Genomic DNA, 144,179 nt, shown 5'->3' on the forward strand with positions numbered 1-144,179 from the left:
TCCTGTGTACTGTGTCGTCACAATACACTGGAAGTCTCCCTACATGGCCTTGGCCCACCCCCCACCTCATCCCCCCCGCCCCCCCACACTCGTTACGCCGGGTTTACACCGGACGCAGCGAGGCTGCCAGGCAGCGCAGCGCCGTTCTCAAGCGCGCAGCCGCCTGGCTGTTCACACGGGACTCGCATTTCTCCGCGCTGGTCAGCCCGCGATTCTGCTTTCTCCGCTTGTTGTTGTACCCATTGAATGTCGGGGTTCGGGGGTAAATTATGGTCTTCATAGCCCCCCCCCCCCCCACCTCTCTTTCTCTCTCTGTCTGTCTGCTTGTGTGCTTGTAGTGGATGGGCAGAGGGGGACATTTAATTATGTGATTGGGAAAATTAAAACTCCAGGACAACAGAAGGGGAATACAAAGTATGGGATGCATATTTGATAATTTATATCATACAAAATATGTAATTTATATCGTTTACAATCATGGGGGGAGAGGGGGGAGGGGGGAGCTGGCTCACTAGCATTTAAAGGAACAGGCACTCAAAACAGGTCACTCTGTGGAGGGCTGTTTTATACAGGGTAAAAAGGGTGCTGTTTTAAATGATCCTTGTGGTATTTTGACCAAAGTATGTTACAGACATTTCATTAAGACCCCAAGGAACCATATCAACTTGTGGTAAAATGGGCATACAATGTCCCCTTTAAATTATTTGACCTTTTAAACCTTGTCCATCATTTTAGTTTATGCAATCAGTTCATTTAGAGTACAGCATTACTTCTTACAGTCAAACAAAATTAGCTGAGCCACTTTTCTGAAAGTAGGTTAAACATAGGTTTGCATGCTGCAAAGTCCATATTTCAAGAATACATCATGAAAATCTGCCTGGGGCCTCTCAAAAGTCTTTTAGAAATCTTTCCACACAAGTCTGTCTTTTTACGTCAACTAGCCTGTCCATTCATTTTCAATTTCCAAGGGTTGTTGTTATTGACGGTCACAGAGAAGACCTGCAACCTGTCAGAGCAATAACGTGGGTTATGTGGCACAGAGTGACAGAAAAATGTAACGACAGTGCAGATGTTTTTTATAAAATATCCATTATTCAGTTTGTTCAATTCTGTTACGATATTGGATTCAAAAGACCTAGCCACAACAGCGGCAGCCATCTTGGTTGTAAATGAAAATGCCTCAGGGCACTGAAGTTGCTTACACCTGGGCCAGTTCTGCTGCGTGTCGCAGTGTCTGCTGTTCACACAGGTAGCACACGTCTGCTGTGGGTCTGCACTCTGCGGAGCTGCTTCGTGAGGTTTCTTGACCAACTATTCTATTTTCTCGAATAAAAGTCAGATTATGTTCTCTTCTAAACTCCCTGAACTGGGTCACACCTAAAAAAAAGAATACTTCCTGTTTTGACTTACAGGAACCGAACTTAACTTTGTTGTGCATTTCCTGGATTTTACTGTACTGGAAACTTGTGTTGTATTCACTTCAATTAAATGTCATGACTGATGAGAAGGCTGTAAATTAAACTGAACAAAATATTGCATGGGATTTTTTCTGTGATAAACTGTTCTAAATTTAAAGTTCATTTATGATATGTTTCTGAACCTTTTTTAAGTAAATGTAATGAGGGAACACTCATGTATACAACCACCTGTTATTAAATGACTTGATTCATTATTTAGGTAACGCAATTTAAAAAAAATGAGTTAATGAGCCTGAGTTTCATATATTTTATTATGGGTTTGACTTAGTGCCTACCTTAACTAAAAGTTTTACTACTTGTATTTTGATTAGAATATCAGGAAGAATAGATCTGTAGATATGTCATCATGGCGAGGTGCATTAACATTAACAGGTGGCCATTTATTCTTCTACCTCTTAAAATCATCTTGTCCACCACTGTTGTGCCGTTTAATCCACAGACTAAGTCTGTGGTGGATGTGCTCAATCCTCCATATCATCCGTGGCCACCATTATTCTGAGCTGTTCTTATTTATAGTCCACTAAACATTACCACCAACAGTTTCCATTGTGGATAAAGGATAAACCCATGGGATTAGGATGACTAAGCATTTTAGTGCCTTCTACAAGCTCACTAGGTATTCCCCTCCTGGTGATAAGTGTATGAGACAACCAGAATGGTACTCAGGAGAGCACACACATCCACCAAGGCCCAACAGCCCCCTTAAATTCAATCAAACTGCACCAAATTGTAGATATAATATATTATATATCAGTCTTCCAAGTCTTTTTGTTCATCAAGACCTCTGCATCGTTTCAAGACAAATTTACTAAAGATTTTGTAATATTTAAGAAATTGAAAATACCCCACCCGCACCCAGCCCTTTCAGCATGTTTCAGGAAAATTGGTTGTATAGCTTTTTGGAATCCGGCTAACAGACAAACAGAAAGACAAGAGGCAACACTCCTAAAAGGATGTAGTTATGGGAATTGTGGATGAGTTGCATTATAAAAACTCACAATTTTCACTAAGTTGAATAGAGACTCAATACTTAAGCTACTGGGGAGTAATTACAATATTTTCTTTGATAAAGCTGTTATTTATTACAGTTTAACAAGTTTTAAGGGAGCATACAGGGTGATTCTATGAACACAACCTGATTTGAGTAGTTCGCATAAGATTTGATTTCATACATCAGTTCTGTTGTTTCTATATGTTTGTGCTGATGGAAAGGGGACTGGACACCTGATCATTTCCATATAAATCATTAGGTATTCCACACTGTATTTATGTCACATATTATTTTAGCCACTAAAGATGCACATAGGCAAATCGTACAAAAAAGAAGTTACAGTGTACATCCCCTTTGTCTATTTGCCTTTAACCTCATCCTTCAACGTGTCCTAACAGGTTCCTGAGGAAAAGTGAGGAGCAGAATAATATGGAGAATTTTTTTATAGTTTGAAGAATAAACCACCTGTGGCGGTCTTTTGTCATTTGTGGGTTAAGCATATTCTCAAGGCCTCAAAGCTGAGGTCTAGACCTGCTTTGAAGTCTCAGAGAAGCTTATTGTAAGGGATCGGACCACTCTAATCTGCCCTGGGTTATTTATCCAACTAAAGACAGGTATTTTCAAGAGTATTACAGAATGACAATACGAGGGGGAAAAACGAGAAAAGAGAGATCAGAAAACCTTAAACAAATCAGGATTTTGTAAACCATTACAAAAATCTGCTTTTGTATGAAGAGACTTCAGCAGATTAGTGTCCCAGCCCACCTGAGGTTACAACCCATTCTCCCTTTTGAGACAAATCAAAGAAAGTGTCTTGTTTTGGCAATCCCGAATGGGTGGAGACCGACTCAGATGTCAGTGATTTGACCCTTGACTCTCCCATAGCCAAAGGCAGCCTACCAGAGTCTCCATCTCAGAATTTTAGGACAGGAACTATCCTGCTTTTTTTTATTGTTACTTGCACTTATCTTTTTATTTACACTGCTACTTGCTGGTTAATGTCAGGGGAACATTAGCAATCACAACACACGTGTTGCTGATCTCTTTGTGGCTCTGAAACTATGGATTAGCACTGACGAGCGTTGGATTACAGGTTCCCAGCTGGGATGTCAAAGGGCTACGCTGGCTCCTTTCACCTCCGCCCTCAGCAGAGCAAAGCATCAGTGGCAGGGGTTACCTACCATCAATGATTTGCTTCGTGAAGATCAGAAGGCCTTTTCAGCATTCAGAGTCACTATTGACCTGCAGCAGCCCCCCATTCCCCATGAATTACGCCCCAGTTATATCTTGGGGAGCCCACACAAAAGGATCCCCCGTAGAAATCTGGATCCCAACAATGGAGGTTATAGGCTCAACGAGAGCCAGTGTGCACTCTGGAACTCTGACCACAGGGAAGTGAGGCATTGTGTACATATAATGCAAAGCGGCAGCTCCTATTATACAACAAATATAAGTCTGTAGAAGAAAGGCGGATATTTATGGAGGATAGAAACTACAAAAAAACTAAAATAAAACTATTGTAGATTAAAGTTGAATATCATTCATACATATCATCCATTACAAATTCCTTTTTTACTAATTAGTTGGGTACTCAGGAAGCCAGGTAATCCAGGAGAGTGCTGGATTCGATGCAATCCAGAGATATTTATCTCAACCTTAAAGGGGACATAGCATGCCCATTTTACCACAAGTTGATATGGTTCCTTGGGGTCTTAATGAAATGTCTGTAACATACTTTGGTCAAAATACCACAAGGATCATTTAAAACAGCACCCTTTTTACCCTGTATAAAACAGCCCTCCACAGAGTGACCTGTTTTGAGTGCCTGTTCCTTTAAATGCTAATGAGCCAGCTCCCCCCTCCCCCCCATGATTTTAAACGATATAAATTACATATTTTATATGATATAAATTATCAAATATGCATCCCATACTTTGTATTCCCCTTCTGTTGTCCTGGAGTTTTAATTTTCCCAATCACATAATTAAATGTCCCCTCTGCCCATCCACTACAAGCACACAAGCAGACAGACAGAGAGAGAAAGAGAGGGGTGGGGGGGGGGCTATGAAGACCATCATTTACCCCCGAACCCCGACATTCAATGGGTACAACAACAAGCGGAGAAAGCAGAATCGCGGGCTGACCTTATATATACAGTCTATGGGGCTGACCAGCGCGGAGAAATGCACGTCCTGTGTGAACAGCCAGGCGGCTGCGCGCTTGAGAACGGCGCTGCGCTGCCTCGCAGCGGCGCTTCCGCGTCCGGTGTAAACCCGGCGTAACGAGTGGGGGGGCTCTGTGTGTTTGTGCCAGTGTTACAGTAGTGCTGAACACTGCGGAAGTCTTCCACACTGCTGGCTGTGTGGCGTTGACACAAATTCCAGCTCACGCATGGGAGAGCGAGCGGTCGCCCGAGCAACTGCTGCAGCCTCCCAGTCCCAACGATCCAGACAAATGCCACGGGGGGGGGGACGAGGTGGGGGGTGGGCTAAGGCCATGTAGGGAGACTTCCAGTGCCTTGTTACGACACAAAACCCAGGAAGCTCATTCGAGTCGCTCAAGCATGACGTTTCTGACTTAGAGGAACCATAACAAAATGCGCAAGTGTTTTTTTCCCAGAGTTTTGGGTTGGTAGACATGCCAGATACCCACATTAACGTGTAGAAGCACTAACAAAGTGGAATTTGCATGCTATGTCCCCTTTAAAACAAGAACATTGATGAAAAAGAAACAACAAGCTAATGCTAGTCACTTTTGCTTAAGCCCCCAGATGTAGCTGGACACATCAAAGAGAAGATAATTTTCCTAACAATGATGGATCCACATGAGTGCAAATGTCACTTAACAATATGCAAACCTGACTAATTTGACAAGAGTCTGCATTAACTACACCCATAGACAGGTAAGGGCTTGAACTAAAAACGAACAATTTAGACAACAGGTTGAAATAACCTTAGTTTAACAGGTCTACCTGAAAAAGCTTAACATATTGTATGTACGCCGCCATGTTTGTACAAACATGATTATCGATTTTGAGTGGTGGGATGTACATTTACTTCGTATCTGCATGTATCTGTACTTTACTGAAGTAGATTTATTTTCAGTTCACTTTTACTCATTAAATAACTGTACTTTCTACTCCACTACATTTTTACAATGCATTGTTACATGTTCACATTGTTTTGTATATTTTGAAAAGCATGAAATTTGTTAAGCCCTATGAGGCATTTGTGATTCATGAATATAGGCTATACAAATAAAATTGGATTGATTGATTGAATAACGAGAGGGGCGTTGGTCCACTGATCCAATCAGAGAGAACAGATGACCACCCAGTTACAAGATGACTTACCTCAAGTTGTGCATGGTGGGACAACTGCTAACATCCCAACAAGACCACAGCAATAACCAATTAGCAACCTGGCAACACAAAGAGGCATTTAGCCAAACTTCTTAGCCGGGTGTGCCGCCTGCTTTGAGCCTTCAACCGCTCTTCACAGACCTATGGTTGACGTCATAGAGGCTACATCCATCTTTATATACACAGTGTAACAGCCCTGCCTCCTTCAACAAGAGCAACAAGAGCAGCAGCTGGTGAAGAAACATCTAAAATGGATTCAGAAGACAGTACCACCAAGACTAATTTTTGCTTTTGCATTAGGGAATAGGCTACACTCTGCAAATACTTCTACTTCATAAACTTTAAGTGTATTTTAAGCCAGTACTTTCTTTTACTCAACTAAAAAAGTTAATGTGGTACTTTTACTTGCCCCATATCATCTTTCATCACAACTTTGTTCAGCTCTGTTTGATGAATACTCTGGTCTGTCAACTGTGTTCATCACAATTAAATGTAAACATTATTAATATTAAAATATACAGAATATTAGTAATATAAATGTTTATCAAGACAAATTTAAATTTAAAATACATTTAATGATTTAAATTATTTTCCAATCCACTCTTTCAATATTCAATTCTGAATGAATGAAAGAAAGAAAGAATGAATGAAAGCTCATTCTAAAACACAAAAGGCCTAAATGTGCCTGCAGGTTTGGGCCCATGTCTTGCTGTGTTAAACTCAGGTGCTTGCATGCATGGCTCTGCATTGCATGACCCGTGGCTTTTTGCCAGATATCCCAGAATACACCTGGGTAAGCAAGTAGCCTTCAAGCAGCGGAGATGCCAGGGAAGGCTGTTCTCTCGTTCTGTTGCCGGTGCGCTCGGCTGGACAGAGCATTTTGGGATTGTGGCCAGAGATTTTTGAGGAAATATGAGAGGGCAACCTCCCGCAATCAGCCAGTGTCGGTGACCACTCGAGTGCAACCTAACAGCGAGCTGCCACTCAAGATGCTGCCAGATCATTCCTTAGAAGCAGACTGCTGATGAGCTGTTGGTTTTGTGTGCGTGTGTGCGTGTGTGTGTGTGTGTGTGTGTGTGTGTGTGTGTGTGTGTGTGTGTGTGTGTTTCCTTGGCCCAAAAATAAAAGAAAGAACAAGCAAACAGCTGCTAAAAATATTTCCCTGGATGTGCTACAACCCACATAAAAGAAAGGAGACCAACAGAACAAACTTTTCATAAGCATTTAAAAACAATTACATTAATTTCTGGATCACTGGAATCACATTAGTTTACATTATGTGAACTCCAGGCATTTGTAAGATCTTTAAAAAATTACATTTGTTTTCTAGGAATGTCACCATTCCATGTTTATGTGATTTCATCCATATCCAGTTTTCTGCATGTTTAACCTTGAGTTAAGATTGACCACATTGTTCAATCACAAGTAGCTGTGGGCCACTACTGCCCTCTATGTGTTACACATGCAACTACACTGCCCTCATGTACTGTGCAAAATTCGCATTATTAAACCATGCTGCAGTGTGGTGGGGCTCTTAAATGCAGCCATAAAGGTTGTGAAATCGTAGCAATAAAACACATTCCAATACAAATGCTAATAAAACATTGTACACTCCAAGGGGTAGTTTCCTTTAAGAACTACATGAAACCAGCTCAATGGTGTTCCAGTGTGAGAGGAGACACCCTGCAGTGAACTCTTCATGTCCATCAGTGGCACATTGATAAAGCCCAGTGTGCACAGGCAGTGGGCAAGCAGACATAAATTGAAGCTCCTCTATTTGACCCACGATGCTGTGCCCGTACCCCCTGTGGCTCCTCTCTGTTCTCCCCGAGCAGGTCCTCCCATTCATTTGGCTCATTTGAATTCCAGCATGGGAGACCTCTGATGAGCCGGGTGAACTGTTACGCTTCACGACAAGACTGCTAATTAATCACAGCAACTGTACATGTTGTATCTGTGCCGTTGACCCATGTGCATCTGACATTTATTGTATCTGTGCACCTGTCGGAGGTAGTTACTCGAAGCAAAGCACGCAGAAACATATCAGAGGTGGTTTTCACATTGTCATCTTATTGTAGATTACATAAACTTTATTTGTTCACCCTGAAAAGCAGTAAGCACAGAGTAGAGACCAGAATGAAACCAAATGCAGTTTAGGCCCTCAGTTCTCATACGTATAATATTATCATCATTCAAGTCACTATAAAAATATATGAACTACTTAAATTGTTATCATACCTTGCCTTTAAAGGTTAAGTGTGTAGAATTTATTGTTGAAGTTGCATGTTGCAGCTGAATGCCCCTCACCTCACCCTCCCCTTCCAAAGATGAAAGAGAACCTCAGGCAGCCTTCAGTTGTCATAAAAACTCAAAGGTGTTTAGTTTGTCCAGTTTGGGCTACTGTAAAAAACATGGCGGCCTCCGTAGAGAGGACCCGCTCCAGATGCAAACACAAAGTATTTAAGTAAGACCCATTCTAGGGTAAAGGAAACAACAATTTAGATGAAACACATTAGTGAAAACATCACTAGGATTGTTTTATTTTCAATTTTTGCCAATAGATCCCTTTCACCTAAATCTAACACACTGGAGCTTTATACTAATCTTTTTCTCTTGTTTTATTTGTCTTCAGTATCCTTCATAGTTTTTAACTGTACTCAGGTCTCCTTTAAATATAACATCTCAATGCTACTTCACTTTTAAGAATGGTAAAATCTGCTTTATAACATCAACACCAGAAACATTGGGTACAGACATTTTCTTGAGTTTGCCTTTCACACATGAAGAACGCAGCAGGAGACTGTCTGGGTCAAGCATGTTCACAACGACAGGGACATGTCCGGAACATTCAGGAGAGCTTGTGGTGAAGGGTTGGAATGGAGATGTGCCAGTAAATCTAAAGCTTTGCCTTGCGACTCAACTCCTTCTTTACCACAACACTCCAGTACAACACCTGCATTACCCGCTTGTCCATCTTGCACTCCATCGTCCCCTCACTCGTGAACTAGACCCCAAGATCCTTCACAACTCCCCCCCCCCCCCCAACCTGGAGAGAGCAATCCACTGTTTTCCGGCAGAGAAGCATGGCCTCAGACTTGTAGGTGTTGCCTCTCATCCCGACCGCTTCACATTCGGCCTGGTGCGCACTGGAGGTCACGGCCTGATGAAGCCAAGAGACCCACATCAGCTGCAAAAAGCAGAGATGCAACTCTGAGGTTCCCTACACAAACGCTCTCCTCACCACAGCTGTGCCTTGAAATCATGTACATGAAAGCACTGACAGTTCTAATTGTGCATTTCTTTGATGAAGATTTGAACTGGTCCTTAAAGCGCCTCTTGTGCCCTCCAGCAGAGCGTCGACCATGGTGTATCTGGCCAGCGAGCGCCCTGCGAGGCCCTCATGTTGGATTAATCTGAGAGCTCTGCATCTTGTGTTGGCAGGTCCAAGTCAAATGTGGAGCGCCTTTGAACGTCCCTCAGGCACCAGGCAACATCTTTGCACAACAAATATTACACCTAAATGCTCATCGCCTCGGGCAGCGGAGCACAGACAGAATCACACACGTGAAGAACAGAGGCGAAGCTACACTCCACCGCAAACCAAGCACCAAAACAAATCACACAGATACACAAAAATGCCCTCACAGCTACAATTACACAAATCATTTTACACACCTGTACTCAAATGCACCCACGTATACACACACATAAAAAAAAGCCGCGCTCCAAACAACCGCTGACGGGTACCCATTAAGGCTATAAACTCAGGATTATGTGTTTGCGAGAGCCAGTATCAAACATCGGGAATAAAGAAAACACACACTCTTGGCGCGCCACAATTGCAGTAATGGATCTCATTATGCTGTTCCATACAAAATAACTTAATTGCAGTTTGTTTACGCATGCGGCAGAGTCTCCTTTTCATGTACTTCAGACCATGTGCATGCATTGTCAGAAGATATAAAAAAAGTCCACTAAGCCATTCTTGGTTTATGACTCACCAGGGCATTAGAAATTAGCCTTTATTACGAAGGGTATCATGCTTCCTGTCATCCACCTAAAATATATAATAAACAAGCCTGCGTGGGACACACATGGTCTCGTGGGAACAGTTTTCACGAGCGACTGAGTTGATGCTCAGCTGTGAAAAATAAAATACAAAAGTCGCTTGTCATCATCAGGACTCTTCCAAAAATCAAATGTGACTTTAAAGGATGGTTTTGGCGTGTGCTGGGGCTGGTGTTTGTTGTTGCTGCGTTTGTAAAGTCCATATGCTTCGAATCAGTGTTTCCACAAATTCCATTCAATCTTATAAAAAAAAAATTTAATAAAACATGCCAATATTATTCTAGTAAATCTTGAAGTTTTTGACAAAATTTGGAAATGTTTATTTGGACAAATTCAGATGACGTTGAGCAGCAACTACACTGGCGAGAGCCTTTGGAGTTCTGGTCTCGTTTTAATGTGTCTGTTTGATTTCGGTTGTGATTTGCCTCAGATAAAATGTTTTCTCATGCTGAGCTTTTTACACAGACACGCACACACCTCGCAAATCATCACTCCACCCATCCACACGGAGACAGCCGGGCCCTGCAGACCACATGGAACTGATCACAGCTCAACAAACACAGCGTAAATAGCAACTAACACGCCATAAACAGATCAAATATTTCTAGTACACATATAAAAGAATGGTGCTGTGGAGCACTTGAGAGCAAATGCCTGCATTTATTTGTCAGTGTGCCAGCTGTGTTTTTGACAGGGGGGGTTGGCTCCATGAGGTTGTTTGTTCGATGCAGTTTTAAAGTATAAAAGAGCAGAACAAGTTGGAGGTGGCTCTTTCCTTCTCAGCGTGGACGGTGGATTTAACCGAACCAAGTGGCCGACACAGAGAGTGAACGTCCAGTTCCTACCTGCTTCTATTCAGCCGCTCGTAAATCACAATACCCATGGTGGGTAAAAACACATGAGGTGCTGCCAACAGAAAAAGAGTGAAATGCTGAGGGAATCAGATAAATCACAAACGGCTGAGCAATTCAGATCCACACCAAATGGTCCACACTCATCCAATCACACCAACCAACTAAATATGCCTGATTTTGTAAATTAGGATCAACGAATTAACGAAAATGTGGTAAAATGCCCTGTGTCAAAGAAAGTGAAAAAGAAAATCTAGGGTCTGCACCTTAACCTGCACAAAATTGAATGGGTTCTTCCCAGGCCCAGGTCTCATCCGTCTACCAATTGTGGTGCAAAATTGGTGTGATCGTCTTTGTGCGATCCTGCTGACAAACAAACCAACAAACATACAGTACATCTCCTCGGTGGAGATAAACAGCACAAAAAAGGCAGATGTCTCCAAACAAGGCCGATATCTGCTGTTGTTGCTGTTTAACACTAACACAGGTTCTCTGAAGAGTTTCATTCAACCAGGTAATGACATTTGTTCATTGCAGACATCATCATTAGACCACAGAAAAAACGAGTAGCAGGCTTCAATAACTTCACAAAGCAGTGAACTACAGCCATGTTCATCACTTTGTTAGGTCCCCTGGAATCATTTCCGCTGTTGTTTTCACTATTTGCAGTGCGTGCCTATATTTGCATGTGTGGTGACTTTTTGCAGCGTATGTGTCACATTGATGAAGTTGTTTTCTTCATTTCCATTGCGTTGAGTTCTCCCTACCCATGGCATTAAATGCTAAAATTCAGATTTTAAATATTCATCCACCACATCGTATCCTCAGAATTACAAGTTACTGCAAACCGTAGTGCAGACGTACACAGCTTCCTGTGAACATTGTATTAATGCAAAGAACTGCATCACCCTGCACCTGTCAGTGATGATGCACACGTGAGGGGAACTCACCTGCTCTCAACTCTCTTTAAAATGCAGAACACATGAATGAGAGAAGTCTCACTCTCTCTCTCCACAAGAGGGCACTGTTAAACTCACAAACATCCAGAGGTTCAATGTTTCTGTTTGTTGTGCTCTAAAACACACACACACACACACACAGGGTTGTTACAGACACACAGTGTTCTTATAGACACACACATACACACACATACACACACAGTGCTGTTACAGACAAACACAAACGCACACACAGTGCTGTTACAGACTCACAAGGGGACTGGACCTCACCTCTCTCCCTCTTTTACTTCCGCTCTGTAGGAGGAGACTGTGTGTTACGTTTAGGGAAGTTGCACAATTTCGGAAATACACAAAGTTACTGTTGTGTGTGTGTGGGAGATCAGTAAAACAGTGGCAGGGTCTGTGGAGGAGAGGAAACACAAAGTGTGGGTCGGTTGTTCAACATGTCGGTGTGACTGCAGGATACACTTTGGTGGGTGTTGTATCTCGCACCATGAACAACTCGGTAACTTCCGCTACTTACGTCCGAAACATCAGCTACAGTTCCCGTCGCAGGTTGTCGGACTTCCTGGATCCTCAGGACAGGTGGATAGACGTGGCGGTGTCCATACGGAAGCCGAGCGGGGACTTGAGGTACTCACAGCGTCACATCAGGTACGTTGTTATCGTTACAGTCACATGGTTCAGACACTGATTTAACATGATTTAATACTATACCTGATACTATATACAACCAACTGTCTATCTATCTATCTATCTATCTATCTATCTATCTATCTATCTATCTATCTATCTATCTATCTATCCAACTGTCTGTCTATCTATCTATCTATCTATCTATCTATCTATCTATCTATCTATCTATCTATCTATCTATCTATCTATCTATCTATCCAACTGTCTGTCTATCTATCTATCTATCTATCTATCTATCTATCTATCTATCTATCTATCTATCCATCCATCCATCCATCCATCCAACTGTCTATCTCCAATCCATTGATCCATCTATATTTTCCTATACCTATATTTCCCTTCCTTCCTTTTTGCTTGCTTCTTCCTCTCATCATTTCTTCCTTCCTTTTGATTTGCTCCCTCGTTCCTTCCTTAATTTCTTGCATCCCTTCTTTTTTCCTTCCTTCCTTCCTCCCTTGCTTTCTTCCTTCCATCACTATCACCCTTCCATCTTCCCTCCCTCCTTCCATCCATCCCTCCATCCTTCCTCCCTCCCTCCTGCAGGAGGTTCCAGGGCCTGGTTGCTCAGGGCAGGAGTCCCACAGAGGAGCTGTTGAATGACTGGGGAACCACCAACAGTACAGTGGGGGAATTCGTGGACATTCTGAAGAGTCACAGGTTACTGGCTGCTGCTTCTGTCCTACTTCCTGGTATGGATGATTAAAAACATTTGAGACTGCTCACCACATACTAATACATAATAAGCCCATACCACTTATCTACAGTCAGTGGTTATGATATGTAATATTCAAAAGCATCATCACATTCATGAATTTACATTAACATTGTAGTACAGTACAAGATGTTCAAGTACAGAACTTTAGACTCCACTCATTCATTTAATACTGTTTATGTTATCACATTTATTAACCAGGGACTATGTACAAATACACTAAACTCATACTGAGGAAGGTTTTGAGAAGCTTTGTACCAAGCTTAGCGTCAAACTACTTTCCACATCCAGTCCCTGTGTTTGTACAGGTCAAGTGATTCCTGGGAAATGAGGAGACAAACTGCAAAAGTAAGGGACACTTACCAAAGATGCTGCTAAAACAAAACCTCAACTAATATTAATAACTCAAACAAACAAACAGGAAATTAGAGCATCCTGAATGTCAACAACTAACAGAAAGCAGGCCATCATACTTTTAAAACAGATTTAATTTTTGTTCCATACTATTAAAGTTCCCTTTCCCAATGCGATTGCATGACATACAGTAATATCACATATACTGTAAATAGACTTTACAGCATTTGTTATTCACATTCTCAAAACCATCAAGTCAAATGCTGCATTACATCTTTTGTATGTTTTAAGCTTGAATACAAATCTACAAAATAAGAGCTACTTAAGCACATTGTCCCAGTCTTTTAAATTGCCTGAGTAATTTTATAATTCACACGTGTTTATTAATTCAGTCTTTCACAAAAAGTAGGTTTTAAATAACGGTATAATATCTCTTCTAAGAAAAATATCTCTCAGGTCAGTATATGACAGACAATATGAACCAGACTTTTTATCATTATCTACATAACTGGACAGGGACTCTGTGTAAACAGTAAAGAACATGCATTTGATTTGTGCTCTGTTTGTTTTTTGTGACCACACACAGTGGAGGAGGCCTCCTCAGAAGAGCCGCAGCAAGCGTCTCCTCCAGCAGCACAGGCAGATAGTGAGCTTCCGACCAGACTCCTGGAGGAGAGACCGACTCAGTCGTCCCATGTCGGCTCCACTCGGCAGCCACAGACTCTGCCACCACAGGCTCTGCAGGAGAGCAGTGAACCTCGGGACACAGGCGACTGCACGTTTACATCACAGTTTATACACATTTTAAGATGGCGTCTTGGGACGTGTTGATGTAGTCACATGTCAAGAGGCCGATTTTGTTATTGCATGAATGATGATCTGTATGTGAGAGAATCACATGACATGGACAAATTGTCATAGTCAGCTGAAAACCTCACAACATTTAGTTTGATCAAATATTTGCTGTACCACTTCTCAGTAGGCAGTGATTATAAGAATACATATAATTTGCTCAATTAAAAGCAGCAATACTACAATGTGAAAATCCTGTATTCAGAATTTAGACAGACATGTTATCAGCAAATTGTACGTCAGGTATTACGATACACTTACATGTTAGTTAAAAAATGTCCCAGTTTGATTAATATCTCAGTAGAAATGTGATGTTGGGTTGGCTGATGGTGGGATTTGAAATACTTACATATATATTGTTGGGAAGTATAATCTGTCATAATGAATCATATTTCCACTTTGTTTTGTGGGTAAAATCTTAAAAGTAACTATAAGTAAATATAAGTCAGTGTAAAAGAGTAATATTTAACTCTAAATTTGAGGGACTACAAAGTAGATATTTAAATGAACATACAGCAATGTAAATAAAATAGATATATTCAATGGAAAGTCCTCATAATTGTACATTTATACAGTGGCAGTGTAAATGTACTCATGTACATCCCACTTCTATAAACAAGGATGTTTTTATTGGTTCCTGAAAAGGTGACTTCTTGATTTCCACAGGGGGCAAAACTGAAAAGAAAACCTCGGATTATATGTGATTGTCCAGCAGATGGCAGCAATGGGGCCTTAACCACTAAACTCCCCATGACAGTTCTCTGTGTGTCCCTCCTCAGGTTTCTCCAGCTTCTTGTACGATGAGCTGAAGGAGATCACGGGCAACTTTGACGACCGCCCCATGTCGGACGGCGGCAGCAGACTCGGAGAGGGAGGCTTCGGCACTGTGTACAAAGGGCTCCTTAACGACAAACATGTCGCAGTGAAAAAGCTGAATCCAGTGAGTTGACATATTGTCATGCCAAGCTCACAGATCACACGATGTAGATATCATGAATCACAATACTATCTCCTATAGATGGACAACACTTCCCTGGACGAGCTGCAGGTTCAGTTCTATCAGGAGATCCAAACTCTGAAAGTGTAAGTTTCCTCTTCTGTCTCCGTCACTGTTAATCTGTCAACGTGACATAAACATTACAGTTTAGTGGCTGTAGCACACAAGGGGAAAGGATTATTAACTTTTGGAAGAGCAGCCTGTGGAGAGTCAGGCATCACATTCATATGTTACAGATTTAATGGACACTTACACCCAATTATTCTAATGACTATCATAATTGGAAAGTAAATGTACTGCATTGATGTAGTGCTTTTCTAGTCTCCACTCACAGTGCTTTACACAAGAGGCCGGTCTCATCCACACAGCACCTCTCTAACACACTCATGGTACCTCATTAGGGCAATGCAGGGCTCGGTATCTTGCTCAAGGACACTTCCTTTGACATTGAACCACTGAACGTCTGATTAGTGGACGACCTGCTTGACCTCCTGACCCACAGCTGATCAAAGTGTTCAAGGTCGGAATTAAATTTTGTGCGATAGTTGCGGTTTTGTACAAACTAGAATTGCTGTACAGGAATCTTCATTAATTAAAGGTATATTGAGAGTTTGGGAAACATTGCTTGTCATTTTTAAATGAGATGTAGCTTAGTACAGTCAAGGTTTAAAGCTTCACTCAGTCTGGTATAACCACCACGTGTCTTGGTTTCATGGTGATATTGCCGTGTAACTGACCACAAGTCTTTTCCACGTCACTTGTGTCCACCGTGGGAATGCTATAAAAAGGGGTGAGACGTCCTGATTAACAGCTGAGACGGACTCACGATTGGTCAAATGCTTGTGGGGGTGGGACCTTGATACCGCACCACAATCACCTGATGTCACCAGCGTAAGATGGCAGTACTCCGATATTCGATAATTTGGCTTAACTTTTGTCCAATGGGAGGAAGAGGAGATGTGACGTCCGTCTTTATTTACAGTCCACGTGAGAAACATCTCTGTGTGTAAATGCAGCCATGACTTGTTGAGACTGTTTGTTCCACAGGTTGAAGCATGAGAACTTGGTTGACATGGTTGGGTTTTGCTGTGACGGACAGCACCCGTGTGTGGTGTACGCCTTCATGGCCAATGGATCTTTGCTTGACCGACTAGCGTGCTTGGTAAGCACCGTCTGCAATACAGACTCTTCCTTCTAGTAGTTTGTACTTTCACACAGATCATCCACTGATGTGCTTTTTGTCCTTGTAGAATGATAGTCCTCCACTGTCCTGGCAACAGAGATGCGTGATAGCAGAGGGGACGGCAAGAGGCCTGGAGTATCTGCACAGCAACCATCATGTGCACAGAGATGTCAAAAGGTACAACACTTATTAGCAGTGGCCTTTAAATGATGTTTCCTTGAAGAATAGTTTGACAATTTAGTAAATATTCTCATTCACTTTGTTGGGGAAAGTTAGATGATAAAAAGAAGTGGAAGCTACAGCTAGTTAGCCTAGTTTAGGATAAAGAAAACATGTTGTTTTGTCATTATTTGTACGGATGAAACAACCAGAGTGTGACGTGTTCATCTGGTCAAAAAGTGGTTATTTTTTTATTTTCTCTTGTTAGTGCGAATATTCTGTTAGATGATAATCTTGTGGCGAAGATCTCCGACTTTGGGCTGACGAGAGCATCAGCCAAACATACGTCGACGACCATGATGACGGAGAGGATTGTGGGAACCCGTGCATACATGGCGCCGGAGGCCCTTAGAGGAGAGATCACACCAAAATCTGATGTCTTCAGCTTTGGAGTGGTGAGCTACTGCAGACACACACACACATACACACACACACACACACACACACACACACACACACACACACACACACACACACACACACACACACTCAAAGCCAGACACATGCACGATACACACACACACACACACACACAGCCAGACAAACACACACTCACAGCCAGACAAACACACACACACACACAGCCAGACCCATGCACGACACACAAACACACACTCACAGCCAGACAAACACACACACACAGCCAGACCCATGCACGACACACACACACACAGCCAGACCCATGCACGACACACAAACACACACACACACACACACACACACACACACACACACACACACACACACACACACACACACACACACACTCAAAGCCAGACACATGCACGATACACACACACACACACACACACACAGCCAGACAAACACACACTCACAGCCAGACAAACACACACACACACAGCCAGACCCATGCACGACACACACACACACACACACACACACACACACACACACTCAAAGCCAGACACATGCACGATACACACACACACACACACACACACACAGCCAGACAAACACACACTCACAGCCAGACAAACACACACACACACACACAGCCAGACCCATGCACGACACACAAACACACACACACACACACACACACACACAGAGAGCTAGACCCATGCACGACACCCGCACACACACACAGCCAGACACATATACGACACACACAGACACACACACACAAAGAGAAGGGGATACTGTGTCAGGAAAGGAGAAACTGCAAGTGTGTTGTAAAATATAAAACAGAGCTCAGCAGTTTAGGTGCAACGTTCTGCCAGAATACTGACACACACATAATGCAGGACACAAACATGATAGTATACATTTCCTCCCATTTGTGAACAGTTGGCTCTATTTTCTGTATCATCTGTCATTATTTCAGACTGAAAATATTTTTAGGGAAACAGCTGTATTATATTAAAAGTGTTAGAAGTGTATTAAAAGCTATGAATGTGAAACATACAGTAGCAAAAAGAAGTAAGTGACCAATCTGCATGTATGTATGTCAGTGGAAGTACATGAGATATAATTTTTCTCAAATATGGTTTCTGTCATTTTAGGAAGTTCTTGTCCCACTTGACTATGCTCAAGTAACTTTGGATTAGATTTGATGATGTAAAAATGATTGACAGCTGAGAGTGATTAAAGATGGGTGGAGCGAGTGCATCATCGGGATCTTGCTGCGGCTTCACCCCCCGATCAATACTGTGCAAATGTGCAAGATGGCAGCAGTTGGATTCAGGCTATTTGGCTTAATTTCTTGGTCGAGGAAAGAAGTGTGTGTTATTAGCGTATGTACATTACATTTGTCTGCACTTGTGCATTAGATGAAAATCAGATCAACTTTTATGAAGCAATAATCCAGAAATCCAGGTGATTCCAAAGGGTTCACATACATTTTTTTCCCCTTTTCTTTGCTCTGTATTATTCAGTCTATGACATTGGTTGAAAGACTTACAGGATCAGCGTTGTATGAAAGTGCCTGACCTTCTTTACACAGCGTCAGCCTATAAGCCTTGTTAGGACAGCTGTGCAAACAGTGCAGTGTCTGTGGAGGTACTTGGCACATTGAGGGGCAATAAAGATGTTCTGTCGTCCGGAGCCGTGTGATTAACCCCGTGTCTCTATCTACAGGTGTTGCTGGAAATATTGTCTGGAATCCCGCCAGCCTGTGAGAACCGGGAGCCACAGTTCTTGGTGAGCGGCACAAAAGAGGCTTTCACTGCTCGGCAACAGTCAAGCAACAGTTTGAGATTACGTCTTCTTCGAGACTAAGCATTTAATTAGTGCCGTAGCGTTATTAGTTACTAGTCATTAATAGTGACAGAGACTGAGTTTCAAATTTATTTGGTTGAACTTGAAAACTAATCAATATTTTCCTCAGATAGCGATTTTTAAAGTTTTCCATCACCTGATTTTCCCTCAGATGGAGGTTAGGTATGATATAGACGACGAAGACGAGGACCTGACTCTGGACGACATTATAGACAAAAAGATGAGAGACTGGGAGCTGAGTCAGGTGGAGAGCATCTACTCTTTGGCCTGTAACTGCCTCCATGAGAGGAAAAACAGACGACCTCACATCAATCAGGTACAGAGAAGAAACACACTGACTGATATGAGGATGTGTTGTTATCCGAGTTTAACCGACATGGATTTTTAAGGACCGATGCCAATACTGATTTTAGGATGTAAAAAATGTCTGCTGATATACGTAGGAAAAAAAGCAATCATTCCTAAGATGTCGTTATCAAAAACTGACTAAATGTAATTGAGGTGTGATATTTTACAGTTGAAACATAAACTGTATAAATAACAAAATATATAAAACTTGAATTAGGAAAATAAACTAAAATAATAAAAAAAGACGTAAATATGCATCTTTTCCACCTTGTTTATTCAATAAAATTCAAGTGTTTACATATGTGCTTATTGGCAAAAATAAACACAGATACTGATGTGTGTCAGCGAAAGTCTCAGATTGGCTGATTGTTATTGGCCAATCGATGAATTGGTTCAGCTCTACTTGTCATAGCTGTTGGTCTCTACTCCACTTTCCTTGAGAGCTTTGAATGATAATATTTTATAATAATGCAGAACTCAAAAGCTGGTATTTACGTTGCAGTTGTCATTCCTCCTGTGCATAGTCACCATGAATCAATCTTTGCACAGATCTTAACAGATGGGGACAGAATCTTTTAGGTTCTAAAGTTCAGGTGAAGCTAATTTGAGTCTTCAACAGTTTAACAACAATCTGAGTTAAATATTTCATGTGGGTATGTATTTTGTCAGAGAGGAGCTGAACTCATTTAAAGAAGAATTCAAATAGGAAGAAGAATGGCTCTCAGTAGAGCGCATATCTCTGCCATGGCCCAACAATCTGACACATGACTGGCTAGTTCTTACAGTAGAAATATATATATTTCTTTTTTTTTCGGATTAACAAAATGATTAATTTGTCAGAAAACATAGTTAGGTGGAAATCGCTTTCATAGTTTTTGGGTAATTCTGCAAAACATATAAACCAACAGACACAGGTGAAAACATAACCTCCTTGGCAAAGGACATAACTTCACACACTTTGCATAAAGGTGTTTATGGTGATGCCCTTGTTTGTCCACACAAGTGAAGTCATAATAATAAAACTTTATTACTAAAGCATTTATCTAAACAAGCTTACACAGTGCTTTACTAAATAGTTGGGAATAAACAACACAAAATCTGAAAGAAAATATTTAGTCATGGTGCCTGTTTGATGATCAGCTTCTAAAAGTGATGTCATAAACCAAAGTTTTAGAGAAGTTCAACTTTTGATCTCATGCTGGTGCAGGAGGAAAAACACCACAGTTGTGCTTTGGGGATCATTTATGTCTGAACATCCAGTAGCTGCTCACATTCAGCTTGGACCAATGAAGTAAACTGTGCAACAGAATGTTTTTACCATCCATGCAGCCAAACATTTAACTATTCATTTGTTGAGTTGAATGTGAGGCACATTAATATTATATGGGATTTGCCATAGCCTGGATTACATTTTTTTTCTGTATCTGTTCTCTATAAATGACAAAATTCAAATGTTTGTGTATTTTAATATGTTATTCATTTGTTTGTTAACAGGTCCTGTCAGAGATAAAGGGGGTCGTCAAAAACATTTCGCTGGATCTTCAGGCATAGCATCGAACTGAAAATACAAGATGTGAAAACCTGCCCAACTCTTTCAATGCACTGACTAAAGAAATGTTTCTGAAATTGATTTCAATCGTTTTTTGATAATTGTGACTGACAATAAATACATTTGCATCAATATATATTTCTAAAGTAATATAATTTTGTTTTTACCTTTTTATAAATAATTTACTATTTTTCTGGTAAGAAGCTCAGTTAAAACAGTTGTGCAAGTGCGACTGCTTAAGTATTGCAGTGCAATGTACTAGAGTTGAGCCTAAGATGTCATCAGGTTTGATGGCTCAATAAATTGCAAATTCGTTTTTTCCTGCCAGTTCCTGTATTTACTGTGAAAAAGAATGAAACAGAAAATGTGTGATTTAAATATTTTTTATTCTTCTTCTTTTAAAAGAAAGGTTTGTAAGAAAACAAATAAGACCAAACATGATTTATTTTTTCTATTATGACACGATGAATGTAAAGGGATTTTCCCTTTAAACATGAGGTGAGCGTAGTAGTTTGCCTAATATTAATCAGCAGACCAGTGGATGTGGCAATGTGTTGATCAAGGTAATTAATCAAAGAAATCCCTTTCTTTTTGCTTTGCGTTCCCTCATTGACGGGAACCAGCAAAGTGTGTGTAGCTTCCTCTTAGCGAAATCTGAGATGTATTGATGTTAATATTTCTGGAAGCCCCGGTTCTTTCCACTGTTCTCCTCACCGACACCGACGATCACCAGAACAGACTGTTTCTTAATCATAGAGCATCACACAGCTACAATATGTACATTTACAGCACTTGCATAGAAAAATAAGTTTCTCAGCAGATGATTTTTTTTTTCCATGTAAACCAGTTATATCAAAAAGAAGGAAAAAAATTGCTCCAATATAAAATGCACTGTTAAAATGAATCAACAGACACAAGTGGGATCATTCTTAATCTTCTTCTGCTTTGGAGCACCTCATTGTGCAAACAGTTGGAGACAAAGGTAGAAACACAATAAACATGGAAACGTAACTGACACAGACTAAAGGAATGATAGTTAGGAATTTGAGCGTGTGAACTCAAAATGGGGGAAATTCATCATATTGGCGCAAGTTCACAGTCACATTAACGTTTTTCAAGTCTCAGACCTGGCAACAATGTAAAAACCTCAAGTTTAGTTTGTGTGGGCCTCTTTGAATAAATTCTTTTTTTGTGAGTGTGCTAACATACATGAATATGCTTCCATTTGGCAAGTTGCAAATGGAAATTACTTAAGTGTGACATTGCTCAGTTGTCCTTGGCGTGCATAGTTGGGGAATTTGAGGTTGTCGTCTTATTCTTTTTAAACAAGCGTGTCAAATATGATTTCCCCCCATCACAGGAATGTTCCACTGTGGAACGTGCTCAGGGTGAAGGGTGCTGGTCGGGTGCTGGTCGGGTGCTGAGGTCTGTTTTAATCGTCCTCCTTTCCGTCTCCGGGTGGTCGGGTGATGCGGCGAAAGCCCTTCTTCCCCATTGGGCCTTTGGGCTTGGCGAAGGCCTGCTTGTGTGCATGCTGCTTGGGATGCACCTCCTCGTACAGGAAGTCACTGGTCAATTCGTCACCGTTATCAATCTCCAACTGGAAAACAGACAGAAGATATGAGCTGAAGAACCCGACTGCAAAACACACCTCAACTCACACTAATGAAGGAATATATCTACTTCTTGACAATTATGGGTTTTTGATGAAAACACCTACAACAAATACCATTTCAAACTAAAAGGCTCATACTACTTACATTACCTCCTGAATTTATTCATTAACAGTCATCCTTATAGCTGTTGATGACTTTTCTCTATCGGCTTAAAAAGTTGTAATGGCTTTCATTATTTCATGTTCGACTTTTTTTTTTCTTGTCTGTAATTATCTCGTTGGTTTGAAATGAGCAGGGCTCATAAGAGAAAAAAGTGATGCCACATACTTTTGTACATAAATAAACATTAATCAAAGTTGACAGTCAGATATTCTCGTACTTGAGAAGCTGGAACTACTTTAGCTATTTCTGCTTGAATAATGACAATGAACAGATCATCCAGGTAATTATATTGTTAATCACATGATCTCTACATCCTTGTGATAAATTCTGACTGATGAAATGTTTCTTACCTTTTTCTCAATCTCAATCTGCATCTTATTTTCCACCATGTCAACCAAAGGATTTTTGCAGCTGGAATACAGCATCCTCTCTCTGATGCTGCACTTGTACCCGGGCATAGAATAAATGAAGACTGCGAAAGTAAGAAGGACAATGTGAGGAACCGACGCAGAAATAACCGGGGTGTGTGTCGGCTGTTCATTGTGAGCCGTGAGAATCTATTCACCTGTGGACTCTAAGTAGTCGCCTTCATGGGAATGTTTGTAGAGGAAGAAGTGGTAACGTGCAGACTCTTTAGGGATTCTCATTGGCAGGTCTTTCAACTCGGTCGGCTCAGTGTTGCACAACCGAATCAGCTCCTGCTCAGCGTCCACTTCCTGTTGGCGAAGGGAATAAAAAGTCTCTGTAAACGTGGCTGGTCTGTGATGGTGATCACAAAGTCTCTGCTTTGAATAGCAGACCAATTTGGGAAATCTGGGTGTGGGCGATGAATAACAAGTCCTGTAAATCTCAGGTGTGTCTGAATAAAACATTGACTCAGTCGTTGCTGGTGTGCTGCTCTGCTGTCAGCAGTAAGCGTTCAGTGGATAAAGGGAACAAAGCAAACTGCTTTCTTGAAAAGCTTTTATGCTGGAAAACAAAAGGGAACGGAGACAAGGCCGCAAGAGTAACACAATTATGCCTTTGTACTTGTACGCTGATCAGATCCTGTGACACGAAGCCTTTGAATTTCAATGAGAAGAATGGACACAAAGGCTTTTTGGGGGAAAACGAGTCATTGTGTCAGCCCGTAAACAACTCCTGATCTAACACATCTCCATGTCTCCAAACGACACAAGATAAAATTGCTGACAGCACATTTACTATTTTAAATTTCTGACCTGGCAACGTCACTCAGGATTTTCTCCGAGGAACTCACCAGCTGCACGTAGTTGATTCTCTTGTCTCTAAAACGTTCCAGTGCTGCGATGGCGTCTTTGTGAACAGGGAAAGCCACACCCTGCAGAGTCTGCTGCTTGGTGTCCACGCTGATGTCCGTCTGCACCTGAACACATCACAGACACACACAGTCATACATACCAGACATACATGAGTAGGACTTAGCAAATAATTAATTTGTCTTAACAGATTTAAAAGGGAATTCTTTATTAATATACATATTTCTGCAGTAACATGCTAGAGAAAAGCTGTATACCAGCTTTTCTCTAGTGGTATAAGCTGGTATACAGAAAAGCTGGTATATTCAGGTTATTATGTTCAAAACACTGTGGATGTAATATATGTATATATACATATATAAACACACACACATGAAAGCACACCATGTTGACACTAAGGCTCCAGATAATCTCCAGAAACTAGCTGAATGTGAGAACTGAGTCAGAGCCTCTTGACATTCTCCGGACTAAGTTTTTCCTGGAAAATATCAGGAGAATTCACTGTGTGGCTACATTGGTAACGTTTGTAATATGTGAGGTGTCATACACGTAGAAGACACAGAATCGAGAGCTTAGGGTGATACAACAATCCCTGACCAAGACTATCTCCTGCTTCGTCATATGTGAACGAGTTTACTTCTGAAAACAGCTTGAGTCGCCATTCTGACTATTCTTAGCTATGGGTAGAACAAATCTTTTCCCCTTTTCCACAGGTCAAAAAACCCACTGATGCCTGCTAACATCTGGCTTTTGTCTCCAGTGGCAATGGATTCAATCGACATTCACTCCCGGGTCAAATGACTCTGCAGTAGACGCAGGTTTTAGTCGGTGCCGGCTCCGATCGGCAGTGATGGAAACACGACTACGAAAGGAACAAACAGAGGTTCTATCAAAGCATTAACAAGTATCCACTGATAATTTCGGTTTCCAACACTTGTGAAATACAATAAACGTTCTTTATTCCCTGGATCATAAAGCAAAAAGGTTTTACAGGTGCAACAAGCAGTGTGAATGCTGGAGCATGGTGATTACAGATGAGGTGCTTGTATATGAAGTGACAAGGCGCCGCCATGGAAATCACAGAAAACTGGAAATGCTGGGGGGGATTACACTGATGGATTGCATCTATTTTTAGAGCCCTGTTCCCACAAAATGAAATGCCGTGGTAACATGATTGAGCCTCTGATGCAGCTACCTCGCATACCAAAAAGGATTGTGGGTCTTTTATCCATCTGCTTAGTAAAAAAGGCAGGAAGTCTCCGAGGCACGGCAATGATAAATATTTCAAAGCCTCTTTTTTCATGCAGGCGGTACAGATTAATGGTATATTATCTTCCTACAACAGCTGGTCAAGTGGGACGAGCGCAAACCTCACTTCCTATTTGCTCCGCTGCTTTTAATTGACCACAGGGCCAGCAGGGCCTGCACCACTCAAAGTACTTCCATATAGGGTCAGATAGACAGTTCTTGTTAATGTGGTAGATGGGGAGAGCAGCAATTACAGGTTAAAATATGAAAAGGAGTTAATTTATAGCAACAAAGCACTGAAGTGGGAGACGTGAAATTTCACCTGCTGCTTTAGCTCTTTATCTGGTGGAGTCTATCTGACGCAGCCCTGCAGTGTAAATACTGCCAGCGTCACTAGCAGCATACAGTGGATATCACATTACTGTAGTTATCCCTGCTACAGACAAAGGCAAAGCACAATGATACAGATCACCTGTGTGCCTTGCAGAATCAATGGCAAGGACTCAAAGCTACAGAGCCCTATCCTTTGCATATATCTCTCCCAACATGGAAATATTTGACATTGACGCTCATAGAGCTGCTCTTTAAGTATTAGAGTGTGGTCTTTTGGTTTCAGAGCAGGACTTGATTTCACGTACAGATTTTGTTCTGCTCTCACTCAAAATCATGTGCGCACACCCAAATAGGCTTGTGCTTTTATTTCCTGCGCCCCAGCTTCATCTCTTGCACTCACGCTGCTTCTGTTGAGTGCATGAACCCAGTTTAAGTAACCGCCCGTACAGAACTCTCAAAAATGTAAAAGCTAACACACCCAAAATGAGGGCAGGAAATTTGCAGAAAAAAATTACAAGAGCAGCAGAAAAAAAAGCAACAGCAGAGGAGAAACGTGAGAGCAGGAAATCTAAGCACAAGCAGAGTGTCTTTGATGCGAGTGCAGGGTTTTGAGTGAGAGCATTACAAAATCTGAACGTCAAATCAATAAGTCCTGCTCTCAAACTGAGAGCTCTTGAAAAAAAAAAAAAAAAAACATATTTAACTACTTTGTTGCTCAAGCTGAAAAGTGTTGTAACTACTGTAAACAAGACATTTTATGGCGCTATGAGAGCAAGCTGTTCCAGCATAATAGATTCATCCTGGCCAACATCCTGCCGTTCAAACGCATCAGCGTCTTTGCACAGAGTTGATACTGCCAGACAAGCATATGTACACTTGCACTGCTGCTGACCTTCAGCTTGTTTGGGAGGATGCATACTATTGCTTAGCCAGCCTTCATTGATACTCCACATTGTTTCTGGTGGGGATCTAAAGCTCACACACAGGAGCTGTGATCAGGAGGAATACTGCTATGAGCTGAAGTAAACTGAGGCGTCATTGTGAAAGGATGACATCCCTTTTCAGAACTGAAACTAAGAACAAGCCAAAAATACACCCACTTCAGAGCTGTACAACAGGCATTAGTATCTGTATGCACAAGCACTGTGACGTACACCATTCCCTCTAAGATGATCCCAAATACTGATGAGCAATAAATGAGACGAGTATGTGTGTTTTGCATGTGTATGTGTACATTTACCTCATTAAGTTTGATCCGTCTCAGTTCCTCCTCTGCTGCAGTGAGGGGCAAGGGCGCTGCCTGCAAGATCAGATATTTCCTGTATCCACTGAGATTCATTTCATCCTGGGGACCAAAGAAATTGCACAATAACTAACTTTGTATAGGACTTTGCAGAGCATAAAGTGCAGCTCCAGTTTTAGTACATACAACACCATCTTAAAAACAAGGGCTAAAGCAATATTTTAAATGTTGACAGAGGATGCATTTCTAATATGTAGTGGGAGTTTGTTCTAAATCATTAATTACAGAAGCAGTATCAACGTCATTTATTGCAGTTTTTGTGTGGCACGTTCAGCAAGGCAGCACTAAGCGACCTCAGTAAGCAGATAGGAACATAATCTACTGGACAGTCTGAAAGAAAAGATGGTGCCAGGTTGTTTTTGGCTTTAAAAACAAGTAAGAGAATAAAAAAAAAAAGAGAATCTATCCTCCAGCGTTACTGGCCACCAGTTAATACTGGTGTGATATATTCTCTTTTCCTGGTCAAGTTGCACCAATGATTCATGTTTTTTTTTTTGGTAAACCAGTATAGAGTGCTTTACCATAATCTAGGCCTGAGAGTAGAGGTCAGCATGGGACAGTTTCATAGCATCCTCTAGAGAGAGGTTGGATCTGACTCTTGCAATGTTTCTAAAGGTTTTTTTTGTTGTTGTCAAGGATTGACAATAACAAGTCACACAGCAATAAACACTTCCCGTGAACTGAAGGTCAACTTGTTAAAATAAAACATCTGAAGCTTCTGAGTGAAGCTCGAGTGCATTAAGGAACTCTGACCAACCTTCATGGTTCCAAAAATCTCATCCTTGATGTGGCCGCCTCCAAACTCCTTCTTCAGTGTGGCTCTCGTAGCAGCGTATAACATTTTATGTCGCACCTTGAAGAAAATAAAGAAAAGTATTGTTATTTCAAATAACTTAAATCTCAAGCCCATTTTGATGGCCTGTAATTGTATTGTATTTATTTCTTCAACGTCGAAATTTATTTTTCTTCATTTATTTATTTATTACAACTTTCATTTTGCTTTGTTATGACTGTTTCTTACAGTCTCTTATAGATTATAAAAAAAATGATACAGGATGTAAAAGGTAGTAATCATGTTACTTTATATGCCTGAATGTAACTGAAATTGTGCATCATGTTGCTTATAATCTTGCAAACACTTGCACTTGCAAGGTGATTAAAGGTGACCCGGGTTTTCGTGTTGATAGATATGTTTTTGTTAACGTTGTGTGCATCTTTGAGGTTAAACAAATACATTCAAAACATTTTCTCCCTCATAATACAATAGTCAAATTCTTGATTGTTTTGAAAACTGCATTTTTCTGGGGCGACAGACACAAAAATGAAAAAGCAAAAAGAAAACAAATATCTCCCAGTGTAAAAGCGGCGTCACAAACAAAGATGTCTACGGTGTCGGGGTGCTGTAAACAAAATTACATTATCTACGCAGCGGAGTTAATACATCACTTCCTGCCTCTGTCTGCTCGCCTGAATAATGCGGAGGAACACACAAAATCAATTCAGCCTAAGCAGCAGCGTTCAGTGGTTGTGTAATAATTTTGCAACTTCCAGACAAGCCTCAACAATGAATCACTGGGCTTTGAGCTGCAGGGCAGGAATGTGGAGCTCAGCTATGTCTTTACGAAAGTTTGAGTGCTACAATATCCAGCATGGTATTTATTTGTGTTTCCATTTGTCACGGCTGTTTTGAATGGCTGTGACTCTACACCACATCAAGTTTCACTGAAACCAAATGACAATTGACTGAGGAGGCATTGTACGAGGCAAGAACACAAGAGATGCAAAGCACACATTTGAATAACAAGGAACAGCATGCTGTGATAAAATCATGTCACCTAAAAGCACTATGAGTGTGAATATAGAGGCTTCATCCTGGCTATTTAATTTCGACTTCTGTCCAGCGTTTTAGAAATAATCGCCATTCATACCAACGCACGTATATCACATGGACATTTACATACACTAGTCATGCATGTGCTGGTGCAAAACGGGAAGCAAATTGTTTACTGTGCAATCGGTTACTTTGTTCCAGAAAATAGTTGCTAAAAGAAGAACCAGGGATTTCTTTTCTTAGACAAATGACAAGGTGGAACACTTCCCATTTAATTTCCATGGGAAATTTACCTCTGGTTGTAAAGTCGAGATTGATAGGACAAAATCAGGCAGCAAACATGTCTGTCTACGTCATTGTTTCCAAAAGTCTCTGTTTAAGGGGCTAAAAACTGAGGAATGTGGACGCCAGGCATTAAACATAGCAAAAGTGATGTGTTTTAAATCTAACATGTATAAGTGTTGGTGTCGCCATCGTCAGAGATGAGAAATTACGGGTGAGCGACATGTTATTTGGAAAACCCCACAATTTACCCATATTTAGATTTTAAGAGGCCTGGTACTGGTGCCAGCGTGTATTCAGTTTTTTCTCCCAACACGAATACAAAGAGTTGCTGCCTTGATGTGGTAAACCCCACCCGTCTGGTACTCGGAGCAGAGGAGGGAAAATACCATGTAGCGTGGACAGCTATTCATTAAAGCCAGCAGTTTTCTTACGGTGGATTGGTCTGGTGACCAGGCCAGGAAGATCCACTCGTAGCCCTGGTTGTTAGTGGAGTCCAGCCGGTAGACAACATAGCAGGGCACATCGTCCTCGAGGAGCGGCAGCACTATGGAATCATACTCCTGGTCCCACTTCTTTGACGCTTTCCTGGTGGTGCCCAGAGTTAGCTGCTCTGAAAGTCAATGTGTGTGAAAAAATGTATTTGAGTACAGCGTGGATTTGTTGGTCGTGTAAACATTCAAGATTTAGCGGCAGTTGGGAAGAAGTATGAGTTGAGAGTTTTCTTGGCAGAGGAAGCTGTAAACAACCTGCAGGACTCTGGGACACTGCTTACCATCCTCAATGATGATCTTTAAGGCCCGGTATTGGTCTCCGCTCCTGGCACTGGCAAAGATATCTTTCACATCATTACCCGCTGAAATAAAACAACACAGGAGGAAATCAGTCTCCATTTTGAATTGGAGGATTGACAATTTTACCATTTTAAGCCCTGGATTATACGTTTCCATCTGAAAGCCTCATGAATCGTAATAACCTGTGGAAACCACCAGACGTTAGACATTACACAAAGAACATACAATTATCCTCACATATGATTTGAATGACATATTGTCCATAATCATGTATCTCTTGTGTTTTTCAGACTGTTCCTACATCTAGACAATGACAACAAATACTCCAAAAATACTAGTTATGATAACGAGAATGCAAAAACCTACAATTATTGGCTTTCAATGATTCACTCAGGAACACTTCACTAATCCAGATGTGACTGAAGGCTGGCTGACAACCTTTGACCCCAAACCCAGGCCTAACAAAACCTGTCTCCAGCTTGCACTCAACCCAGCATTTAAATGTTATTTTAAATACTCATGTTTAGTTCATGTTTATTAGATTCTCTATTAACTATTTTAATTATTATCTAAATTACTTTTGTATTGTCATATTGCATTCACATTTTGTACTGATGTCTTTTTTATATCTTATGTGAAGATCATTGAATTGCCTTGCTGTTAAGATGTGTTATACAAACAATAAACTACCCTGGCCTTAAGGATTTTTGGCTGATGTAACTGTGCAGTTTTTCCATTGTCTAGCAAACCTACAAAAGCTGAAGAACAAATCCAACTATGGTAATATAACTTCCATATGATTCATGTTTTATTTTTAAATGAATGTTTCCAAGCACACAAACAGGAAGGAAAAATATTAGAGGCCAACATTGTTTTAAACATTTTCGCACAGTGTAAGGTAACTCAGGATACAATATTATTGAGACTTTTTCAGTGATGTTAAGACTTCTATGAGAATAAAGTGAGTAATGTTGACACAAGTCTCAACACAAGTGATAATATTCATATGACGGGTTAATTACTGTTTAAAACACACGTAGCACAGGGTTAATACGCACATTCACAACCACTGCATCCTCCTGCGTTTGAATTCTGGTCTCAGTTAACTTTCACATGGTTCGACCTCTGAATCAAACAGCATAGTGTATGTGTAATAACAGTGCGTGTGTCTGTGGGGCTCCCGTCGTGTCTGTAACAGCGTGTCCCACCATGCAGAAACCCATCCGTGGAACCACACGGAGCAGCAGTGCTCCTCTCACGTCAAAGTGAACACCGGCCGCAGTTTGTTTAAATAAAGGCGTCGCCCTTCCATTCAGAGGCTAAACTAACCTTACACTGCTCGAGCTTCGTGTGGAGAATAAAACCCCTCAGCACAGAGAGGGGGAAACAATGGCTGTGATTACTGCGTGTGGCTGTTGACTCAGAGATAATGTCTCCCAGTCCAGAAAGTGACCAGACAGACACATCACGGCGGCTCTCGGCTAGCTAGGAGTGGCTAGCTAACTTCGTGCTAGCTCTCCTCTCGCTGCAATGAATTTGTTGCAGGTGCTAAAGCTCGTCCGGGATTCGCGCGCTCGCGCAGTGAATAAGAAAGAGCCACACACACACGCAGACAGAGACGCGTGAGAGCAGAGACACGCGCGTACCTTGAATGCCCGTCTGATGTGACATTGTGCCTTTCGTCGGGTGAAGAGCTGCTGATGTCGCTGATCAGGAGAAACCAGGGCAGAGAAGCAGGAAGTGGACTACACCGACAAGACCCGCCCCCCCGCCCTGACGTCAGCGAACTCCAAATCACATGTCACACTGTTGTCTAAACTTAATCCAAGTTTATACATACATAATCAATAATAAATAAATGTATTAAATGTCTCCTGTATACGTTCGGATAATGAATGTATAAAATGTAGATTATAAACATTAGGGGTTAAGGCTTTTGTTGTCCTCAATGGAAGTCAATGCAAACTCCTAATATGGACAACTGTGCAAATTTGAGTGTGTGTGTGTTACCAAGACACACTACTTTTTTTAAATAACACATCATATCCTAATATACATAGCCATTCTTAATAGGTGCTTCATTAAAAGCTAAAATTCAAGTGATCTGCAGTTCTCCTGAAAACATTATTCAGCAGATTGGCCCACGTGCTATGACTTTGGCTTAATCACCTTTTTGGCCCATGAAAATTTAAACCAACTGAAACCATTCCTATTTTAAATGATGCTGTTAGATTTCTGAGCTTTTTTAAATGCTATATCTGAATCTGCAATCAACCACAAAGTATGGTATTGAAATAAATCTCACTGAAAATCACAGGAGTGGTGGCTGGTTTCCTGAGCTCTGTTTGAATAACTACAATACTGCAACCACCACCACTACTAATACTCCTACTATTTCTACTACTGCTACTATTATTATTACTAATACTACTACTTCTACTACTACTACTACATTTATTACCACCACCACCACCACTAATACTACTACTATTTATATTTCTACTACTACTATTATTATTACCACAATCACTACTACTACTACTAATACTATTACTTCTATTACTACTGCAACCAAACTACTCTCATCACTGTTAGGCCTAGTACCACAACCTGCTGCTGTTGCTACACTACTGCTGATTATTTAAATAACATTTATACACTAATGTTCAAACCCGTATAGTAACGTGGGGAAAGAAACGTAGACCTATATGTATTAATATGAATTCGTAGGAACAAAGCAAGTCAAGAAGTATTTTGTATTTTCCGATTTTAATGTAGGTCTGTGATCAGTGTTAACAGATTTCAGCCTCTCGTGGCAGCAGATCCTATTAGTAGTGAAATCCTGGAACATCTGGAAGCCACCGGGCTTCCTGTCTCTGCTCTGTCCCTCCTTCCTTTCGCTTAATATATAAATAAAGAGATTTCATAGCAACACAATCGTCCTGACCCCAGAGGGAATCCAACTCTCCGTCAACCACAGTAAACACAGGTGCACTCATACCGGAAACACTGGGAACCAGTCTTCAAAATAAGGGTTTGTTACTATCGTGTTAATAACTACAACTCAAGTCCAGTGCCTCAAGTAAAAGTAGCAATTCAATGATTATAACACAACTTAAACCAATAATATATCAATGACGTGAATTATTATTTAAAACACTGACAAGGCTGATATTTAATTGGAAATGTATATATCAACTACAGTTATATAAATATATCTTACTTTTCCCTCAGTGAGGTGTAGATCATTCATTTATGAACATTTCGAGAAAAACTACAGACATTCCATTATTAGAGAAAATAATCCATCCAGTATTAACCTACAAAAACCAATGCTAAAAGAAAAACTAACATTGTAGCTGATACAACATTTTTGAAATTAAATAGTTAAAAAATATGCATGTTATAATTTTCATTTCATACAGGTACCCTCATATCAAATGTATCCAATCAGCTAATTCTAATAATAACAATAATAATAATAATAATAAATTCATAAAGATATTTTAACAGTTCGCAAAGACACTTCACATAGGTTAAAACAAATCGTAAACTAAAAGTAAACAACCAAAAATATGAAATAAACAAACAACATCATAATAACGCAATACAACATAAAATATATATCATATTCACACATTGAAATATAAAATAAACACCATAATCACACATTTAAAGTAGATCTGACGAACTACACTGAACTGCACTAACCTGTATGAATGTTGCAATACAAATAAAGACTGATTGATTGGTTGATTGATTTGTTGATTGGTTGATTGGTTGATTTGTTGATATGTTGATTTGTTGATTGGTTGATTGGTTGATTGGTTGATTGGTTGAATGGTTGAATGAATTGCATATTTACTGAAACAAACGTCCGCCTTCTTCACCGCGTTTTATTTTGAAAGGTGTGGACGGAAGTGGTGTGTAAATACGTCTCTATCTTGTCACTGGTGAATCAACGTGTTTCGGCCACATTGCTTTACACTGATGCTGTGTTCGCTGAGTGGATCCACACATCTGCATCCGTCCATCAGCTCCACATCAGCAGGCTCCGGTCAGCAGCCCCGCACCCTGCACCGCCCGCCCTCCCGCCCGGCGGGAACCCGCTGACGAAGCACCGCCCGGCTGCGCTGTAGCCCGCCCGGCGCACGGACTCTCCAGGACAATGGCAGAGGATTTGGGGAGGGGGGCGCCTCAGTCGTGTACCAACAACAGGTCGCATGGATAATCCCGCATCAGCAGCCAGTGTTCGGGGGGATCAGAGCGCCGCTGTCGGCCTGATGTGGCTGGAGAGCCGTGCGGGGCTCCACGTCCTGGCTGCGCTCTGAGGAAGAGGAGGAGGAGGAGGAGAGCGGCGTGGAGCAGGTGCGTTCACGGTTTCATCCTCCACACATGCACACATGATACCGAGGTGTAATGTCTTTGGTGGGACAGGTGAGGCAGGTAGGATTGTGGCACGGTTTTGGCTCGTCCCGGATGTGCCAGGCTGCACCGACGTTGAAGTTGTGTAATCGGATGAACCCAGTGGAGCGTGTTGTGCGTTGTCTCGTGGGGTCCTGCGATGTGACATCTGGCGTCATCAGTGTTGTGACAGCACGGAGGATGTGAGTGGTCGCACACTCCTGCCCCTGTGCTCAGCAGCGGTCCATTCAGAAACTACTGGAACTGACACAGAGAGTGGGCTTCCTGTGGGACAGAAACGTCTTTCTGATGGCTAAAGGAAAGGACCTAGGACCATGGACGTGATGATGATGATGTCACAAGGTAGGCCTGGATGATTTGGCCAAAACTGATACCAGGATTAAACCGTTCGTAAATATCGCGATAAATGTCACATTATAAGTTTAAAGACAGATTTTTGCTCCCGATTGACGGTTGTGGTTTTAAACTCTGACAAACAGTTAAAAATCAGCTAAAACAAATCAAATCACCAGTGACTAATGACTAATATCAATAAAGCTATTGATTAGTTTTCTCAGTTAGTTGTAAATTAGGGCTGGATGATAATAATCACGATAAATGTAGCATTATTATTTATTTTATGTTTGAAGACTCCTGATTGAACACCTTATGAACAGCAAAACATTGTACACATTTGAGGTGCATAAATTATGTGTTATACTCCTCGATGTGCATTCATAACATATTTATTGATATATCTTGGACCTTTGTTGTATTGGTATTGATGAAAATGATATTGTGATAATTATTGATATTGATTTATTGCCAAGACCTATCACAGATTTAGCAAATTCACCTCATTGCATTTCTAGCAGTGTTTAGGTTAAAGCCTACCACCATATGAAATACTGTACCCCCAGGTGTTCTCTGGAGAGCCCTCCTCTCTCCTAGGGCTGGGTGATAAAACTATCAATAATTATCGCAATATAATTTTCATCGATAGCAATACAAAAAAAACATTGCCTTTGGTAGCTCGCCTCCAGTTGAAACACGACCAAAAGGCATTCTTTTGGTTACAGGTATTTATTTCTTTTAAAAATTCTGTTGAAATACCGTCTAAATCACTTGTGTTCATGATTCAACGGGAGAGGAGCTACAGTCGGAACTGACTGGCCGCGTTAGCCATACTAACACTCACGATAAAGAAAATCAAAAGCATATTTTCAAATGCATATACACCAGTCCATTAAGTATATACTGTTATATTTCGAGTTTTATTTTGTTAATCTAGCTATGGTTAGCTAGCCAGAACAGAAGCTAGCTAGCTAACAGCTAGTTAGTATTGTACATATTTCTCTTTCTCACTAGTAATGGATTGTAAAATAAGACTTACATGCATCAGATGTGCAAAAGCAGCTGTGTGAGATGAATGGTACGTGTTCCGGAGTGAATACATACTGCATGGCTCATACATGTGTGTAAAAGTGATGTACAAACACAAAGTTTGTTTGTAAAGTAAGAAAGGAAAAAGGAAGATGATTTGTGGTAATCAAAAACAAGATATTCAATCAAATACATTTATTTAACATTTTTATAACATATAGCAAAGAAACACACTTATGAAATAACAAAGGAAATGAATATGGGTCATTTTTGACCCATGTTGTGCATTAGAAGGGTAGTGATACAGAAAATATTTTTATTTAAAAAGTAACAAAGGAAAAATTAAAATAAGGATTTGTGATGATCAAAAACAAGTTAATTGGTGAATACCTGAAATATTGAAAGATGAAATTCATTCACTGCAAAGATATAGAAAATAAACACTGAGCCAGCTCACTTGTGACCCATGTTGTGTATCAAAGGGTTAACTCTCGACAAAGGTGAGGAACAACTTTCAAAAAAAACTTTTTAAAAGCACGACTTTTACTTAGAGGCCAAAGTGAGACTTTGAACTTAAAATAAATAATAATAATGTGACATTTATTGCGATTATCTTGATATAATTTTTGGCCATATCACTCAGCCATAATCTCTCCTTCCTCAGGCACTGGCCTCAAATCTGGGAGCAGACCCCCCCCCCCCATCTCCATTCTGTATTATACCAGCACAATTAAATGATTCTATTAGAGGAACCACTAGCTTAGCATCAGCCAACGGGGCAGATAATTGCCAGGAGTGATGCTGGTGAAATTGAATAGCCACACGGGTGCACCGCAGTGGCAGCTCTATTTCTGAAGCCGTGACATCACTCCAAGTTCCCACTGTGGGGTATTTTTGGAAATGGTGTCAAAACAGGGGACTGGTTTGGGAAGTTCAGACCAGCTGCAGGGGGGGAGGGATACAGCGACGGGACTTCATGGGTGAGCGATAATAATTGGATATAAAAATACAGAGGGGTGGTGGACTGTCGAGAAGTTGCTCAAGCGCTGCTCGGCTGGAGTTCCCGAGGAAAGCGTCAAACATAATGCTGCTACAGTTTTATTTTGTGGGGAAGACAGAGCAGACAGGCTGAGAGATAAGCTGCTAAACAGGTGGCACTTTACAGCAAAGTGCTTCAGGAATTCTACCTTATCAAGGTATGACACACATAACTCAGCTTCCTTTACTGAGCGATGAAGGATTTGAACGTCTGCTTCTTGTTAATTATGGGCTAATTAAACTCATTAATGTTTCACCACTTCTACCAGTCGTCATGCTGCTGATTCTCTGCTGCGTTGTCATGACGAACCAGTCGCATCAGGACCTCTGTGTCCTATCTCATGATCTCAGCATTGATGGGGGGTTTTGTGTTTAGTGTGTAAATGTGTTATCAGCACTGTCTCTGCACTGAATGAGTCTGAATTTAGCATAATAATCCCAGTCTATGCTAATCCTCAGTGATAGTACCAACATTAATCTGAGTCCGAGGGATGTTTTCACCCTAATCTTCCCAGCTGATCTGAGCGTGACGTAATCTGACTGAAAAAATAACTTTCTTTGCACTGAAAATTCTTTGCACTAAAAATTCTGCATCTCATGGAGGAACAATAGCTGTTTTATTACCTCAACTCTATACGAGGCCAAAGCTGCAATTTAATCCTCATAAATTCTGCAATCTCACAGAACACTTTGTTATAGTCATTGCATTTTTTCATATCAGGGCAGTGTTGCAAGTTTAGGCTTCCTTGGGCTCCTTGTTTATCTATAGATTGTTGCAGTCTCTCCCATTCTGCTCATCGTTCACTTATATCTTATATAACTTTTTATACCTCCACCATGGAGGTCATGTTTTCGCCCCTGTCCATTCGTTCGTTGGGTGGTTTGTTTGTTAGTTAGCAAGATTCCACGAAAACTATTGGATGGATTACTACAAAACCTGGTGACAGGATGCGATATGGATCAGGGGAGAACCTATGACATGTTGGTGCAGATCCAGAATTTTCTTTTCACTTTCTTTAACAATGTGAGATAGGGCTTTTTTCAACATGTTCAAAATGTTTAAAAGAATGCTATTCATGAGTGTTGCAGAGGTATGCACTCTGACATAGTTTGTTTATTTGTTCTTTTGTTTGTCAGCAGGATTACGCAAAAACTATTCAATTATTCAAAACTTTGTGGAAGGAAGGGACATGGGCCAAGACAGAACCCATTAAATCTTGGCATGGATCCACAAATTTCTTTTCACTTTTTTTGATGTTTTCACCAATTTCTCAACAAATAATTCATAGCTCTTGCTGAAGAAAATCTGTTATGTTTAGTGGACTGATAATTATGAGTGTGTGTAGTTTGGTGCAGATCCAAATAAAAATCCAGATCTAATGAATTTAGATGTGGTTTCATTAAGTGACTGTTGGGCCTTAGTGGAGGTATGAACTCTACTGGCTGTTTTATTGTGTATTTTCTCTTCGTTATTTAATTCCCATTCATGTACAACATGTTGTTACACCCCTCTCTTTCTCTCTCTGCCTGATTCTCAGGTGTAGTGTGGCTGGGGGGCTCAGCAGGATGGAAATAGATGCCCGCTTTCGCTATTATTTCCAGCACCCATGGTCGCGTCTCATCGTGGCCTACCTCGTCACCTTCTTTAACTTCCTCATCTTCGCCGAGGACCCCATCTCTCACAGCCAGACCGAGGCCCATATGATCGTGGTGGGCAACTGCTTCTCCTTCCTGTTCAACAAGTACCCAGGTCTCGGATGGAACATCCTGAAAGTAATATGCTGGACGCTGGCCACGATCACCGGTATGCTAGCCGGGAAGTTTATATTCCACCGCCGGCTCTTTGGTAAGTCATGCGCACAGTGATGCAGAGGAATGTGCAGAGTAATGGCTCTACTGAGGGAGGGAACTTTCTCCTGAGTGGATTCTGTTGAGGCTGTTCATCAGCGAGAAACGTTGAATAGTAATGTAATTAAGAGGGTTGTTATATCTCCACCATAAAGTTTCTTCTCTGATCTTTGCTCCCACTTGTTGAACTCCGCCTCTCGTCTCACTTCTCATCAGATCTGGGTCAAATAGTGATTGTAAATCTCCTCTGCTTTTATCACACTCTGGTTGCAGTGGGCTTCAGTTAATTATTATCTTTCCTAATTAATCAATTTTCTTTTTAGTTGATAAAAAAGAAAAAGAAATGTAGAAAAAGGCCAACCATAGGGTTTTTTGAAAGCCCAATATGATATCATGTCAAATCTAAAAACACTGGAATGGTACTAGGGAGAGTGCGTACCTCTGCCAATGTCACCAACAGTCCCCTTAAATCTAATCAAGCTGCACCAAATCTCACACACTCATAAATATCATTTACCTTAAATGTGGCTGTTTTTTTTCATAAAGATCCATGAATAAGGGCACGGCCACACAGAATGCATGCGAATGATAATCGCCAACCAAGGCGAATTACGTAGGCTATTATCGCTTGCTGAATATGGACAGTGCAGGATGTGATGCCAATGATGGATAAATGGGGTCAACCACACAAACATCGTTGCTAGTGGTTTAAGCTTTTATGTTGCTGATCCAAGTTCACCAAAGCCAAGCTGCGGATTTGCTTCACCACAAGGAGCAACTGTTTTATTTACCTCCTTGCTTGCATAAAATCAAAGTGAACAGGAGGCAATTGGTTTGCCAGTGCTTCATTGGCATTTGTGTGACCACGCCCTTGTTTTGACACGTGATTCACAAAAGAGATCATAGAGATACAACATATGCCTGTCAGAAGAGCCACGTAGCGGCAGATCACTCTGTGGGTTTGTGAACGTAGCATGGATCTATGTTATATGAGGAGACAAAGTACAAATTGAACATGCCTGTATCTCTACGCACCATTTGAAAAGTACATTAGTTATTTAAGATTGATCTGAGAATCACCAGACTCATTATTAACAAAAGTTATACAACTACATCTGTGGTGTACTCGTCACGACCTTGTTGAGAACCTCTGCAGCACAGCATCCATCACCTCCTGCATATTTTAATCAGTCCTCATCTTGCTCACTTCTTCATCGCACACGTCTCCTCGGTACATGTCCTTTCTTTCACCCACTTGCCATCTGCCTCTCCCCTTCTTAAATCATCCAACTTTTATTTCTTGCCACTCTCTCTCGCCAGCGTGACACTTTCCTTTTTCACTCTCCTCTCACAAGGCCGTGACTGGTAATATCATCAGCTTTTCATTTGTCTAAACTCTGCAACAGTCTTTGCTGCACTTCCCATTCAAGTCACACATTTAATTTCCTACTCACTTCACAACTCACTTAGGCCTGGCACGCTGGCTTATCTATGGATGAACCATTAATTACTGTAATTGGAGGGCAGAAGGAGAGAGCTGGGGGGGGGTACTCTGTGAGTGATCATCTACTCTGAGCACAAATAGAAAGCTGTGAGCGCACTATGACACACCGAGAGGGGAAATGGAAAAGGGCTTTGAGGACTGTGTAACCTGCTCATGGTGGATCTGATAATAGCAGCTCTTCTAACTACTCAAGTTTCAATTAATAAATTGAGTTCCAGTGACTGACTTACTGATCTGTGACATAGTTTCCTCTTCTTTGGGTCAGGATCACACTAGAGTTAGTCGATACTGTATACGTACAGAGTCCTTGGAGATTTGTAGGACTGAGATAGAGACCTTAATTTGATATGCTCATGACAATAGCTCTGAAATACAACATATCATAATATTATTGTACACAATGTGGAGAATACAAAAAGAGTTTGAGAAACACTGATCTATAACATCAGTATATATAAATACGATTTTGCGAAGTAAACTGATCAAATGTAAAATTGATTTGTTAGTTTGGCCCATGTCCCATCCTCTAACATGGAGGAGGTGGGATTTATGATCTTCTACTGCAGCCAGCTGATCTTTTGGGGGCACTCTCATGTCGTCCATCTTTACATACAGTCTATGTTGTGGACACTTTAGAGGCCCCCAGGGGTACTTATAGACACTGGATGTTATAAATGCAGATATTTCTAAACTCCAAACAGAATAAGAACGGAAGTACGCAAATTGAGATGCAGCAACTGTTTATGGAATTTAGGTGAACAGACTCATTTAAACTTTTTGATTTGTATTCATATCCATAGTTTTACTGTCACACAGAATTCATTATTTCAGTATGAAGCTGTAGAGAGAGCGTCTGTGTTTTACTGCACCAGCATTTACTTGACTCATAATAGTAAAGAAGACGCTTCATCACATGAACTCCAGTCAATTACACTGAGGCTCCGTGTATATACTCTTACATTGGCTTGAGGGTATACAGGACAGTAGAGTGCAGCTCATCCTGCAGGGAGGTACAACTAATGCACTTCAATAAGCCTGCAAACAGATGGTGTGTGTGTGTGTGTGTGTGTGTGTGTGTGTGTGTGTGTGTGTGTGTGTGTGTGTGTGTGTGTGTGTGTGTGTGTGTGTGTGTGTGTGTGTGTGTGTGTGTGTGTGTGTGTGTGTGTGTGTGTGTGTGTGTGTGTGTGTGTACTGTGAGAGTTGAGGATGTAAGAAAGGACAGATGAAGAGAATCTGGGATGGAGGGAAAGAGAGGCGGATGTTGAGAGTCGGAGAGACGAATCGTGCCCTGCACAACATTTCAGTGAGGCAGTTATGCAATCACAGCCCAGGTATAGAAGCAGGCCCAGCATACAGAGTATTATCTATCGTAGATCTGTCACAGAGGCCCACATGTCACCTCCTACTGCGCATCATGTCTCTGGTGAAGCTTAGCAGATTTATCCAGCGTCTCCTCCGCTCGCTCGTACGTAGGCAGGCCGGGTAAACACCTCAGTCACACAGAGGCTTGACTACCTGAAAAAGCACTTTGCGGCTGAAAGCTCTCTGTAGTCTGTTTTCTGACGCTCTTCTACAAATGTAATACATTGCCTAACTGGAATACTGTTCAGGCCGACTCTGTGGAGTTATGCATAGCTTCACATCAATTTGTCATAAAGCTCGAAACATTCGAGACATTGTTTTTTAAAGCTGACACATCCCCCCTGCATCATTTATAATTTATGACGGCCCAGAAAATCTAAAAATGTCCTCCATTCTGCATCCTCCAATTCTATTTTTTTCCCCTTTATTTGCCTCAATATGTGATTTACCGCTTCAGAAATCCACACAAATATTAATCCAGCTGCTGCAGAACCTCAGCAATTCCTTTATTCGGTTATGTTTTTCAGTCCATTAAGCACAGATGCACAGTATTGTTCTCTGTTTGCTTCTTCTGGGGGGAAACAGAGAAAACTCCAGTGGATGAATAGCTTCTGACAGATTATGTGATTTGAGACTGCATTTGAGGTTCAAGGAACAACCTATGTTTTTCCATCCAGGGTTCACTCAAGGCTATGTGTGCTCTCTAATCGAGTGGGCGGTAGCCAATGATTTCTGGTCATCCAGAGGGAGACTGGCTGTCGTTATGCATTTGCATTAAATCTTAGGTCACACAGGGTTTGTGAGCTGTCTATTTCAGCCACAGATTAGATTAAGTCACCTTTTCAGATTTCAGGACAGAGACCCCTTTGGGAGGATCTTGTTCAAGGACTTTGCATTGGTTTTACTTATGAAGTATTACAAACCAAGAATTTAAAGTTAAATGCATTTTATTTTGTCATGTCATTTTTGTTTGAACTCGACATGTAAGGGTAAAGAGTCTTTGACTTCGAACACAATAAAGATCAGTAGATTCAGTCTTTAGTTTTAATTTGACAAGAATCTTAAAAGTAAGGCTGCAAGAAAAGTCTGTCTTACATGCACGTACACAGAAACCATATATTGTATATAAAGACAGACAACATGACAGCCAGCTCCATAGATAAATTATGATACAAATTTTGAAATGGTTAAGATTAAAGTTGTGTTTCATAGTCAAACGGGAGATGACACAAAGGAGTTTAAACCTAAATAGTTCAACATCCATGAGTCCCATGCCAAACAAGATAAGAAAACACAGGTCAAATGATGAAGAGATCCACTGACATTCAACTGTAATCCATTAGTCCAATAGTCCATTTTACAAATGCACTTCTCCACTGTTCTGCTGATGAGACAATCAACACATCTATCATATCAAAGCAGCCTTATCTTAGTTTAGCACAAAGACTGCGACTGACAGACAGACGCAGGTCCAAAAAGGTTGCTTCAAATAATCTATTTTTATAATCCACGCGAAAAGCTACCAGAAAAGGAAAGCTGTACCAAGAAAGTCAGTGTTCAGAAACCAAGTTGTCGAGATACAAGAATGAAACAAACCATGTCAGTGAAAAACTTATCAGTGATTTTCAGCCGGACAGATCAAGAGGTAGATGTTGTTATCTTTGCAAACAGCCGTATTAGAGTGGTATTGATCCTCTAATCTGACGTGTTTGTATCTCAAATTGTTCTTTTCAAATAAATCATTGGATTGTTGGATTGAAATCTTTGTATACAGTCTAACTTTAGGGATATATTTTTGATGAGCAGACATTACGTGTGTGTGTGTGTGTGTGTGTGTAGTGTTGAGTTATATAATATTTATAACAAATGCCCCATAACGCAACTAGTTATTCTTTACGCAGTGATGCAGCACCACAGCACCACATCACCACAGCACTACAGCTTTATATCATGGGACTATCTTTGCAGTAAATGACTAACTCACTGCCCATCTCCATAATGGGAGAAGTGTAACTGGGCCTTATTTCTCTCTCTCGCTGTCTCAGTCCCTGGATTAGCATAATATATGCACCTCTCTCTCTCCAAGGCTTTTCTAAAAAGCTAAATTGAAGGGTAATTTTCAGTCATGTGGAGCACCGTGCTAAGCGTATTAGACCCCGCTTTTCAACGTTTACATTCAATCAAACACGTAGCAATCGTTTGAGGCTCCAGAATCATGTGAGCAGCAGAGGAAGAGGTGACAGTAATGTGAAAACCTGTTTTACACAACTGTTAGAGCACCACGTTATGTTGAGCTCAGTGTGTGTGTGTGTGTGTTGGGGAGATGTCATTGGTTGCTCTGTTGTTGCAGTGCCTCTCGTCCTCATTCCCTGATCTTGATGATTGTAGCCTGCAGGATGCCATCTGGGTTCTGTCATATGTTTTTACTGTGCCACGCAAAGGCTGAGATGCCTTATGTATGGCACAGTGTGGCTGCGGGTCAAAAAGGAGTGTGTGTGTGTGTGTGTGTGTGTGTGTGTGTGTGTGTGTGTGTGTGTGTGTGTGTGTGTGTGTGTGTGTGTGTGTGTGTGGCTGTGGGGTATTTTCCTATTCATGTGTGTGACTTAGAGAAAGTCTTTCTGTTGAGAGTATTAAAGTGTTCCCGCCTCTATTCATATGGAATTTATTAGTCTTTTAATTTATTATCAGAAAGTCCTTCAACAATTGTCATAACAAATGCATTGTTTAAGTCATTCATCAAAAAGAGCAGGTCGACCCCTGAAGACCTCTAGCCTGTAGTTTTACGTAACGTGGATGTGAGTGATTAGAACTGTGATACAGTGATCCTCGATCTAAAACCAATTAGTAAGTAATAAAGTGGGAAGGCAGTGGCTCCTTCACTACTTATGGTGTCTTGATGAGACCACACCCAGCTTTGAAGATGGACCTTCCTTTTGATCACAGCAGCACATCTGTGTGTTTTATGTGTATAGCAGAATGTATATAAAGATTTATAGACGTTTCCACTTCCTCCCACTGACAAGAAATAAAGCCAAAATATCCCGCATGTGAACACTGACATCTTGCACATTTGAAACCTGAGTCTGCACAGTCGTGATCTGTGGATGGAGCTGTGGTAGCGAGGTCCTGCTGATCCACGCACTTTACCAATCATGTGTCAGTCTCAGCTGTCAATCATGATGTTTCACCCCGTTTTTATAGTATCAAATTATGAATTAAAACCAAACTTACTTGAAAAAAGGAGCGCTTGAGCATCGGTGTGATAAGATCTAGAGTGACAGAAACCATTTGACTTTACTTTGGCCCATGCCCATCCAGTAACATGGAGGAGGCAGAGTTTATTACCTATACTGTAGCCAGCCTCCAGAGGGTGATCAAGACAATTTGGCTTTGTCATGTCATCCATGTTTATATACAGTCTATGGTGCGTGGTTATAACACTAGCATGGTGACAAAAATGTGTCCACAGACAGACGGACACCTCATCTCTGCCTCTGTGGTAATTCCTCCACACAAAGCCCTACTGTCACAGCCGGTCATCATCAGCTTCATAACTACTCAGCCTTCAACAAACCTATGGTGCCCTGTAGAGTAGTATGTTACACTCTCCTCCTGGAGGCTGCCCCCTCCCTCAGTAAATAACGTGTGATTGCTCTGGTGTCAGCCCTTCTGCTGCGCCCCTGCAGTTTATAACACTTTTATCTTACTGGGTGAAGCTGCCAGGTCTCTGCTGCATTTTAGTAAAGTGTGCATTTATGCGAGGTGTTAGGGCTGTTACTATAAAGAAGTTCTAGTTGGCCTTTGTCTTTTTTCTGCTCATTTTACTACAGTGCAAGCCTCATCCCAGTTTAGGACACAAACACATTATAAAAAAGAAGATCCATTGATATTGAACACTGGAACTTATAAATAAGAAAATCTAAGTTCTACACTCGCGCCATTTAATCAACTCAGAAGAGGCGAGGGCCAAGAGATGACATCAATAAAGGAGAAGTCAAACTGTGGAATTATTGCGGTCAGTTAAAAGATCATAATCAGGCGAATATGTAACAATCGGCCTAATTCTTGTCTGTTAATGAAAACTACTGAAAACACTCCTACTACATGTTTGTGTTTATTGTCTCATGCTATTTGCTCCTACAGCAGTATAAAGACAATTAAATGAATGTTATTAAATTATATTAAATATTAATATAATATTGTTTTTGACTATGGGGATACATTTATGAGTAATATTACAGGAATTGCAGAGAATGATTTTCTACATTTTCATCACTCCTCAGTTTATTTTTTACAACAGTGTCACTTCTCTCATCAACCTTGTTTGCAGCTGTCTACAGTGAAAAAATACTTGGTCAAACCTTATACATGGTTGGACTGTGCAAGTACTGTCAGTGTGATGAGTTTTCGGTTGAAAGCTGATGTGGAACAGAAATATGCTTATTAACATAATCAAGACGTCATTGCGTCATATTTACATTTTGCCTTGTTTCAGCCACTTCTGTGTTGGACATTGCCTGGACTTGGGCAGCAGAGAGCTGTCAGGGTAGAGGCTGTTCAATGTCCTGTTCAACTGATTTGGACATTTACATTCACACTTCCAGCTCCTCCAGGTTAAGTTCAGGGTCGTAGTGTGAAAGCAGCTTTTTTTTCTCACACAGTTCACAGCCTTTGTCGCCTCCAGCCAAAAACACACAGCAGAGAAAGGCAGCAACTGTCTTGTGAACACAGTGGAGCATTTAACAGCGTAAAAACACTGATTATTTTCTCAGAATATTAAAGGGCCCATATTGTGTAAAATACATTTTCTGGGCTTTTACTATCCGTACTGACTTTAGGGGGTCAGCAGGGACCCTCAAAGTATGAAAACAGTCACTCCGCAGACGTTTTCACTCAGTCCATTCTTAGAAATATGTTATCGCAACGTCTCGTTTCGTACTTCCTCCCCGTATGAGTCATATGGGTTCGCACTCGTCTCTCAGCCCCACCCAGTCGGTATCAGTCCAGCCTCCGAACCCAACACCCCCGCTCCCCATATTTAACCCCGCATTTATTGCATTAAATAACTAATTAAAACCAAACTTACAGTTTAGTGTACAGCGATAAGAAATATCATAAATGACAGAAACCATCTCAGAGAAAAAAATATTTGACGTGTATGTTGATTTTAATTTATCCCATCAACTAACATGGAGGAGGCAGGTTTTATGACCTTTATAACATCCAACCTTTCATAGCGTCTATGGTTTATGTCTTGTTGTTCTGCCCCCAAGTGGCCAAAATAAGTTGAATAACACTTTCTTATCTTTTATCTTATCTTCTTTAGCCCACAATTCAACAAATCTCCAAAATGAAAACCATTGATATTTTCCACCTCAAAAGTATATTGTAACCTTTCCTAAACCTACAGATAATTGTTCACTGTCACTGAGACGTTATTAATGTGCTTTACTCACGGAGTGAACTTCATGTCCAAGTTCTTGCAGCAAAGGATAAAACACAAATGTGTTGGCACAGCCGACAGAGAGACAAAGACACAGAGCAAAAACGGCAAGAGGCAGCAACACAGGAAACCAGCCAGAAGAAAAATTGCTTATTTACCTGAAATGTGTAACTCCTTTGGTCCGGAGCCATAAATAATGAAATTAATCTATGAGTCAGCTGATAGGAACAGGTGGAGTGCTTCAGTGTCCTGGGAGCCAGCTCTCTGTGTCTCTCTCTGGCTCTACTTGCTGCAGTCTCCCTGTGGACGGACTTATGTTGTCACTTCCCACCTCTGATTTATTATCCAGACACTTAGTTACAGAGGAGTTTCGCTCTGGGGAGACTAGTGGACATAGTCGTGGCTATTCCCTCAGCCCCATCGGTGATGCTACGGCACAGCAGCTGTGTGATGAATGGGGACGCTAGTGTGTACATGCTAAGATGCAGGCAGTGGTATAACTCAGAGGCTCGGCAATCTGGGTTTGTTTTGGGTGGGGGTTGTTAATTTGGGTCCTTAAGGAGGGCATGGTGTTTGTTCTGATGCTGGAAATCTAAACAGGATACAGTAGAGCTGCACACTCAAACCTAAAATAGATGAAAGTGCAAACATAATGAGGCTGACCTCACAGTTTGCACACGATGGGATGAGTTTAATACGAAGAGCAGTGACTGCTCTATCTATAGCTGGAGAATCAGTACGGATATGGTCATATCACGGCCTGGTGTTTAATCCATTCATTGAAAATTTTGATAACATTTTCCATGTACGCTTCACTGCACGACAGTCACAATATTTAAACAGGAGGAGGTGGTGATGGGTGTTTTTACAGGTTTGTTTTGATAAGGCTTTAACACGAGTTAGCATTGCAAATAAATAACAGGATGATTGACTCATTCACTGGTGCTTTTCTGTTATTATACAGATGCATATCACCTCTGCATCTGTATAATAACAGAAAAGCACCAGTGAATGAGTCAATTCACTGACTTAAATTCACTAGAGCTTTTATTTGGATCTGCACCAAATTCCTTGCACGCAATATCAGTCCTGATCTTGATTCTTGATTCAAATTCCATGAATTATTCTCTGATAAATCAATGAAAATGTTATGGAAAAACTCACAATGTTAAAGAAAGGGAAAAAACAAAGATTCCTGGATCCGTCCCCTGATCTGGATCTACACCTAAATTGAATGGGCTCTTTCCTGACCCTAACCTTCCTCCCACCAAGTTTCATGGAAATTGGTTTTGTGGTTTTTGTGTAATCCTGCAAACAGACAAACAAATGCAGATACAGATGTAACCTCCTTGGTGGATGTAATAAGGTGATTAACTCTGCAATACTTTCTGTGATGATAGAGATGTGGATCTAAGTCAGATCTGTATCTTGGTCACAATTTTTCAGCCACAGTATTTACATTTTTTATTACATTTGGGCAAAGACAAATGTCCCATTAACATCAGTCAATGGCACATGTGTAACAGTAATCCAGCAAATGGAATGTAAGGCAACTAGGATCCACTCAATCAACCAATCACCCCAACCCTCCTGCTGGCTCTGCAGCACAGCCTCCTGCTTCTGTCTCTCTTCAGGGCCAGCAGCTTCTTCTGGAACTGCTCGCTCGCTGCGATGTACAGCACCGGGTCCAGACAGCTGCTCACACTGCATATGGCCTCAAAGAACTCGAAGGAGGCATAGAGGACATTGGTATTAGAGGGCGTGACCTGGTTGTGGAGCCTCATGAACACTAGAGTGATGACCATGATGTGGTAGGGCATGAAAGAGACCACGAAGATGAGTATGGCGGCGGTGATGAGCCGCTGAGGCTTCCCTCCCGCCCGCTGGGCTCCTCTGTCCCTTCTGCCCCTCGGGAGACGCCTCAAAACACGAACTGTGGTGATGTAAAAAACCAGCATGATGCTAAATGGCAGCAGGAAGCCTACTATTGTTCTGATAATGGTGATGGTCTTGACGTAGATGAACGGACCCTGGATGTGGTCCATGCACACAGTGACATTTTCAGGCCTCCGGATTGCGAAAGTTACATATAAGTCAGGGATGGAGCTCAGGATGAGCAGGACCCATGTGCAGACGGCGCACAGCTTAGCTTTACCCACGTCCCACCAGCGCAGAGAGCTGATGGGGTGCACCGTCCCAATGTAGCGATCAAAACTGATCAGGGTGAGGAAGAGGATGCTGCCGTAGATGTTGATGTTGAAGGAGATCTTCTTGAACTGGCAGAAGATCTGTATGTCTTTAAGGTGCGGCCTCTGGAAGGTGAAGTAAAGGGTGAAGGGGAGGGTGAGGATCCAGGCCGAGTCGCACAGCGCCAGGTTCAGCAGGAAGATGTTGCTGGCGCTGGAGCTTTTCTTGAAGCAAGTGTAGTTGACCAGAGCCGCCACGTTTCCCAAGATCCCCACAGGAAGGGCAAAAGTGAAGAGGACCAGCAGGATGTAGCAGTACCACTGGCCATTCTCAAAGCGCCTGCAGAATACTGTCGACTGGTTCAGGAACTCCAGAAGCACCTCTGGGATGTAAAAAACAAAGAGGAGTCAGTTTTACTGGTGAGCTATTATTGACATCCGGGCACCACAAACATCTAAGAGTGTTGTGGTCACTTTAAAGGACAAAAATGTGCGATATCGAGAATAAGATTAGGTTATCATCGGTTACATCTGCATGATTTTCAAAGGGATTCTGTAACTTCTCAAGAAACAGTGAGATTGATAATCAAGATTTTGGTTCGAGTTCTCTCTACTGGTTATTTACTAAGAGCATGTCTTTGTCTCGTAATATGATGACTCTTTTCTCATTAAATTGCGACTTTATTCTGATATTACAACTTTTTATTCTAGAAATCTCAGCATTTTTATTTCAAGATGGCTCGATTACTCCATCCTAAATATCTGTACAGAACCACTGCAATCGATCCAATTGTTGTTGTGATATTTCAGGGTGAGCAGCAGTGATGAAACTGTGTTACAGTCCTTAGAGCCATTCTGCTGACATGGCTGAAAACCAAGCAGCAGAGACTGAGATATCCTCACTTTATGATTCACCCCCAAAAAACTGAAATAGTATCTTTCTTGCATTTTACCTGACTCGCAAATGCTCATCATCTCCACACCCTCCGATTTAAAATACAAGCTTGCCGGTAAAAATAAATACTCGACTGAGGATGACTAATTTTCTCAGACTGCACAAAGCTCCTTCATTATACAACTGGCTGAGTCGTACAATCTGTGGCTTCTACTACTAGTCTTAGTCATAGTAGCAATAAAAAACGTGGTCAATCACAAAAACTACTACTTTAAATTTAACCTTTTAATTTATCATCCTAAGCAGCAAAATAAAAGAGGCATAGAGAAATGATTGTTTTATATCATAACTTATGGTCTTGTTAAGCTTTCAGTAAACACACTTTATAAGACTGTTAAAAAAAACATTACAAATGCACTGTATAAGCAAGGTGTTTAATTCATATATAACATCTACATTGTGGAAATGAAACTCCATGAATCACTCGGTCGATCGTCAGTTTTAATGCCTGCGCTGGTAAGTCGTGCTCACACCGAGCGCTTAAAGTAAGATGTGCTCACTGTCTGTCTCAGGGCTCAGGTCTATATTTACTGTAACTGTCTCCATAGTCTCTGAGCATCAGCAGCGTGTCCAGGAAGTGAGCGCTGCACTGTCTGCGGAGAACAATGAAACCTGGGGGACTGTTGATCTATTGCCTCCAGCTTGTCAGGCTCTGTTTGCTCTCAATCTCTGATAATACATTCATTTTGTCCGCCTGAGCGGATATTAACAATTTACATTTCAGCCCAGATGCTGCCTGTGAATACCCTGCTTAGAAAAGCCAACACTTTTACATTCTAAATGTTTAATATGTGATGGAGGTATTAAAACACTTTTAATTTTTGTTTTTATCACGTATGAAAATATCAACTTAATTTAGAAACCATGAGGTTACACTATAATTTAGCGGTAACGACTTTATTTATACAAAATCCAGGTCAAGAAATTTAAATAAATATATCTAATAAAATTGTATCCATTGTATTGTGTAAATTATTTATATTTGCTTCACCCAGTTTTATGTAGAATATTGTGACTGATCTTAAAATGTTAAAAATAGTATTTAGGTTCAGATTGTACTCACCTCCTTTAGTTGCGTGAGACTTGTTGAATAGTGGAATCATGATGAGTGAAGATGCTGATCACATCTCAGGACGCCGTCACTACTCCTCCTCCGCCAGCTGTGTGCTTCTCATCTGTCAGGAGCCGTCGCTGCGCTGCCTCTCCTCCGAGGTGTGTCTGTGTGTGTGTGTGTGTGTGTGTGTGTGTGTGTGTTTGTGTGTGTGTATGTGTGTGTGTGTGTGTGTGTGTGTGTGTGTGTGTGTGTGTGTGTGTGTGTGTGTGTGTGTGTGTGTGTGTGTGTGTGTAATATATCAGTAATCGTAGGATTAAACAGAACTGCTGTTAATTTGTCTGACATGCACATTTGCTTCCTCACGTGAGCCTGTGTTTAACTGATGGTCTTTTTACTGTTTGTTTTTCCAGCTCCGAGTCGTTGTGAATGAACTGTGAGTGGATTGCTGCTATAAATCTGGTGATTTTTATAACCTGAGCACTTCCCAGAATTATTACACATGATCTCATTATCAGATTGAAACAGAATGATAACCACAATGTCAGCAAGTCTGGACAAGGTGGTAATCGGAAAAATGTGAATTAGAATTTGTTAAAGACTTTTCCCCCTCAGTTTATTTAACTAAGATGTTTGTTGCACTGTTTCCTGTCCTGATTTATAATTCCACATGTACAGTATTTTCTCTGCAGTATGAATTTACCACAGCACAGCTTTACTGGATTAGTGGCTTATTCACATGCTGAGGGAGAATAGTGAAACCTGGTAAATTACTTGGTAAACGTTGAAATGTAGTTTAGGAGGTCACCTTAAAATTGAATGTAGTCAGTCAGCCTACGACAATAAGCCATTAGACAATTTAAATAGGATGACTGTATTGTTTGTTCATTGTTTTGATACTAAACTTAAAAGACTTCATTGTCATTCAAAACTCACACCAGTAAAATGCACATTTGTACGAAATATTCATTGCATCTGGCTCACGACACAGCAGATAGAGTGAAAGAAGTCAATATAAATAGGATAACTTTAAAAGTAACATTAAGTGTAAAGTGTAAATTGCTCATATAACACAGTAAATATAAGTATATTGCACATAAGAGAAAAACTGTGGGCTTATCGTACACTCGTATACTTCACCGAGCGATCCATAGATGTTATGAATGGATAAACTTATTCTACAGTCATGGTAGTCATTTAAAAGTGTGGATCACACAGATGAAAATATTCGTGACAGCATGCACTAAAGTCAGACACAGATGTGGTATTGTGAGATAATTCAATATGAAGGATGCATGAGGACAAAGATCAAGCAATGCTCACAACACAGGGTGAGGCTGAAATGAGTATCTCTCAGAAAAATCCTAAAAGTATAAAAAAAGAAAATGTGAGTCCTGGTTCAAGTGGCGTAAAGGCTCTGGTTCTTTTCTGCATGTGTTTTCAGTCAACTTGCCGGTCAGCACTTTAACGTGTGTCCGTCTGTTACCACCAGATGGAGACAAAGATACATGTACAGATAATTTTTTTAATTTGAGGCGAGGTGGATATGATCTCATCCCAAACAGAACATTATAAATGTCGTTAGAGGAATTATAGTGTAAAGTTAGATACTGTCAATACTTTAATCTTTAAAATGTAATTGCAATATTGTTTGCAATACAGCAGCTCAGTGAGTGTGACTGGGTGTGTTGGCAGTGTGGGTGAGTGAGAGCAATAGAGCGATAGAACAAGTGTCTTCTCTCTTCCATCCGTGTTTTTTTTTTTTTTTTGTGTGACTGTGTTTGTGTGTCGCTGCCTTGTCCCTGTACGCTGCTGCTGTTGTTGTCGTTGTCCCCTGTTGGGCTGAGCCTCGCAGCTGGCAGTGCTCATGAATCACTCCTTATCGGGGTCCTCGACTGTCGGGAGGTGCAGTGACTCAAACGGCGCTCGAGCGGCCTTGAATCACCCACTAGTTAAATCTCGCCCGTATAGGCTGAGAGAGGCTGAGAGAGGCTGGCCGTGCTCGGCGGCGTGGCATGCTGCTTTAAAAGTCAGATCTGCCGATACACACTGTGCACCTACATCTGAGCCAGGCCTCATTGGCACTGGAGGCAATTAAGTTCACCCATGCAAGTCAATTCAATTATGCATCTGTGATGAGCCCTGAAATACCACAGAGCCGGAAGACGTATGGTGCGGCCTCACACTGGGCCACACTGAAGTCCTGAAAGTCTGAGGTTGAATTATCAAGAGAATATTCCAGATTCAATAACTTTATTGTCATTGTGCATGCACATTGGTGTTTCAAAAAAGATCATCCTCAAATCAAATTGTGCCTGTTATAAAGATTTACTAAGCAAAATATTTTCAGTTGGACCGTGTCCTATCTGCTAACATGGAGGATTCTGGGTTTATGACCTAAACTGCAGGCAGCCACCAGATGGCGATCAAAATGATTTGGCTTCTTTTTTGGAGAGCTGTCATGTCTTCCATCTGTATTCATATATATATAAAGAGAGAGTCCGACAGGTTTCATTTCTACAGTAGCCTAGAATGGACAAACTAACGGTCCCCTACAGAGGACATTACCGGAAAGCCACCATTTTCCTACATGTTAAAAAGGGGAGGGTGAGGGAGGGGTATTCTAATGGTTGCAATATGCAATTCCAACACTAGATGTCACTAAATGCTACACACTTCCTTGGATATATATATATATATATTTAAACCTACAACAGGAGGTGCATCCATTGTAACGGCACTTAAACTCAGCAACGATCCTCATCTCCACAGGAAGCTAAACATCTTTGTTTTAATGTGCGATGCAGAGAAAAACGAGAAGTGAGCAAGCTGAGACTGAACAGCATGTAGAACTGTTGGAGAGTCAACCAGCGAGACTGTAATAGCAAAATAAATGGAGCATTCTGCTTTGCTATCTTCGTGACTTGTGGGTACACACACACACACACATACTCACACACACAATGAGCTCTCTGAGGTGCTATAACTCAAAGGGACGCTGACTGAGAGAAAAACAGAGTTTTTCGAGGGAAGATGGCCGCTTCTGGCAGCAGATCACAGCTCGCAGGGAGACAAAGCTAAGGGAGAGCCTTGAAATGTGTGTGTGTGAGCAATATGTAAAGTAGTTGAAATAGGGGTGTATCACCAAGCTCACTCTTAATTAACAGTCAATTGAGTAACCTTGAAGCGTTTGATGGTGGGGGGGGTTCAGCGCATGACGACCTCACCATGGAGTCCAACGCAAAAATGTGAAAATGGTTGTATAACGTTTTAGTTCTGAAGCTGGGCCCAAAATCTCTCTCTATGTTGTGCAAAACATTTACTGTCCCTCATTGTATTTGAGTGGCCAAGTTATGTGTGTATCTACTATAATAATCTCCTTATAAATTATACAGTAGAATAAAAGTAATGTTCATGGCCTCTACCTTTTTCTTTATAGTCCTCCCATTAAACAGAGGTGAAAATTAGCGTTGCACATGAGTGATGAAGCAAAATGATGAAGATGAAGAAATATCACTTTTCCTCTCAGCATTCACACAGGAAGAAGGACCCAGCCTGAGAAAACGGCAGTGATGATGTCATAGTGATGTCATGAGTGTTAAACACAACAGGCATGTAGGGCGTGGAGTTTGACAAACATGCATGACCTCGACAGTAGGAGGGTAAACTGGGAGACGCTTGATGGACTGCTTTGACCTTCAGGTTGAGGGTCACGTGAGCGATGGGGGAAGCCAAGATAGTCCTACTGCTGCTGAGCTTATCTGCTGTCATCTTGACTAACAGCTGATCACTGCTGGCTGTGCAAGCTGCTACACAGTGTTATCTTGAGGTTTAAACCGGCTGTTAGTTTGACAATGTGTGTGGGGGGGGGGGGATTTCTGCACAAGTGAAATACTGTAATCCCGCAACATAATGTCATTTTGTCGTCTCCTAATCACTAAGACATTAAGGTGTGTTGTTGTATTTGTAACAGTAATATGTCTGCGAGACACTGACAGATTATGAGGAGATTCTTCAGTGTTGTCTGATGTGTTTGCGTCAGTATTCATAATGTTTGGATTGAGGTTAACTTTCAATAGGTCTGCTTCTCCAGTTAGCAGGATTATGTTTGTATGTTTAAATCTTTGTGTAGATCCGGATTATGTGATGGATTCAGGATTTTCTTTCCTCACATTCTTTAACATTGGGAAATTCTACATTTCTACAATTCATGAATCTTGATTAAAAGACCTGTTTGGGGGACAGATTTTTATGAATGTGTCCAATTTGGTGCAAATAAAAATCTGGATCTAGTGAATTGAAATGTGGTTGACACTGACAGATTTTAAAGCTATGCCTCAATGTTGTCAAAAACCTAAACTAGACGTTGCTACAAGTCTAATTCTCTCGTAAACTTTGTTTTAATATTTAACTTTTACTAGGAACTGAACATGACGATATCATGATCTTGGCTGGTTCAATTTTGACTTTTAAAACTTGAAAATCGGAAACTCTTTCCTCCAACTTTATGAATGGGAAATTCTACATCTCTGAAGCCAACCTTTCATTTTATTTTTAAAAATACTATTTGCCCCAGATCTGAATGATGGTGGTAATAACACATACAAATGTACGGAGTAGATTCCTTACAGGAACCAGGGTTTTTAAATAGATCAGTGACTTTGAAAGATATTGTGCAGCTACTGTAAACATACCATATTTCATCACTGTGTTATTTGTATGATCTCTCAATAATTTATATTTATATAATCCTGTTTCATCACATACTCACCAGAAAAACATGTGAGCCCTTGAATTCAAAAATATATATATTTTTCTATATGTCTTCAGTAGCAGCCAAATAAAAAAGGCTGTCATCATATTCAAAGCGAGGCACTAAAAGCACCAACTAAAGATACAACAACAATCTAACAGTGGCGTGATAAACGTTGTCTTCATGAGGACCGCCAGCAGAGGACAAGCTTGTGTGATTCTCTGCGTCTCTCTGAATCAATCTCATGCTCTGCCAGGGAGATATTTCTCCATAATTTGATTCAGAGCCAGAACAGTTTATTAGGAAAAAAAAACACCACAGGTCACAAATGTTTGAATAATTTCTCTGATCACGCGGAACACGCATCATGAAACACAAAGTGAGCATCTGTCCACCGACAGCAGACCCAGAGTAAGTGAAGGATATTTTCTGTTGCCGTTGACGATGACATAGTGACTTGTTGAAATTGGTCCGGAAAAGACAATTACTTCTGGGTTGCGGAAGTGACACCTCAAAGTGCTCCTTTAATCTTCATTCCACTGTAAAGGGCACGTGTCCGGAGCGGGATAGTCCGCCATTGATCTGTGGGACTAATTTATTTACTTTCATCTTCATTTTCGCTAGGCGCACATGTTAGTGGGTTGACACCCGGGTTTGAACCACCACTGACGCCTGTGTCCTTGTCGTGCTCCCTTTTAGGCCGATACCTGCGCCTGAAAATGTTCCGCGAGGATCATGGCTCCTGGATGACCATGTTCTTCAGCGCCATCCTCTTCATCTTCATCTTCTCGCACATCTACAACCTTATCCTGCTGGTGGTTGGGAGCATGAGGTAAGTCTCTCTATCTCTGTTCCCTTTTACCTCATTCTCCACTCGCCATTTGTTAGACCTTGTGCGCTCCCCCTTCGGCTGGAGTGATTGATCTAAATGTCTCGCCTCAACAGAGACCCGATACCGGCCTGATTAATCAGCCCGGACTTCACAGGTAGGTGCAGGCGAAGGGTTAATCCTGAAAGATCACCTTCAGCGCCCACACTTATTCTCCCATGATCTTTACTTGTTATCTGACACCTCTCTGGCTGCGAACCAAGACGCTTTCGTTCACGTCTCTCTGTTTGTAAACTCGTATTTTATATTTTTTGCTCCTGTTGCTCAGACTCACCTGTTAAGAAACCACTGTGCATGGCGGAGCTTGACACCCACACATCAGGCCGGTGACAGGAATCCATTTATGCATTTGCAATGTGTCGGTCTAGAGGAAGGAAAACATGCCCTTGAAGCACAGGCAGCCAGACGCGAGGTTGCTGCAAGGTGATTTAGCATTTTGTTCCCAAAAAACGGTGTGGCAGGTGTCTATTTAGGTACAGGCTGTCAAGATAGAGGTCAGGGGCCATAACGGGATCCGTCTGTACGATGCTCCTCTTCAGTATTAACAACAACGACCAACTACATCTATAAGGTGAAGGCAGATGAAGGCTATTAGCTAGCAGGCAAGGTGTTGTGGTTCACTATGGCCCGAGGGATGGGGTTTGTATAATCAGCCCATCTGTCACTCTGGCCCAGTGCGGTGACTCCGGCATCCATCTTGTCTGTTCTTCTCCGGTCGGCCCAGGGAAAAAATAAAAAAAGCGGGAAGCGAACAGCTGAGCGGAGGAGCAGGTCCGCTGAGATGATGGATATCGCTTGCTCAGGGAAAAGTTATATTTGCAGTCACACTGAGTGCATCTGTCACAAAGAGGGTTCCTTTTCTTTTCCCCCACTGCTTCTTGTTTCGGCCTTGAAACGTGGAGGGAAGGGATCCCTTTGTAGACAGTCTGTGCGTCTGACCAGATGAGGATAAGAGAAAATAATGAGTCACAGACATAACATGTGATTTATGTCAGACATGCGCAAGTCCCAATTTAAACCGGCTACATCCGTTGTCCGGATATAAAAACATAACAGCTTATTAAACAGTTACAACACCATTAAAACCCATCCATGATTCGATGCAAAGCTCTCCCTTCAAAGACAGATGGCGCTGTTGTAAAGAGAGTGAACCCAACCCTGCTAAGACACCTGGTCGTTCCCTGCACTCATCCGCCCTCCGCCCTCCTTCCCTGTCCCTCTTTCCCGCTTGTTTTCTTTCTGCTCCAACAGTGTGTCCACCAAGGACCCGGGCCCTGCCAAAAACCATTAGTGTTCACATCTCTGTTCAAGTCCGACGTGTAAGAGCAGTGTTCACACTCTGCCAGGATGGCCCCCTCTCCGGGTAGATGCGCTCCGGGGCTGCGAGAGCATGGATTCAGCAGAGTGCAGGGAGTGGTGACGGAGGCTGGGGAGGGAAGGAGGGAGGGAGGGATGAAGGAGAAGTGCTCCAGCCCTGATGATGCAGTGAAACAGTGAAAGTCTTTACATGTCCAAAGTCTTGCATATACCTCTACCTCCCTCCCCTCCCACAGTGAAACTGTTGTAGTATTCTCTTTTTGCCAGAGCACAAAGGAAAACTACAATATCCCTTTGTGGCTCCAGCCGCCACCCCCTTGTGGGAGTGAATGATGTTTTTCCTTTTAATTTGTGCTGAAAGAACAAGCCGCTGTGGAGTATTATTACTGCAATGTTTTTTTTTTGGAAAGGGTAGGTATTTTGGCATTGGGTTTCCCCGGCTTTGACATCTTGCCACGATGCTGCACTGCGGGGGATGCTCTTCTAGTGGCTACTTAGTGTGTCTCTCTCTCACACACACACACACACACACACCCACACACACACACACCCACACACACATCACACAATATTGTTCACGTCTCACACTTTGCTCAAGTTAACTGTCAGAGCCTGTGTGTGTGTGTGTGTGTGGGGGGGGGGCATGGTGGGATCGGAGGAGGGGGTCTGGCGTCTGTTTCCCTGCTGTCTCCCTGACCTGATGCTGTGTGCCGCCTGTGCCCCCCCCCGCTCATTAATATGCTTTAATTTTCTTCGACCTTTCAGTCAGTCTTGAGCTTGATTTAATTAAAGCTACATCCACGAGGAAAGGAGATAAACGGCACCATCAGGACAGTCAACAATCACTGATAAGGGAGCGTGTGTATCTTTTTTGCATGAGAATTATTTACTCATGATTAGTCATGTAAAATCGGCCCATCAGAGCCATTATCTCCCGGCTCAAAGAGATTTCCACACTGCCTGATCTTACACGAGTCTAACAGTGTGTTAGCTAATATTTAAACAGCCACTTCCAGGTCAACAGCTATCAACCTGTTACCTGGCTTATGTCGGGGGGGGAGCCCCGTCCATTGTGGCTCCCTGGGAGCTGTAATCCACACTTGTTACCAAACCCACACATCTGGGCTATTTGCATTTTAATGTAACTGTCAGATTAAGAGGGGGGCTGTTTGTGTGAAACCAGGGGAGTGTGACCGCCCAGGGAGTTTGACGGGCTTCATGAATGTTCTGTCACGCCACACAATCCCATTCCGCCATCTTACGGGGCCATTACCAGCCAAAATCAGCCCCTAATTAGGTGGTGTTATTTAATTAAGACGGCCCAACGCACGGCGTACACATTAATCTCATCTAATTTAGAGAAAGGGGGTGGTAAAGTAGTGTGAAGGTGCACAGAGGTAGGGAGCACGTGCAGCTCTAATGAGGAACTGAGGTGGAACAGGGACTGTAAAGGTATAAGATGTTGTCTATACCTTCTTCCGTCTGTAGAGGAATACATTGATGGATGTCAGGATGAAGGGGAAACAGGAGCGTGAGGCAGAGAGCGAAGGGGTGTGTCACTGAGAGGATCTCTACGACGAGGAACAGGGATGGGTGGATTTGGCATTTTACTACAACGATACCCCGGGCGGGATCAGACCCCATCGTGTCAGGGTATTTATCTTTGTTTTCCACGATCCTTTGTGCCGCGTGCACGCTAGTCCCCCTCGTCTGTCTGTTTGCTTGTCTGGCACTAAGCTGCAGTAATTCCATGGACAAGTGGATTTCAAGGGCTGAGTAAATAGCATGTTATGGTATGTAGATGCCTCCTGTTGCAAGCCAACAGCCTGGGACTCGCCGCTCCCTATACAGTGCAGCAGCATTGTGTAATGATTCAGTGTTTGCTCAACACTTAAATGTATGACGAACAAGCTGTCTGTTAGCTATATTCAAGCTGAGTGGATGGTTACAGAAAGACGTAGGTAATTAAAAAGGGGATTTGAACTACAGCAGTTTAATTCAATTAATAGAGGAGGTTGGAGAGTTAACTCACTGTGTCAACAAAGGCACACGAGTCGTATGGCTTCTAAAACCAAACTTCTGGATTATCTAAAATTATCAATATCCGAAATTAGCATTATCTGAAATGATCATTATCTTAACGTCTTTACTGACATTGTCAAATTGGCCAGGGAGTCATAAACACACAAACATTATTTTGTAACACACGGTATCGTGATGTTTTGTCCATGATAACTCTACATTGATCAGTATCATAGCACAACTGATTCACAAGGAAAACACCTTTAATGTTCTCCAGCGTCTCAAAAAGAAATTATACATCCAACAAGGAGGTTATGTTTTTGCCCATGAAAGGATTTCCATTAAATTTGGTGGAATGATGGTACATGGGCAACGAAATAACTAATTTTGAAACTGATACGGACAAAGGTGATCCAGGATTTTTTTAAATCACTTTCTTTAACTGCATTTTTTAAAATAATTTTTATTTTTAATTTTTTACCAATTTCCCAGTGAATCATTTGTACAGGGCTTGTGACACGAAGATCTAATGCAATTTGTGGTTTGACAGAAAATGCTCAACTACTTCAGTAAATGATCCTGAACATTGGGTCATTTCATGGTTTCCTTTGCTATATGTGACAGAAGACTGATACTTGGCTTTAGACTATACTTACAGACTGTTATGATGTTAATTTGTCATCAACTTATCAAAAGAATATTTGTCGGATAAAACTACACTAATACAGATAAAACTACACTAATACACAATATATTATATTTAAACACAATAAGGTATTATTATACAGAGGGGCGGAGCGTCAGCGGTGGCCACGGCCCTCCACATACGTCACTGTCACATAAAGAGGAGCAGCAGCAGTCGTAAACAATAAACATCAAACCTTGACAGCAGCATGTGTACACTGGGAATATACAGTGTGTGTATTATAGTGTGTGTGTACTGAATGAGTCGATGTGTCGGAGCAGGACAGATGGATTGTCCATGCATGTGTGCATGTTTGTGTGCAGTTCCACACAACTACACTCCACTCAGTCATGTGATCGTTTCCTTATGTTTCACTACAACAATTAATATCTCTGATAATATTTCAGATCCATCGTTTGAAAGCTTAACAATTATAAATCTTGTGTTCCCTTGTTGCATTCATTTACTGCTGTTTAAAAAGCTGTCAAGTTTGAATGACACAGACACATTAAACAGACACATTAAATCCTGCTGATGCATCGGATGACCACTGTATTGCAGACTGATGTATTCTGTTGAAAGAGGTCTGGTTGGATTGGTGGACAAAATGTCAAACCACAGTTGACTGTCGCTCGTTTCTTTTAGTCAGTCAATGTTGGTATCTCTCAACCATGACCAGGACTGTTCCATAAACTACCAAGTGGCTGTGTTACCCAGTGAATGATGTTTGATACTAAAAAGTTGTATTTTATTGTTTACTTTGGAGGACTTGGACTTGTTGGGGATACTAATGTCCATTTAAATTTGCTCAGTATCAAGGTACGTATAGAGGCCTGGTTTCGGACCCTCTGTAGTAAGCAGATTGTGAATGGAAGGTGTAATACAGGAATTCACTCCCATTCCTGAGGAGGACTACTGATAAGGACTAAAGGACTCAATCCACAGCCAGTTTAATACAATACGTGGTCCGATTCTGTGCTGAGTGATGAATAGAGATTGAGGGTTTAAGTTGTCGTGGGAGATGCTACAGTGATAGTGACGAGAGTGTGTATTGGCAGCTTTATGCGCGCTGCTAACATGCAGCTCAGCACCGTGCACTGTAAATATGCCGCCAGGCAGTGTAGTGCGCAGGGAAGAGATGGGCAATGCATTTCAATGCAGAGCCGGCCAAGGTCAAACTTAAATGCTGCGAATGAGTCCAGGCTTTATAGAGGGCAGAGGAGGCCGCTCGGTTGCCGCGGTCGCTAAGTTGCCGGGTGTCTGACAGAGAAAGTGAGTTTATTAAACCCAGCGTGACAGAATATACCTCCGAGTGGACAGTGAAAAAACAGTAGAAAGAGTCAGTGAGTGCAGTGAAAGCTCCGCAGCATGCTGTTTTATAACCGTAATTATCAGGACTCCTGTGGGCCTGGAACATTCCGGAGTTGGGACTTTGATGAAAATAAAAATTAAACCATAAATCCTGTTCTTTAAGTCGGTGAACATATGGAGCTGTAGAGCTGCTTGGTATGTGTTTGGCTTTGTGCTGCAGTGTGGCTGAAAGGGTGGAAAAACCTGTAATATGTGTAGATGTAATTAAAAAATCTATTCAGAGCCACTTCATTACCAACAGTCGTGTTCTTTTTCATTTAGCTACAGTAGCTACACATATAAAAGAGTAATCTGCTGTGTTTTCATATTATTACATTTATCTTTAGGGGCCATATAGGCAAATCAGTCTTATTTTATTATACAGCAACTATTCTATAACCACACATGCAAAAATAAACCATCTGATGCTTTTGAGGCATTGAACCCTGTTAGTCACACTAAATATTTTGATGTTTGATCACAACATGCTTTTGTTTTTGTAAAATGAGAATATGTAATGTTGTTGTCTTCAGTGCTGAAATTGTTAGTTGATATGATGGATTGGTCATCAACCCTAATTAATAAAGGTTCTTATTAAGTAAAAAGTGATCTCCAGCGGTGGAAATGCAAATATCGACACTTGTTACTACCACCAATTGGTGTTATGTTTTCATCTGCATGTTATTGTTTGTTTGTTTATATGTCTGATATTTAGCAGGATTATGCTGCTTGTTGTTTTTCCCTTTTTTTTTAACGTCGTCATTTTTTAAAACATTTTCATCGATTTCTCTTAGAATAAGTCAGGCATGTGTAGGAGACTGATATTAACGAGTGTGTGAAATTTGGTGCAGATCCAAATAAAAATCGGGATCTAATGAATTTAAATGTGGTTTAATAATGGGACTGTTGGGTCTTGGTAAGGGTGTGCACTCTACAGAGTAATAATCTAGTTTCACTTGTATTTCTGTCCAGTTTTGTTATTCTAGTGAAGTTAGCATGCTAATCAGCTAGCTATCAATCTCGCCACAGTCCCATCACGAGTCACCGTAGCATCCGTTCCTGCCCTGAAGAAGTAAAGCTGCTCAGAGGGCGTAATACAACCTCCTGTCCTGTGATGGCTGAAACTATTGGCAAGCGACCATTACCACCGTCACCACACGCCTCTGGCTTGAAACCACGAACTGCAGAGAAAAATTACAAATACCACTTTTAATTAGGCTGTAGATTATTTTCAAATGAAAATAATCTTGTTGCTGCTTTGAACTGAGCGATTGGGTTTTGGACTGTCAGAGTGATTTTTAAGACATTACCTCGGGTAAGTGATTATGTATCACTTAATCATTAGTTGCAGCCTTACATTTCTGCACCTAATGCGAAAGCTCTGATTGTAACAACGTCTCACCTCCTCAGCCCTAATTGTCACCACAGCGATTCCACCGAAAGTCACAAACAATAATCAGTCACAACTTGATGTTAAACAGTTCTCAACTGGAAATTGATCACAAAGAATAAATCTGGTGCACAGTATAGAGGATCTAGTTCCGGTTGAAAAATGCCAAAAACACCAGTTTGACTGGAGTGAATGTAGATGAAAGAGAATTAGTAGTTGAACAAACATAGATACTAAAGAGAAGTATCAGAAATTTGAGCTGCATCGTAAATACAGATATTGTTATTACTACAGTAAGTAAATGAGCAATGTCTTCGTAGCACCAAGCTCCAAAATCCAACCAGGAGGTGATCACTTTAATACAACAGTCAAATTGCCTTTTCTCCTGCTTATTGTCAAACCAGAGCAACCTCCAAACTCTCTCAAACTCTCAAACTCTGTAACCTCTGTAGCGCAAAATTGTAATTTCTTGCATGGGACAGAACAAGACTTTGAAAGGCATCAAAATGTCATTGAATATTATGTCCGAACAAGTGTTGGAAACCTGATAACATTCCACTGAGGGTCAAAGCTGGCTGAGCCGGCCGGCTGGCACCGCCACCGCCACTGGCTCTGCGATTAAGCCACGGGAGCCATTTTGGGGCTGATTATTCATGGTGCTACTGTACTGATGTTCCACTACACTGAATTCTCTCATTAGGTCACCCCGGCTCTAAAGGCCATTAAATTTTCAGTCAGCATGAATAAGTCAGGGAGTTCTGCCTGTGATCATGCCGTGCGAAGAGTCCCCAAACTCATCATAGGTACTCAGCAAAAAAGAAAAAGCACAGGGGTAACATTTGCTCAATTAAATATGTGAGAAGGGCAGGGGTTGGCAGCGGGGAATATTTTTTACTTTAGATTTAAGGCCTAGCATGTGGTGCCAGAGAGCATTTCCAGAAGTATTGATTAGAATTTAGCTGCGGGTAAATGACTCCCAATGGGATCTCCTTGGTAACTGGAGCATTGCCAAGCCACTGAATGTCTAACTGACTTAATGCAGATATAAATCGCCATTCCAATCAAGGCCATTTTATTTGCGGGTTTGAGTGGTGCAATACGTCACCCGCGGTGCTGCGCGTTTTCGTCAATAAAGTCCTGTCAAATCTGTTAAACGCATGCTGCATTGATGACATATGATTTATAACGTTTCCTTCCAGGGAAGAGTATTTGTTGCACAATCGCAGTAAACAGGTTGTTGAGAACTGTTGGCGTTTTTTTTGTTACTGGCCTGCCACAATTAATCAGGATTGTTCTGTGTTTTGCCTGTGAGCATTTATTATACTTTTCAGATCTGGACCTATAATGTGAAAAGACACGAGCAATTAGTATAATTTAAAATCAATGGCTAATAGCTCTAAAGGATTACCCTCCACTTCCAATAGATTGTTTGCTTGTGCGGCCACTTCCTCACAAAGTGAAGAGCACACCGAACGGGACTGTTAATGCAATCAGCTAAAAGATGGACTGGAAATGAAAGTAACTGCCAGCGAGGTTGCAGGCGAGGTTTTTCCCAGAGCCCGCTGTGCCGTAGATAACATTTTTATTGTTGTTTGCTCGTGGCCAGAAAATGACCAGGGAAAACAAAGACGAATGGAGCCATTGACTTCAAATACGACCCCATGAAAGCCACAGCCAGAGCTCTATCCATCGCCATCTATTATATTCATGAGTGTGACCTGTGGGGGGTGAGAGGCGCCCACCTGCTCCACTGACACTGACTGCCAGATCAAACGGGCCTCCTCGCTCCCCTCTGCTCTCCGACTCTCTCGCCGGCACAAGTCCCATATAGGAGGCGACTGACCCACTTTCTCCTCCCTCCCCGTGCTATTACCTGGAGAAAATGGAGTGGTGTGTGTGTGTGTGTGTGTTGGGTGGGTGTCTGTTGGGTGGGTGGGTTCGCGGGGCCGAACAAAAGCTTCTCATCTTCACTTACTGTACAGAGATGAAGGCGTAGCCAGGACTCCACAGAGAAAGCATGTCATTTCTTATTAGACACTGTTGTATGTGAGATTGTTCCTCTAATGGTGTTTTGGCTCAGTCAGAGTTTCGCTTCTGTGCAGCAGCGGTTGAGATTAAGCGAGCCCACTCAGATCCAGCACATGAACAGGAGGGATCTCATTGGGTCAGCCGGGTTGATTTGAAATCAACGAGACATGAGACACATTTGCCAAACAAATAGATCATTTGGAAAACACTGCAGGACCAAATGAAAGTGGTGATACTGCATAAATTCCATTGTGCAGCCGTAAATTGTTTACAATCCTCTGGGCTTTTTGGAAGGGGGAGCCATCGCTCATTGTTTTCACAGGATTAGATTGATATTGATTGGCTCTGACAACTAGCATCATGATACTTAGCGGCGGTGACCGTTTCTCTTTCGACCTGCATTGACTCTGCCTCTGTTGGCCCTTTGTGTTTCCTTCCTTTTCTGCCTGCCTCATAACCCACACTACATGTTTTCTGTCCTTCTCACTCTGGGTCTTTGTCCTTGCAGGCCTCACATGGTGACAGAGTACATGGGCATCAGGAATGAGAGCTTTATGAAGATTGCTGCCGTGGGGACGTGGATGGGAGACTTTGTCACTGCTTGGATGGTGAGATTCCAACTCTTATGTTAACATCTGGGAAGTTTGCATCTATTAAAAGAGCGATTTAATTTTATATCACCCTGTTCTGACATTTATGTTTAAACATTTCTTATTTTATCAAAGACATATTATCATAAAGTAATATCTTTAGCATAGCTGGCAGTGTGAGTTGATAACGTAAAGATATTTATGTTTCGATGTCAGATTTAACACTAAATTAACTATTTTTCTCCAGTGGGTAATATTAATGCCCACCAAAAATAAATATGATATACCAACATGATTTTAGATTTTTGTAAGAAAAGGTATATACAAAAACACTTTTTTAAAACATGACTTAGAAGACATGGTTATTTTTCATTTAATAAACAAATACTCAAATTTAAAAAAGTTGTCTCAACCATAGATTGTAGATAAAGATGGACAAGATGTCCATCGATCTACAAGCGCTTGACCAATCATAAGTCAGTCTGTTTCACCCCGTTTTTAAAGCATTAAATACCTAATTAAACCAAATTTACCAGAAAAAAACATTTGGACAAATAACAGTGTGATAAAAACTACTTAAAATGGCAGCCATGTACTTTCACATATCCCAGTCACTAACACGGAGGAGGCAGGATTAAGGGAAAATAAAATTCACTTATTATCTACTCACCACTATGCCGATGGAGGGGTGGGGGAAGTGTTTGAGTCCTAAAAACACTTTAGGAGTCTCAGGGGTAATCAGTGTTGCAGCCAAATCAAATACAATTTAAGTACTTGTGATCAATTTTTCAAACATAATAAAAAAACTGAAAAACAAAATGCCTCCATACTGCTTGTGTGGTGTCTCCAAGTGTCCGGAAGCCCCGGCATTCAGATTCGACTAGAAACGGCTTCATTTACACCATGTCTTAAGCATAAAAGGAACCGGAAGTGGCGATGCTAGCGGATAACACCACACGAGCAGTATGGAAGCATTTTTTCTTTGTTTGTTTTTTCTATTGTCTATTACATTTGAATTATATTGTATTTGGCTGCAAAGCTGTTTACCCCTCAAACTCCAAAATTGTTTTGTGGATTCAAACACTCCATGAATGCTAAGATGCTAACTGTTTCATGTCCAGCTGTAGTTGTGGTAAAGTGCCATAAAGGCAGTGTTACATTAGCATTAAGCTCAGTGTAGCACAAGTCTTATTGAGTTTAACCACAATTGTTAGAGTCAGACTTGGAGGTGGCGTTAACTTTAACATCCAAATCATAGTCATGATCAATCTTCTATCCAGTTTGGTAACAAACATGGCTGCCATTAGTTTTTGAAGGTAGTGAAATTATAATTCAATGAATACAGTTCTATCCCTGCATGAACTTAACCCTCACATGACTAACTGTCACACAGCCATCTTGTGTTGTCTGATATGACATTTCTATATCATACAATAAGTCTTTCTCTCATCTACTATTCAGTCCATATCATGTGAATGTGGCTACACCCATAGACTGTATATAAAAATGGACTTAGACTCTGGGTCCGGAAAGTGTAGTCAATACGGAATTAGAAAGCTGTATTGCCCCAAATGACCAGCAGAGGGCTCTACCGATGGTTGCTAAAAGCGTTTTTATAGTTTTAATAACTACTTCTCACTTGATTTACAACGAGTTTATGGTCTCGCTTGTTTCAAGTCTTCTTCAATACAGCATGATGCTCATTGTTTGAATCATGGTCTCATTTGGAGTAGAATAGACCATAAAGCACAGTATGCATTGGGGCATTGATACCAACCGCTAGTTCCGTCCAATGGGTGCAGGTCGCAGGTGGATGGGCAATGCCCACAAGTCCAACACCCCCTCTAACAAATATGGCTATATCTGGTTCACCGGTGTTAAAGATACAAAAATAGCATTTATACCACCACAGTTTCTTTTTATTGTTTGTCATAAACTTTGCAGGGCTTCAAGTGTGGCTACTTTTAATCCTGTTTTTAGATTACAAAAAAGCTTCATTAAAACCTTAGGGTTTTATGATTGAAGCAATTTAAAGCAATTTTTCACACACTCATCAAATTTCTCGGTCAGGTCCATCCCCTCAACCATTAGAGCTCCACACCAGCCCAGTTCAAATCCTCAGGGTAACATGTGGATGTGATCTATGGAGGGTCGGTGGAAACAATGGATGGACAGGGAGGGAGAAAGTATATTAGAGGAGAAACGTACCTCTGTTCATTTGTCAACATAAAGAGAAGCGCAGAGCTCCAGTGGGAGTGGACTACCTGTGGTGGGAGGAGTGGGGCTCTGACACCGGCATGCACACAGATGAGAAAAACTGACAAGCTCCCTCTCCAGGTCACATTAGTATTCAACAGTAACATGCTGCAGAGAAGGAGAGACGAAGGAGGAGGAGAGAGAAACGGAGGTGAAGGGGAAAGAGAAGTCTGTTTGGAAGGGAAGCAGCGAGTGAGGAAGTGAATCAGGGAGACAGGGGTGTGTGCTTGTGTGTGTGTGTGTGTTTGTGTGTGTGTGTGTGTGTGTGTGTGTGTGTGTGTGTGTGTGTGTGTGTGTGTGTGTGTGTGTGTGTGTGTGTGTGTGTGTGTGAGAGAGAGAGAGTGAAAGTAAGGCCATGGCAAAGTGCTGATTCCAGAAATTACTCACAAGGTTTTTTTAAAAAATTCAATTAATTCAACAAGGCACTTGAAGATGACCTCTGTGTCTCCTACGCAGATTTAAAGCGTGTCTTCGCCAGATGAGCGGACAGGAAGTGTCTGTTTTTGTAATGCTGCAAGATCCCAGAAACATCTCACAGATTGCCTGATTCAGGATCTTTTTCCTACACGAGCTACAATATCTGCAGTGAGGCACTTTATTGACAAATCGACCTTGCCTCTGCATGCAGCTACTCCACACAGTGTAAAGAATGATTTCTTTTGTATACATCTCTGAATCCATGAGGGAAATCTACGATCAAATCATTAAAATGACATTAAAGTTTACAATGTGAAAACATCAGTAACTGAGGTAGGACGAAGAAATACAGGCACAATCTCAACATGACCATATTTATATTGATCATAGTCCCAGTCTCAAATGAAGGATTAGGGCGCTTTCACATCTACCCTGTTTTGTTCGGATGATCTGACTTTTCAGTTTAGTCCGAACCAAAATAACAGGTGTGGAAGGTGCTTCAGACCAAGTGTCTGGACCAACTCACCAAAATTTGGTCCAACCAGAAGAGGAGGTTTTGTTTCGGATCAAACTGAACCATGGTTCTGGTTAATTTACGCTGTTTGAATTTTTTTTTAGATTGATTGATTGCACTTTCTGACCAATTGCAGGAAGTTGAGACACCATGAAACGAGAAGAATAAAAAGAAGTGGAAGCAGCTCGCAGGATTGTTTGCAGTTTTCGCTTCCAATGAAAAAACGATGAGGATGTTCATTTAGTGCAGTCAAACTAGTGTTGAGTGCTGCGCGCCTGTAGCTAATGATACTGGAAATAAAATTATTTAAATAGCCATATAGCTACATTCTTAATGTGTTTAAATAAATGCATTATTTATTATTGTTTATTATTTAGCAGTTGTAAGCATATGTATGCATATATATGTATATATGTAAGCACTTAAACTGTGTGTTATTAACATGTATTCGATCAACCAGATAGTGGGACGGTGAATTCTCTTACGTCAACACTTTCTTATATTTAAAAACTGTTCTTTTTTGGTTTACATACACCAACTTCCCTCACATCAATATGTGATTGTTGAGTAACTCGTTCCAAAACCTTTTGGTGCTTATCTGCTGTTATTTAATTTCCTTTCTGTTGGGAAAGTTTCCCACCAGAGTTCTGGGAAATGGCTGCAGGGATTCACTCCCATTCAGTCACTATAGTGCATTAGTGAGATCAGCCCCTGATGCTGCTGGCACACGGTCCAGCTCATTCTAAAAGTGTTGGATCAGTTTCAAAGGTTTACTCTTGAAGCCGTAGAAGCTATTTTTCCTGTTTCCGTTCTTTATGCTATGATAAGATTAACTGTCCTACAGATTCATCTCCTTTACATCCAATTAATTCAGTAATTTTATGCATCTTAAATTCTGCAGGTGACAGATATGATGCTCCAGGATCAGCACTATCCAGACTGGGGCAAAGCAGCCAGGAGATTCTGGAAACAGGGCAACAACAGGATTGTCCTCTTCTGGTAAATAATTGTCTCTAAGCCCATGTATATATGTGTCACCTTATACACCTCAAATATCCGTCAAGGAGGTTATGTTTTCAACTATGTCTGTTTGTTTGTTTGTTTTTTGGTTGGTTTGTTAGTTTCTAAGCAAGATTACACAAAAACTCGTGGACATACAATTTTTCCTACCTACCAGCTCACTGAATTTATTATATATATATATTTCTATGAGGCTCTGTGTGTGTGTGTGTGTGTGTGTGTGTGTGTGTGTGTGTGTGTGTGTTACGTGGTTCCTCCAGCCCGTTGCAGGGATACACGCAGTCAATAGCCGTGTTAATCTTCCCTCACTCAGTGTCAGCACCTTTAATTAGAAGAACAGGGTGAAAATCAATGGACACAGCAAGGTCACGAGGCGAACCATAACCCCGCCTTTGTTTTTTGTTCTCGCACCACGGACCGTGACCCTTAGATAACCGCTAAACAAATCGTCTGATATGCACATTACTAGAAAGCCGTGTAAAATTGTGCTCTGTATAAATGTGTTACACAGTCGGTGCAAGGTCCCAGCAGGGTTCATTCACTCGGCTCGCTGCTGTCAGTCAAATACGCCATGCTAACGCCTTCTGTGGCGGGTTATTTTAGGGCCTCTGTGAGAAGTAAAGAAGAAGAAGAGGATGCGGTTGAAACAGTCTGACGTGTGTTTGATACGTACACTGACAACTCCACACTCAGACGTCTCAAACCCCGGCGTTTAACATTTCCTCTCGTAGCATCGATTCACCTGTGATTGGAATGCAAGCAGACAAATTGTCTCTGCGACTTTCTCAGCAGCCCTTCATTTTATTGACGGACGCGCAAACTGGCACTGTCACAATCAATGCCAGATTTGAAGAGCTATCATTTGGAATTCAGAGCTTGAAATATGATTAAAGAATGTGTCGCTGGTATGCGTCTCGTCGATATGCAGCCGAGGGGTCCCGGTCAAAGACAGAATGTCCATGTGGAATAATAAAATCCCCCAAAACTTCTCTCTGTCTAACAGTTGAAATGGGATAAGAGCTGGCACACGCTATCTGCAGTGCAGCCAGCCGACGTGTGGCGTTGGGATGCAAAACGCCACAGTAATCGCTGGGTGACATTGAGACTCAACACAGCGGAGAATAACACTACAACATTTGTCTTTGTGCCGCTCTTAAGACGGTTGAGGAATTTGCCAGCAAACAGCGAACGCGGAATTACCGCAATGTGACATAAACAAGCAGAAATTCAACGGCAGATGCAGGTGACTGAAACATTTTGGCTCCTGTTAAATATGTAAATACATGGAAATGTGTGCAGCAGCGGTTGTGAATTGCATTGTCTCTGCATACAGACAGTTTCTCCTTTCTGCAGCTTCATCTTCCTGGAAGCTTTATCCACAGCCATTTTTCAAATGCAGGTAAAAGGGTGGTTCGATACAATGAGCCGGTGAGAAGAGAAAGTGAATCGTGTTTGATTTATCTCCTCTTGTAATTGACGTTGGAGGGTTGTTTGTCTTCTGAGATGCACAATATCAACTCTGCACCTCATCCAGATTGAAGTTATACAATTATACATGTTTTATTCAAGGTCTTGTACTTTTTAATTCACGTCATTCAGATTTGTTTTCTCCCTCTGCTCTCTTTTCTTTCATTCCCTCCCCTCTGCTCTCTCTCCTTTTCTTGCCTCTCTTCTCTTCTTTCTTTTCCTTCCACATCTGTCCTTCCCTCTTTCTTCTTTCTTTCCTCCTGTTCTTCATCTGTACTTTTCTGTCTTTTTTTTCTCCCTCATCTCTTCTTCCTTGCTTATTCCTTCTTTCATTTCCTTTCCTTCCTCACATGTCCTCCCATGTCCTCCCTTTTCCTTTCACTTTTCTTCTTCCCCTTCTTTTTTCTTTCCTCATATCCTTCATCTATGTTTCCTTGTCTCTCCTCTTTTCCTTTCTTGGTTATCCTGTCCTCTCCTCTGCTTCCTTCCTCATTTCATCTTTTACCCTTTCCTCTCCGCTCCTCTCTTCCATTCCTTCCCCTTTCTCTCTTCTTTCCTTACCTCCCATTCTTTCATTTCCTCTCCCTCTCCCTTTTCCTTCCCCTCCTTTCTCTTTCCTCTCCTTCCCTCTCATCTATTCCTCTCACTTTTCCTTCCACTTCTCTCCTCCCCCGTTCTTGTTTCTTCTTCATCTGTCCTTTCCTTTCTTTTCTCCCTATGTCTCTCCTCTCTTCCTCTCCTCTCCTCTCCTCTTCCTCTTCCTCTTCCTCTTCCTCTTCCTCTCCTGCAGGGCGGTGCTCTTCTCTCTGACGTCGGTGGTGGTTCTGGTCATCAGTACGGACTGGATCAGCTGGGACCACCTGAACCGCGGCTTCCTGCCCAGCGATGAAGTCTCCAGAGCCTTCCTGGCCTCCTTTATCTTGGTCTTCGACCTTCTCATTGTCATGCAGGTATACCGCTCCCCTGTGGCCAATTAAAATAAAAAAAAGCCGGGACATTTCTTGGCTTACTCCCCTTCCCATCCTGCCAGCCCCCAACACCCGCCCCTCCCAAAATCCTATTCATCAATGGGCCACTGCGGCACAGAGCAATGAGACGGGTGTTTGATCACTTTCAGCTGGCATGGACACAAACCCACACACACACTCACACCAACTCATCTATAGATACACAAACTGTTGTTTACTCCTCAACGCTCCCCACCCACCCCCCCACCCACTTTCCCAGGCTTTGGCGATGACCTCACCCTCTCCCTCCGTTATTCCCCCGTGAGCTTAGTTTATTTCCTTTAATGATGACTCACACGATTGGAGTTTTTCTCGCTTTCTCTTCCTCCCCTCGTTTTTTTCTCCCCTCACCCTTTCGCAATGTCCTCCCTCCCACAGGAGAGCATACATCAATAAAGCCTGTGTCAGTGGCTCATGAATATGTAAATGTGTTTGTCTGGGGAAAAAGACAACTCATAACTGTGTATGAGGAGACTGAGATTGAGCAAAATATTTGTTTCCCATGCCCACTAGTCAGGAGCCAGAGCTGCAGGCCAATCATGTATGTGGGTTGGACTGCGACTAGTCTCATTGAGCACGACTCGTCTCCTCCAAACACTTAATGGTCATATTTCACTCCGCCCTGCTGATGGGTATTAGATTGCTCGTTGCGAGACGAACATTTGGTGTCCTCCAAATACACGTTTACACTCTGTTGACTATGCTAATTACTGAGAGCCTGCAACTGCATGAGAGAACATATTCTAGTGTTACAAACACGTCTCTCCTCAGAAACCTGGAAAGAAACGGCACTGTCGTAATTCCCATGGTGATATGTGTTAGAGCAGCTGTACCAGTGAAAGTGATTCCTCGTCTTATTTATAAAACAATTTGTTATTTTAAGGAGGGATTCTGGCTGCTCTGGGCAGTAATTACTGTGCACTGTGGTGTTTTTCTCATTCATTTACTCAATTATTGTAATTATGCAGATGTGTAGCAACAGCTTAGTCTACAGTATATTCAAGCTTTTCCCCCCTTGTCTTGCTTGGCACAGCCTTTTTCACCTTCCTGACCGTATCGTCCTCCGTTTCCAGACCGAACATTAACACAAAGTGCCTGTTTTGACATCTCCGTTTGACTCCCCGCGTGCCACGCTGAACCTGCGACTCCCTCTCCCTTGAACCCGGCGCTATATCATACCCCTGCTTGCGCACTCACTCGATTTGTTTACGACGGGCCCTTCTCATTTTCTGCATAGTGTACAGCAAAGAACATTTACTACAGTTATTTATGAGTTGGAGTTAACTTGCGCTGTTACAGAGGCCATCCGCTGGCGGCCATCCCTGTGTTCCACCAGTCAATAAAAATGCATCCAGCTCTTCCCAACAGCTTTATTCTCCTCCATCTTTGGAGCGCAGGGTGCCACAGTTAATCTCTTACGTCCATGAGAAAAGGTGGGTGTTGTTGTTCTCAAACTAATTAATTCCCCCAATTAATGACCTGTCTGGATTTGCCTTCAAGCAGGGTTTTACTTTTTTTGTAAATATATTTTTATGTATAATTGTACTATTTCTCTTCATTTCTCAAGCTGACTGTGTATATGCACGTACACGTTTACATATATAGATTATTCGCTGAACCGCTCTTCCTGTATATGTTACAGAGACTCATTTTCTTGTGGGAGGGAGTGAGGGAGGGAGGTGTCTGGTTTAAATGCCATGCCGGGTAATGCTATAGCAACAGCTACTGCAGCTATGGAAGCTATGGAGCAGAGGAGGCCTTAATTAATATCCAGGGGGGCATCACCAAGCTGTTACGCTGTACATAGATATTGGCATGGGACAACTCTGGATCGCATGAGGATAGTGGATGCAGGCATGCGCTAATTACATGCAGCAACACACTCTGTGCAGGAACTGAAGGTGAATGGATTTCTGTAGGTTGATTTGTGAGATGATTAAGTTAGATCAGTAAAGGAATATTACTTTTCCCCTCTCAATGGGTCTGTGTGAGTGTGTGTCATGCATGTTTACCATTTAATTGTCATGCTTTCATAATGCAAAGTATCTGGTTACAATTACATAAGTGAATGATAAATATATAGTGGCAAGGAAATTGTTTTATTATTTATAGCAAAATAAAACAATTGTGGCATTTACTTATAATAATAGACAAATTTCTTAAATGAAAGGAACCATGTCCAGTGTCCTCTTGATATATTTACATCACTTACAGGTCACAAACAAGCTGCAAGCTAGTATGTTGGGTTAAAAAAAATAGGAACATACATAAATTGTTACAAACTCTTGTATTCAAACCATTCAAACTTACAGAAATGTATTTCCTGTATCTTGAATTATTATTATCTTATTTTAGAGGCTGACTGATATATCAGGTGACCACTGATATCTGTCGGCAAGAGCTTTTTGCTGATATGAAACATTTTATTTTACAGAAGACATGTGGACTCATGTTTGTATTTTACAGAAAATATTCTCTTAATACGAGTACTATTGTATTTTTTCTTTTTTTTTCATGTTATTTATAATAAAGTTTATGGTTAAACTGTAAAATATCAAACCTCAATTACATTTCTTTATCATAAGGGCTTGATAACAACATCTTAGGATTCATTGCCAATTTTAAAAAATATAAATATAAAGGCTGATACATTGCGGGATCGGCATCGGCCCTTAAAAATCTCTAAGTTTTATATAAACTCAATGCTTTACTGTCCCTCTGATTCTTCAACAATTATCCGAAAACAGCTTTGCTCTCTCAGCTCATGGACATTTTATGTTTTGGAGATACACAGATATAAAGATATTTTTTTAGAAACATGTGCCCTCTAAAGTTTCTTTTCACCTGGAAAATTAGATTTGCCCAAAGTGCATACATGAAAATCCATGTAGACATTACCTCACTAGTAATAGTGAAAAGAAAAAAAATCTGTAAAGACACAAGCTACCAAATATAACCACGGCCCCAGCAAAGAGAGCTAAGTGACACCACGGGGCAGCGGCAGCTTCTAAATGTCAGTTTGGGGTGCCTGTTGATGTGTTTTGACGTGTTGAATTCCCAGTGCACATTAGTGCACTCCACCAGCCTGTAAACACAGTGTCGTCTACAACAGCTGGCACCGGGTTTGACCTCCAGTCAGCGTAGGAAAAGACTCCACAGAGACTAAATATCAGCTAATATGAGAGAATTCAGTGAAGTGTTCGACATCCAATAAAGTATGATACATGGCTGACATCGGTCATGTTGGTGCGTTTATGTAAATGTGCTCAGTTGTCTTCAGCTGAGGCTACCGCATCACCGTTGTGTACCACATCTCTTATGCCTGTGTGTGTGTGTGTGTGTGTTTCAGGACTGGGAGTTCCCTCACTTCATGGGCGACCTGGATATGAATCTACCAGGGATGTCAACAACGCATGTGAAGGTCAAACTCCCCGTCTGCAAGAGTATCTTTAAAGAGGAGTACCACATTCACATCACAGGTACGGCTGCCGCACACAAAGAGCAGCATCATCTCATTGTTTCAAGACGAGTTCATCTACTTTTCCTGAAGAGTTCCTAACGCCCATATTCATAAACTGATTAAGTAGCAGAAATAAAACAAAATGTCCATGAGGGAGACGTAACTTTGGCCTATTTCTGAGTAGAACTCCGAACACTGAACACGCTGTGGCTGCTCCACTTTCCCACTTTCCTCAGTTGGGAAACAGTTTGATGGTGAAACCACAGCATTTATAAAACATGAGCAGCTGATGTGGCACACAGGTGCCTCAACCGCTGCAACTTTTTCTTGTTCATCGCATTCCTCCCTGTCGTGCGAGACGCATCTCTCATCATCTTTCACATCTGTGTCTCCCATTAAAAACCATCCTCCCGGTTCCTCTATCTTGTTCTGCTGCGTGCACACGGTGACTCGCGGCCATCAAGGAAGGCAAAACCAATGTTCCTGTTCCAAATGTTAAGCTGTTCAAACGCTCAGTGATTCGCAAAAGGTTGTTAGACCTAATGCATTGCATATCCATTAAGCATTATGGAAATGGCTCCTGTGCAACGTGATTGGTTTAACTAAGAGCTTATTAACAACATATCTCGGGGGAGAGGGAGGGAGCGATGTCGCATATACCCGGGGAGACATCTGCCTGCTATCAGTCTAACTGGGGAGATAGCTGTCTGGTGGTAATGTAGTGATCTCGTTAGAAGAGACTGCAGAGGAAGTAGCACCTGCAAATGGATCTATCTGTCTCGGTGCATGAGCTACATGCAAAGAGAGAGGGACTCCTGATAAATGAATGTGACAGTGTATGTGACTCTGGCTAAATGTTGTTTGGAGTGGGCTACCATTGTAGATCTGACTTAAAGGGATACCGCACACTTAAATGTGTTTGAGCCTTAACTTCAATTATATGGCTGTTCTTGGATGAAACACTTTAATAATGGTTATTATCACATTCATTACCAAATGTATAAAAAACATCTACATATGCCTCATAACGCCACCCAGTGTTTCAAACTGTCTTGGACCTGGGGCCAATGCTTTCATAGAGTGAACCATTTGCGATGTCTATATATTTGAAAAAGTTATCACCCGATTTTCAAAGGATTGCAGCCCCCCATCACGACTTGTGAGTGGGAACCTGGAAAGCTGTGCATGGCTTTAGCAAGCTCATAAATGGAAAACCTAGACGACTTAGCTTTAGCAAGCTCATTACAACAAAATCTAGATAATTTATCTTTAGCAAGCTCATATAGCTTGACAACCTCGGTAATTTAGCTTTAGCAAGCTAATCGGTATGTTGCGTGTGTGTTTACGATGTCTGTGTGTGTGGGAGGGACAGAGATGGGAGGGGCGGTTAGGCGTGTCTTAGTCCAGCCTCCTAGCACTGCTTTCTAAAGCCATGACACTTAGGGTTGACGTCACGCTCATCGGTACAGTGAGTGTATGTTTATTCCTCACTTGTTGGTTTATAATATAATTACATCACATGTCTCGTTACAGGCAAGTGGTTCAACTACGGAATCATCTTCCTCGTGCTGATTTTGGATCTCAACATGTGGAAAAACCAGATCTTCTACAAACCCTACGAATACGGTCAGTATGTCGGGCCTGGAGAGAAGATCTTCACAGTGGAGGAACCGGAAACACTCAGGCACTTCAACCGCAGCACGCTCACCTACGAGTGGCGCTCCACCAACATCAACCCCGCCACCAACCTGAGCTACGTGGAGAGGGACATGTTCCTCCACAGCCGCTACGTCGGAGCCAGCCTGGACATCAAGTGCCTGGCCTTCATCCCCAGTCTGGCGGCGTTCCTCCTTTTTGGCTTCTTCATCTGGCTCTTCGGGCGATTTCAGGACAGTGAGACCTTCACGGAAAACCAAGACAAATCGTACGAGAGGATAAAGAGGAAGTCGCCGTCCGAGTACAGCAAGGAAATGGGCGTGACACCGGAGGAAACACAAATGACGATGAGCGACAGTTTGAGACGATCGGGAACGCCCATGCTTCTGTCAGTGGATGAGCCACATTTCGGAGCGACGCCCTCCACGAACTCGACTATTTCCATGGAAACCCAAGAGACGCATCCAAGCATTGTGATTGACAGTGCGGACCAGGAGGAACCAGCCGTCTCTTTTGATGTGCACAAGCTCTCTCCGTGACCTTATGAACTCATGAGACTTTAACTATATAACTGCTGAGCAAGGGATCAACATGTGGCTCGTCTAGATGTTGAGTTGCTGCTTTTCTTCGGACAAGACCTCGCTGCGACAGAAAGAAGTTGAACACAACTTGTTACGAGAGTCAAGTGGAGGACAAAGTGAGATTCACACGGCTCATGTGACAGCTGCTGCAGTTGTATTGATATATTTTTCTAAACCAACCTTTTAAAAGTAAAGCCAGAGAAACGGCACCAATTTCCATATCAGGATGGAAATTAAAACAGAATGCAAATACCTAAATGGTGCTCACTCGAGTTTTGCATTTTCATAATTCAACTTTGTCATGGTAACTATTTCTGTGCCTATATCAGAGGAGTATTTCTCCAGTCGTATCACGCCAGTGTTACAGATACAGTTAGTGCCTTGATATGATATGATTCAGACAGAAACATATTATAACTGTCTATAATACTATAGACGACAAAATGGAAGATGTCCCTGTTATGATCTGTTAATGTTCTATTTATGCTTTCATATCAAACTCTATGGACAATTGTTACCACGTTTGATTGTCAGATCTTTTCATTTTAATTTATTTTCACATGGCGTCTCTCTTTCTCGAGTTTAAACGCATCATTCTTGTCGAAATGATACGATTGATATGAATGATATGAACATCAATATATTTGATGATCTATTTATACACCCTCGCTTGATATTAGTTGCAGAGATAATAAATGCAATCAGCGGAGATCAAGTACCAAATAAACGAGCGCATCTCATGATTGCTTATGTGGCTGCTGCACCAAGACTGAATACCAACAGAGCGAGAAAGGTGGTTTTGCCCTTGGCATAAACATGCATTTGAAGTGCGGGAGAAGGCTTTTGCTCTCAAGCTCAGGGCACCTTTATGTCTAGATAAACCTTGAAAGGTTTAGAAGCAGTTTTGCAGTCATGGTTAACGCATGGAAAATATTTATTTGAAACATCCTACTGTAAAAAAATAAACCTTGGTTTCAAACACAACTTAAACCTGCAGCTTTAATCTTTACACTGGCTTTAAATGTGTTGCCACCTTTTTAAATTATTTTCCTTTGGTGTGCCATTTCTTTAAAATACAAATATTTTCGTTCCAAAAAGTGTCCAGATTGATTTTGTTTTTCCATAAAGTGCAAGTATCAACTAAACTCTTACTAAACTACTAATTTTTCCATGTAAGTGCATCATGTATAAAGACGTACTTTACATATATATCTAACCAAAGATTCCAAATAATAGTTTTTAACATATTGTGCTGTTTACGAAAATTTGCTAATTTTGTAGTATATGTCTTAACCATAGACTGTACATAAAGATGGACGGAATGACTCCCCAAAGGTGAAGCCAAAGCGTCTCAATCGCCACCTGGTGGCTGGCTGCAGTATCAGCCATAAACCCTACCTCCTCCATGTTAATGGTTAGGACATCAAATAGGTTTTTCCTCAAAGGTTTCTTTCATTTTAGGAAGTTTTTAGTGAGTGTTCATTTTATCCATTGGTTTTGTTTTAGTTAGTTATTTGATGCTATAAAAATGGGGTGAAACATCATGATTGACAGCTGAGCCTGACTCGTAATTCAAGCATGTGGATCGCTGCTACATTCATCGCTACGGCACAGATGCTGGCTCCAAAATGGCAGTATTCGTATCTGGGATATTGTAGCTTCATTTCTGCATAGTGGGAGGATGTGGAGACATGTCGTCCATCTTTGTATACAATGTATGGGCTTAGCCAAGTCAAATTTTAATTTAAAGAAAATCGAGCCAAACAATCGGAAAATTATTGAAACTACAAAATACTTTTACTTTATATCACCTTACTGGTACACTAATCTGATCGGTGTATATACTCCTGAGAGTCAGAGTGGAATGATATATGCTCTTGCATCACTCTGCATTATTATACACTGTAATGTACTGTAGTCTTTTCCCTAAAAAGAGTAACCTACTAAAAATAACTGCTCCCAAACACCTCGGTCCTGAGAAATATGTTGTGCAGCATTATTCACTGTCAAATTATCCTGCTTTGTTGCTGAAGTTTCCCCACAGACGATATAACGTTCCCCCAACAGCACAGGGAAGAGAAGCCTGGAGTCTGCCACCAGAATACTACAGTGTTTTACAGTGCTTGATTATAATCAGTTAATAAATGGATGGGCTTTATATACTCAAGTAATGATTAACAATAAAAATAGTAGGTTTATGATTTTATAATAAACTTGCTAATATGCTAATTACTAAGAAGACTTTAAAGATATTTCCTGGGGTTATGTTTTTGATTATCATTGTCTATCATGAAATTAATTCCGCTGATTTAGCTTTTACAGATTTCAGTACAAGGTTCAATCCATTTTTAAAGACAACATCTTAATTTTAAATGGGTGCCACCTAATCTAGCTCTGATTGGCCTACTGCTATTTATTGGAGCCAATCAGAGCTCCTGCTGCTGCTGTTGGGGTTTGGTTTGATTTCATTTTTAGATGAGAAACAGCTTAAATATCTTTAATTAATGAGACGTGTTTAAATTGAAGCAAACCCTAAATGGAAATTGTAAGTGGTTGACATTATTTATAAATACTTCAAAGTTGGAATTAGAACTGATTTTATTTTGGTTTAGAGATAAATATGGCTTCAAATAGCTTTTGTACACTTGTTACATGTTTTATAAATTATAATAAAGCACTGTTAAACTGTATAATTATTGCAGTGGCACTCTTCACACTCTATACTTAATGCTCTGTGAGGGGTGTGTGTTCATTATGGGGGCATAGGCGACTATTAGTGTATGCAAAGAATACTTAATAGTACATGGTGTGTGTGTGTGTTTGTGTGTGTGTGTGTGAGTGCACTGCAGGCTTGTGAAGTGTTTACTACATTGTTTTTGACAAAGGCCATTCTGTGAAGAGGTCATTTTATTTAGCATAATTGTTTTCCAGCTCTTGGTTCTGTAATTATCCTTTTATACATTACAGCCCTATGAGGACATTAGATATTAGTGTTTAACCAAAGGGCAGAACCTCTTAGGACTTGAAGAGAGTCTAATATACATGTCATGTAATGTGTCTCGCTTAACAGTTGCTCATTCTTTTTATTGTGTTGACACTTTCTTTAGTTCCTGTGTGTTTGTGTTTTTTAAAGCAGACATCTCCTTTCAGTGTTTGCTCAGTGTACTGAATGTCTGTTGAACCTTGTGTTACCAATAAATTTAATACATTTGTTATATACTATAAATCTCGTTATGTAATTCCCAGTGAGAAAAGTTCCCTCTTTTCATTACTTTTTTTATACATGCTTGGGAAACGGTTGCCAGGCAACCGCTAAGGTCAAGCTTCTTGCAGCTGCTGACCCAATTAATATGGGTGATATGAGAAATAATGATACGATTTCACAAGGACCCTTGAATGTGTAGCTTGCATACACATTACACTTGGCTCAGATTAGTATGAGTCCTATCTACTGTTTGATTTATGCTAGTGGGAAACTATTTGAATTTGTTATTTGTCTTGTCCCCCTGCGGGATCTGTTTACAGAACAGGTATACATGTAAATGAGCTGTAGATTGGATTGAAAAAGTCGGAGGAAGACTTATGACGGACAGAATTGGTGTAAGGTAATGGTCCCCAGTGTTGTGATAGGACCCCTCCAAGGGGACGTCAGATAAATCGGAGGGATTACAAGATCATTGCAGGATAGGAAAGAAGGACAAAATTGCTCTGCTGCTTAAAATTATGGTCATTTCTTCTGGTGTATATTTTAGTTTGGTCCAAAGTGAAATACATATATTTTTAAAGATGGAAGAATGCTTCTCTTCTTCCTCTCATTATCCAAATATGAAGCCAAAATATCCCTGATACGAATTCCGCCATCTTGAATATTTAAAGTAGGTATTTCACTATTGATCGAGGGATGGAGCGCAGTAGCAAGGTCCCGCAGACACATGTACTCGACCAATTGTGAGTCAGTCTCAGCTGCCAATCATGATGTTTTGTTTGTCTTTATAGCATAAAATAACAAATTTAAACCGAACTTATATTAGTGTGATGGGAACCACCAAACATGTCAGAAACCATCTGCCAAGAAAACTTAATTTAATGTGTACTTGGTCCAATCCACTAACATAGAGGAGGCAGGTTTATGACCTATACTGCAGCCAGCCACCAGGGAGTGATCAAGACACTTTGGCTTCACTTTTGGGAAGCAGTCATGTCATCCATCTTTATATACAGTTTATGACACCTGCTAAACATTTAAGCACATGAGCACATCAGTCATTGTGAGCGTGTTAGCATGCTGATGTTAGCCCAGCAGTGATTTGAACTCGATGCTATACAGCCTCACAGAGCTGCTCGTATATCTGTACACTTGTTTGTTGTGAGAAAATGAGTAGATTTGTCAAATGAAACTGTCTGAGAATAGAAGAGAAAGGGACTTTGATATCACATCTCACAGACATGACAACTATTTAAGCTGAAACCCAAAAGGGTGTGAACCAGAGGTTTGAGGGAATACAATGCATGGACTAACTTGTGACCATGATACCACTGGTATCTAATCTCAGTCCATCATCAGTGGACATGTAGCCTGCGAAGCTTTAGCACTCGCTGCAAATTGTCCTTAATAAGAGCTTCAAGCAGCTTATGAAGGTAAATATTAAAAAAATAAAACCACTCTATGAAAACCACATAGCTGTATAAACACCTGAGGTCTTACAGTTTATTTTTGTTTGTCTGGGAAAATCTATCTGATTGCCAGAGAGTATTAGCTGTTTGACTGAGGCCTCTTCCAAGTCTGCCACTGAGCTGAGAAATGAGATATTGATTTTTGGAGGACCATGCAGTAATTGACAGAACACATCAAAACTGGAGTTTCAGAAATGTTTGTGGGGGTGTTGGAGCCTGATGGTCATGTTGTGTTACGGGTGTATCGACTACTTCCTCTGTGCACTGGATGCATTTGTGTTGGTTTGTATTCATGGTTGATTTCACTCTGCCGTTAATCCAATTTTTAAGACTTAATTTTTTGCCACATTATTTACTATTAGGTCAATGCATAGATCTTTTACCACAGAATACACAGCCATATTTTTAGACAAAAGAAATTTAACTGCTAGCGCTGCACCTACTAAATATAACCCGACAAATACCCCAGAGGAGGAAAGAGCAGCTACAGATCGACTGGAATCTCCTCTACTGTCTTTGAGCTATCCTCCAATTAGATCAGCGCGTCACGTCCCGGTTTGGCCCATCACTCTGTGCTGACAGCTCTGTGGCCTTTGGGAGAGCCTGTGAAATTTATCAGTGAAGTCAGTCCTAGCCAGGTAGTCAGTCCCCCCCCCCCCTGTCCGTCCCTTCACCAAGCCCGAGATGTTTTCTGTCCCCAGGGGCCAAATTCATCAGCAATTCCCTCTGCAGATTTCTGATACGTTACAGAGGAGCTCGTGGGTCAGATAAATCTCTCAACACATCCGACGACTCACTTGGAGGAGCGACTCTCCAGACACGGGTTCGTGATAATGATGTCTGCCTCACTATTCCTCTGTGGAAGAAGGGGCTACGTTTTTATTTCATAATTTAGTAAATTAATTTTATGAAAACCAAGTGAAAAATCTATCAGGGAAAATTTAAATCAGCTGCTGCACTGCTGGAATGATGCAAGGACTCGAGCAGCATGTGACACATGTGACACGTGTTAGGAGATAATCCTAGCTCATAAAAAATTAGCTACTTTTGCTGATTAATAATTTGATGTGCGTGTGTGTGAGTGTCAGGACTTTGTCAGGACTAGAAATCCTCATCGGGACCAAAGCCCGGTCCTAATGAGGCGGCACATCATTTCTGAGGTCCTGGTTAAGGTTATGGTTAAGATGTGAATTGTGATTAGGTTAAGTGTAGGGATAGGATGTTAGTTGGGCTTTCAACAATGAATGGAAGTCAATGCAAACTCTGTGCACTTCTGTTAATGGCGTGTTCCACTCAAGCAGACGTGAGACACAAGAATACCAAAGAGTATGGGAGTGAACATGTTTGAATATTTAAAAGCAGAACTCATGAAAAACTCATTTTCCCTGAGAGTGAAATGACGTTTTTGTCTTTGGAAACTTTGTTGGAAGACTCGGAAGGAATGAACTTTTTGGTACTGACAGATTATTTGGACAATTGATTGAAACAGGAACAAAAAGGACAAACAGTGTAAAGGTGCTGTGAGATGAATTCCTAATATGAATCCTAACTCAAGGCAGTGGACCTGTGGGACTTCCTCCTGAGCTTTTAGCTGCACTGTCCAGTCTTCCTCAGCAGATGGAGTTTGGAATCACCATGCCAACCATGATATTCCCATGATAACTGAATGCCCATGTAGCCAAAGTGGAAGAGTATATGATGCAGATGAAGGCGCCAGAAAGAAATAGTAAGTTAAACTTTAATGAAGATATTTATGAAACTGTGTATTTGTATATCTTCAGTGCTTTGTCTGAGTAATCTGATTGTTAAAATCCGGTTGATCTTAAATTGTGTTTTATCATGTAAATGATGCAGAGCATGTTCATTAGTAATGGTATATATAGATATATATATTTATAGTTTCCTGTTTATAGATATATTTATCAAGTTTCCGCTACAGGTGCAAAACCGGCTGAAGTCGCTGCCGAATGACTGGGGACTATCCTGAATATTTAAGTTTCAGCTGCAGCCACAGTTAAATCTGGGACACAAAGTTATCGACTGCAGAGCACAGCCTGTTCACACACACACACACACACACACACACACACACACACACACACACACACACACCTCCCAAAAGAGTCAGGGCAGACTAGATTTACATATCCAACTAAACAACTTCTCTGCCCCTGCTCTCTCTCTCTCTCTGCAGCTACATGCATTTTGGTCATTTTGCTAACAAGGGTGACGGCGCCCCCCTCTCACGCCCGCATAGATCGCCCACTGCTTCCTGCGAAATGGTAAATGCCACATCATAACATGAGTACTCTGAGTAATTGCATGCTCCTGTTCTCTCTTTGACAGAAATAATTTCTCTCCACAGAAACTCCTCCAACAGCGGGGTGAGATCTGCAGACCAATTAGAACCATTTGAAGGACAGAGGGGGAAAAAATCATACAACAGAAAATATTTCTCGTTGACGCATTTTCTTCAATACGAGCTCCACCGCTCAAGTAAAAGTGACTTTTCATCTGTTGAGTGGCTTCTTCATCCACAATCACAATGTTATGTGTGGTCATTAACAATGAATATAGGACAGGCAGTGAAGTGGGCTCCCCGTGGGTCTGAGCATCTGTTGCAGAGGGTTCAGCACCGCCATGGAAAATTGGACATTTAGAAGCCAGCTGGAGGACCACGCTGCCCTGCTGTGCTACCACTACTTAGGTGCCCACTGGCTTCCTGCCACCACCAGCTACTGTAGGAGCCACTGGACCAAAGCAGTCAGGCCAGATGGTGCCCTTGCCAACCTACTAGTGGCCGCTGTGAACTGCCACTGCCCGCTGCCCATGTCCCCTGTCCTATCTTTCAACTCAGAGATGAGTTCAGAGCACATGAGGTAAAAAGTTTTTTGGGGGGAGGGTGAGAGGTGTAGAAGAAGCTCAAGTGAGCGGAGACTACGTCGCAATATAACCGGGCCATATTACACTGTGTGTTTATTAGTCTAAGCAGCTGCGAGGTAGAGTCAGCGAATCAGCCAGTAGGAGAGCTTCTGCTCCACAGGGAAATAAAGCCATCTCCAGGCTCAACTCATTTGTCTGGCTGTGAACTGATAGATAATTATATTAGGAGCTGTAAGTGCTCTTCTGTGTTACAAGTGTTACTACCAACTCCAAAGGCTCAGAATAAAAAAAAAAGGTAGGCAGGAGGAGAATCTATGAACTACAACTGAGAGAGTGCGTCCAAATATAGAGATGTAGTGGATTCAATACAAGGAGCCTCAGTGATTATACTTATTCACTTTACACTATCAACCATATACTATATAATATTAAGACTTCTTAATATTATTAGATTGTTTTATTCCAAGTTTCAAGTCTCAAGTTTATTCATGTCATTCCAACCATATCTGTAAAGCACCGTGGAAAAGGAGTTTCTCAGGACCTGAGTGCACATTAAAGAATTGAAAGACAATAAAAAAAAGCAGCAGTTTTAAAAGACAAGTCCAACTATCAGAAAGTGCAATCAAGTTCCTGTGTTAAAATGATTTAAAAATAATTAGGACATATGGTAGGCATTATACATACAGGTTTAAAAGTAAAGGCAGCTTATTGTGCAAATTCCATTTTATTTAGTCTTTTTCCCTGTTTTTATTATAATTTCTAAGTTGTTTTTATTCTTACTCTTAGCTAGATATCACATTGTCAGCATTGTTATTTGTTTTGTCATATTCTTGACTCATCAGTCAAATGTGAAGCACTTTGAACTGAACTAACCTGTGTGAAAGGCCCTATACAAATAAAGTTTGATTGATTGATTGATTCATGTAGATCGGCCAAGTTAGTGGGATCTTCTTAGTGGGATAATCCTTCAGGAAATACAGTTTTAAACACACTTGTTAAGTATCAAATATGTGAACATATTTCATTTGTGTAATGATGGAAAGTGACGGAAGAAATATTCACATCCTGTAAAAATAGCAACACCACAAATTTCTGCATTAAATAAATCTGTCAACACCACTATTGCTTTATCACAAATAAGGGGAATAAACTAAGGTGGAAGAATTAATATTAATTGTATTCCTGTAATTCATTGACGAGGTGGAGCTGAATTTTTTTTCTTTCACTTCAGTGTCTATTTAAAAGTTGTTCTTGAGCTTCACGCGCAGATGGAGTTTCCTCAGTTCCTCAGAGTGTTTCAAAAATGAGGAAAAATAAAACCTGAACATTTTTTATTTAATGGCAATAAAATCAAACTCCATCTCCAGAAGAAGATCACGTGATATGATTGAAAGTTCCAGAACACCTCCTCTAGCAAATGGACCAAGAGTTGTCATCAGTGATCATGAAGTGGTGGAGTAATTTCTGTACCTCTCTATAATAAGGTGCCATTTATAAAGGGTTAATACGTTCTTGATAAATTACTTTATTAAAGTTAATAAGTCATTAATAAGAACTACTGTTGAGTTGCAAAGCTGTCATAAGCCAACTGATATGACCAATTAACATTCCTTTTTATAAAAGTGTTGCCAAATGACATTTATATAACAACTTACTGTACATTGATTAAAGTTAATCAGCATTAAAACTGTGTTATTACAAAATAAATAACCGAACCGGGATTTGAACCAAGAACCTTGTTGCTGTGAGGTGACAATGCTACCCATGCATCCTAGTGGGGGAGCATGGTAATGCAATTTTTATTTTACAACTTAATCAAGTCCTAATGAAGGGTACCAAATATTCATATGTAGCTAAGTAAATAAGTTCTTATTCTATAATGATTACATAAACCGAAGTCAAGAGATAAATGTAAACAGAAATACTTTATTTCACTATTGCACAATAACAAGCTTGGAAAGAAACAAAATTACAAAAAAGAGAAATGGAACCAAAATCTACAAAGCACCACATAATATAGACGACTCATAAATGTTTCAACGAAACCTTATGCTAACGGCCTGTACTCTACCTAAGATATCATCATCATCATTAAGAATTTAGAAATCAGCAAAAATGTCTGGACATCAAGCACAGTCATGCCAGTAATAGTAATATCTTACAGATTCATGTGGCGATGGTTCAGAGTGGGAGGGGGAGGTGATCCTTAAAGGTTCACTGTACGTGTTGAGACAGAGCAGAGAGAGAGAGAGAGAGAGAGAGAGAGAGAGAGAGAGAGAGAGAGAGAGAGAGAGAGAGAGAGAGTGGGTTCGAGGGAACTGTAGTCCATCGTCGGTTTGGTATGATATAGATCTGCATTTGGTATAAAGAAGAGTTGAGGAGGCAGACGTGGGTCACAAGAGTATTTGCAAAAAATACTTTTAATGCTTTTCAATGAGCTACCAGGTGGGTGGAGATCCCCATGTAGAATATGGTAAAAAGAAACCAGCGGAAAAGTACCTGAAGGGTAGATTTGTACATTTGTCTGTATCCTACAATGTGAAGTGTTATGATCAGCTCCCCCCATCCAGCTGGTTGAGCACTTACTCCAATCCTAATACGCAAACACCGTTTGACCCACGCCTGTGAGGAGGACAGTGAAGAGACACAGGGGCGGTGATACTATTTTTTGTTTTTTTTACATGGAAAACACTGTACAGGTGCCTTCAGATCTGCCAGGACTAAAGGCACATGGGGTCCACTGAGCAACAGATGTGTCCATTCTGGAAAAGAGAGGAGAGAGAAGAAACACATGAGTGGATTATCGTCACACTTTAACCTCAGGCAAATATCCATTTGAAGCTCCGCTGATAATATTTCCAGGTGGAGACGGCGCTGCGGCATTCTGACTCAGTTTGGCATTTAGGATTCCTCCGGGCGTAATGTCTGCACTGAGCGATCCAGCGTGGCGATACATTCCACTGAGACTACAGATGCGAATGGTCACAGAATCTTTCTGCTTTAAATTTAGGAGGCTGATAAACTCCCTGGTTGTCTGAAGGTTTGCAGGGACAGTGCTGGATGTGTTATATCACCAAAGAGACAAGGTTCAAAAACACTAGGGACATATTCTCATCTGAAGGTGTATATCTTTCTTGATCTAGTTAGTTTTTTGATTTCACTTTGCAATTTAGTGAATACACTAAATAATTTTGTATGACATATGTATGTCCTGTGCTCATTCTAGGGGAGCTGCGTCTACCTACACTTGACATTGATTGGTTGTCTTTCCTTTTGAATGGAGAAAATTATTTGACTGGTTCCTTTTGTTAATGTTGTTGTAACGGTTATATTATTATGGTCTTATTACCACAATCATCAACTACAGGTGTAGTACTCGACACTAGTTCAGATGAGCCAAATGAAATTCCTCATCATTCAAACATATCGTCTTACAATTCCTTTTCTTCTTCTATTGTTTAACGCTGTCTAAATATACTGGTCCGAAGTCCAAACTATCTAAAAAAGTGTTTTCATGCTGTAAACAAACCAAACCAATGGTTTTTAGTTGATTCAGGACCAACATCCCCCTTTTGGTCGGACTACATTTTGGTCTGTTGGTCTGAGGCACCTTCACACCTGTTTCTCTGGTTCAGGCTGAACTGACAAGTGTGAAGGTCCGGACCAAACAAGGTAGGTGTGAAAGTGTCCTCAGTCTGAGTTCATTCATTTGAATTCAATCTAAATCTTTGACATCTTTTGAAAGCTGGTAGACACACTGAATATGTATCAGTGTGTATGTTGGGAATGGCTGCTGTCCTCTGTCTAAGATGTGGAGATCATTGCCAGGGAAGCAGGGGGGAGAATATTTTCTCCTAAAGACTCAGGATAAGGACTCAGTCGGGGCTGCTGCTGGATTAGTGCTGAAGCTGGGGAAACAACTTGTGCTCACAACAGGTAATGGAGTGGCTGTGCACCTGCATAGTTCACTCTCTGGGATTATTCTACAAAACTCCACAACTCTTAAAAACAAAAAGTTGTGGAGGGCAGCAAACTCCACCTGATTTACTAGAACCAATTATACGAGCGTGTCCCAGTGTTCTAGATAAGACTATCTGAGGCTCCATACATTGTAAGTACTGCATGTGCAAACATGTCTGCTTGGTTAACACGGAGCGGAGGAGAGAGCAGTGTGACTCCCTGCTGTAGCTGAACCAGAGGACGAGGAGCTGACGGATGTTTGCTCAGAGCGGGATGCTCTGGGTCTGAGGTCTCACTTCTTTTTTAATTAAGGGGACAGTTCAACATTCTCGGAAATATGCATATTGTTTTTGTCTGAGAAAGAGATACAAAGATCAATAAAATAAGATAAAATATATAAAATATCCGTACAATATGGAATTACAGCCAGCACATGGCCAGCATAAGTATAATACATGGAAACAGCCGACTTGTCATCGCTGTGAGGTTGCCAGGCAACAAGCAGTGACTTCGGGTAGTTATATCTCCCATTATTTTTACACTTTTAGGACTTTTTATGACACAGGTATTTGAACGGACATAATGAGGGACATAATGGGTAATATAATGAGCTTTCGAGATTCCAGTCTTCATTTAAAGTTATGTTAACTGGGTGTTGGCTGTGGTAGACAGATATTAGCTGTGTCTCAATTCAGAGGCTGCATTTAAAGACTGATGGTGTCAGTCTTTTATGGCTCCTTCCAATATGGCCAACCAATGCGTCCTTTCTACCCTGAGCAACGAAAGCTCCAATGAGTGGATCTTCTCAGGGGCCAATCTATCCCAGGATTCATTGCGCTGACAGTTCTTTAAAGGGATAATGGCGGCAGCAAGCGAAGACCAAAATGTCCGATAACAACACTTGTAAATATCTTATTTAAACTCAACCTAACAACCTACGTTACAAATTTTTATGAAACCAAGGGGCATTAAAATGTTTTATTGTACAAATTTCAAATGCAGCTCTGTTGCTAGGCAGCAGCAGTAAAGGCGGGGCAAGCTGGAGATGCAAATCCTGGAAATACTCTGGAGACCAGACCGTCTTATTTCGGTTTGGCCTTAGCCGTCTATGCAGTCCATGAAGGCTGCCTCCTTTGTGGACTGCATAGACCGCTTCCTGCGAAGGAGGCGTTCTCCGCATTGGGCCACAGGTACAGTCGTGGGAAGCAACAAAAAAACAACAAGTGCATTTCCCAAAATGTCAAACTATTGATTTAAAAAGGAGCAGTAATAGGACACTGTCAGTATTCTTGCTAGTAAATATAAATGGCACATGGGACACGATACATGACTTTTTCATTTCAAAGCCAATTATTCTCAAATATCTTTTATTTATTATATTCTCTGACAGAAAACAGCATTTGTCACATCTATCACTGTAACTTTGTTTTATTTAAGGAAGTGATTGGGATTAGTCAAGTTATTAAGCTCCTTTTTTGTTCCCTCCTTTAAAATTTGGGTAAATATGTCTCCTTTATGTTCATAAATTTTGTGTGCACATCACAATTTACAGACATATTTATCACCATGTGTAATAAATGTAAAGTCTGCACCAAAATGTCTCAATTCACAAAACATTTTTCCTCAGAGTCTCATCTGCCACTGACCCCCTCACACTGTAATATGCCGTCTCAGGGCTGCCTGCAGGGCTGGCACCTTACCTTGCACTGGCACAGAGTGCACTCGGTGCCATGTTTGATCCAGGAGGAGCCACTGAAGCGTGAGATGTTGTGCTCGTCCGTGCACGTCTTGGTGATGTCGTTGCGGATGGTGTCGGCCAGGCAGGGGTCGGTGACACAGCGGGGACAGCACTCGCCCTCGGGCACCACGGTAAACTCACAGTCCACGGGTGGACACGGCAGAGGCCAGCAGTCCACCTGCCCTTGCTGCGAAGGTGGAGGGGGGACATTTGGAGACGGACAGATAGAGAGAAGGAGTTAAAAAGGAGGGACTTTTTCAAATAACCAGTTTTCTCCTGACGCTTTTTATTTGCATGCTGGAGGGAGCGACTCCACTTGATGAAAAAAAGAAAAGAAAGTTGTTAAGGTACCTAGAAAATATAGATGAGCGGAGCAATCTTCCAACACAGTCAGCATTTTTTTTCAGACGGTGGAGGTAAATGCTCCAGTGTTTTAATTGACTTGTTCTAGTCCCCCCCCTCTTGTTGTCGTCCCTCTATTAATCTCTCAGCAAACTTTCAGCACAGAAAGCCTTATTGGATTTCTCCTGCTGCCATTTTCTCTTGGCCTGAGAAAACGTGTCGTAAATAAATTTTGACCAACTCTACAAATCCTATCCGCTGTAATGCTATATCACTCTGGCCTGACCCACTTCTGCTTACGCTGTCATCCGTGAGCGTTTTCTGCTTCACGCCTTAATGCAGCATGAAATATGAGCCCGGAATTTATATGTTCAAACACACAAGGAGATACAAAAGACACACACACACACACACACATAAAGTTACAAGAGGCTTGATGCAAGTGTCCCACCGCGGATATTTAATATCACTGAAAATCGTGCGGCTCAGCATTTCAGAAATGTTGCTGTAAATTAGCCCGGCGGTAAAGCACTTGCTCACGTAGCGCTAATGCCCACTCTCACCCTCCATGTAGTGTGTAAACAACTGAAGTGGGGAAGGAATCTTTGACTGTAGCCAGAGGGAGACACCAAGCGCAGCCTCGGTATCTTCCCCACACTGCGATAAGGGAGACAGTCATATTTGTCTCTTTATGCAGATGTGGCCTATGATCACAGAGGAGAAAGATTTGCCGCACAATCAGCTTCTTTTTTCCGCCTTTCGAACAGAACAACTGTGGCGTGTTCACTTGATCCAAGTTAAACTGAAGCCGGCGATTTCCTTTGCTTTCTGATATTTCAGGAGGTTATCGTTTTTAATCTGGATTCAATCAGTGTCCCCGGTATCCCACTGCAATTTAACATGAGTGCCTTTACATGGACTGATGTAAGGATGTGTGTAATGGTACAAAGTGCCTCCAGCATATTCAAATCTAGTGACATTTATCTTTCACTGGGAATTAGCGCGCTCCATTCTTTCATGTGCCTCGACCTACAGTCGCTGGGGAACTCAATGCTTCTCTGATCTTCTGGCGATTTAACAAGATAGCAAATCACAAAGTGGCCCAGGTGTGCACCGTCTGCAAAGGCCACGTTCTTGATTCCAAAATGTTTGCACGCCTATCAGAGGAGGATTCGCATCTCGGTCTGGGGAGAGTATTTTGGCCGTCCGCCCGCTGTCACTGTGTATTTTAAGGCCCCCCCACTGAGCCTGCATGGCCGTGGCTCTGCTAAGTGTAGCAGCGTTCAAGGTTCATTTCACGCCACTGGAACCGCTGCACGGTATCGCACAGCGGCCCCTCGCCCTATCAAGCGCTGCTCTTTGGCCGCTGGTGCTGCGCTTCGCGTGTGTGTCTCTGCATCTTTAATTGATGGGATTTCATGTGCGTTTGCGTGGATGCATGAAAAGGATATGTTGCCGTGGTGACAGGTGTGCCTACATTCTCAAACATGAGTACATGCGTGTGTACACATGTATATATCCTCGTGTTCCCTAATCCTTGCGTGAGCTCTGCTGCTGCGACGGGCATTACCGCGTTCCCAAATATGTTTGTGTCTGCTTGTGTCAACATATAAGTGCAGACTGTGAGAGAGGGAGCGAAGCCGAGCGAACCCATTTTCAACCGACTGTTCTTCCCCGCCGCCGCCTCTCAGCTGAGCAGTGATTTTCAAGCTTCTCTGTAATGGTTTGCTGTAAGAAAACCAGAAATCTGCCCTTGGGTACTGGGCATCTGGACCGCGCTACAATGGCGGGGATAGGGGGGATGAAATGGCATCGCTGTTTTCTACTCAGACCATAAATCTGTCAGAGTGCAGCCAAGTTACATTAGCTACGAGTACGGCTGATCTTTAGAAGCGACAAACAGTGAGGGGGGGTTAAAAGAAAAGAGGAAAAGGAGTTGCAAAGTGCTCGTCTTGAGTTCCACAGAGGAGATGATTTGTGAGTCACTGAACAGAAGGGGTGACACTGGTGTGGGTGTGCGTTAAAGCTGAGTGTGGGTGAGACGTGGCCGTGCGGCAGGATGTAAAGCATGACATTAGCATTTAATATGCATTTGGCTGTAAAGTGAGAGGGGCGTCACAGGTAGAAGGATTTATTGCTGGTGTCAAGTTGATTGGGGAACACTTCTGAAAGGCTTTCCCGCTGATGGAACAGCCGCATTGTGTAAACCTGTTAAAGATCGACACGGCAGAGGGAGTGAGCAGCATGTGTGTGTGTTACTGCGAAAAAGTACACAATGTTATTTTTGTTTAGTGTGAGAAATAGGAGTGCACGTAGAGGACACTCAAAGCCACAGAAACACACTGGCAGCAAATAGTCATCAATCAACAAAACCACACAACCTTCTCTTAACGCACACACAAGCACGCACACACATGCACACAAACCCCCCCCCACACACACAGAAGGTGCACACTGTTACACTCTCCGACTCTTGAAACACAAACCTCCTGTTCTCTTAACCTTGGAAGTACCCTTCACTGAAATGTATAATTCCATCACAGCAGACAAACACAGAGGGTCTTTTGAATTCTTTAAAAATGGCACTAATCACCCTCTCTCCCTTTCTTCTGCTACGAGATGAAAACAAATCTTTTCTGCAACCTTTCCTATTCACCTCCTCCTCACTCCGGCCGCAAAACTTCTCTCCTTGACTTTCTTCACAGAGCACATCTCTCTATCTGAGAGCATTTCCATGGAGACTGGCATATTTGTTGAATTTCTTTGTGGCACTTCAATGGACGCTCATGTTTTTCGCTCTCGCCGTGAAATAGCTCTGGATGAAAGCTTCGATTAGAATTCCTGCGACGTAAATTTCATAAACATCACATGTTCCCCTGTACTCACCAGGCATTGACACTGCTGGCAGTTCTCCACCCACGTGTCCCCGCTGCCGTAGGTGAGCAGGCCGTTCTGGTGCAGACACTGGCTGCTCAGGCGGGGGTCACACTCGGGGCAGCAGAACAGGTCGGCGTTGGGGTTGTCGCAGTCGCAGACCATCCTGCGGCACATGACTTGGCCGGCCTGGGCGCAGGGCACAAACACGCACCATCACGTGAGCAAAAACTGAAACATCACAGGGCTGCAGGGTCGTGTGCACAGATTCATATACATGCACAGAGAGGGCCATTTGTTTAATGGGATCATTAAATATGCATGCTGATCGTAAATATTGTAATAAAGGCTGCGTCGCCCATCCCCGAGCAACTGCTTTGAAGCTGATTCGGTCTCAGCTAGAACTACGGCTAAAAGAGATCATGAGATATATATATTCTGAAAGCTGATGCAGAGCAGTTCTCCAGGAGTTCCTGGTCGTCAGTGTGGTGTTTGAGGAAGACTTACTTTGCTGTCTTGTTGTTGTCTCAGTGATTTAAGAAGCTTTTCAAATGTGAGAACATTTTTTCGAGCAAAAATGTCCCAAATTCTTTGGTTCTACCTTATAAAATGTGAATATTTACTGATTTTCTTTGCTTGTGATTTTAAACCAACTTATCTTTTGGTTTTCGAGCCATGGGCAGACAAAATGAAATATTTGTAAACACCAGTCTGGGCTTTGAGAAACTGCAATGGGGATTCTTTACCTTTCTCTGACAGGATAATCTGCGGGCCCACAGACACAATACTACAGATCCTAGATATACAGTGGGTAAGATGTGAATTTAGGAACAGGTTCTACTTGTTGCCTTTATATCGACTCTCTTTTAGGTGTTATTTACAAACAGGAAGAGTACGTTTAGTTTGGAGGAGATTTATCACAGGTCGCTTCTTCTTGTGACTGTCAGAAACCACAAAACTAAACACTTTAAACAATGCAATACTCCAATTGTCAGTGTAATCTCAGTGTCTGTCCATGTGCATCCTTTTTTAAATGCTATGAATCCTGTTTACATTAGATCCATTGATTTATTTAACATTATTGTTGAGTTCTGGTCATGGGACTGTTATATATTTATTTATATTATATCTCAACGAAACTATCCTGCTTAAATAAAGGTTCAATATAAGTATGTTAACCAAAAATCAATGTTATGATCAGAGACGATTATACAGATTGACCTCACACAGAGCAGTCTGCAGTAAATCAATATTAGTAGATAAAAAACAAATATTTAAAATGTTTCAATGTGCGTAGTTTTTTCTTTACTGTCGCCAATGACCCCCAAATTTTTACTGCAAATCAAATAAATGTATTTACTTTTTCTTTTTTTTATGTTTAAGAAATTAGCAACCTCCACTAACAAATGCGTTGATGCGGTTGACCCCGCCCTCCTGCTGCTCCCAGGAGACTGAAACACTGAACACATGATGTCATTGTGGACAACACCCAGTCTTTGTCTTCTCTCTGATGTTTGACCTTGGTTTCCCCTGTAACTTAGTTGCTGCAGTCCATCTAATACCCAGCTGTGCCTCTGCCCACCGCCAAAACAATAACATGTTTACTCCTCTGCTCCTTCAGCTGCTCAATACCACTAATTTTGACAGGCAGCTCTTCAATCTCTCCAATCAATTAATATGACTCATTTAATTAGGGAGCCATTTCTGCCCTGGTCCTTTGTAATCAAATGAATAATTTGCCGCTTGATCATTCACTACCGACACTAATCCACTATAATCACCTTCCACTACTGCCAGACACTCGGTATTAGGTTGAGTGAAATGCTAAAATGCAAAGCGTGACTGGTCCGTGACCTGATGTTCAGGAGGGTTGATTGGGACGATGGGTTGAGTTTTCTAGATCGAATGTTTCCAGAAACCTGGCGTCAAAAATCAATCAAAACAACCAAGTCAAAAGCCTGAGTCCCTGTGGTGGACCTCTAAAAAGACGAGGTCTGTTTGGACTGTGTATGGTCAATGTGGGAAGTAGCTGAAAACTGTTGTGGAACCACAGTACTCCAATAAATATATTCATGACGTTGTTCCACTGTATTTGTGTTCCATGTCATTTCAGCTGGTTTGTCTGGTTGAGTGTTTGTACATCACCTCAAAGAGACAATACATGAACTTGGGTTGTTGGGAGCTTATTGTCCAGTTCAACAGATTTGAACATTTGCGTTCACAGCTCAAAGTGCGCTGCCTTCGTCTGGGTATTAACTGCTGCTTTCTCTGCCGCTCACTGAACACAGAGAGGTGTGGATCTCTATGTTTCTGTACCACTATTTCCATCAGGACTTTATATTTCCATGTACCATGGATACTTCACAACTAGTGATGTATTAAAAAATAAATAAGGAATGGAAACTGGGTCAGTCCATTTTGTTTGTTGATTGATTTGTTTGTTTGCAAGATTTTGCAAAAACTACCAAACCGATTTTCACGAAACTTGCTGAAAGGATGGGACGCGGGCCAAGAGAGAACCCATCAAAATCAGATTTTCCAGGAAATAATTCATGGGAAAAAATCTGGCATATAGCGACTGATACCTATGAGTGTGTGCAATTTGGTGCAGATCCAAATGAAAATCTGCATCTAGCAGATAAATGTGGTTTCATGAGGGGACCGTTTGCTGGAGGTAAACTCAGTGACATTCTAGTGTGGATTAAATTTGTGGCCACTACATGTATTTAATGTATGTTTTTCCTCACTCGTGTCAGATCCCGGTCATAACAGAAATTGTTAGAACAGGCAGTATCTAGATTTATGAATTATACCTCTGCATCATGCTGTTTGATCAAATTATTGACATATTATTAACTGATGAAGTTTATATGGTGAACTATATATTTCCGGCCACATATAAAGTATTTTTTCTCCGCGTATGTTAATTTTCTGTTTGGATTAGCTGAGCCGGCACTGAACCATACAACAACTTTACAGGGGGACCACACAGTTGGCAATAATTATTAATAATTAGCACTCTGGGTGGTTTGGCACTTTGATCCCTATCATATTGCAAATATTGATTTCACCTATTGTGAATATAAGACATTTATAAGTGCAGCTTTGAGAACATGTATCTACTTATCATGACTGCGTGAGCTGAGTGAATGAAACATGAACAAAGAAATACTGGATTTGGGACTTTTACTGTGAAAATCCTTTTAAATGTCAACTAGATGCAAATTTACACATCAAAATGTCCTAATCTGATGTTATTATGCATTTATCCAGAGTTAGTGAATCCAGTGATTGTCACAAATTCAATAAAATGTTGGTTTTATGCATCATCTACTTGAACACAGTATTCTTCCAAATGTCAGTGACTGCTTAAAGAGGAACAGCGTGTTGACAGCACAAGAGGTAACAGGTTGACAACTGCCTTGTTGCTCTTAGGCTGAGAGAGAATAAACAAAGGAGAAGAAATGTAACGAGTAGTTGGGTACACATGCAGTAACACAGAGAGAACATCCTTAGTCGAATATAAAAAGCACAGAGCACATTTTCTCTGTTCCAATGCTTCTCGGCTTATTTTTTGTCATATCCCCCTCTCTGCCCGTTTCCACTAACCCGTCCCCCCTCTGCTTTGTTTTCTCTCTCAGCTTTTCTTTGTCTCCATGTCCACCTCCCTCTGTTTCTCACCTGACAGGAGCACACGGAGCACCTATCGCTGTCCAGCACCCAGATCTGCCCACTGTGCTTAACCTTGTTGTCATGGATACAGTCGCCGGTGCAGTTGTGCCCGTGGGGGCACCGGCAGTCGTAGCCTCCGTCCAAGTTGAAGCACACTGTGTCGTTGGCACAGGTGTTCCTCCCCGTCTTGCATTCATTAATGTCTGTGGAGGGCGCAGAAGAAGATGACATCACACATACGCTCGGCACAAATAACACAGTTCTCATGCTCGACCTGTGTTTTCTTTATTGTAAGTCTGGTGATGTTGCTTTGGAAACAAACACACAGGGTAAAAGAGCCTGTCCTGTCGCAATATGGTTACACACTCAACACGTTTCAATGAGATGACACGCTTTGTTGTTTTTTGACCCGCTCTGTGCACTCTCAAGTTGCTCAACACGCCCGCAGGCTTCAAACGCGACTGTGAAATGTAGCAACGCAACATCTTCCACATCTAAAGGAAACCACCACAGCACGCAGCTGTAATGTAACCCAGAAACCCACTTTCAGTCAAATTATAACTTTGCTTTGTGAGACGCAGACAGGTTCAGATTTTTGAGAATGCCTTGAATATGCCCCCCCCCCTGCCTCCTTCAACTCAAACTGACAGCCAGGATGGGGTCAACGAGTGGAGCAGCGCTAGCACTATTGTTACAGGCGATGCTTCAATGTTAGTGTAGATTGGGGGTTTCTGTTTTGACAGCTGACACTTCTCCTGACAGGCTGCATCTGAGAGAATGATACAGAAAATGAACAGGCAGCTAAAAGAAAACTGACATTTTGGGGAGAAAGACGCACTGATAATGACGCACCTATCCAAAAATACCATTACGTACACAAGTGCAGGAAAACATCCGATGTTTTTTGATTTATGATGCAGGGTGACTCACACATTTAGAAGGTTTGGTCAATTAAAATGTGCTGTTTTTAGCGCTTTTAATTAGCTTGAAAGAAATAACGAATACAAAAGATAAGACACATTTAAACATTTAAATTTTGACATTTGAATATTTTATTATTATAATCATATAAATGTACGACAGAAAATTAGGGCCACATTAATTGAGTCATAAGTTATAATTTAAGGCTGATGTCATGTTGGAGCAGGAATATCAGAAGATCAGGTCGCCTGTGCTAAGTTGTATTTGAGTATATTTCACATATAACGAAATACAGACTTGGAGGAAATTGCTTTTTTTGTGGAGGAGGAAACGTTTGGTAGTGGTCGACTGGGAGGTGATCATGGTTACAGTTGTATGATATTCAAAGAGGTTTCATACTTTTTCAAGAAACAATGAAATTGGTTCAAGAAGTTGGATCCAGAAGAAGTGAAACTCCAGTGAGCACTGGATCTCCTTGCTGCTTATTTCCATATTCTTTATTCTCATAATAGGCTATAATGACTTTTTGTGTAGTTAATTTGACTTTATTCTCATAATGACCTTTTTCATTAAACTTTATTCTCGTAATATTATGACTTTCTCTCAATTCCAACTTGATACTCGTAGTATTATGAATTTTTCTTTTTTTATAAATTACAAATCTATTCTCGTAATATAACAACTTTCTTCTCATCTATGACTTTATTTTTTCATGACAAATTGATGTTTTCACAATATGACCTTTATCAATGAAACTGTTTTACATGTGATTTGTGTTAAAAATTGAATTCCCCTGACTTATCAAAGTTGCTATCTTAAAATTTGAGGACAAGTCAAAGTTTTTCTTTTCTCCACCAGACATGACATATTTGTGTAAAATAAAGGTGGGCCACTGACCTACACACGATTCCCCACTGGCAGAAAACAAGCCGTTGTCATGGTAGCCATCGCGACATTCACAGTGGTACCAGCCGGGCAAGTTGACACAAGTAGATTTGCTATCACACTCCACAAAGCCGTCCGCACACTCATCAATATCTGAGGAGAGGAGAGGAGAGGAGAGGAGAGGAAAGAGGAGAAGAGAGGAGAAGAGAAGAGAAGAGAAGAGAAGAGAAGAGAAGAGAAGAGAAGCACATTCAATCAGGATCATGTTGGTCTTGAGAAATATGCTCCATTCTTGCCTGGTAGGCATTTGCAATTGACTGATTCATAATTGATAAAACAACGTGTCTGGCATCACAGTGAATCCAGTCCATGGGTTTTATTGATCAAGCATGGCTGCATGGCCAGAGACGGACATGTGCATCAATAAAAGATAGCAGGGAATGAATGAAACTAATATAACAAGACTATTCTTAGAAGCCACGCATGTAACAGGCTTGTGTTTTTGAAATCCTACACAGTCTCTTCCTCTGACACACGCAGGCACACAGATACTGTGCGCTCGCGTTTTATTACACTTTGCTTGATCGTAAAGGAGTTTCTCTGATGTGAAGTGTGAAGAAGCTCAGTAAAGGGTCTGAAACTTCTTCTATCGTAGCCCGTGGGTGGCTGTCAATAGGTGGAGCCGGTGTTTGTTTGCACACAGCTGCACTCAGGAGCAATCCCCGACTCTGCCTCCTTCTTCAGCGCTTGTCTTCGATTACGCACCCCGACTTCCCCCCTCTGTGAATTGTATTTTTTCCTCCTGCACGATTCTCTTCGTCTCTCCTTTTATCTGCGTTTCCTTTCTGTTTCCAGCTGGCCAACGTTCAGCCCTTTTCATGTCAACAAGGAACCCTGCAACTTTCCTACAACATCAGCCAAGCACAATACACTGTAATTTTCAAACAATGAGCATAATATGCCCATGAGAGACAGATCGCTCTGATATTTCAGCTTATATTTAATTAAACCAAGGGCCGGGCCCACATGAGAGAGGGTATAAATCCTGTTATTACACAGTGGGGCTAAATATGTTGGGCCCAGACATGCACAGTGATTAAATGTGTCTGCGTATAGCCAATGATGGCTTTTTTATGATGGTGCATGATGCATGATGCTCCGCTCTCATTATGAAAATGGCAGTGTGCCGTGTCTGACCTTCTCTACGACTGCCTGAGACAGTATCCCCCACAGAGAGACAGGCAGACGGGCTCATGGTCCCCCACCACCCAGGCAGTAATGGGATTAAGATCTATTGGCTAATGAGCCCTCAGCCTTTTAATAGAATTTCTGCAGCAGATTAAGCGTTGATCAAATGTCCCACAGATTAGGGCTTTATCTGTTTAAAAATTACCCGCATTAGTCTGAGGTTGGCAAAAAAAAAAAAAATGAACTAACTTTTTTTCTGTTTTCCACTGGTCTGGTTCAAAAGGCTGCATCTGTTGGTGTGGTAGACTTCTCATGTAAGTGCCTTCACACTTTTTCTCCATCTTCAGATAAAGTACAGTAGTGGTCGGCAACTAGGTCCAACCACAGGTCAAAATCGGCACCAGATCATTTTAATAATTAGATTTGTTTTATTTCAACGTAGCGTATTATCACATGCAGGCGGACTGACCCACGGCCGCGGCTGATCTCTGTCATGGCATCAACATTTATAGAATCCCTTCCTCTTTGGCAAGTTGTCTTCAAAGTAAAAGCACAACGTTGGTTGCTGTAATGCTTTCTATCTAGCTGAATTACAGAGCTATATATATATATATATATATATATATATATATGTGTGTTATATATATATATATATATATATATATATATATATATATATATGTGTGTGTTATATATATATATATATATATATATAAAACACAGACCAGGAGAACAGTCCATTCAACACAGAGACAGGTTTAGAGCGGACACTGCACTATCTTGTCCAATTACATTAGTTCGGTGAGAGCAGAGCACCTCATCCCCCCCCCCCCCAACAACACAGCAACAGCAGGTTAAAAGGACACTGCTTAAAACGCTTGAGTCTACAGCTAATGCTGTAAATGTCCTATCTTTGAAAATCTAAATTCTCTTGCCTCCTGACGACAGATATCCAATGCTCTTTGTTGCCTGTGAATGTCAGTGTGATAAAAGCACGGGGGCTTTTAAGGGGCAAAGCTGCACAAGGTGTCTTGCCAGTATATTAAAAAATCAAGTAGAACTAGTTTGAATCATCTTCCTCTCCCAAATAAGGCTGTAGGAGACTGTTCAAAGTAGAACTGAGCAGTCAGTTACTATTTATAACAGACGCTGATGGTGAGGCAAATCTAAAAATATGCAAATGGGTTATTTTCAGACGGTTTCATTCAGGCGTTTTAAAAGCTCCACTGTCTGGCTACAACAACAGAGGGTTACACCCTCAACTAAAGATTTGTCATTTTCTTGTTTTTTAATCTGAGCCAAACCTGTCAGATGCAATTATGGCATGATGCTTCTCAGGCTGCTGTCAAGTCAAATTTTTTAAAAGCGCTGCTGAGTTTTAGGGCCGTGAAACTCGCTGTTGTCGCAACCCAACGAGATTGAATGTGTGAGGTACGGCAGAGATACAACGCGCTCGCAAAAGGTCTCCCCCCTTCTCTTTTATCATCCCGCGTAAATGATAATAGACAATCATTGTAATTAAGTCATCAAAAATGACAATAAGACAAGACCGCCGCTTGAAAGCTCCGTCTCGACTGAATCGCGAGGCTTTTGCTTTTGTCAAATCATAGATGTGAATAGTGTAGCATTGTCGCTTGTTAAATCATGTCATGTTTTCCCTCACTCCACTCTAGCTAAAAATGAAAAGAGATGACACAAACAAAATAAAACCCATCTTTGTGAATCTCTCTCGGAGAGGTCACGGCCACAGAGGAAGAGTTATTTAGAATTTACCTTCAGAGGTGGCTGAAAGACACGGTGGCTGACAGAGAACTACCCACACAAAGAGAGGAGGAGGAGGACGGGCATAATAGGAAAGAGACAGAGGTGAAGGAGGAGACAAGGAGGGGCGAAAGGAAGATGTAGGAAGAGGAGGAGAAGGAGCCACGTTGGGAGAGTTTTCCTACTCGTTATCCTGAGTGGCAGCCTGGAAACAAGAGCTCTATTAAGGCAGCTCTGAGAAGACAAAGTAAAGAACAAGTGGACTGTCTTTCCTCTGCAGCCTCCTGGGCTTGTTAAGCCGCTGTGCACCCCCTCCGTTCTTTCTTCATCCTCTGCCTTCGCCTCTCCACATGTTCCATTTTCAATTCACCTGTCGATCTGCGTTCCAAATTTGCGATGCCCCCATCATCAACCCCCCCCGTCATCCCTGCAGTTTTCTGCTCTTTGAGCCAACCCTGCCCTCCTCTTCTTCATCCCTCAATCCTCCTGTTCCCCATTGTTCCGATCCTGGGCAGGTGCAGTTCTCTGCTTTAACTCACTCATCCCTTTTTCCTTTTTTTTTTCCTTCCTTCCTTCCTTCCTTCCTTCCTTCCTTCCTTCCTTCCTTACCTCCCTTGACTGACAGGTAGCCCCAGGGGCTGGCATACAGTTCTGCTGCGTTGCATTACTCAGTGCAGAACCAGCTCCTGCTGCCACACGTACATTCACCCGTACAATAACCTAATTCAAACTGATTTCCATTTCCGCAGAGGTCTACCTGATAATCCTGACTGGCTGCAGCGGGAGGAGTTACTCAGAAAACATCCCTGGATCTCACTGAGCCGTCCCTCCTGCTCTCCGGTCAGATAGCATTTGAAGATAAGTGGATTTTAAAATAAGCGGAATTTGTCATGTCGGATCACATTTACAGTGACGGTTGAGAGAAAAGGCTGCAGTCAATAATAGTGTATACACAGCTTTTATTGGCTATGGAAATGGATTGTGGATCCCCGTTCTTTTTTATATACCGTAACGTGTAATTGAGTGATTGTCACTGGTCCTCAGTCTTCATTAAGGGAAAGTATGGACTCGAATAATCAATCAGTCACCTGAGGCAAATTGAGTTACACACTGGGTTCCTGATGAGGAAACAGACACCGAAACGCAAATCCATATCTGCGAGCACTTGAATGGGAGAGTGGATGAGCACTTGTGGCAAATTGGAAACGAGCCCTGTGAACAATCGGTGGCTGCAAGCGCGCACAGATTGCAATCGCTCCGGATCACTTACCTGTAGCTGTTAAACCAGAATTTTGACGGCTGCTTTTTGCAGTGTGTGAACGTGAATTTCAGAAGTTTCATTTTTGAAAGGTTTCTATAGATGAGAATTGCTGCTTTAGCTTCAGAGTGGGAGGATGGATGTATGTGTTTGACTGACAGCTGAGCCAGCAGGGGAAATGAGACACAGTATAAACAAACCTCTGTTGGAAACAGCTACTTTACCTTGTAGCTATAGAGCCAAGGAGCTGTGCTAGCAGAAGCCTTTTAAGCTTCACTAATCACTATATTTACATTCAGAATTATTATATTATTTAAAGCTTTTAAATGCAACATAAACACTTTCACTTATTGTGACTAACCCTCATGAATCACACATATCAACCTAAGCTTTACTGAGCATTTAGCATCCTTCAATGTCCTGCTCTTCCAGACCATAATTGTACTGTTTTGGTCAGGGGAGGATCCAGGGGGCAGGGCCAGGGGGGCACTGGCCACAGCTGTAATCTCATTAAAAAACTAGTCACTTACTATAGAATGTATATGACACTGTATTGTGAACTTTATTTCTTAAGCTTTTTTGAAGTTCACAAAGTGCTTGGACAAGGAATGACTTAAATTTGCACCTCAGAGAATCAGGAATTATGCACGGATGTTGGACATGTAATTGGCCCCTTTATGGCCCCAGATTGAGAAAAATCCTAAATCCACCACTGGGTTTGATTCACTTGTGTCAACGACAGCCACAGCTGCTGTTCCCAGTGAGAAGGTGGTGAAAACCAAATCAGCTGACATGGTTTTAACTAACATCTCTTGAGTGATCTGACCACAAATGGACAGCTCTGAGTACGTCAGTTAACAACTGCCATTAAGATGCATCACCACATGTGTCTCCAGTGACCGCTTGTAATCAATTCTCACTTCCCTGCCTTATACGCACAAAACATGTAAATCCTTTCTGTTCCCAAACACCAAATCATGTTGTTTTTAGCCAGTCTGACATTCAGATGTTTCCGTTGTCTATCGGATGTGTCTTTGTGAGAGAGGGTGAGAGAAACTGGTGACAGGAGCAGCTGAGCAGATCAATGCTCAGCACGCTGCTCTACAATATAAGATTTTCCTCTGTAATGGTCACCATCTGAAATAGTAAATATGTGGTGGTCAATGTTTGGGACACAATGAGAAAATACCTTTGGTTTATTATGAAACTGTAGCAGGTCAGAGGACATCAGCTGAGTAGGCGGTCCTTGACTGTGGCTCAGGACGCACAACCACCTCTGAATGTGGTTTGAGTGATCAGATATCAAATGCCTCTTCAATGCATCCTTGCATTTAGATCTGGACCTAGAGCTGTTCAGTTGTGATCAGATGACCCGAGACAGATGATAATACCAGGTCTGAATGGGGCTGGGATTCAAATTAAACGAGTGCTGATATTACTCAGTGTCTGAAAGGTGAGAAAATATGGCTGAAGTCGACCAAAGACAACCTCAGCTGACTGAAATTGTAGATGCTCTCCAACCAGATCCTGTTGAGTAACCAATCGATCAGTCGAACGCTGGACTAAAGCTTTCGTATAAATATGCATCTGTATGTTGACACGTTCACTTTATATATTTTAAATGTAGCAATAGGTCAAAGTTGTGTTGGTGGATGTTTGGTTGCTCATTCAGCGAGCCAAGATGCAACACAAGACATAATTCCAAGATGATGAGGCTCTAAAGCTAATGTGGGTTCTGGTTCTGTGGCTCTTAATGTGTAACAAGCTGTTAGTCCGTGTCTCTGTCAGTCAAAGATAGAACCGAGACAGTCCCTGCTTCATGTTGTTTATGTGGACTCTTGACTGGTGTATGCACAGATACAGCCGTTCCATAACAAGACCAGGATTTTTCACTTTTGAATAGAGATGTTTCCTCAAAATAGAGCAGATCTGTTTGCTTCAGCAGAGAAAAACCATTCAATGTTGTTACCGTTGTCCTTTACGCCAGTGTAGCTGTCCAGTGCCGGTGCCGTGTGCTGCAGTGCAGCAGCTGCAGCAGTGAGCTCTCCCTGGGAGACGTGTCATTTAGGTAGACGCAGCAGGTTGTGCTCAGCTAAACGACAGTTCCGGCCATTAGCAGGGCCTAATTAAGACACACTAATTATGGGTGATGGAGTGAGTGCTTTGTAAGGCCGTCTCTAAATAAATAATGAATACATAATCATTGTGCTTAAACAAGCCGCTTGAGCTTAAACAGTCACAGCGCCTCGGGCCTTGTGGGTAAATCGAGGAGCAAAGGAGGGAGAGAGGGAGTGCTGCCGCGGTGCATCATGGGAGCTGTCAAGCGGTGGAATAAAATGAATATGGTTTAAAATATTCACTACCTGCGCCTGAGTGTCGGGTGGGAGGTGCCCAGGGGAGATTTCAACTGTGATGAGTCTGTGATGTTTTTTTCTTACCTGCTACGGTATGAGAGACACTATTGCTATTTAAAATGACACAAGGGCAAAGTAACAACTGAGAGCAACTGATCTTCTGTCCAATTTATTATTTTATTCAATGTATTATTTATTGCATAATTTTGTCAGACACGTGTGGCACATCTATATATTATATATCTATTAATTTATAAGTGTGTATTGTAATGATTTATTAGTTTCCTTTGTTTGGTGGATATGTGTCGGGTCTATAAATCAAATACGGTGTCACTCAGTAGAGCACGTACCTCCGCCAAGGCTCGACAGTCCCTTTATAAAACCACATTTAAATTCACTGGATGGAAATTATTTATTTAGATCTGCACCATATTTCACACACTTGTAAATATCAGTTGCCTTAACAATCCTGATTGTTGTCATCAAGATCCATAAATTATTCGGTGTTAAATTTTTAAAACATGAAAAGAAGTGAAAAAACTAATTCCTGCATTCGCCCTCTGATCCAGATACGTATCAACATGTCATGGCTCCTCCCCTGACTCATACCTCAGCCTCCCACCAAGTTTCATTGAAACATCTTCAGTTGTTTTGTGTAATCTCGCTCCCAAACAAACATACCAACACACAAAAAATTATCTTAAAGAATGTGTGTCACTCTGCAGAGGCCATGCCAGGGTCTCCAGGGCATCAGTCAGAGGGGACCTGTATTCATACGGCACCTTTCTTGTCCTATCGACCACTGAAAGTGCTTCACAGCACAAGCCACCTTCACCCATTCATACAGCGGGCTACTATACACAGCACCTTTTCTACCATTCACACACTCTCAGCACGGCTGTCATGGGCAATTTGAGGTTCAGCCCAAGGACACTTACAATGCAGACTGGAGGAGCCAGGATCAAACCACCGACATTGTGGTTATTGGACGACCCGCTCTAACTCCTGAGCCACAGTTGCCCCAAACACAATGTAAAAATGTCTAATTCTTTTCTGTTACTTGTATTGTCTTTTATATTTTGCCTCAAGCAAAGTAACTAAGTAACTAACTTTGTCTGGTGCATGGTCCCTGTTAAATGAACTAAAACTAAACTACACCTCTTTTATACTTTTATTCATCTATAACAAATGTATGTTCCATTCTATTTGCTATTCACCTTCCTGCTTGTGTGACTCTTGCAGTCTGTTTATTGTAGTTTTGTCTCTGTCAGTCCTCTGAGTTTTTGTCCGTCTAGTGAGTCTCTCTGTTGAAAACTGACAAGCTTCCTGGAGCTCAACATCAATGTAAATGAGGCCTGAGGAACAAATTGTTTGTCTGGCCCCGTTCTGCTGTCTCTCCCAGTCAATATGCCAGCGTGACCTCGGGGCTTCACACTGCTTCTCTCAAGTCTCCTCATGAACTCACGGACGTCTACTTGGATCCTTCTCCTTCTCCTCTCGTCCTCCTTTTCACTGCTTTTTTCTTCTTCCATTTTTATGACTCATTGTAAATCGTCAACCTTTAGCTTCCTTTTCCCACCCCCCCTTTCCTCTCATTGCTTTTTTTAACTTCTCAGCTTTCTTTGTCTTTCCTTCACTATCTCTTTTTTTCCCTTAAGAAGGGGAAGTAAAAACTCAAAGGCAAAACAAAGTAAATCAAAGTTCTGATTAAAAATAAAAAAAGGTGCCATTTCACTCACATAAACATAACATTCTCCTCTTTAGATCGCGTCTCTTTACGAGAGTATCACTCCGGCAGATGAAGCAAGCCGGTAAATTATCACGACTTGAGAAAATGAGAGTTTTGCCGACCAATAAAACATCAATTTACAGTGTAGGTGTAATGCACCGAGGCTCCCCGATGGCGCTCTTGAACACAACCCTCCTGGAGTGTGTAGGAGTCACAAATCTAAACGGCATCATTAACACCAAACATAAAAATCTTTTATCTCTTTCTCCTTGTCCTTACAGAACACTGTTGATGCTAAACCGGCCTCCCCGTGATTCGGCGCCGCTGATTAAAAGTGCTCGAGACGGCAGATGAATGGAGAGATGAAAAGCGGGAGGTGTCCATCCCCAGCATCTGATCAAATGCTCTTCAGCGGCCAACGGGATCCTTTGAGGAAACTATAGCGAGAGGCCACGCCAGGACAGCGGAGACGGCCATTAGTTACAGAACTGATGGCATGGTGACGGAACATTTTTAACTAGCGGCCAAGCATCCTAACAAGCTTATAGGGACTTGAAAGGACAAGGTAATGAGCTGGAAATAAAGGAAATACTAAGACAACCTCCCCATTCATCGCATAGGAGCAGTTCAGCTATTCACTTAATAAACATGCGTCTGATCTGAACGGGGGAGAGGATGTTCACAGATGTTATGTCCAATTATTTCATGCACGGACTCAGCTGGGGAATAATCTTTACAGTCCTGTTTCCTAAAACCAAATTAAAGCTCAGCTGATCAGTAAGGCCCCTGTTATGAAGCTTCTTGCTCATATCCTAAAAGAACCATGAGTAAAGGCTTCACCAGTTCCTCCAGCCCACTCATCCAAACCAGACTGACCACTATCAGACGCAACTCCAATACAGTTAATGGGTTTTGTTTATTACATTTAAAGTCTTTTATCAAGAGCATTGTGATGTTTTCTGTGGTTTTTTTTGCGATATACAAGTGAAATTCTTTTAAATGGAAACATTAAATTGATAAACAGCCCTAGAAATGGAAATGACCCTTTAAATCAAACGGAGAACTGTACGTTGATGGACAGAGATGTAAACTTCATTTGATGCAAATTTCATTTGTACTTTATCCTTATTTTTTAGAGCAATCTTTAAAGGTAGGACTTTTTGCTCATATATCCCTAAGCATTTATCTTCAATAACATATTAATATTATCTTGTCCATTTTTCAGACATTTTATTTTCTGCTTTAAAATTTCTCCTCTTCTTTTATTCTCATGCATTAGTTACCTCTGTTTTTTTTAACCATACCATAATTTGAAGCTCAACGTGAAACATGAGGAACAGCAGATTTTGTTGACTTAAAGTAGGCTATAAGTTAATTGTGTACTCAAAAACTATTATTATTGTTTTGTTATTATTATTAGCACAATCTTTATTTTTTTCATTTATGGTTTGTACATGTACTGTTTGTGAGTTTTGATTTATATCATTATTGATATAATTTAATTTTACTGTTAAAAAAATGATCTAAAATCAATTTATGTTGTGAAACAAGGTTCAGACATCAGAGCAGAATTAATTTTGGTTTGAATAGAAATGTACACACTAAAACTAAATAAAACTAAATAAAATGATAAAACAAAATGTATTTACATACAGCAGCTGTATCTTATGTTTGTCAGGCAGCGAAGGACAACCAGAGCCAGAGAAGGAGCTATAACATCTCAAATATCTGCTTATGACAACTGGATTCATTTAAAGGTCCATTAATTAATGAAACACTGAATTTGGAGGAACATTTTAGGAAAAATTATTAATCTCTCAAAATAATGATTTTCCTGTTCTTTTACATGAGCTTACATTTTGTGACAGATCTCTTCTATGTGGCGTTAAAATACTGGAGGTTAAAAACACCCGAGGCTTTAACAGGCGTTTAATACCTCTGAACATCCTTACAGCTACTTTTTATTTTCTATTTCTCCGAGCCATAAGGAGAAAAATGGATGAAAAATAAACATAATATTCCATCAGCTACCCATCTCTCACTCGAGCCAAATAAGGAATAATACCGGCCTGGGGCTTCAACATCAACAATGCTGCATGTTCAGGGCAAGCATTACATGGCTGGCCCTGTGTACATTTATATCCATGACTGAAGTGTATGTGCCCGGCCACAGCTGTATCCTGCATAATTCATGATGTGTCAGAGTTCTCCACTAGCTGGTGTCTGTCTGTCAGCACTGCGTGTCCCCTGTCCCTCCCAATCCATTCCCCCTGAATGGTAATGACAAGTCAGCGAGCGCAAACACACCAGGGAGGGACAACACATTAACACACATCCGCGTGCGTGCACAATTACACACAGTCAGACACAAATGTACACAGAATAGCACATGTATGCACAAACACACTGAAAAACAACTATTAGAAACGAGGCGTAAGGTTGACAATCAGCAAACTGTTGGTGTCTTCCCACGCCCCGAATGTGTGCGTGCTTGGTGGCGTGCGTGTGTATCAGCACCGCCCTGAAGAGCCAACGCTTGGTGTCTCATGACAGGCCGCCAGTCTGCCGCTGCAGCAGCAGAAGTGGTGGCGTCCCCGGGGAGGCCTCTAAAAGCTCACAGGGTTCTGGGGGGTGGTGAGCCCAGACTCAGTGAAAGCTTTTCCATGTTCATCCACCCAGCTCTGCCTCTCCTCCTCCTGCAGCAGCACCGACTCCGTCAGCCTCATTCCGCATCCAAATGCGGAGGAAACTCACTAACCCCTATACCCTCCATCCCCATCTCTCTCCTTGCATTTCCCCCTCCATCTCCACATCTGTCAGTTTTTCCCAACATCCTCCTGTATCTTCCTTTCCACTTCACCTCCTCTCACCCCCCCCATCCAGTCGTTACCTCTCGTTTTCCTCTCTCTCTCTCTCTCTCTGGATCTGTCACTCTCCTCGTACATCTCCATCTCCTCTCCCCTAACTATTGTCCTCCCCCCATGCTAGAGCAGCATATCCAATAGTACATTAACCTCCATACATCTTCTCCAGTAGACTCTTCTCTCACTGGGAGCTCCTGTCACACTGAGGAACCAGTAAGAAGCTGTAACCCCCCCTTAGTAACTGAAAGACTGGTGAAGTCTCTAAACAGTGCCAGAGGCTTTAGCCCGGTAGCTAGGGACCTTGACATTGGTCCTGGACTATAAAACCGCGAGTTAAAAAAAAGAAACAACAATGGTAGCTGTCACAGAGCTGACTCGTGTGGGATCGGGAGGGATTGTGGGAGGGGGGGGGAAAGAAAGAGAGGGACATGCACAAAGCAGCAGCAGCAGCTGTGGTGACAAACATGTTGTTGCTTGAGGCACGAGGAGTGTGCAAGAGTTTTGTGCACATGAGCTTGTTGTGTTTGCGTCCCCGAACCTCAAAGTCTAATCAGACGTGATGAAGAACACAGAGCCTAAAAAACAGACTGATCCCAGAGCTACCAATCACTCATCCGCTGATTAACATCATTGAGTGATTAAGAAACAGACAACTGTATTTATGGAGGAAATTGTTGGCAAACAGTTGTTCTACTGTCACATCTTAAAGGTTTAATTAACACAAACTATAATGAAACATATTTTCTCATTGGTATCTATTTCATCTAAATACAATGGTGGTATATTAAAGTTTGTTTTTTTCTCCCACTGAAAAATGACTTTTAAACTACCTATAACCAGGCAACACTTAGCTTAGCCTAGCATAGAGACTTGAAGTGGAAAACGTCTTACCTGGTTCTGTAAAACATTTTTTTTTTTAATCAGCCTGTCAGCACATCTATACATCACCAATTAACACATTATATCTTGTTTGTTTAAGCTGATTCTGAAGAGATTATAGGAATTTAATATATTTTAGATCAATAGAATTCAATTGACTTGTGTTTAAGTGGAGTGAAGGCAGAAATCTAATAGATAGACACCTACAAGTCTGGATGAATTAGAAATAAAGTGCCAAACTATACCATTACATTTTCTGTAAATGTTTTATAAGTGTTTCACATGGAGATATCAATTAGATATATCAAAACTAATGAGGGACAACCTGACAGAGATCTCACACAAAGCAGATGTTAGAAGTACTAAAAGATATCTGGGATGTATTTACAGAGACTATCTGTTCAGTTGTTTTGAGTCAGACAGTCGGATGTGGCTGTGAAATGTCTCTTGCATACGGGGTCCAAAATTAACATTCACCAAATATGAGTAAAAATACAAGTTGGCGAATTATATATTTATATACTTCAGCCCCAAACTTCATCACTACAACACACCACATGCAAAGGTTGAGTGACTACTTTAATAATTTGTTGACTGACCCTCGGTCGTTACAGATCGATAAAAGACATGATGATGGGGCCAACTGTGTCAAGCTAAATGTAGCAGAGAAGGCTGGACAGTGTGATAGCACATAAGCCCATCCATCCATCCATCCATCCATCCATCCATAGTGTTGCAAGCAATAATAATAAAGATAGATAATACAACAGCTCCCTAAAAGTAAAGCCAAAGCGTTGTGATAGCCCCCTGGTGGCTGGTTGAAGTGTAGGTCATACATCCTGCTTCCTCCATGTTAATGGCTGGGGCATGGACCAAACTAAAATGTACACATAAAAAAATGGAAGACAGAGCTCAGGCAGGGACAAATGAGCAGGGAGTAGGAGAAGAAAGAGAAGATGAAGAAGAGAAATATGTGACTGGATGGGACCCCGAAAATACTAATATACCATATTTAAAACTGTAAGTTTCAAATACACAAATGACTGTTTACACTATATAATTGGAAATATTCTTGATGAATCAAGACAGAGAGACGTGACCTGTCTATCTGACTTACAGTTACTTGTTTTTGTTGTGATTGAAATTATGCACGATTGAAAAAACTTTCTCCAATTGCAATCTTTGCATAAATAATCTGATGAAAACAGAAAGAAATGTTTCGAACCAAAAAATGTTTTTGCAAATTTCTGTTTCTGAGCCGTCCGGTGATGAAAAGAATCACCTTGGACAAAACTCAGGTACATATTGTGAGATTTCTCCTTGGATGGACTGTGTTGGAACCGTTTTTGATTCACAGAACACTCACAAAAGAGAGTATTGTGAGAGAGAGGGGGAGAAAGAAAAAGGGCAGGGATCTAAAATACTGTGGAGGGTAATGAAATGTGTGATTGCCTGGCTCTCGTGCCATTACTGAGGGACGAGGTCCTCAGAACCTTTTCTGCTGCAAAATAGGGAGGAGGATAAGTCATTATGGTTTAAATGTGTTAACACGTGTATGTGTGTGTGTGTGTGTGTGTGTGTGTGTGTGTGTGTGTGTGTGTGTGTGTGTGTGTGTGTCTCTCTCTCTCTCCCACAGACACACACTCGTTCTCTCTATCCCATCCTCCTCAGCATCTCAGTAGCATGAGGATATTCATTTACTTTAAGATAGGCAGTAAAAAGGACGCCTCGTAAAAAAAAAAAATCCTTTATGCGCAATCAATACCTGAACCAGTGAGCAAGCAGAGAGGCCGCATTTGCTTCACTCAAACACAAGCGCATGCACCGGGAGAAACCGCGATGACTTGACTTTCCATTAGCTCGGCCGCTTGTCTCCTGAAGGACACCCCCACAAAGGGTCGGAATGGGCCGTGAGAAGGGTGTCGCTGCTGTGGCTCAGATCTACGGTGCAGCCGGCACAACCACCAGGATTATGGTCTTCCTCGGTTATCTTAGATCGCTGGTACTGCAGGGGTAAACACTCTGAATAGGATCCAAAGCCCGGAGTCTTATAATAACGCTGTGTACGACATATTTCCATGCACGAGAGCAAGTTGTGATGTGGCCTCAGCTGTAAACACAAGCTGACTTAATACCTGGTTTAGCTATCGTGCCCGATCAGGTATTGTGCATCAGGAATTGATGCGGCTGTAGTTTGGGATGTGGCGCGGAGCCTACGAGGAGGAACGCCATGCTGATTAATATGGGCTGTAATATAGGGTAATTCCCATACTGCTGCAACTGCAGTTCAAATCCTCCACTGGGCCATTCGAGGAGGTACAAGCTCATTATTCACCACGGAGCACAGACCCACACAGTCTGACGCACTCGCAGACACACACACACACACACACACAGCCACAAACACTTTTCAAACACACACACGCTGAAATGATCTCAGCATTTACAGATCAGCTGTTTTGTGGAGGTCAGAGCAAAGACAGCTGCACAAAGTAAGAATAATCACTGCCTGCTTTAACAAAAGCCCCCGAAACGCCAAGAAAACTGAAGCAACACCTTTGATCTCTCCTCTTTCCTTTTGTTCTTTTTACCGTTTGGACGTGAAGCAACACCCCCCCATTTCACGTCCCCTCCTCTTCCTGCCTCTCGTCCCGACTTAAACATCCTGTCAGAAGTGCTCCTCGAGCTATTTTTGAGGAGAGAAATCGTAGGAGTGGAGATAAAATGAAGTCCTTACCTGTCTCGCATCTCTTCCCAGTAAATCCTTGCTGGCAAACGCAGTTGTTAGGTGAGACGCAGGTTCCCCCGTTCTGGCACAAGCCGTCACACATAGCTAGAGGTAGACGAGAAGAGAAGAGCCATTTCTCAGTAAGATTAACGAGCACTAACTACGTAATTAGACCAGCAGCAGCATATGTATTTGCATACAGAATAAGAGCTAATTTAGTGATGTGATTCATTACAGGCTCGCGCAAAATGATTCCGCGTGATTAATGCGTCTCACCAAGGTTAATTTAAAAAATGTTCATTATCCGTAGGTAGACTCTCAGTTAATATGTCCGCAAAACACAGACAAGTCATTGTAGTTGACAGAATTTAATGGAAATTAATGTAATAGAGCAAAGAATAAGAAGGATTAAAAACAAAAGAAATCCAATCCAGTAAAAAGGAGGATCACACAGTGTTTCTAATTTCTTTTAACAATTATTGCACTTCTGTAAAGTTGGGGCCCTCACAAGAGACAGAATAAAAAAGAAAAAGAAAAGCAAGGCTGATCAACTGAAATTTATTTATATACACATATTATATCATGAATACTTTGGATCAAGATCCAAAAATACTGGATCCCAGACTTCCCAGCACCACATTTTCATCAGGCCCCTCCCCCACCCTCTCTAGCCGAAGCAGGATTGACTAATGACTAATCACTTTGACACCATTAGGGTTACTTTAGAGCTGGTTAGTCAATTAACCAATTAGTGCATTGAATTAATAATCAGTTTTTTTTTGTTTGCAATTTCAAGCAAAAATTTCACTTTCCTTCTTTCTGAGGATTAACTTAATTTTTTATTTGATAGAAAACTAAATAATTAGGGCTTTTAGATCATTGATTGGAGAAAAGAAGCAACTTAATGACATCAGCTTTTTGAAAATATAATGGGATTTTGGATCCTTTGATTATTATAAAAGTGTTCTCAGAAAATGTGTAGTAAACTCCCCATGAGGAGTAAACATCTGTTATGTGTAAAAAACCACTGCAGTCCCTTTCCTAATCACAATGATTAATCAACCAGCTAAGATCAAGTCAATTCTGTACTAACAGAAGAGCAAACAGAGAGAAGCCCATTAAACCTGGCTCATAGGCTATTCAGCAGGAGCGACCACAACACAGTTTATATGGTGGTGATGAGGAGACGGGAACCTTCAAATGTCAGACATGAATATGAGATGAGTCGACTGTAGAGCGAATTCGTGGATGTGCCTGAACTAAACACAATTTTTTTAACTTGGACGTGTTTCATGGACATCCCTGGATTACTGATGTAAAATTCTTACTTTGTATGACTTGTCATGATAATATTCATTATGCACAAAATCTTCTGTGTGCATTGGCCACACTGGGTGAGCGCGCAGTGTGTGACGTCTGCGTCGCTGATCTGCTGCGTCTCGCTGTTGTTCATAGAGGCAGCATGTCTGCTACGTGACTGCTGCAGAGCTGCTGCGTGAGGTTTCTGGTATGATTACTCTATTTCCTCAGCTATGATTGGCCTATGTAGTCTAAGGAAGCTATGAAGACGTGCATCCAATATTTTTAAAACAAATGGATTCAGTCAAAAGTCACACTAGAGTGTTTTTTCTTTGAAATGGAAGTGCTGCAAATATGTTAAGTTTCTGACATATTTAGCAGACAGACATTGAAACTGTGCGGAAAGATCGTTTTCATTGCCTTTTTGCAGCACTTTAAGAAAATAGGGGAGATTCTGACTAACATGGGCAGTGTGACCACTATAACCTGATAATATGGGCACCAAAATGAAAAGCAAGATTTTCCGCGACTACGCGCTGCTCATTCATCCAGTTTGGCCCGGGAGTAAGAGACGGTGGTCTGTTTACGTTTGGTACAAAACCTACATAAGGCACAACATGTCAAACTGAATGACTGCAGGTTCTTCTGAATGGATGAATCTCAATAACCTGAGCTGTGTTTACGAAGGGAACATTTTTTGTTGCAGATTTTATTCGTAATCTGTCGACCCTGCAATGTAATGTAATGTCAAGTGATGTAAGGTTATGTCCCACAAAAATGTCTCCACTGTTTAAACATTTTTGGATGTCTTGTAAGTCAATGAGGTATCAAAACAAATATCAACACTAACACAGTGATGCTCACCTTTGCACACTGTTCCATTCCCAGTGTAGCCGGGCTTACAGGAGCAACTGTGGCCTCCAACCATGTTGAAGCACAAGGCGTTCTCGTCACAGTTGTGGAGTCCGCTGAGGCACTCATCATGCTCTGAAGAACAAGACAACACAACAGTTGTATATCCCTCTGTAAACATGTGGAAAACAAGCATCAGCAGCAGTTGACATTCAATCCTTACATCTGCAAACCACAACTAATACTTTGTTCAAATCGCACTAGATTCAACAAAGCACTCCCCATAACCACTAGGGACACACATAGAGGTTGATGTGCTGAGCGGTTCTCCAGTTCCATATACGGACAGACGATTGTTGAATTCGTTGATATAAATATAAAGAACGGTCACTGCCAGCTGTTGATTTCATTTACGTTCCTGATATTAGATTTCAGACTCATTCTTGGGTTATATAACTTGATAGTGCTGACAGCTGTGTGAACTAGTCAAAGGATGTCAGTGACAAACAGCCGGCTGGAGGACAAGCCATTTCTCCCATCATGATGAGTCATTAAAAGAAATTGTCCGAGATGTTTTTCCGTAATTCGTCACATTTGTTTGAAACAAACTGAGGGATGGGCCAGTCCTCGATGATAAATCTGAGCTTCATAACAACTGAAAATAAATACTCTGATTTGTACCTAAACATTAAAAAGGCTCCATCTTGTGTTGTATTTTGCATTAACGAGCCGTTGGCCCCGTAGTTTAACGTGTTGTAAATTGAAACATTTGGTGATGAAGCACTATAAGGAAGCAGGACTCCCAAGCTCTCGTCGCTGCTGCTCTTGAGTTAGATGATGCAGTGTGTTATGAATCACTGACTAGCTTGACTGATGACCACAGACCGCGATGACGCACTGTATCCAACTGGCAAACAAATCTCCGCACCTCAGGATGCAGGTCGCAAAGGTGGAAAAATACAATGCGATAAAAGCCCGGAGGATATGCTGCTACGCTGCAGCACAAATCAAACAGTCCAGGTACAAATGCTGTAATGATACCATGTGAAAAAAATACCACGAAGTCAGTGCTGAGTGAAGCAGAAAACAAGTTAAAACAGCTGTAGGGTGGGAAAAAAACTTTAGGAAAGGTGAGATGACGTTTTTCACACAGGCAGTAAAGTCTATATTTAGTAGTAGGTTATATTTAAGGAATATAATACAAAGATGTGGAAGTATATTCAAAAGTAGTGCACAGCATTTTTTATAGGGTACTGTGCTTAAAAAGTAAAGTGTGTCCCTAGTGTCTTTTTTGTTACCATGAAAGGTTCTGTGGATGATGCAATAGAAAACAGACCATTAAGATAATATGGCCGATACCACTTGTGTTACTTTCACAAGACATCAATATAATAACTGTGGAAAAAGAAGCATCATCATTTTTACAAAGACGAAAAGAGTTTTGAAATAAGTAGCTTTTTTAAAGGAAATTAAATGTCGTAAATGAGCCAATCTGAAGATACGTTTCCTTATTTTTTCGTTCATATCACATCCTGTGTCTCTTCTAATTGTCGGGAACTTGTGCGAATGTGAGTACAAAATTATGTTAACGATATATTGGTTGATTTATCTATTATATCTATTATTATTATGATTCCTAATATGTCGTTATCATCCCTTTTGACAAATACAATTAACAGTTAAACCATAAACTTAACTATAAATAACTATAAATTAAAAGAGGACGCATATACAACTAAACACATAGGAAAATAATATTGTATATATGGAAAATGAAACATAAATGCACATGTTTGCTGAATTGTTGCTCCATATTGGCAAACATAAAACACTGATACCGACATGTCTGTGAAAGGCTTATATCAGCGAATATTATTGACATATCAGTGGATTATAGTCTATATTACTGCTGACAAACAGCTAACTCGCTCCAAGTAAATCCTCTATTTTTAGTCCACTGTTGCATATTAATGTTGTGAACCACCAGACATGAATGTTTACCCTCCTTAAACTAGAGGCCGTCACAGTGTACTGACCCACTGAACTCCTCTGGTCTTATCCTCTGGAGCATCCGTCGTGTATTTATTACACAGTGAAAGGTTTCTAAGGTTTGTATTCGTAATCCCTGCCGCAACTACAACACTCAAAAACTCAAACTGAAAAAGCAATTGAAAATATCCTCTGACTCTGGATCAACTTCAACCAAACAGCGAAATAATTAAAAGGAACTTAAATGCACCTCCTTCATCTACACCTGAACACAATGGCTGCTTTTTATTCCTCTGAAAAACATAAAATAAGAATAGTTATCACTTTTTTTAAATTAAATTATTAAAGATTCAACATAAATATCGCCTTCCGATAAGTCCTCACTTACACTACATCAGCTCCAGTCTGAAACATTTGCTGGACTTGTTTTAACCATCTGAAATCAGAGGGTCCTGTCACGTCTCAAAAGGAGACGAATCAGAAAGATTAGATAGATCATGAAAATCTATCTCTTGGGAACAGAGTTCTTTAACTCTAACTATCGTATGTTAAAAACATTTAGTAATAATGTCAGACAATCTTTTTTATTCTCTATATTTTTATATTTGAAGTGTACAGAGAACTTATAGAGGTTGCTAAAAGGACACATCATCAGCTGAGTCCCATTGAAAAAGCGTAAGACTGTGAGGAAAACACTGGAGCTAATCTGGGGGCCACCGTTTGGACTTGTGATAGATGTAATATAATTTCTCTCTGCTGTTTCCTCTGGCACATGTTGTTTAGACATTAAGCAGATCTCTGGAGTGTTCCCCAACAACAGAGATGCAATATTCTTTGAAAAGTGTTTATTTATATTTTTCCCACAACCTGGGGCGTTTCCAATGCAAGTGACTGGGAAAGACGTGAGGTCTGGGGATTGAAAGATACAGCACCTGACGAGTGAGGGGATCAAACATCTGAATGCATGTTGCAGGAGACCTAAGCTGCGTCGCCTGTTTTTCCTGCCATCATCCAATCCATTATATCTCCTGAACAGACCGGAGGCTCATCCAAATTGAAAGTGACATTGTGATGAGCTCGTCCATCGAGGGTATGATGTATGTGTGCACGTGCGAGAGAGATGGATTGAAGGGCTCTTAGGAGGGCCGCCCCTCCTCTCTTACTGCTGCACCACAGACACACACACACACACAGACACAGACACACACAGACACACACATGGACTCGCCTGGAGTTGGGCAGAATTTAAGTCTGATCATGGGTATATAAAACGGTAAAAGGAACACAGCAGAGAGGAAAGATAATAAGGTGTTTTTTCCCCCAGGTCACATCTGCCAGAGCATAAAACCAACTGTCTTTCTGAACATACATATATATATATATATATATGTATGTGAAGGCGAGGGATATGTTTTTGGGGTTGGTAGCCTTCTGGTTTTGAGAAGGCTTTGGTTTCCCACAGGTAAACATTCCAATGTCGAGAGTAAAAGAGGCGAAACACATTGACCGAAAAATATCGTTTTGTTTTGGACCTTAAAACACCTACAAATATTACCACTGTTTCCATTTTTTGTGGAGAAACTTTCGACTCGTGTATGATAAAAGAAACTAGTTGGACAGTAAACTGTATACGCCCAATGGAAGAGTATATTGGACATCCGCTGTCTACACCTGAAACTGCTAAATATTGTCTGTTGCCCCTTGAGGCTAATTTGTCTTTAGACGATATAGCTGATGGGCTCTGAGATTGGTCACTGATAACTTGTAATTTTGGTTATTTAGGATGGTTAGGTTATTATTCTTATTACACGTCTGTACATGGTGTAAGTGTAAGTAATCATCAGCTAAATCTCTAAAATGCTTGTGTGTGTGCGCATGTATGTGAGCTTGTGTGTGTGTGTGTGTGAGTAGGTATTTCCTCACTGACTGCTGATACTCAGGCTGCAGACAGATAAACAATCAATTATGTACAGCCTGTCAGCAGGGATCTCTCTAGCCGGCCGAGTCTCCTCCAGCTCCACTCCCTCCACCTTCTACCAAAACAACACCAGTCTCAGTAAAGTCAGACCTCAGACTGCTTTCCCCTAAAATACTGTCGCCTCAACACTTCACCATTAGAGGCCTTTGAGAGGACAGTGATTTTATGATAAGCAAGTCAGGGAAGAAATTATAAATATATTTAGCCTTTTCTGTGTCTCTGCATTTTTCTGCTACAAGAGGATAGAAAAGGTAATATCACAAAAGAGTAACCTGTGTAGGGTGCAGTGGGCTGTGCAGATCGCAAAGGCTGAACCATAATGAGATGGTCTGGTCTACAGACGATGTCCATGATGGGCATCATTAGCTTCCTGCCTAGCAACAGAGCTGTAGTTGGACTAGAAAGTTGAAATGCCCCGTGATTTTTCAACATATGTACAGTTAGGTGTTCGGTTGACTTGATACTCATGCATCTAACGTCTCTTCGCTTGCCTTCGCCAATACCTCTTTGAAACATGGATCATCACTGAAGCCCAACGAATTCTGGGATATTTTCGGCCGAGAAGGATTTACCTGTCAGACCTTTCGTTTCTCTGGGATGAAAGGATGCATATGTCGGCCGCATGTGAAACAGCCTTTGAAATGGGACAGTCTACTCGTGCCCCTGTAACGCTTCTAATGCAGTCTCATATATAGCAATAGAATAATGGTAGATTTTTCAAATCTTTAAAACTTCTACAAAAAGGGTTATTATTCGAAGATATAATTTAATATGGCATCAGTATAAAACTTAATGCCACCCTATAGAGTTTGTGACTACAGGCAGGGCTACTGAGCATTGTTTATCGAGTGCTGGACCCGCAGGATGTGTCATAGGGATAAACCCTGAGTGTAAACATACAATGACTTTCACAAGGAAACTCCTCCATTCAAGCTAAATCCTTGGATATCAAGGAAAAAGAGGCAGAAACTCGTGTTTGAATCCCCCTCAGCTACCAGACTCTTTGAGTCGTCAGACTGAAAGTCATCTCCACTGATCTCTGTTGTTGACGAACCCCCTGCTCCACGTCTGGCCCCGATCCATCCCTACTTTCTCCTCCCTGCCCAGCCCTCCTTCCGTTCCCCTGCCTCAGGCGCCCAGGTCTGGTTATCACAGGATTAGGCCAAGGACACACACCCCGCACGCACACACCTCAGGCACAAGCACACACATTGGACACGCACACGCAAGATACACGCACACCTCAGGACAGCCTTCTTTAATATCATTCAAAGGGAGAGCACAACCAATCCGCTACCTTTCATGGATTAGCTGCTAATCTCACAGAGCGCGGAGCACCTCGGGCACTTTGGGGAAAAGTCCAAGAGCGGAGGGGGAGGGAGGAGGAATCTTGACCTTCAAGATCAAGGATAAAGTGCTAGTCAAATAAAGTGGCAAAAGAAAGTTGCGCTTGTTTCTTTTGCTAAAGGCTCCGGTAGATACGGTGCCAGGGCTGCAGCAGGAAGTTAGCTTGAACAGATTTCATTTGAAGAAGCATGTGAAGTCTGCACGTTCCAGTCTACCACCAGCTGGGATCTGAACCTGCAACCTCCCTTCATGCAGGGGGTCCTGATGTAAAATACGGACGTCTATCTGAGTTCACCGATACGCTGACATGCTGAGGAGAAATATAACCAGGGCTCCGTGCTGTTCCGCCCCAGACTTAAATCTGCGAATCACTCCTTTAATCCACTATTCTGCACATTAACACTGAGCCATGAAATGAACTACAGTCGACTTAATCCTCTTTAGCAGGCGGACCAGCTCGCACACAACACGGTAACACATGTGGAAATATAGCAGTCAATACAGGGACAGTGGTTTCTGCTGAGTCTGCGATTTGGTTAATTGGTGAGAGCTATTGAGGAAGATAAAGATGCCTGTATATCATGTGAATGTACAATGTCAATAGATACTGAAGGGGCTGGTTTAATGTTTCCTTCCACAGCTGTAATTTTTCATCTACATGCAACTCTCTCGCTCCCTCTGGAGCCCTTTCAAACACCGACAGATGTTCAATTGCAATAGATTCCTGCAGCAAGTGGGTTAGCATCTTCCCATTTTTATTGTCAATTACGGACGACAGCACTGCAGAGGTGACACGAAACATATGAGCATGTTGTGCACTCATTGTTTCTTTTTCATTCAGTTTTCTCAAGCTGCTTTCAGACATGTACCCGTAATCTCCAGACATTGTCCGGAGGGGCTGCATGTGAGAACGCAAATGTCAGAGTGAGAGCCTCCAGACTCCCTCCGGAGTTTCTCTGACAACGTAGAAGACACCTATGAAGATGTCAAGTGAGCCTTTGGAGATAAGGGTCAATGTGCTGTAAACAAAAACATGCAAGTCTGAGTGGAGAACCTCCTGCTTCATGTGTGAAAGGCAAACTCCGGAGAAAGTCCGGACCCGATCGTGTGGACATTCTTTGGAGTTCAGGTCTGAAAACAGCTTCTGTTTGGATCGCAAAGGAGAGACATGCCTATAAAGTAGTGATTGCATTGAGTATCAAGCCCCCCCCTGATCATGGATGAGTGAGTGCTGATAGTCCAATAACTCAGTGGGGAGATGACGACGTTAATTTGACCGAAGCAGGAAAAAAAAAAAAGTCATTACATCAAGCCTCCGCATAAGCCTCGGTTTAATCACACAAATTGACTTTTATAAGGAGACGCAGAGCTGTGTATTCCACTGTGGTGGCTTGAAGGCATTTTAATAGGAAACTACATAAAATATAGTGACACAGTTTAATCCACTGGGTCTGGAGGTATTAATCTTCATTGTGAATGTGGGGAATGAGCACACAGTGGAGGAAAGACAAACGAGTAAAACAATAAAACTTGCCCCGCAGCTCAAAAGATTAGAGAAAACGTGCATGTGAGTGAAATAACACAAGGTACAGTGGTTGTCTAAAGATAATAAAGAAAGGGACTGAGTAAGCAAGGAGGTCTCTCTCACTAAATAAATCACAAGGGCACAAGAGAAGAGATGAATTTGTTTCTCCCTTAAAATCAATTCCTCAATCTCAAATCTAACACTTTGTGCCTTTCAGAAGCTTTTCCATAAAAAGACACAAAGTCACGAATCCTTAACTTTGCTCTATCATTTCCTGATTTCCATTGACAAGGGGGAAGACAAACTCTACAGGGGGGCACGATGGAGCAGGAAATGGGAGTCTTTACCAGCCGTTTATTGTTTGGCGAGTCTCACGGCTCTAATTCAAACTCTGTCGGCACCGCAGGAAGGCTGCGGGCCTAAATCCTCCAGCGCAGGCGGCAGCCACCCTCTTCAGTCTGCTGCCGCTGAGTTAGTTTGCATCGGTGCAAATTGCTTTTTTAATTACAGACATGGAGGAAATGCAGCATGCTGCCTCCTCGTCAGAGATGATGCACACAGGGAGCTACTTAGCGTCATGTTTCACACACTGCAAACAACTGGTGGATCTGCCACTGTGGTGTGACATTGTGTTATTCTATACGAAGATGACGATAACTGATTTTTTGAAGAGTTCTGCATTCGGCAGAATAACAAAGTTATAATTGTTAAAGAAACACATGTCGGCCTCAAAAGTTCTAATGAAGACTTTCAGTGTTTCCGCAGCATTCTTCACTCTTGACATGAAAACACATTGAAACTCCCTACATCCAGTAAATCATGGTATCTGATTTATACAGATGTTACTGCCTACCTTCTGTTTCTTCTCATTAAATATCTTTGCAAAAATTACATATCTCCAGCAGGATAACATTGGGTTTGGATTATATAGAAAAAAATGATCCATCAATCAAATCAGTCAATATATATATGTATTTCCTCACATACAGGAAACAAAGTCAATATTTCTGTTAAGCTTTAAGATTCCCTTAAGCTTTGACTGTGAGAAAGCCAAGAAATCCCACACACTGTCCAAGTTCAACAGGTAAAACCCATCCCTGTGTCAATTTGACTACAAGAACATATAAGGACTGAAATGTAATTAAAGTGAGCACAAAGGGTCTCATGGGTGTGAGATTTCTTGCATCTTTTAAGCCAGATTTTGATCCAAAGCAAATTTGGATCCGGTGAGCAAGAATTTCTCTTGAGCTTAAAAGTCCCAAGTATTAAATTCTGAACTTTAAAAGTTACCACAAGTTGTATGATTTTTGGCTGAGTTTACTTTATTTTATAATGCAGAATATATGAGCCAAAAATATTCATGTTTGCAATCTGGGCAGGGACGTTTCTTGCAACTCCCTCCTCCTTATTTCGTGTAATCTCTGATCAAAAAAAATCCTAAATAATGATTTAAAAACAATATATCATCTGTTTCGTGTAATAGACTAAAAGTGTCCTCGATCCATTTAAGACTATTTCATTGATTTAATGTCCACAACCACTGCTGTTACTGTTTGTGCAATCCCAGCCAAAGTCTCCCCTGCAGGAATACTCATCTCTCATATATATCCAGTTTTTAATCACAAAATGTGTGTTTGGTGAAAACAACCAGCTCGTTGCCTGTTTTGAGAAGTGGGCTTACTAAATCCTGCTATATGATTTGTTTAAAACTCATTTTCTTTACTCCTAATGCAGTGTTAGCTCAGCCTTACACAAGATAAGGCTCATATTGCTTGTACACTTTGTTCAGTCAAATAAGAACTTAGCTTTTTTTTTTTTTTTTTAAAGCATCTGTTAAATATACACCTGAATTTGACACAGTCCAATCAGTCACGATAATTTACCATTTGTCTACTTCTCTTATATGTATTTAAGTTTGTCTCATCTACTGATTAACTATTGTGGAAGACGCGGTTGTAAACATGTGGTGCTGCGATGCCAATCACTTCAACACAGACAGTGAGCAAACTGTGAGTCGACCATGTTGATCTTTCCAGATTGATCTGTCTTGCTTTTGAAATCAGGGTTTTTCCTACAGTGGAAACCGCTTATTGTTCACGCTTAGCGGTTGATTAGAATTGCATAGCTTCTGTATGATTGTCCTGGAACTTGAGAGAAAGGAAAGTGTCATCAACACATATGTGTAAACTCAGGCTGGGTAAAAACAACAGAATTTGTGAACTTAGACAATGTATGGAGAGCTGCATGGGATGGCGAGGCGCACTCAGTCTGGCTCCACCCAGTTGGCAGTGCGCAGCACGAATGATAGAGACACAGAGTAGAGCAGTAAATTACGGACTAACCTACATGCGGTCCAAACATGTTTGAAAACCCCCAAAATGATCACTTGTAAACAGACTTGGTGGAGCTGTGCATCCCCCCCGCCCCGTTCTGACAGCTCAGTACCACCCCCGCCTAATTTTCCACCAGGAAAAACCCTGGAAATTCACTTTGATTTCAACTTTGATCAGGAACAAATGGATCTGCTGCCTCCACTCACAGTCTCTCGGGGACTTTCTTATCACACACACACACACACACACACACACACACACACACACACACACACACACACACACACACACACACACACACACACACACACACACACACACACACACACACACACACACACACACACACACACACACACACACACACACACACACACACACACGCCAGATGCAGACTGTACACATTCACACGTGCAAACAGGGCAGAGTGTTGTTTATCAATGATAACGTCCCTTTTAAAATGCTCAAATATTTAAAATAACAAGCATCTGACCTGTCCCACAATATAACAGAGCTTAGAGATTTCTATCAATGCTTTTTATAGAATAAATACATGTAATTATGGAGTCTGACAAAAAGTTGAATCAAAGCAGGAACGACAGACGGATACGCTTTATGATCTACACAAAGCAACTCAATCAACTTTCTCTCAATGTTCAGTCTTTTCCCGACCAGCTTGTGCCAAATTATAGGCCGATATTGATTTGAATGTGTGTGTGTGTGTGTGTGTGTGTGTGTGTGTGTGTGTGTGTGTGTGTGTGTGTGTGTGTGTGTGTGTGTGTGTGTGTGTTTTAATGTGACGCTAGTAATCAGAGCAAAACCAATGGGAGCAAATCAAACTCTGACATTCATCTCTACGCATATTAAATGAACAGACTGTGCATAATTGCAGGGTTACACATTAACATACAAACGTGTCTAACCCGGCACCGTCTGAGAGTATGAAGGCTAAGGAAGGGAGCGGAGGTGTAACACGTGGTTCAGCTTTTCTCATTGTGTTTTACAGGTGTTACTTGATGACTATGTCTCCCTCCCTCATAACTTGATTTCCTATTTCACTGCTTCCTCCCGCGGTCCAAAGACACAGCTTAGAGTAATTGGAGAATCGAAAATTGCCCACAGGTGTGACTTGGAGCATGGATGCTGCTTCCAGACATGCACTTAACTCCAGACATTTTCCAGATTGTTTTTCTGGAGGGGCTACACGTGAGAGCTCAAATGTCCGGGTTGCTTTTGACATTTTCCAGGACCTTTCGAGCCCGTGTGAGAATAGAGCAGGTGGGCGTGTCGATGTCGTTTCTCACATGCGATGGACGCGAAATTGAAAAAACCCAAAGGGAATATAGATATTTTAGGATGAAAAAGATTCTCCATCCATGAAGAACATGTAACTTGGAAAGACAACACTGTTGATGTCGATGTGCTGTAAACAAAAACACGTGATGTCCGCAGCAGGCTTATACTGGCCATGTGATGGACTGGCGACCTTTCCAGTGTCAGCTGGGATTGGCTCCACACTGTTCACTACACACAAACTCTAATAACTCACTATATTTATATCTGAATGTGAGGCCGCCGCTTCTTTCCTAAGTCTCTGGAAGTCTGTGCACCTCTTGGCTGCACAATTCACTATCATGAAATCATACATCATCCTCCGGTGTATGGCTACAAATGCAAATTATATTATTCCTAACCGGCAATAACTTTCTGTAGTGAAATGAAATTATTCTCTTTGAAAGCTCATTTAGGAGATAACTGTAGAGACGTCCTCCGACTGAATCTACACACCCAGGATGTGACAAAGTATAATCCTGATTTGTACGACTTCAGGTCTGTTAGAAACCTCTGCTCTGGAAGCTGAAGCTCAAGCAGCCTCCTCCAGCACCTTGTCCACTTGATTCCAGTGTGTCGGAAAGGGCAGCAGAGGAGCTCACCTGTGCAGGAATAGTCATCAATCCTGATGTAACCAGTATGGCAGATGCACATGAAGGAGCCGGGGGTATTAACACACATGGTGTTCTCCCTGCAGTAGTGCTTCCCTTCAGCGCACTCATCAATATCTAGAGGAGAAAAGAGGGAGAAGGAGGGAGGAGGACAACAAAGATGAGTTAGATGAGATTTTGTTGTCACAATGTATATTCAGGCCGGTGACATTTAATTATCTGCAGATTCATCTGGAAATATATCTGTTAGTCTTTTTCATTAAAACATCAATATATAGTCAATCATGTCACAGAGATGAATTGACCTTCATGTTACAAAAACATTTGTTAGTAGATTATAATAATCTGTTTTTTTATCAATGTAGCATGGAGCTTCAGACCTTGAGTTCAAACATCATAATTTGCTGTGTATATATCAAACCCCCTTTAAATGAGGGACATTCAACAGCACCAGCAGCAAAAACAGTTTTCCCCCTTGAAATTAGTTGTAAATGGTTACATGTTACATTATTTACTGTGAACATTTTTAATTTGTCTCTGAGTATATTTTGAATATTGTAAGTATGCTGTATTATGCTTCCTAGTTCTATGGAGAGAAGCACCCACACAGAATACTTATACACCCACTCTTATACCTGCAATAGGTCATTGTAACAACTGCACATGCTGTAGATGTCTTAGTTTATCGTCTAATTACCTCTGAGGTTATGTCTTCACCACTGTCCATATGTTTGTTTGCTCATTGGTTTGTCTGTCTTTAACATTGCCGTATACATTTTCTTTGATCTGTGGATCTTGATGAAAAGAATCTGACACGTTGAAGAGACTGATATTTGAGTGTGTGGAATTTGGCGTAGTTCCACATAGAAATCTGGATCTAGTGAATTTAAATGTGTTTTTTTAAGAGGACTGTTGGGCCTTGGTGGAGGTCTGCGCTCTACTGAGTTTGTGTTTATATTGTGTGTATGCAGGTATGTTGTATGATGCTTACTAGTTCTATGGAGAGAAGCACCCACACTGCATACTTACACGCCTACACTGATACCTGCAATAGCTTACTGTAACTACTGCATATGTACATACTGTATATGTCTTAGTGTATTCATACATACTGTACATCTCGGTTAGATGCTAAACTGCATTTGATTGTCTCTGCACTTATATTCTGCTCAATGATAATAACTTTGAATCTAATCTAACATTTGTTATTCTGAGCCACTCGCTGGAATAACTGATGCTATTTTTCTTCCTGCGAGGACAGGCTTGATTTTTATTGAGGAGGAAGCATCTATTCAGACTGTGACATCTCCCACTATTCCACTGTGCCATATCTTAGGGGTCCGCTCTATGCTGGGAACCACCTTGTTTGTCTTAGTTGGCTCTTACTACAAAAGGTTCCTACAGGCTCCTGTGCAGCCAGTAGGAAAGGACCATTTGTCTTTATCAGTGTAAGATCGAAATGCAGGTGCATGAGAGGTGGGCACTGAAGCACTTAAAGGTTGCACCACTCGATTTTCAATCTATTTAAAGTAAAGCACTCCACATGGTGGCTTAGCTGCTTTGCTCCAGACTGCTACTCGTCATTCAGTTTATCTCTGCACTTCATTTTATACTTTCAATTTTTAAGTGCTGTAAACAGACAATGAGGAGACAGAATTATGACAGAAATATGAATATGGTTATTCTTGTACTGGGGTTTAAATGAGGTCACTAAACTTAAAGTATAAAGAACACTGATGAAGGTGCGTGCTGGCTCATGTTAACATGTGCAACAGGAGAGTGAAGTACATGTCAGTCTAAACTAATAAGTCAAAGTACATGTTAGATAATCTCTTTCTCAAAAATGGTTTCTGTCATTTTAGGTTCTTTAGGTTCTTATCGAGTTTTTCCAGTAAATTTGGTTTCAAATAATTATTTGATGCTGTAAAAACAGGATGAGACGTCAAGATTGACCCGTGATTGGTCAAGTGCTTGCATCAGCAGATCTCTATACCAAACCACGCAGACTGTGGCTTTAAATTACGTCACCAGCACAAGATGGTGGCACCCACTTTGGGATATTTTGGCTTAATTTTTGTCCAGTGGGAGGAAGTGGAGATGTGACGTCCATCTTTAATAACAGTCTTTGATATCCACACAGTCTAAACAGAGAAGTTTAATCAGGCAAAGTAAGTGGATTTACCATGAGTGTCAAAGCACTTTGAATTTCCTGTAACAATTTACAGTATATGTCATTTTAAATCCCTACACACCAATAGTAAAGAATATGGAATTCATACATTAGAATAAAGCATGTTTCTTTCATAACGTCAGTAAAATGATTTCACAGTCAACATGTCAGTGCTTGACATTATATATTTTACCCATATGCTGCATGCTTTACCTCAGAACAACTTGATGCAGTTTCATTGAGCTCCTTTTACTGGAGATAAATATCAAACTCTATCACTGTGAACGGTATGAAAACGTAGACTGGTCCTCAGTAGCAACAAGCTTAAAGAAAACCACATTCTTCATTCCTATTCATAACATGGCCTGCGAACGCTGTCACAGAATATCACTCCTCCTCTCACATTTAAAAGCACTGCTCACCAGACCAGATCTCAAGCCTGTTTAACTCTATGTACCCCTGAGGTAAATACTGAACTGAGGAAGACTGCCTTCCTCTACTTTGAACCACATAATGTGAAGAATCGCAGAGGATTTTAAGACTTGAACGTTCCATCCCAGTGGTTATTTTAAACTTTTATCTTTTAATCTATTTAAATTCTATTTAGCCAAGTCTTTGATGCTGTATATGCTTAAGTCTGGCTGTGTTTGTATTTATTCTCTGTGTTGTACTCAGGTCTCTCGTGCAAACAAGATCCTGATTTAATGATATTTCCTGCTTAAATAAAGGGTTTTACATAAGCCTTCACAGGTGACAAACAGCTTGAGTCCTTTTCGGCCAAGTGGCATGTTCCAGTGTTTTATTCCTCAATTTCCTTGTGATAGATAAATAAAGTTTATCTTGTGTTATCATTCTAATTTGTACATTCAGTAGTGACACATTAGTCCCAGCCTTCCCACGTCAACCCATGTACAGGTCTAATCCACCAGAATGACTGGAAACACCAGCGTGGGTCTGCAGAGTCACAATAGACACTGACACTGCCATTAGAATTAAGAACCAGCTCTTCAGCTTATCCACTTACTTAGCACATACTTTAAAGGCTGAGTCTAACCATCCTACATTATGGTGGATCCTACAACCATCCAAGGTAATATTTATCATCAATTGGTTTTACTGATGTATTTACTTTACGTGACATTTCTTTTGTTGTGAAGCCTAAAGTTTATGTATTTGTCCATAGCTGTGTCTCAATTCAGGGGCTGCTTCCTTCGGAGGCTGCATTTGAAGACCGATTGCGTCACAGCAGTACGAGTAGGCTGTCGCATTTCAAAGGCTCCTTCAAATGCAGCTGAAAAATGATTCCTTCTATCCCTAAAACACAAAAGCTCAAACAGGTGGATCCTTCCCGGCACAACATATCTCAGGATCCATTGCATTACGTCGAGGAACAAGCGACGAGACATTCAACGCTTGAGTATCACACTTCAACTCAACTGAAAAGCTAATGGTAAACAAGGGCATTCAAACTTTCTCATTCCATCTAACTTTTGCTGGGCATCAGCAATAAGGGCGGGACTATGACTTCCCAGTTCTGAATCCAAAGCTTTGATTTCATCTGAAATGTGAAACGTGCAACATGATGAATAAACAGAATATTAAGGCTGTGTTTGTGTGTTTGTTTTAGAGGCTTCCTGTCCCGTAGTAATTAAAGCTTGCTTAGTGCAGCTTTAAGAAAATCATTTATTAGACTGTCTTTTGTTTTTCCTTCTCACTCTCATGATTCCATATTTGGATCCATATTAAGTTGTTGCCCTAGCAACAGCTATTCCTGGGGTCTAACTGCATGCCAAACCATCAGACACAAGATGCACAACACTGCTAGGGTAAACAAAATAATCTTGATAATGTGATGCAACCGAATGCAACTCGATGTAAATCCAAGTCGAGCCGAACAAACTCGGCCGTGTTTTTGTGCTCCTTGTTCCCAGTGATAGCACAGGTTAAATATCAGCACTTTCTGAAAGACAAGCTACACAGTCCATGGCGTTATCAATTTATTATTCATTCACTGTATTCAGTTCCTGTGAGAGCACAAGAGGACATTCACCCCGAATATGTTCCGTGCCAGATGCCTTTGCGAAGAGCACTTGATATTGAATTTCAATAGATCTGCATTGGCATTCACTCAGCTTGCATGTCCTTGGGTAGAGCGCCGCCCACCACCCTGCACACTAAGAGCTTAGCACCTGCCTACAACTGTGGCATTCACATTTCCTTGGTCTTCCTCCTTTCACGCTTTCATCAATACTTGCTGCCTCCATCTATTCAGAGGCTTCACGGATAAATGAAGCGGGGAGACAATCGCTGGCCAGCTATGAAAGTGCTTGTGTCCTTCAGCAAATGAATGGAGCCTAATTAAAACCGGTGACTGGCTTTGAGAGGGAGAGAGCAAAACAGAGAAATTGTGAAGTAAATAGAAGGGCAGATAGCAGCACAGGTAAAGAGAGGCAGTGGATTATGAACAGAGATAGAGTCACAACGAGCTGTACTGCAGTGGGAGACAGAAAAGGGGAGATGTGGCGGTTGGGGAGAGGGTGAATGAAGCAGGAGAGACCCAAAGGGAGGACAGAAGGAGGTGGACAGAAAAGGGGCAGGTAAAGTGGAGGATTAAACAGAAAGATGCAGAAAGAGGGAGATTCAGTTGGAAGTGTTTGTGTGCGTGTGAACAGTCTAACAGGAGAAAGAGATTGAGATGGCAGAGGAACAGAAGTGAAGAGAAAGCAGCAGAAGGTATTAACTGTCACTGCAAGACAGAAAGCACAAGAGCGAGAAAATTCAGTCCGTCCACAGTCACAATGGTAACCTTGAGCAGAGGTCTTAGGTGACAGCTGATTGGCCGTCCCTGCACGCCGCTATGATTTAGAGCCTATTAACTGTAAGACACCATCCATCCCGCCCTTGCTGACAGCAGTTACGTTTGCTAAAACAATATGTTAGGAGGTGAGATGATGAGGGGCAGCGCACGCACATGTGTGTGTATGTATGGGGGGGGGGGGCACAATCTCCATCTCCATTAACGCACTCCATTTTCTTGATTGGCCTGTCACACGGACACTCGTGACGCATCAAGCGAAGAAGGCCGGCCAAACGTCAGCGGCGGCTTTTATCGCCGAAGTGCTCAGGCAGTTGTTGCGACGCGTTAAATGAATAGAATATGGATTTTGTCCTTCTCTTTTTTTGCAACTTTATACATTCCTGCCTGAGTAATAACTCTGTCATAGTCATGGAGAGTGGGAATCTTTTTAGAGTTTTTAGTTCCTACTGTAAGGCAACAATCCCAGCAGGATAGAAATAATGTAGTATTTAGAAAGTTTTATAAAATCAGAACTCCCTGGTTTAGATATTTTAACATATCATAACATTTAACATTTAAGAACCCCGTACCAAAAAGTTGGCGGTTCTATCCCAGTCTTCCCTATCTGCATGCCGAAGTGTCCTTGGGCAAGATACTGAACACTGACTTGCTCCTCATAGGAAAAAGTGCTGCCCATAGATGCACTGTACTAATGTGTGTGAATGGGTGGATGGCAATAAACTTTACTGTAAAGTGCTTTGAGAGGTCATCAAGACTAGAAAAGGGTTATATAAAAACAGCCATAGAAGTCAGAGTCATGATCTGGTTCCTCTTAAAATTTCCGTGATTGGACTTCCTGTTTTGTTTTGGTCATATCACTACCCGTATCCTTCCCGTCCATTTCCTGTCTACTCAGTGTTAGTGGATGGGTCATGGACAAAACTAAATGATGAATATCAAATAGGTTTTTCTTGAAGATGATTTCTGTCATTTTAGGTCGTTTTTTATCCCATTTGTTCAAGTGCAAATTGTTCTGGTATTTTTGGTTTGAATTGGTTATTTGATGCATAAAAACGGGAGTAACTGTCATGATTGACAGGTGAGGCTCGTGATTGGTCGTGTGTGTGTATAGGCGAGACCTTGATGCCGCAGCTCCATCCCCTGATCGCTAGCATACAGAATCCAAAGGACGCCATCGGCACAAGATGATCCATCTTTATATACAGTGTATGGTTCTGCCCCTGTGTCTCCCTCCAGTACCCTGTTTATACACTTGCCCTTCCTTAGTTGCCAGATAGTCTTTGCTACCCCCATGTAAACATGCTCTCACATCTTCCCTCATGTTGCCACTTCGTGTATTAACCAGTTTTTAGTTTTCAGATTCTGCATAGCCCACACCTTGCCTGTTTTTAATTGCCTGATCCTGACGGACTTTTGTGTATGACATTTTAGACATTTGCCTGCATCACGTCCCTGTCAGCCTCTTTCTGTTCTTTTATTAACTTATAGGTTTGCAACACCTGCTTTAGGTTTCCTCTCTGTGTTCATTGAGTGTGACAGCAGGATTCATCCTCTGGGGCTCATGATGGCAACCTGTTGTTAGGGATATTTGAATATTTCAGTCTGAACTGAAGTGGTAAACCAACTGTCATGTCTGCAGTCATGCCACTATTATAGCTAAAAATCACAAAAGGTTGAAATCCTAATTTATCTTAGAGTACGGACAGAAAACCCCAGGAATATGTTTCACATTTTCACATTTTAACTTGTGTTGCAGAAGCTAGTGGAACAGCAGCTAACCCAGAAGAGGCATCAGGACTGTGGTTCCCTCCAGAGCACTACTGTTTACTCTGAATGTGTCTGTCTCTGTGCCCTGAGTATAAATATCTATGCATTCAAATACACAGCAATACTACACACGTTAGGCCCGAGTGTCGTATAACTGTTCTAACAAAAAGAAAACTATTCCCATTATTGTTCATTTCACAACTATATGTACAGCATGTTAATAGAGAGAATTACAGCGTATCCCTCCCTGCTTGTATAGCATATAGTTTCGAATGGGCAATGGCCTCACTATCTGTGGTTCATACAGCAGTACACCAAGGTCTGGCAGTACGGAGATAACACCGTCATTGCCATTGGACGGCCCACAAAGACACCCAAATGTGTGCCATTCCACCAGAGGCCTTCCACTTTATCTCTCTTTCCCTCTATCTCCCTCTCCTCTATCCATCCCTTCCCCTTACCAGCTCACTTACTCAAGCAGATGGTTTTAAGTAAATGGCAGAGGGACGAGGCTTGCCAAAAATGTTGCCTGATATCCCTCAGTAGCCGGTTCCCTCGTGGCCGGATATAAAACAATCTGAGGGAAGAGCGGAGAGACAAAGAGCCCATCCCCGCCGGCCGAACAGCATCTAACCCACTCAGCAAATAATCTCCACTACGATAGCCTTGGTCCCTCATGGGTGGAGCCAGGTGTCAGAGGACGCTATTGGTTCATGGCTGTGTCACAAGATCAAATATTGAGATGTAGCTGGTGGAAAATAATTATTTTGTTGAGGTGTAGTATCAAGCTTCTAATATTACTCCCAGCAAAATAGCAAACTGACTCGGCTGCATTTTCTGTTCTGTTCGTTGAAATGGAGACGACAAACTCGTAGGTTTTCAAGACTTTTCAGGGCAGAGCTTTCTCCATATGTGGGGTTATTAGCTGCTGTTAGCCGCTGCCGATTGGAATATTTTACTAGAAACCCATGATAACTCACGCGTTCCCTTTTCCACTCGGGAACAATGGACATTAAAACCATTGCAACTAAAACCGTTTGCTTTAACAAGCAGATGTTGATGACTTCTTACTCCCACAAGCGGTGTGTGGACCCCAGCTCTGCTGCAATTAATTGCAAACATACCTGAAACTCAGGTCAAACATCCAATAGGAGAGAGTCCTGAGAGCCCTGTGGATTCTGGGTGTTGTTTTGGTTCATGTTTTGGGGAAAGGGGAATCCCACAGTCCTTTTTCACCTATCTGCTTCATAGATACACACATCTTATTAGAAGGCCATTCTCCCAGCAGTGAATTATTTATTTTATATTTATTGCAATTTCTCTGTTTCAGATCATTCAAAAATAATTAATTAGGGTTCCAACAAATCATTTAATCCACTGATAAGTTTCTACATTAGTTGATTATTCACTGAATTTACTAAAAGTGATGTCTTCAAACTGCTTCTTTTGTTCACAGCTCAGGTTTAGACTTTCTTTTTCTTCTACGTGCTAAAGCCTGAGTATTAAGGGCTGTTAGAACGTATTGTATTATTGGGTGTGTCAGGTAAAGACACTGTAACAAGCTGCATTACTCTAAATATTCTTACAGAAAATTCACAGTGAGGAAAAAACTCAAGACAAAATGGATTTTTTGGAAGTAAAACAGAGCGGCTCATAGTTTTACTTTCAGAGACATTACCTGAACATGAACCACAAAGTTAATCTTGAATCTTCTCTTCTTTTTTTGTGTATTTTCATTTAAATAAATTAGAACGTTCATTCCTAAATAAACCGGCTCAAACATGCAATAACGTCACTGACAACTTGGGCAGGAGCAAGAGCCAATTAACATGACGGAATGGAAAGGATCCCATTAGCGAGTGAAAATTTAAATTCCGAGATTCATTGTCTAAACACCTGACTCTCACATTGTGTTCAGTCACTGTGAACCTGCCTCCTGACGTACAACTTGAACATCAAACAACTAAAAGGTGGAGGAGGAGGAGTGTGCTTGTTCTGTCTGTGCATCTGCTGGTGGAGTTACAACATGTGAGAATGTGTGTTAGTTTTCTTCTTCCTGTCAATTCAACGCACAATCAGACAGTTTCCAAATGTGGATAAAGATAAAGTTTCATCTAGTTAAACACCATTAACTTATCATTTCATGCAAACATCTATCAGGCCTCAAGTGTGTGTGTGTGTGTGTGTGTGTGTGTGTGTGTGTGTGTGTGTGTGTGTGTGTGTGTGTGTGTGTGTGTGTGTGTGTGTGTGTGTGTGTGTGTGTGTGTGTTTCTACATATATGTAACATTAACCCGGCACTTGACACCATGATTTGTCAGGAGTTAAATGAAGCACAGTGCGTCATATAGGGACAAAACGGTCGTGTTTCTATGCAGTAAGCGTGAATGGGGGTTTTGCTCTCCATCACCGGTGTCATTAATCTGGGGAAGATTTTTACACCACGCGTAAATCGATGGAGCATCATCATCCATCACTCGTCAGTCTGTGACCGACCGTCGCCCGCAGACCAGAGGTCTAAACAATAAGTTACAAGGAGCAAAGCGTCTATCAGAGCTGTATAAAAGGCTGAGTTGTGTTGCAACATATATTGTTTCTCTCTTCCATTGTTGTTGTTCACCCCTTAGCCCCACCACTTTGCCCGACCCCTTCGTTTTGAGCGTGGCTGTGAAGGGGTGGTGTTGTTCCATTTCTCTATGTGATGTAGGGGTAGTGGCCATCTAGCCCTTCAAACAACATAGTGGATTCAGGACCCCCCTAAAAACCAAGGGGCAGATGGAAATTCCAGAATGCTTTACGAACAGACAAAGCAAATCAAGATGGCGACCGCTGCGGGTAAAATGGTCATTATGTCGATATTTTTATGGTGATGATGATGATGCTCATCATATAATTTGAAATCTTGCAGAATAACCATGAAAAACGGCTAAATCCAGCAGGATATCTTATTTTAATCCAGTAGCAAATGAAAATGTCATTGAATTGCTGTGAATCATTATCAATATGCATAATGTTAATGTAGCAGCTGGTTAAAGTGGAGCTAATCTTAAATACTTGGGGTAGTTTAATGTAAAACCATGCATCACATTTTACAAGATGTTTTAAATAAGATTACAAGGGCATGTTTTTGTAAATGTAAAAATTGAATCTGCAAATGAATCAGTAACTAAACAGTGCGTTACTGCACTGAAACATAGTGAAGTAGAGGTTTTAGCACAGCCGCACGGGGAAAAACTCCACTTGAGCACAAAGCAGTGGATGAATTAGGTGTGATCCCATCTGGAAAAGATGGAGCAGAGAGCAGACCCACGTGTCATTTGAAGGATATTGGTCGAGCGGCGAGCAGATAGTGCTATTTGCACTGGAGGGGACCGTCTGGATGATGAGGGCATTGTCTGTTTTGGGTGACATTTCAGTGTGGTCACAGAGGTGAGGTGTGTGTAAACAAACACACGGCCAGCCAGGGTGTGCACATGTTTGCCCGTGTGTGTGAGAGGGTCAGGAAACTAGCAGGTGGGGAGCCCAGGGGCGCGGGGCTCATCCCGACAGTGATTGGGTTTGGGAGCAGGCCGTGCTCTTCAGTCACTGCCAATTAGCCTGCTGCTACCTTTTGACATTCAAAAGACGGCGGTGGCAATCGCAGTGGCTCACACACTCAGTCATGCCTTACAGGTGATGAAACCCCATTCTGTGTTCAAACAGCCTTGAGTATATTATTCAGTTATATGACATATGTGGACATTATCAGATCTACATGAATTATCTCAAGTGTAGTTTATGTGACGTTAAGTAAAAAATCTGGTTACTGGACACACAAATGAGTGTTTTGATATTCTTTCATTTATGCTGCATTCTGCAAGTACAAGCTGGTTCACCCCTATAACATAAATACTTAAACATACACCACTCTGGAAAGAGGCATTGCTGGGGGATTATTTTTAATACTTTAAGTCTGGTGATATTCAATATTTGTCTTATTATCTTCTAACAAGCCTCATATCACAATTTCCTCTAAAACACAGAGCTCCATTGTTTGCCCAACACCTATTAAAAACACATCAGTGAACCACATCGTTGCACAAGGTGACATATTCTTTCATTATGATAAACACGGCCACTGTAGTTTATATTAAGTGGGCCCCATATACACCGTCCTGCTGCTGTAAACAATAACTACAGCAAATCAAATGTGTAATAATAAGCAGCTGAATCCACTTCATGTTCACTAAAAGGTTAACTGCCCGCTTGTTTAAGGAGATCACTTAGACTTTTCTAAATGGAAACAATATGTTTTTGAACAATTTGCAAAGAGTAACATCATTAACCCTTAGGGCTCCTTTAAAAAACGTCCTCTCCGCACCTTCAAGACACAAAACATCCCCACAATAAACCTCATAAAAACACTAAATATTAATATAATTTTTTTACTTTCAATGGCTTTATTTTTTTTAAACCACCATCAGTCCTACTCATAAAACATATATTCATTAATTTTCAGGATTTTAACCCTTCAAATAACTACACCGTTTACGTAATACCAACATTTTGTTTAGTGTCTCAGCACCTTCGGGACAAAAACATCCCCTCCCTAAAACCGGTATAAAATACTTTTATATTAATAATGTTGGGCAATCTGATGAAAAGCATGATGTCTTTTCTATGTAATCTTTTATGACATTTCACTTATAACATGTGAATAATGTGAATCCACGCTTCATTCACAAACCAACAGAATGATTTCCGACTAGATGGCTGTGCTGATTGGCGAAAGTATTCCACATGTTTCTACTCTATCATGTCTCTGTCATGAGTGACATACTTGGTAAAACTACACAACATGTGGCAGTCAGTGGTGTGGCAGTGGTCAATGCTACTTCTCACACCAAAGTTATCTGTAAAGTTTGTTGGGCAACAATAAAAACAAACAAACAAACCACAACTGCCAGCTTGGCTAAATACCAGATGATGTAAGTGTGAAAATGATTACTACAATTTGGGGGAACCAACCCTTTCATATTTACGTTGTTACATAACTACTAATCTCTGTTAACAGATTCTGTTTGTAAATGTGGAGGATCTGTAGGCGAGAGACAAGATTATGGGGCTGGAAGCCTTCTGGTTGCTGTTTCCAGTTTGACCAATCACGTTTGAGCAGGCTTTGGTTGCCTGCTGTTAAACGGTCCGTGTGGAGAGCAAAAGAGGCGGAACACATTGACCGAAATGAATCAGCTATCAGCTTTTTGATTTATCTGCATTCAAATAGCTGTTAATATAGATTTGTTAAAAATTATGTCCGGATCTTAAACCCTACAAAAAGCATCACTGTTTGTGTTTTGAGTGGAAAAGCATTTGACTCTGACTGTAAACAGTCTAATGGGAACGAAAGACAGAACTTTGACACAGATATCTGTCTACACCAAAAGCACCAAAATATTGTCCGTTGCCCTCAAAGGTTAATTTGTCATCAGATTAAAGCTGATGGGCTCAAAGATTGTAATCTAACAATTAATCACTATCTATGTATGCATTTGCCTGATTATTGTACACATGAACCATAATCAATTTAATAATGTCCCTGATAAATAAAATGAGTTAGTAAAATAACACTTTCTAGGATATACTTTACATAAATGTAAAATCCTGTTGGCTCCTTTGTCTCCTTCTATTTCCTCTATTTTCCAGAGTATCATTTTGTATTTCACATTTCCCACAAGCACAAGACAAAAAAAACAAAAAAACACCACAACAGTCCGTCTTTTTGAGCAATTTCTAAAGTAGGGCATTTCAAAAAGCCAGACAACAATGGGAGATGTCTTCCTGCCTGCAGTCCTCTCCAATGCTGCGATGAATAATGGTATTATCTCAACACGTTGAACTATACTGATTGTTCAATTTAGAGACAATCACACAGTCTGTCACTTCTCCACTGCTCGCCCCTCTGTCTAATTCTGCCCTAAACACATGCATGCATGTTGCAAACTAGGCCTTCAGCCTGACGGCACTGTGAGGAGAGGATGGAGGGATAGAAGTGGTTCTCTGAGAACTCAAGCACCCACATACACAGATATGCACCTGCACGCACACACAGACTTACACAAAGACAGGGCTAGTATCCCCCTGAGTTTTCCCTACTGCTGCTTCTATGAAAAATTTACACAGAAGTGATCTCATCGGCTATTTTGAGCCCATCTCTGACCTAGGAATGTTTTAAAGAGCTAGTATCCGTCTCCGCTTTGTGTGATGTTTGTCTTTACGTTTGACAAGACCCACAAGGAAATGTGGGTGAAAGTGAAACATTAAAAAAACAAATGTTTGGGTGTGTGCCGGTGTCTTTTTATCATCTCCCTGCTGTGTTCAATACACAACCTTTCCTGTAAGTTGGATGTCTCATCTCCTCTCACACGCACCGCCTGCGTTGAAACTCATCTAGAATTGAAAGCGGACGATTTCCCTCATATCTCCCTCCGTTCATCTCCTTGCAGCCGTAAAATAGTTTACCTATCACATGAACACAAACATTCCCTCACCCATCCGCGGGATCCTCAGTGTTTTGGCTACAGTGTTCTTTCATTTCCCACACAGGACACACACACACACACACACACACACACACACAATCATATATATATATATATATAGTAAGTGAGTTACAGAGACACACAGAAAATCAATTGCTTTTGAGAGAACTCCATCAGCAAATTGAGTCAATTTCAGGTTTCTCTCTGTCGTCTCTGATGCAAACACTTACCACAAACACTGCCATCCAATTTCATAGCGAGTCAGGTTGCTCTTGAGAGGAATATTCTGGGGCTGAAGTGTTGATATTGGAAGCCAAAGTCTGTCACCTTGTACTTATTCTCTCACTAGCGATGGGATGGTCAGCTCTATCCTGATTTCTACAACAATGAACTGATGGAAGCTTTGGGGCAGCTTGGATATTACACCAGCAATAAAAATGAAACTAAAATCTACCGAGCTGCAAAGAAAAGACAAGGATATTTTTTCTGGTTTGTTTTAAAATCTTAACGCGTGAGTGGAACAGAAATGTAGCCTTGACTCAAGACCAATTAAGAGTCTACACTTGAATTAAATGGGTGTTTAAAGCTGTTGCCAAAGAATTTGATTTGTTTTCTTCCCACTCTCAAGAAACTGGGGTCAAAATAAACTAAAAACATTCGAGGAGAAGCATTCAACTTGTGTACACAGTTACAAAAAGATTTTTTTCTCTAGGCCACTTGGGAGCAGTGTGTTACGATAAACACACAACTACTTTATAAGGTTGTCGTTTCAGCAACACATTTGACATTTTTTACATTACAAATTGATTGATGGTTAATAGTGCTGCAACAAATTATAATTTTTATAATTATTTAATAATTAGCTTTTCCTTTGCAAATTAAGAAAAGATTTTTGGTCTATATTATAAAACAAGAATAATAGTAAAAAATACCCATTACAAGTGGCCCGAGCCCAGGTAGACATTTTGATATCACTTTAATTACCAAGGTATTCAGTTTACTATCACTGAAGAGATTTAAGTGGAGCTGAGTAGGGACACATCATCAGCATATGTGGCTTTGTACATTTCCATATTTCGAGTGTATTCACCGTTTTAATTTCTTTGTAAAAGACGTATATCTGAGCATATTACATACATATTTATATATTTGACATGTAGTGGAGTACGAGTAGAAAGCATCACAGAAATACTTGTGTACAAGTGCATTTGAATTCTACTTTAGTCTCATCAGCTTAATTAAATGTTAATCACTTTCCACCAGTGACTGAATTATGTTTTCAAAGAGACCACGGCTATTCACTGTTAATGCCCGTTTGATCACAAACTACAGCCCACAGCATCACTTCCCATTAAATTAAGACAGATAGCATCTTTAATCATGCAGATTCCTTAAGCCTCATTATCTGGACAACTGCTCCCATCTGTAAAGTAATGCGAGCTCTACAGAAGTTGTGAACTACCACTGTTTCATTCAGCAGCTTGATTACGGTTACAAAAACGCTCGGCCGCTCCATTGACTATTTAGCCTCATCTTGTTGAAAGTGACAGGAAATATATTATGGGGAGTGTGTGGAGTGTCGATAAAAAAATAGGCCAAGGCATGTACTCACAAACAGATGCTGTAAAACTGCAAGTGCCCACAATGAAAAAGGAAGATCAAGAAGGTGGTGTATGGACAGAAGTATCAAGGTCATAAGCAGAAGAAACTGAATATCTTTGAAGCCACGTTTGCTCATTAACACCACAGATGTTGGTCAACAAACGAGGTTCTGAGACAAGTTGTCTTTGCAAATGTATTCGTAAAAGCTTTCTGCAGAAAGGATCACACGGGCAAGGTGGAGGCTGCAAGCGTGATGAAATGTGAAGTGTCTGTGCTCATATTTAAGTGTCTCTGTGTGGGTTACCTCCTGACCCCAAAATACGCAGAGGGGGGTGTGTGAATGTATTGTTCTGTGTCTGGAAAGTATCTTCTGTAAAGGTGTGACTGATAGGCTGCATCCTAAATGTGTTGGAGAGGAAAGAGTATCATGTACGGTGAGGGTGTTGTGTCAGTCCGCTGAGTTCTTCAAACAAAGGACAAACACAGTTAAACCAGAGTAGAGCATAAGGTCACTATAGAATTCAGGTGATCTCAGGATCAACTTCTGCGAGACATGAATAGACAATGGGCACACATGCTAGACAGTGGGTGCACCAGAAAGTTTATATTGAAATGTCTGCTGTTAGCATAAACTAAGAAGTTATTAAGTAAATTTCCATTACAACAGCTATGACATTATGTTCACTGCATGCTACAGATCATCGACTACCTACTAATGCCAGCAAAACTTCCTGTTTGGCAAGTTGTCTTTAAAGTAAAAGCAGATTGTTAATTTTGTTGTGAACTTGGCTCTGAAGATTGTGTCGGCTGTTAAACACGCCTCTGATATTGCCGACATGCAATGTATGAAATGAATAACACCATTTCAGTAAATCATAAATAAACGTACATATAAACCACACAATAAAGCAAATTCCGGTTCATTTTATGACTTTAAAATCTTCACTGCAGATAAACTAGGTAGAATGGACACAAAGTTTTCTAACTTCTATCTGCGCCATAGACTGTTTATAAAAAAGCTCAGCATCCAACGTCTAGCACACAAACAATTA

At 41.4% G+C, this 144,179-nt stretch overlaps 5 protein-coding genes across 11 annotated transcripts in view; 2 read left to right on the plus strand and 3 right to left on the minus strand.

Moving 5' to 3' along the window:
- The first annotated feature begins 12,022 nt into the window (after positions 1–12,022).
- irak4 (interleukin-1 receptor-associated kinase 4) lies at positions 12,023–21,093 on the plus strand. Of its 4 annotated transcripts, none has more exons than XM_034587952.1 (11): positions 12,024–12,362; positions 12,948–13,093; positions 14,057–14,245; positions 15,102–15,262; positions 15,341–15,405; positions 16,367–16,481; positions 16,570–16,679; positions 16,930–17,116; positions 18,819–18,881; positions 19,111–19,275; positions 20,802–21,093. In XM_034587952.1, the coding sequence occupies exons 1-11, from the start codon at positions 12,202–12,204 to the stop codon at positions 20,856–20,858; spliced, it is 1,419 nt and encodes a 472-aa protein (XP_034443843.1). In that variant the 5' UTR covers positions 12,024–12,201; the 3' UTR covers positions 20,859–21,093. The 4 variants fall into 4 exon arrangements, with proteins under 4 accessions (XP_034443840.1, XP_034443842.1, XP_034443843.1 ...); XM_034587953.1 differs by having other exon boundaries at positions 14,057–14,239; XM_034587949.1 differs by lacking the exon at positions 20,802–21,093 and having other exon boundaries at positions 12,023–12,362; positions 19,111–19,362.
- A 189-nt stretch (positions 21,094–21,282) lies between these two features.
- Positions 21,283–31,463, minus strand: twf1a (twinfilin actin-binding protein 1a). The gene is made up of 9 exons (XM_034587954.1): positions 31,349–31,463; positions 29,684–29,764; positions 29,343–29,521; positions 27,553–27,648; positions 26,733–26,837; positions 23,893–24,018; positions 23,200–23,350; positions 22,985–23,106; positions 21,283–22,456 (listed from the first exon to the last, which is right to left on the minus strand). The coding sequence occupies exons 1-9, from the start codon at positions 31,371–31,373 to the stop codon at positions 22,289–22,291; spliced, it is 1,053 nt and encodes a 350-aa protein (XP_034443845.1). The 5' UTR covers positions 31,374–31,463; the 3' UTR covers positions 21,283–22,288.
- A 2,128-nt stretch (positions 31,464–33,591) lies between these two features.
- Positions 33,592–81,500, plus strand: tmem117 (transmembrane protein 117). 2 transcript variants are annotated; one of them, XM_034587696.1, is made up of 9 exons: positions 33,592–34,070; positions 38,066–38,373; positions 56,329–56,461; positions 65,819–65,918; positions 69,989–70,086; positions 72,365–72,524; positions 75,931–76,060; positions 77,575–78,311; positions 78,361–81,500. In XM_034587696.1, the coding sequence occupies exons 2-8, from the start codon at positions 38,094–38,096 to the stop codon at positions 78,234–78,236; spliced, it is 1,563 nt and encodes a 520-aa protein (XP_034443587.1). In that variant the 5' UTR covers positions 33,592–34,070; positions 38,066–38,093; the 3' UTR covers positions 78,237–78,311; positions 78,361–81,500. The 2 variants fall into 2 exon arrangements, with proteins under 2 accessions (XP_034443587.1, XP_034443588.1); XM_034587697.1 differs by lacking the exon at positions 33,592–34,070 and adding an exon at positions 34,315–34,469.
- On the minus strand, positions 47,817–50,957 carry LOC117762938 (P2Y purinoceptor 1-like). Of its 2 annotated transcripts, XM_034587699.1 has the most exons (3): positions 50,889–50,957; positions 48,249–49,253; positions 47,817–47,992 (listed from the first exon to the last, which is right to left on the minus strand). In XM_034587699.1, exons 1-2 carry the CDS (start codon positions 50,926–50,928, stop codon positions 48,253–48,255), a joined length of 1,041 nt encoding a protein of 346 aa, XP_034443590.1. In that variant the 5' UTR covers positions 50,929–50,957; the 3' UTR covers positions 47,817–47,992; positions 48,249–48,252. The 2 variants fall into 2 exon arrangements, with proteins under 2 accessions (XP_034443590.1, XP_034443589.1); XM_034587698.1 differs by lacking the exon at positions 47,817–47,992 and having other exon boundaries at positions 48,193–49,253.
- A 6,241-nt stretch (positions 81,501–87,741) lies between the features above and the next one.
- The window catches only part of nell2a (neural EGFL like 2a), an 87,032-nt gene continuing 30,594 nt past the window's right edge, over positions 87,742–144,179 (minus strand). The window contains exons 13-20 of one of the 2 annotated variants that reach the window (XM_034587694.1): positions 128,246–128,371; positions 117,152–117,274; positions 114,998–115,093; positions 100,240–100,380; positions 98,431–98,624; positions 94,762–94,938; positions 91,496–91,720; positions 87,742–88,597 (exon numbers count right to left, since the gene is read on the minus strand). In XM_034587694.1, the coding sequence (XP_034443585.1) occupies positions 88,556–88,597; positions 91,496–91,720; positions 94,762–94,938; positions 98,431–98,624; positions 100,240–100,380; positions 114,998–115,093; positions 117,152–117,274; positions 128,246–128,371 (1,124 nt within the window). In that variant the 3' untranslated portion in view covers positions 87,742–88,555. The remainder of the gene's footprint in view (positions 88,598–91,495; positions 91,721–94,761; positions 94,939–98,430; positions 98,625–100,239; positions 100,381–114,997; positions 115,094–117,151; positions 117,275–128,245; positions 128,372–144,179) is intronic. The other variant, XM_034587695.1, reaches the window with a different exon arrangement.

The sequence above is a fragment of the Hippoglossus hippoglossus genome, chromosome 6 (assembly GCF_009819705.1).
Source record: "Hippoglossus hippoglossus isolate fHipHip1 chromosome 6, fHipHip1.pri, whole genome shotgun sequence".
Taxonomy (NCBI): domain Eukaryota; kingdom Metazoa; phylum Chordata; class Actinopteri; order Pleuronectiformes; family Pleuronectidae; genus Hippoglossus; species Hippoglossus hippoglossus.

Excerpts from the sequence above, each read along its gene's own strand:
- irak4 (XM_034587949.1), top strand. The coding sequence starts at position 12,202 with ATGAACAACTCGGTAACTTCCGCTACTTACGTCCGAAACATCAGCTAC. Across the intron at positions 13,094-14,056 it reads TGCTTCTGTCCTACTTCCTG|TGGAGGAGGCCTCCTCAGAA; the intron begins GTATGGATGATT and ends GACCACACACAG. Across the intron at positions 18,882-19,110 it reads ACCGGGAGCCACAGTTCTTG|ATGGAGGTTAGGTATGATAT; the intron begins GTGAGCGGCACA and ends ATTTTCCCTCAG.
- twf1a (XM_034587954.1), bottom strand. The coding sequence starts at position 31,373 with ATGTCACATCAGACGGGCATTCAAG. Across the intron at positions 26,838-27,552 it reads AGATTTTTGGAACCATGAAG|GATGAAATGAATCTCAGTGG; the intron begins GTTGGTCAGAGT and ends TTTGGTCCCCAG. Across the intron at positions 24,019-26,732 it reads GACGGATCAAACTTAATGAG|GTGCAGACGGACATCAGCGT; the intron begins GTAAATGTACAC and ends TGATGTGTTCAG.
- tmem117 (XM_034587696.1), top strand. The coding sequence starts at position 38,094 with ATGGAAATAGATGCCCGCTTTCGCTATTATTTCCAGCACCCATGGTCG. Across the intron at positions 38,374-56,328 it reads ATTCCACCGCCGGCTCTTTG|GCCGATACCTGCGCCTGAAA; the intron begins GTAAGTCATGCG and ends GCTCCCTTTTAG. Across the intron at positions 76,061-77,574 it reads GTACCACATTCACATCACAG|GCAAGTGGTTCAACTACGGA; the intron begins GTACGGCTGCCG and ends GTCTCGTTACAG.
- LOC117762938 (XM_034587699.1), bottom strand. The coding sequence starts at position 50,928 with ATGATTCCACTATTCAACAAGTCTCACGCAACTAAAGGAG. Across the intron at positions 49,254-50,888 it reads GTCTCACGCAACTAAAGGAG|AGGTGCTTCTGGAGTTCCTG; the intron begins GTGAGTACAATC and ends TTTACATCCCAG.